The sequence below is a fragment of the Sparus aurata genome, chromosome 10 (genome assembly GCF_900880675.1).
Source record: "Sparus aurata chromosome 10, fSpaAur1.1, whole genome shotgun sequence".
NCBI classification, from domain to species: Eukaryota; Metazoa; Chordata; class Actinopteri; order Spariformes; family Sparidae; genus Sparus; species Sparus aurata.
The window spans coordinates 7,315,750-7,459,928 of NC_044196.1; the positions used below are offsets into that span (position 1 = coordinate 7,315,750).

Genomic DNA, 144,179 nt, shown 5'->3' on the forward strand with positions numbered 1-144,179 from the left:
TCAAAGGAGATTTTCCACGACAACAATTACAGAAGATATGGTCTTATTTTTGAGTGTTGAATCTAACAACAAGGAAATTAATGATGTGATAAAATTGCTGTGTCTGCTTGGTAAATTTCATATTCATAAAGCCAAATTTCTTCAATTTATTCCCAAAACTTTGTTCAAGGTTGAGCTCAATATTTTTTATGATTCTGTATGTAATGTGCCTAAGAACAAAAAAGCTTTAAAGACATCGAGTCTATTGAAAAAAATTGTGGACTGTACTGCCAGATGAAATGGTGCTGCTGTTATTTTATTTGATAAAGTAATTAATTAATTTAGTTATCTAATCTTTATATTACTGGTGCTTGTTTGTTTTTGTTTTTTCTGTTGCTTTTTGTTTGTTTTTTGTGTAGTAATACTCCCTGTACATTTGTTGTTCGTCATGTAGGTCTTGTCATCAATATGCTAATAAAATTTTGAAAAAAAAAAAAAAAACTGCACCTGCTAGTGACCACAGTTCTTCTCTTGGTTCTTCCTGCTTTGTGGACCAACCCAACTCTGACCGATTGTGGGGGGGAGGACGGGTGATGGGGTCATGTAATCCTGATTTATTATTATTGTTGTCATTTTTATCAAATTGATATTCTTTCAACAATTTCCAGTGAATAATATAAACATTTAAGTAAAACATTTTTAAAGCTTGTATCATCACCCCACTGGCTGTAAATGCCTGGTGCCCCTTGGCACTTGCCCAGTCCAGTCTATCCGGCCTTGCTCACAGGTGTGCTGCTGCTGCTGCACTCTGTGCCATTTCATCCCCTTCCCCCACTGCACTAGAGCTCAGATTACATTAGGTGTGCTCAGGTAGAGAGGGAGGAGCGTGCCAAGAGAAACAAAACAGAGAGAGGGAGATGCACCAGAGAACACTCTTAACCCTAACCCTCTTAATTTGCCGGATCACAATGTTAAAAGACTGATAAAAACAATGCCCAGCACATTAACCTCTGTTTTGTTCTATGCATTTATAAGCACCAGAGGATTGTGGTCACTGTATGTAATGACAATGGGGCCATTATCACTAGCCCTTTTTAGATAGAAAACCTTGAACACCTCGAAGGGCATTATCCGGCTTATACCATGGTCACTTGCCAAAGAAAAGAAATTAAGAATCAACCTACTTTTAACCTCAGACTGTCACAGTGTTGTATCAAATGTCAGACTGCCCCATTCTTTCAGTTTTAACCTGACTATACAAGACATAATTGATTTTCCTAATGATCAGCGTATACCAAACCGAACCGAAAAACCGTGACCACAAAACTGTGGTATGAACAGAACCATGGATTTTGTAAACCATTCCACATTCCATATACAGTATATATAAATGATTTTTGCTATTCTGAAATATCCCAGTGGTGCACTTCCACAACAGAATATCTGTTAAGTCAACAGCTTTCTTTGCTTGGTGCTCAGCTAAGGCCTTAATGCCATTAAGAGTTCTTTTTACATGCTTAGAGTTTTTTTTGTTTTGTTATTGCACTTACTTGGTTTGTTGAAGTTGATTGTAATTTGTCCGGTTGATTATGTGGATTGTGTGTGAGCGTGTGCATGCGTTGGTTCTGAGCTCTGACATGAATCAAAATAAATGGAATTAACTAAAAGTATAAATAAACAAAGGTACGCTAATATCTATTGATCGATTGATATCCCAAAATAGCGTTCTATATTGTGTCGGTAACTGTCGAGAATCAAAATAAAACGGAGCAGAGCATAGCAGTAAAAGACTGTGTGCTCTCCTGGCATTCACTGTTTGTTGCACACCTGCGTGTAATTAGTGGCCTGATTATAAAGGCCTTTCATTATTACCAGTTGTCAACACCAGATGGTGAAATTCCTCATATTTAAATAAGCAACAAAAAATGAACTAAAAATGGCTCCAACAATATCTTTAAAGCTAGTGTCTACAATCCTGGAGAGCTAGCAAGATTTGAAATTGGCACCTCCTCTAAGTCCTCCAGTATAACAAAATGTGTTTCTGAACAACATTACAGACCCAAGCTTTCAGGTGAAACTCCACCAATAAGTTTTAGTTTATACTGAATATGGTTTACAAATCTTGTTCAGAGCCTAAAGCCAATGTAGGCTATATTAAATTATGCAATATATGTTACTACCACATTCTGTATGATTCTATATGAGGCAGAGTTATGGAAATGAAGGATGTAATTCTTATACTCACTGTCGCCCCTATAAACTCACTTCATGTGAATAATATCACTATTCCTACAGTGACTCCCTTGAGTTGAAGAGAGTAGAGATGGGATTTATGGCTCTTTGAAGGGAGCCGGATCTTGGTGAGCCGTTCAAAAAACTGGCTCATTTGACTGATTTTTAAATATATTACGTTTTAAGAAGCCAGCCTGGTGGTAACTCATTTTATCTTGGAAATAATCACTGGGAGGTAGGATGGGATGAGATGTGGAACAAAACTGTCCTCCTCCTAATTAAGACCGCTGCAGTTGCTCTGCTCTCCGAGGCAGGGCAGTCACATGTTTGTTTGTTTTTTTTTTATTTATTTTTTTTTTTATGCAAAGGCAGCGTGCACAACTCAGGTGGCGTCATGCTACATTTGCATATCTAATAAGCAGAAACAGAAGAACAGAGACAGAAGAACAGAAACAGAAGCACAGAGACTTGTACAAAACGGTAGAGGGCTTGAAGAAAACTCCGTGAGGAAGTTGACTCTGCTTTGCCCAGAGGGCCGGCACACGGATCCTAAAATTGTATTGCCAGCCCCGCCTTCCCGCAGGTGACAGACCTTCTCCCTCCAAGTGAAGTAGTAAGGCAACTAAGGTAAAACGATACAGCAACATAATTATTTAGCCACAGGTGATGATGCGGCTCAACATTCTGCTCCTGCTGGTGGCCTTTTGTGGAGACTCAGGTGAGCGGAAACAACTATTATAAATTGATATTACTTTGTAGCTAATGCGTAATAACAACACATTTATAAATAGAAAGTATACCTGCGCCAAATCAAACCACAGCATAATGTTGACCTGTATGTAGAATAAATACGTGAGAATACCGTCATTATCTTTATTATATGTCTTATTTTCAAAGGAAAATTAGTACGTTATGACGCAGCAGCTTCCGGGTTGTTTTATCCCGCTGGCTTTGAGCTAACAAAGCCAGATAACTCTCCGTCTCTGTGTCCTGAGTTTCCAGCATTGTGTTAAGGCAAACAAGAGAAGAAAAGAAATGGATTTAGTAAATGTTGGAGGCAACCGGGAGGATCTGTGAGCCGACTGATGAGGAAGTTAGCCGCAAACTGGCTGGAACAAAAAGATTCGGTGTACTTTCGGTATTGAGTGTGAGATAATATCTGGGCTTTCTGATGAACAAGCTATACAGGTTATACAAGTGTCTGCATTAAAGTTTGATCTTATCTTGGCGCCTCCCCCATTTTGTTCGGACTGGATGTCAACACACTCTGCAGACTGACCAGCAGGCTGTATGACAGTATACAGTCAGTATTCACACCCCCTGACTTCAGCTTAATAACTATGTATGCAGCTGAGAACTATGTCTTTAAGTGACCATTGAACGCAGCGCGGAATGAAAGAAATACTCGATGATAACAGGTGTCACAAGTTAACCTGCACACAGCGAACAGCGGTCTGCACGCCGCCCCGCTCAAATGACAGCTCCACCCATGAGTTGTTTGTGAATACAGACGTTCACGACAAAGATGTGAGACTGATGCACTTTTGGACTATTTATTGATCGTCGCGTCACAGTCACCTACACTGTCACTGTGCGCTCTGTAGCGCTCGTCTAACAGTGGTCTGCAGGTCGCATCTCAGTGTGGATAGAAGTGTTCAAGCCACGTCAAAATCAATACACATATCGATGATCGGAATGTTTTTCCTGGTTAGCAGACATGGCCGAGGACCCCCCCCCCCCCCCCCGTCTCTGTCTCCAGATTCTCAAACCACACCTGCAGCACATCTGGGACCCTCACCAGTTAAACTGTCACACTCAGCTAACTGGAGAGAGGATGACATCATTTCTAGACTTCTAGAAGTGTTTTCGGGACACAGTGACTCAAATTATGGCAATCAACATTTCTTGGCTGTTGTGACGCTCAAACAGAGTTTTAAAGATTCTTCTTTCACGATGTTAGAAAATGAGAAGAACTATTTGTGATGATTTGGTCAGTTTCACAGTTTGGCCACAAGGAGACTAATGATAAAGAGTCAAAGGTTTATTTATCACATGCAAATATACAAGTACAGCAGCAGTGAAATGAAATTGCAGCCACTTCGTAGACTGTGTATAGAAATAGTGCTACCAGAAAACAAAATGTGAATAGAAAAGGCAGGATATGTATGTGTGTGTGATGTATGGAGTGTGCTGAGTGTGTGTTATGCTGGTTTATGAGAGTTTATTTTTTGAATGGCGTGAGGGGGAGAAGCTCCTCCTCAGACACTCAGTCCTGGTCATGACACTGTGTAGGTGCGTGCGAGAAGGCAGATCCACAAACATTCATGGTTGAGATGGTGAATGTCCATCATAAACCTGGTCACTCTGGACCCACAACCGCCTGGTGTGAATGTCCTGAAGGCAGAGCGATGCAGTTCTAGTGATGCACTCAGCACATCTGATCACTCTGTGGAGAGATTTACAGTCCTGGGTGCTGCAATAGATCCTGGTGCTCCTCCTGAGGGCTTGAGTGCTACCTGGCACATAAAACTAAAGCTGCAAAAGCAAGCTACATTTAAAAGCATCCAACTCATCATGTGTAATATTTTAATGTGAAGCATTATCATTATGTTCTCTTTGTATGCTACATGCTTATATAGACAGTTTTAAATGCCCCTCAGGACCCTCAGGTTACTGGTTTCACTTCACTCATGAGTCGAGTAAACGTTTATTTATTCATGATTCCAGAACAGCTTGTGTGTAAAGCTGAGGAGAAGTTACTGGAGGCTAAATAGTCTTTTGTTTTACTACAAACACTGGATTATAAAACACAGTGACCAGCTTTCTGTGTTGTGTGTATTTTTCCAAATGGTCACTGTAATCAAAATATGTGTTTATGTCTTTGTGTCACCTGTTTGTTGCACAAAACTGTTTAAAAAAACATTGTATTTGTTAATTACAATCACATTATCTGCAGTCAGTCACAACTTGGAGAACAAACTGAGCTCATTAAAGTGTTCTTTTCCTTGAAACAGATTGTGATAAATGTGCTGCTTGCTTTATAATACTAATTCTAAAAAAGTTTCTCTTTTTATTAACAGTCTATCCAGAGGAAAATACCCATCACCATGATCCACTTAACCCAGACAGTAAGTTGAACTTGCTTCATAATACAGTTCCCAGATCATCATGGTGAGCTGAAGACTGTGCAGCTTTTGCCAGCCACTGATTATCACATAATAACTAACACTAACTAACACTGGATTCTAAAACACAGCGACCAGCGTCTTGAGTTGTGATTATTTTGTTGTAGATGAAACAGCTCGATGTAATCATAATATTTTGTTTCTGTTTGTCTTCAACAGTGTTACAGTGCCCAAATAGAACATTTGAAGGAAAAGATGGTGACAGAGTGATTCTCCCATGTTCAACACAGGACAAGACGGATATCAGTCATGAAGAAGTTGAGTGGACATTTAAAGATCCAACTACAGGGAAAGATAAAGTTGTCCATACATATTTTCAGGGTGAAGATTTCCTTTACAAACAGAGTGACGACTTCAAAGACCGAACATTTCTTTTCAAGGAGGAACTGTCCTCAGGGGATTGTTCTCTAAGACTGCTAGTAACCACATCTCATGATGGTACATACCGCTGCTTTGTTGCAGGGCATCTCCCCTGCACTGTAACCCTCAAAGGTACGTACTAATACTATTTTATTATCATGAGGTTTGTAACCAAACTGTACACAAGACGCTTCACAGGTAATAAACAGCTTTCTTACGTTGGTTTGATGCAGTTTTGTGACATTAAATCAGATGTCTAGATGATGTACGCACAAATTGTGTTTGACTATAATTTCATTGTTAATTACATTCACAACTTGGAGAACAAACTGAGCTCATAAAATGATTATGTTATTTTCCCTGAAATAAATGCAATAAATGTGCTGCTTGCTTTTTAATACTTTAGAGTTTCTCTTTTTTAACAGTTCTTCCAGCACGAGAAGACGACACCTCTAAGATGCATCAGGATGTTACTGAGTCTCCAGATAACCCACTCAGTAAGTTGAACTTGCTTCATAATTCAGCCTCCAGATCATCTTCACACCTTCAGTGAGGTGAAGAGTGTGCAGCTGTTGCAGCCTCTGATTGTTATAGTACAGATGTTAAAGGAAGTGGAACGTACTCGTCATGGAGTTACCAGAGCTTCATTATTAAAATGACCCGACAACAACAACAGGGTCATATTTGGCAGCATTGTGTCAGTGGATCAGTTTGAAGTATTTCAGTGAGCTGGTAGTTGATGAACTGGAGGAACAGCTGAACTGCAGTTTATGACAACCAGCACACCTGCAGCACACCTGCAGCACACCTGCAGCACACCTGCAGCACACCTGCAGCACACCTGCAGCTCCTGCAGCAGTGTTTACCTCAGCGTGTTGTTGAAAAACACTCCATGACAGTACAGCTGTACACTTGAAAAGTCTTGTACACTTTTGTTTCCTTCCTCTCAGCAGAAGCATGCAGCCTCCTGCAGCTGTGAACAACTGGAATATATTGTGTACATGGTGAACTGAGAAATATAAATTAGAAATCTGAGGCAAAGCACTAAAACTAACATCTCTCCTACATTCTTTCAGGTGGCGGTGGTGTTGTTGCTGGTGCTGTCATTGGTGGTCTTGTTGTTGTTGCTCCTTCTACCATCATTTTGGTGGTCTACTTTTGCAGTAAGCGCCTTAAGCATCGTAAGTCAAACGTCTCTAAACTTTATCATTATTGACACATTTCCTGTTAAACATACACTCAAGTTGTAAAGTTGCTTCACTCGTCCTGTTGTTGGTTTAAATGTTGCTGCTCCTCTGAGCTCAGTCAGTATCACTGACAGTTAACATCCACTGTCAGTCAGTGTGACTCTTAGTGACGTAGGACGTAACTTTATAGAAACTGGGTGTGAGGGTCAGTTTGTAGTCTGACTTTCATACAGGAGGTCAGAGTTGATGTCCTGTCACAGACCAACTACTGATGTAGGTTTTTAATTAAAATCTTCACTTATAAATACAATGAAGTGGACACTTTGTCATCATCACCTTCATAAAATTAACATTTGATGCCTCATGCATGTAAACTTGTAACTTGTTAACATAAACATAAAGTTGACTCAATGAAGCCGTCACATGTTTTTAAGTTATCCCTGTAAAATATGTTTACTTAGTAATGGCGATGCGATGTAGGAGCTATAATACTGACTATAAGGTGGACACAAGATGATAACTGGGGTAGAAAATGAGGAAGAACTAACCTGGCGACCAAACTGAGTGCATTAAAATCTTCTTGAAATAGTGATACATGTGCTGAATTCTTTATGAATACTTACAAAGTTTCTCTCTTTTTTTTCTCTCAAAAACCCTCAAACCCATCCAGGAGTTTCCTACTGGGCTCAGCAACAACCTGAAGATGAAGGTAACCCAAAATCTGAGGTCATGTAGGAGCTTTAATATCACCAGATGATAACTGGGGTAGAAAATGTGATTCTGCTGCACAAAGTTTAATAGAATCAAACAGATTGTTGTTTTCTCACCAGAGCAGAAAATTACAATAATTAAGTCAAAACAATAAAAGGCACAACAAAGTTATAGTACTGATTCTTCAGTACAAAGGAAGAAGAACCATCAGACAGAACTGCAGACTGATGACTTACAGTTTATCAAGATGGACGACTGACAGCTCATCAAAGTGAATCCAGCACATCATGATCGCCTCCTGGTGGCTGAATGCGATGTAGCTCATAAACACAACTCCTCCATGTTAGCAGAGGAACTAACAAGTCAAAGTACATGTCAAATACATTTTTACACAAGATGTTTCTGATAATTAAGATCGTTCTCATCTTGCTGGTGATGTTTTGGCTTCATATTTTCTCAGTGGAGGAAATTATGTCTATTTTAATGACGCTCTGTTGTTCTACATGCATTTTCACTATTTGCTCTCATATTAAATGTCTCATAAATAAGATATTTACAAGAGACAGAGGAATGTTTTGGGGTACATTATGTATTTAGTGGAAGGAATAAAACTTTCACAAATTGAATACACTGTCCAAAAATAGAAGAAAATTATAAAATTATTCAAAAGCTAACTTGGACTGAGACACATTGCTTTCTGACCCAAAGATCAACACCAGAAGATATATGACCTTTTTAAGAAGACTGATGTGATTTATTAAGAAATACTTTGCTTTGAAATTTTGGGGATTCATAACCTGCATGTAAAACTGTTCTCATCTTGTCTTCTCACAGAGAACAAACCAGCAGACCAAAACCCAAATGAAGAACGGAGCCAGATGATTGAGAATGAGGACCAGGGCGATCCAGCAGCTGGCAACTGAAGCAGGAACATTCGTCCTTCTGCTGAGAATTTAAGTCAAACAGCTCAGCTGTATGAAGAAAAGAGAAGGAGTTGTAGGCACTCCACAGATGATGTTTAGTATCATTTTATGCAAAGATTTTGTTTGCTCTTAGGATTAACTTGCTATTAGCTTAGCGAAGTTAGTCAGACTTTTAAATTTATACATTTATAAACATTGCCTCTGCCCGACTTTTCATGCAAAAGTAAACTGACTCGTGCATACAGACATTTTGCCAACAAAGAAAATTGGTGAAGTGGCCAAATGAAGCCAGATTGTAGAAATTAAATGTGGAGGCATCATCATACCTAACATACTATAATGACTCCTCAGAGACATTTAACTTCACAGCACATATTTGTAATAGATTCACTTTATAACAAACATTCAAACCAGCAATTTAATCTGGGCTATTCAACAAGCACCTTTTAATAACAGAGAATGTTTATATATTTATACATGTGATTTCTAAAGGGTATATTGTGTGTGTGTGTGTGTGTGTGTGTGTAAACTGTTTTATAAATGTGATGATTGTTTTCTTACCTTTTGTGCACACGCACACTTTTAGTCTGGATCCTATAAACTGTTTTATGATGCAGCTTTTTTTATAATTAGCATGTTCACTCAGGTCTGATGTTTTTAGGTCAGAGCCGAGCCGACGTGAATAAAAACTCTGGTCCACTGCAGAGTTCACTGACCGGCTGTAACACAGTAAACACATTCCCACACAAGCCTTCCTAACAAGAATTAATGTCAAACACTGCCAACAGTGTTCAACAGAAGTCATCAGTGTGAAAATGGAAACTTCACGTGTCCATTAAGCATTATAAGCATTTCAGATTCAGACTTTGCCAAAGCAGAAACCAACACTGTGAAGTGTTTCAGTGTTGATACACAAACTCAAATACTCCAACATCATGACACATAATCTGAGTTCACATGTGACAGTGATGCTGCACACACTGATTACCTGCATCATTGTTTACACAAATCTCCAGACGTAAACTGAGTTTCTGAACATCTTCACTCTGGGAGAAATTTTCCAACAGCTGAAACATTAACATGAGCACTGAAGGCCAAAGCACAGAGAACAGTCTTTGTTTTAAGAAATGTTTTTGTATGTGTGGACAAGTCCATCGTTCTAGAAACAAAGGTATTGATTATAATGTGCCTTAACATATGAATCCATCCATTGTGCCTGTCATGTATTCATTCATTCAGGGATTATAAACTGAATGTAGACTGATGCTAAATATGTGATACTCACCAGGTTCTGTTGGAGTTTTATTCTGCACTGAAAACTGTTTAATAAACCTTTTGGTTTTTTACTGTAGGTGTGAATAAAAAAAAAATGTTTGAACATTAATGAATTGAATTATGAATTTATACAAAAAAATTGTTGTACATTCATTTTTTTAAAATATATTTTTACTGGTGTGTTTTCTTTTAAATGTTATATCAAATAAATAATATATTCAGCTGTACTTTTCTCTGAGTTTTCTTTTAAAGATTATCATTATAGTTATCTGCAACTGTGAGACCAAACAAAACACACTGACTTTTCCTGCATCAAGTCATTTGCTGAATGTTGTATTTGATTTCCATGTCTTTGTATCTTGTCTTGTGTCTTGTTTTTCCATGCCCTCATGTGTCCTTTAAGTTCTCCTGTGTCTTTTCCTATGTTCCCTCTGGCTCCCTCTGTCTATTGTTTTGTTCCCCTCATGTTCTCATGTGCTCCTTCCCTTCGTTACCTCACCTGTTGGTCCACCTCACCTGTTCCTCGTCTCGTCATCAGTGTCTGTGTACTTAGTCTGTGTGTTTCCCTTCACTCCCTGTCTGGTCATTGTTCTTGTCAGCGTCCGTCCATGCTCCATGCTCCATGCTCCATGCTCCATGCTCCATGCTCCATGCTCCAGTTCCTGTGCCTCTGTCTGTTCCTTGTTCCCCCACGGTATGTGTTTTTGGAGTTTTGCAATTTTGCATCTTTGATTTGAACTTTGCCTTTTTCTTTGTACTTTGTCTTGCTTTAATTTGCTACTTTGCCTCGCTTTCATTTGCTACTTTGCCTGCCTTCAGTCGGCGGCCCGGTCGACACCTGCCAGTGGCCTTCAGTCGGCGGCCCGGTCGACACCTGCCAGTGGCCTTCAGTCGGCGGCCCGGTCGACACCTGCCAGTGGCCTTCAGTCGGCGGCCCGGTCGACACCTGCCAGTGGCCTTCAGTCGGCGGCCCGGTCGACACCTGCCAGTGGCCTTCAGTCGGCGGCCCGGTCGACACCTGCCAGTGGCCTCCAGTCGGCGGACCTGATGGCGCCTGTTCCTGCCTGTGGCCTTCAGTCGGCGGACCTGATGGCGCCTGTCCCTGCTCCTCGGTCGGAGGCCCGGCCGAGGCCCGTCCCTGCTCCTCGGTCGGAGGACCGGCCGAGGCCCATGTCAAGTCCCGTCCCTGCTCCTCGGTCGGAGGACCGGCCGAGGCCCATGCCAAGTCCCGTCCCTGCTCCTCGGTCAGAGGACCGGCCGAGGCCCATGCCAAGTCCCGTCCCAGCGCCTCGGTCGGAGGACCGGCCGAGGCCCATGCCAAGTCCCGTCCCAGCGCCTCAGTCGGCGGACCGGCCGAGGCCTGTCCCAGCACCTCGGTCGGAGGCCCGGCCGAGGCCCGTCCCAGCACCTCGGTCGGAGGCCCGGCCGAGGCCCGTTCCTGCACCTCGGTCGGAGGTCCGGCCGAGGCCCGTTCCTGCACCTCGGTCGGAGGTCCGGCCGAGGCCCGTTCCTACACCTCGGTCGGAGGACCGGCCGAGGCCCATGCCAAGTTCAGACCCTGCACCCCGGTCGGAGGCCCGGCCGAGGCCCGTTCCTGCACCCCGGTCGGAGGCCCGGCCGAGGCCCGTTCCTGCACCCCGGTCAGAGGCCCGGCCGAGGCCCATGCCAAGTTCAGACCCTGCACCTCGGTCGGAGGCCCGGCCGAGGCCCGTTCCTGCACCTCGGTCGGAGGACCGGCCGAGGCCCGTTCCTGCACCTCGGTCGGAGGACTGGCCGAGGCCTGTCCCTGCTCCTCGGTCGGAGGCCCGGCCGAGTCCCACGCCAAGGCCAGACCCTGCACCTCGGTCGGAGGCCCGGCCGAGTCCCACGCCAAGTCCAGACCCTGCACCTCGGTCGGAGGCCCGGCCGAGTCCCACGCCAAGTCCAGCGCCTGCTCCTCGGTCGGAGGCCCGGCCGAGTCCCACGCCAAGTCCAGCGCCTGCTCCTCGGTCGGAGGCCCGGCCGAGTCCCACGCCAAGTCCAGTGCCAGCTCCTTGGTCGGAGGCCAGGCCGAGGTCGTCTGCCGCCAGCGACCCTTTATTGGCTCACAGGCCACCAGCTCCCTACGAACCTCTGTTGGTGGTCCGGCCAAGGCCCAGGAGGGTTTCCCAGTCAGCGATCCGGCCTCAAGAGGGCTTCAGCCTTCGCCTCCGCCGCCGGCCTCCAGTGGGTGCCAGCCCACGCCTTCGCCGCCGGCCTCCAGTGGGTGCCAGCCCACGCCTTCGCCTTCGCAGCCGGCCTCCAGTGGGTGCCAGCCCACGCCTTCGCCTTCGCCGCCGGCCTCCAGTGGGTGCCCGCCTTCGCCTTCGCCGCCGGCCTCCAGTGGGTGCCAGCCCACGCCTTCGCCTTCGCCGCCGGCCTCCAGTGGGTGCCAGCCCTCGCCTTCGCCTTCGCCGCCGGCCTCCAGTTGGTGCCAGCCCTCGCCTTCGCCTTCGTCGCCGGCCTCCAGAGCGCCTTCGTCTTCATCGCCGGCCTCCAGAGCGCCTTCGTCTTCGTCGCCGGCCTCCAGAGCGCCTTCGTCTTCGTCGCCGGCCTCCAGAGCGCCTTCGCCTTCGACTTCGTTGCCGGCCTCCAGAACGCCTACGCCTTCGTCGCCGGCCTCTAGGGGGTCCCAGTCCCCGCCTCCGGCCTCTAGTGGGTCCCAGTCCCCGCCTCCGGCCTCTAGTGGGTCCCAGTCCCCGCCTCCGGCCTCCAGTGGGTTCCAGTCCTCGCCTCCACCCTCCTGTTTGTTTGGACCTTGGACCGACTTTTAAATAAAGCTCGCCTTTTGTTCCCCACGCCCTGCCTCTTGTCCGTAACTGCATTTGGGTCCACCTTCCCCTTTTCCTGAGTCTTCCCTTTAACCCCCCACCTGACAGAACGGGTGTCAGTCCCGTCGGTCGCTTACTGTGCATTTTGCCCATTCCATTAGACGCTGACTGGCACAGCTGGCGCTGCGCTACTTTTATCTTCTATTTTTCCTTCTTGCTGCCGTTATCTCTTTGGACTGGACTGCTCCGGTTTCTGGCCCTCCGATTATTATTCTTTTTCTCTTAAACAATTTTAACTCTTTACTTACGTATATTTGTCAAGAAACAGAGAAGCACTTTTTCTACTACGTCTTACTACTTTTATTTACTTCTTAAACTTGTTCTGCCTCAATTATTCTTTTATTATTTACACGATACTCTTTTATTTTATGACATGTATTCATGCATATTTCAATTTTTTACAGTTTTATGTACATATATTTACAAAGGCCTTATGTTATTTTCTTCTATTCTACTCTACAGCTGTTTCACTATAACAGCCCTCTTTCATAGGCGCTGTTCTTGGATCTGCTTTATCTCTTTATCTCTTTATCGCTCCAGAGAGGGCACAGCGATTTTTGGCTTCTCCGCCAAACAGAACTTCTCGCGCGTCTAAATCGTTCCTGAGAGGGCACAACGATTATTCGTAAGACCGCCAGTTCTCTTGACCCTTTCCCCGGGTCGTATGAGCTCTTTTTCAAATCTCACAACACAATAACACCTTATTTAACGACTTATTCAGACGATTTTGAACAACAATAACAGCAGATTAGACTTGTAGTTCTCTCAACCCTCTGCACGGGCTGCTACAGCCTCCTAATCTACTCTCAAACCACAATAATATCACCAACCTCTTCGGATTTTTAAACAACAATGACATCTGATAAAACTTAGTTTCTTCCGGCCCTCTTCACGGCCGCTACAAGCTCTCATCTAAATCTTAAACCAAAATAACAACTTATTAACGACTTCTCCGGATTTCTACACAATAATAACAACTGACAAGACACGTAGACAACGATAACAATTTGTTCCGACATCAACACGCATTTTATCCTCAGCTGATCCGTCCCCTTTCTTTACTCTTCACAGCTCGAGCTATTCGTTTCAACAGATAACAGCTTAATGCAATTTTCTTGTGCAATTATTCTCAGTACTGTTGCGTATTTTACAATATACCACACCATTCCACTTCCAAGACTCAAACACATGCAAATTAACATGTTAAAAAGAAATTTTTCACATTTATCCATCTCTCTTCATACATACTTTGTTTTATCATTAAAAGGTGGTTAGGGCAGGCTATGCATTAACATAAATTATCAGACATAATTCGCGTGCGCACATGGACTGACTTTACTAAATCATACTTTTACATAATATGGCTGAAACATACATATATAATTATCAATCATACATACTCACGTTTTTGACCTGAAGGCTGCTGCCACGCCTCTTAAATACCTCAATTTAGGTCATTACTTTTATAAACCCGAACTTACTAATAATTAAAATAATTAAATCTATTGTATTATTTTTATAATAAATAAAATGAAGTAACAAAATTATGGTAATAATTTAATCCAATTTACTCTAATAACATTTTTTATTTTTCATAATTATCAGTTTTAAGTTCTTTTGGAGAGGTTTTTAGGACAATACCTGAGACTTGTGGGCTGGGAAGGAGTAGACGGCATCACTCATGAATGAAGAAAAAGTATAAATATATTCCTTAATGGTGTATGTGGGGCGCGCCCGAGATCCGCCGTCCGGTCCCTCCCGGTCCTCCACCGCAGGCTGTGCCGGGCCGCTCCTCCGCGGCTAGGCTCGCCAAATATGTAGTGGGAGACTACCATCCTTATCCGTCAAATTATTCCACAATCAGGCCCAGTAAATCCACTTGAAGGTTAAAATCCAAATTAAAGGAAAAACAGCCCAGATTTTAGATCCAACTCAGAGGAGAAATCCACTCAGAACCTAAGTTCAGAGCAGAGGTGAAACTGCTCAGAACCTAAGTCCAAAAATCACTCCAGAGACTAAGTCCAAAAATTTACTCCAGAGCCTAAGTCCAAATCAGAGGCGAGGCAGCAGGTCTTCAGTCAAAAACGTGTTCATTCCAAGAGAAGTTATAAATCCATTAGGTATCCCCGAACAACTGAGAAATCTCCCCGGATCACCCCCTTTTATACCTGGGGTCAGTGTCACCAACGCCCCTTCTTGGACCACCCCCCTCGTCATGATCACGCGAGACTATCATCTTAATATTATTTAATATCTTCCCTAATGGCTGCAAAGTGTCTCACCCAGGCCTCTATCTTGGCCTTGGGTGGGCTGCGGCGTCACCAGTTGCTTCCTCACTCCAGCCCTGTTATTATAAAGGGATTATCTGACCTTGGTCTTACATCAGGCTCATATTCACTGTTAGCACACAACTGTAAGGTGTATTTCTCAAATAAATGTATATGCATGATCATGACCCAGTTTATATTTGCCACTACACCTGGATATAAAACACTTTTATCAAAATCGATGAATTGAATCAAATAAACTTTCACATTTCCTTGACACCTCGTTGATGTTCTTGTTTCTTTCCAAGAGTCGACATGTGAAACGGACTGCAAACTGACATTAAATTTAATTCAGTCTATAAAAAACAAAATCTGTTACTATAATGACCCAAATGACGAACGGAGACAGATGATTGAGAATGAGGACCAGGGCGATCCAGCAGCTGACAACTGAAGCAGGAACATCCGTCCTTCTGCTGAGAATTGAAGTCAAACAGCTCAGATGTCTGAAGAAGAGAGAACGAGTTCGAGGTGCTCCACAGATGATGTTTAGTATCATTTTATCCAAAGATTTTGTTTGCTCTCAGCTTTAACTTGCTATTAGCTTAGAACAGTTAGTCAGACTTTTAAGTTTTATACATTTATAAACATTGCCTCCGCACGACTCTCCATGCAAAAGGAAACTGACTCGTGCATACGGACATTTTGTCAACAAAGAAAATTGCTGAAGTTGCCAAATGAGGCCAGATTGTATAAATTAAATGTGGGCGGCATCATCAAACCTTTCATACTATAATGACGCCTCAGAGACATTTAACTTCACAGCACATATTTGTAATAGATCCACGTTATCACAAACATTCAAACCAGTGATGTAAGTAAAGGATCATTCGCGTCGGTGTCCGGTTCGTCCTGTCAGGACTTATTTTCCCCGTTCTTTATACTTTATCCCGCTTATTACACGGTTACTTTCCAACACGAAAGAAAACTTGACACAGTGTGTCTTTTTATAATGTATTTGTTACTGTTCACAGTGTTTTTCAGCAGAGACTCTGACACCGTTTGGCTTCTCCCTCTTCGCTGCTTTCCTGTTTTTCTTTTCTTGACCGGTGACGAGAACTCAGCCTTTTGCCAAGAGTTGATATCACAGTATTTTCCAAAAAATTAGTGATTAGTGAAAGTTAATGTGAAACTCATCCATACTAGTGGCCTAGAAGTACCTTTTTTCTGATATGAAGTAGACTACAGATCAGCTGAGGTTGCTTAGTGACTGAAGACGCTGGTGATCAGTGTGTGTGTGTACACTGTTTTATGAATGTGATGATTATCATTTTTACCTTTTGTGCACACACACACTTTTAGTCTGGATCCCATGAACTGATTTCTAATGCAGCTTTTTTCTAATAAGCATGTTCACTCAGCTCTTATGTTTAGGTCAAAGGCGAGCTGACGTGATTAAAAACTCTGGCCTACTGCAGAGGTCAGTGGCCTGCACAGACTTTTTGAAGGGCCGGGACGAAAATACAGCACGTTCTCGCCACTGAAAAGGGCACTTTAGTGTGCATTTTTTGACAATTGTGCCACGGGGGGGTTCACATCACTGGCAGAGACCACTGACCCGGGTCTAACACAGTTTACACATTCCCATCACACACCAAAAGCCTGATCATAGTGGGTTTAAGTATTAATGAGACCCCCAGCTTTTCACTTCAGATACAGACTTTGCCAAAGCAGAAACCAACAGTGAAGTGTTTCAGTGTTGATACATAAAATCAAATACTCCAACATCACGACACATAATCTGAGTTCACATTGATCAACATGTTTCTGCATCATCGTTTACACAAATCTCCAGACGTAAACAGAGTTTCTGATCATCTTCACTCTGGTAGAAGTTTTCTAACAGCTGAAACATTAACATGAGCACTGAAGGCCAAAACACAGAGTACAGTCTTTGTTTTAAAAAATATGTGTGTACTTGTGGACAAGTCCATCGTTCTAGAAACAAAAGTATTGATTATAATGTGCCTTAACATATGAATCCATCCATTGTTCCTGTCATGTGTTCATTCATTCAGGGATTATAAACTGAATGTAGACTGATGCTAAACATGTGATACTCACCAGGTTATATTGGAGTTTTGTTATGCACTGAAAACAGTTTAAACTTTGTGTTGTTATACTGCAGGCAGGTGTTGAATATGTATGAATTTAGTTATGAATGAATACAAAAAATGTTGTACATGAATTATTTTTTAAAATATTTTATTTAATTTTATATTAAATATATAATAAGCTATACTTTTCTCTGAGTTGTTCTTTTAAAGATTATTATTATAGTTATCTGCAACTGTGAGACCAAACAAAACACACTGACTGCATTTCCTGCGTCAAGTCATTTGCTGGATGTTACTATGTTACCAAAACCAGCTGTTCGATTAAAGGAGGAGAGTTCAGCTCTACGCTTCTGCATCAGCAGCCTCTGCAGGAATATTTATACTGTCTTGTGAGAGATCGGGTGGAGATACACCGCAGTAGTGTCGTGAGTTCTTCTGTAGAGAAATCTTAAAACACCATCCGGATAAAGACAAACAGCTGCACAGGAGAGCTTTTCCAGGATGACGCGAGTCGCCGTTGTCGATCGCTCTTAATTTGAAAGGAGGTTGCTCGGGTTAAAGGCAAAGCTTCCGTTAAGGAGTCGCACCCGATCGCTTATTTCTCGCTTGGCTGACGTCATTTCCGCTAAATAGGTGGCTTCTTCGTGCCAGCGGGACAGTTATGAGAGGTAAAGCGATATAGATATAGGCGCCATAGGCCACCACATACCGGCCCAACTGTTGGACGTCTGAAGCGTTTGGAGAGACTCGGACGAGGTCGTGAACTAATATGTTTGGTGTGTTCTGCTGCGTCGGAAGCTTTCGGAGCCGCGCGGACGTTGTCTGCTCCGATTCAACATGCAACATCTGAGAAGGATGGCTGTCGGCCGTCTGAGCCACTGGATACTCTGACAGGCGGTCTGGAGGGCCAGAATACTGTGTGCGCTTTGGTTTTCTGCGCACTCTGTACCGTCATTTCTTGTTTTCATGTTTTGGAGTACTGGCACGAGATTATCTGTTATTGTGTCCGTTCAGGACGAATTAATCTGTGTTCGTTTGGTAATGCCTCGCTGCAACAGTTCAGTTTCGTTTTGATCGAAAGTAAAGAATTAGCGCTTCTTGCAGTCAAATGTTGAAGAGTGGGCGGGGTTAAACGTTTAACCCCGCCCACATTGAGGTCTGCGGGTCTGCAGTCAGGGATACATGGGAGAACAGAACGTAACGCTGCTGTGGAGCTGTTCAACGCAACTTTTCTGATGAACAGGTCAGACGAGAGGCAACAAAGTGGTCGGAGGAGGCAGTTGGACGTGTGGGCGGTGTGTGGGGGTCTTATACAGCAACATATATTCAGTTAACCACAGATGATGATACCTGAACTACTGCCCTTCATCGTCGGCCTGGTGGGCGCCTCTGGAGACTCAGGTGAGCGGAATCAAACGATTATAACTGTTTATTACTTTGTAGCTAATGCGTAATAACAAAGGTATAAATAGAAAACCGACGTGCGCCAAATTAAAGCACAAAATATTAATGACTTTTAGATGGAATAAATATGTGAGAATACCGTCATTTTTTGCCGGCCAGGCAGAGCAGCTTCCGGGTGCTTTAACCCGCTGGCTAACGGAGCTTCGTGTCTTCAGTTGAGTTTCCAGCATTATTTTAAGGCGAACAAGACAAGAAATGAAATGGACACAGTAAATACAGGAGGTGGTAACCGGGAGGGTCTGTGAGCCGACTAACGAGGAAGTTAGCCGCAAGCTAGCTGGAACAAAAGATGAGTCTTACTTTCGGTTTTGCGCTCAGCTAACTTTAGTTTGGATAAAATAATGTGACCGTGCGGCTCTTCTAGACTTTCCAAGTGTTATCGGACCAATGATTTAAGTTATGACAGTCAATCGAGACATTTCTTGGGGGTTGCGACGCTCAAAAAGAATTAATCTGTTTTATAGACGCTTCTGTCACAATGTTAGATAATAGGAAAAGTGTTTGTGACGATCATTACAATTAAACAGTTTGGCCCCCAGGAGACAGATTCTCCTCCTGGTGGTTTGACTGCTACCTGGCTCATAAAACCGCAAAAGCAAGCTACATTATGAAAGTATCCAACTTACACCAGTGTTTACACATCATGTGTAATAGTTAAAATGCTTTTTGTAAGCTACATGTTTATATTGACAGTTTTAAAGATACTGGAGGCTAAATGTGTTTTTGTTTTACTACAAACACTGGATTCTAAAATACAGCAGCCAGCATCTTGTGTGTATTTTCCAAATGGTCACTGTAATCAAAATGTTTTTATGTCACCCGTTTGTTGCACAAAACTGTTTAAAAAAACATTGTATATGTTAATTACAATCACACTATCTGCAGTCAGTCACAACTTGCTTCATAATACAGCTCCCAGATCATCGTGGTGAGGTGAAGACTGTGCAGCCACTGATTTTTATAGTACATAACAGCGACCAGCGTCTTGTGTTGTGAGTATTTTGTTGTAGACAATCCAACGGCCTCGATGCAATCAGAATAATTAGTTTCTGTTTGTCTTCAACAGTGGTGCAGTGCACAAATACAACCACTGAAGGACAAGATGGTGACACAGTGATTCTCCCATGTTCAAAAAAGGACGAGATGGATATCAGCTATGAAGAAGTTATGTGGACATTTAAGGATCCAACTACAGGGGAACATAAAAATGTCCATACATATTTTCAGGGTAAAGATATCCTTCAGATACAGAGTGACGACTTCAAAGACCGAACATCTCTTTTCAAGGAGGAACTGTCCTCAGGGAACTGTTCTCTAAGTCTGCTAGTAAACACATCTCATAGTGGCAGATACTACAGCTGTGTTGGAGGGCTTCTCTGCTGTACTGTAAACCTCAAAGGTACGTACTAATACTATTTCATCATGAGGTTTGTAACCAAACTGTACACAAGATGCTTCACAGGTAATAACAGCTTCCTTACAGTAGTTTGATGCAGTGATGTGACATTAAATCAGATGTCTAGATGATGTGCGCACAAATTGTGTTTGACTATCATTTCATTGTTAATTACATTCACCTGCAGTCAGTCACAACTTGGAGAACAAACTGAGCTCATAAAACTTCCCGGAAAGATGTGATAAATGTGCTGCTTGCTTGTTAAAACTTAAAAGAGTTTCTCTTTTTTAACAGTTCTTCCAAAAGGAGAAGAAGACTCCTCTCAGAAGCATCAGGAAGTTACTGTGTCTCCAGATGACCCACTCAGTAAGTTGAACTTGCTTCATAATAGGAAGCCACTGATTTTTATAGTAAAGATGTTCAAGGAAGGTTCGTTATTAAAATGGCCTGACAACAACAACAGGGTCATATTTGGCACCATTGTGTCAGTGGATCAGTTTTAGCACACCTGCAGCACAGTTCACCTTAACGTGTGTGGAAAAACACTCCATGACAGTGCAGCTGTACGCATGAAATGTGTTGTTTGCTTTTGTTTCCCGTCCTCTCAGCAGAAGCGTGCAGCCTCCTGCAGCTGTGAACAACTGAATTAAATTATGTACAGTATGAACTGAGAAATATAAATTAGAAATCTGAGGCAAAGCACTCAGTGTGTTTACATGACACTCAAGAAAACCGAATTACTGCGTTAGTCTGACTATGATCAGATTTTTAAGATGCATGTATACACCTTAGTCTGACTAAAATCGGACCGAGTCGGATTTCTCATAGTCGAATTACACCACGTAGATTATTCGATTGATAGTCTCATTACTCCTGCACGTTTCCAGCGGATCGGATCGGATTTTGCGTTCTGCGCAGGCGCGAGATTTTTCCCCGGGGCCGTGAGCCGGAAGTAGACGGACGGCGGCGGCGGCTTTCCTCCGAAATCACCGCAAGAAAGAGCGCCAGAGTGCACCTAGTCTATGTAATTATCATGTACACCATATACGAAGTGTACAAAGATGTAGCTTCATCTCGCTCTTCGTACGCCATCTTTCTTGAATGCCGAGGCAGCTGGTGACGTAAAGAGGTCAGCTGAAGGTGTTTCTGTTACCACTAGTTGAAATGGGTACAGCGCCACCTAGCGTACCAGGGTATGACATGCTTTCGGCCAGTAATTCAATTTTCTCACTGGCATGTATACTCGGACAGTTGCAGTTGTCCGATTGAGCAGCATAGTCGAACTATGACTGTAATCTGACTAAGCTGTGCATGTAAACGCACTGATTGACACTAACATCTCTCCTACATTCTTTCAGATGGCACAGACGGACTGACTACGACTCTGAGCGTTGTTCTTTGTGTTCCTGCTTTGCTCCTTATATGTATTGCTTTCCTGATCTACTGGCTCCGTAAGCGCCGTAAGTCAAACATCTCTCAACTTTATCATTATTGACACATTTCCTGTTAAACAGACACTAAAGTTGTAAAGTTGTCTCACTCGCCCTGTTGTTGGTTTAAATGTTGCTGCTCCTCTGAGCTCAGTCAGTATCACTGACAGTTAACATCCTCTGTCAGTCAGTGTGACACTTTTAGTGACGTAGGACGTAACATTATAGAAACTGGGTGTGAGGGTCAGTTTGTAGTCTGACTTTCATACAGGAGGTCAGAGTTGATGTCCTGTCACAGACCAACTACTGATGTAGGTTTTTAATTAAAATCTTCACTTAAAATACAATGAATGTCGACCCAATGAAGCATCACATGTTTTTAAGTTATCTCTGTGAAATATGTTAATTTAGTAATAGTGAGCTGAGAGGAAGTTTGAGGTGATGGAGGAGCTATAATACTGACTATAAGGTGGACACAAGATGGTAACTGGGGTAGAAAATGAGGAAGAACTAACTTGGCGACCAAACTGAGATCATTAAACTGTTCTCTTCTTGATGTGGTGATAAATGTGCTGCGTGCTTTTTGAATACTTACAAAGTTTCTCTCTCTTTTTTTTTTTTTTTTTTTTTTTTTACAGATTCGTCAGGAATAAAGCCCAACAACCCTCAAACCCATCCGAGTGTTTCCTACCACCAGGATCAGCAACCACCTCAGAATCAAGGTAACCCAAACTCTGAGGTCATGTAGGAGCTTTAATATCACCAGATGATAACTGGGGGAGAAAATGTGATTCTGCTGCACAAAGTTTAATAGAGTCCAACAGATGTTGTTTTCTCACCAGAGCAGAAAATAAAATAGAACAATAAAAACAATAAAAGGCACAAAAAAGTTATAGTACTGAATAGGGCTGGGCGAAAAATCAGCAAGATCGATTAATTCGAGTTTTTGGTTTAGGACAATTTTTAAAAATGAAAATCGATTTTTTTTTGTTTAACTTGCTCCGCCGCTGCTCCTCGTGGGCTCCCGTAGTTCATAGTGGGCTCCACCCTCCTTGCATTGACTTTTCACAGAGAAACAAACACAACATGCAGCGAGCAAGGAGTTTGTTCATAAAAGTCACTGTCTCGTTAGTAGCTCGGTTCTGTAGCGTCAGACCTGGATCAAACCACCGCCTGCTGCAAAGTTTGTTCAAATGCTGCAGCAACTAAGGCCGCGGACCGAACCATTTATTTCAGCATCTCATATAGACGCCTGGATCACAGTGGGACACTTGTTGTTCACTATGAGAAAACCACGGCAGCCAACAAACAACCGCTATAAAGTAGCCAACATTAGCAAAATCACTTAGCTAGTCATTGTGTTCCGTATGAGAAGAAAGGGTCCCGGTGTGACAGATGCAGTCACGTTGCATATCGCTAATATAAAGATATGCTGCTCGTATTTACTGTGGAAACGCCGCAGGTTCATCCACATGCAGAAGATGTTCGACCCCAGGTTTGTGTAATGAAGCCACAACGGGGCATGATGTCTCAAGCCAGAGGAAGCAGACAGGCTCGTCTTCCTGGCCAAAATTTAGTAAAATCTACCAACATGTCATGTTTACTGTGCAATGCATGCAGATGTTTAATTTCGATAACATATCTTCAGGGATATAAAATACTTTTTTGTAAATAAAGGCACCAAAATAAAGGATTGAATGAAAGTTATATTAACACTTTATCAATACCAATTTGGAAACTTAACCTGTTTTTATAGTAGCAAGCAATCTGACATGTTACATTTATGTTTACAAAAGCATTTTATCAAAAAGGGACACAGTCTTTTCAAAAGGATGCACTTTCTTATGTGAGTTTGAAGCTGCACTGTTTACAATGGCAGGGAAATTTTGTTGTAAATCATAGCATTAAAATAAATGCAATGCTTTTAATAATTTCATTGTAATTTGAAGTTTGTTCTTGAGAAAGAAAAAAAAAATTAAAATCGTAAATCGAGTTTGGTGTGAAAGAATCGGAGATTCAATTTTAGGCCATATCGCCCAGCCCTAGTAGTGATTCTTCAGTACAAAGGAAGAAGAACCATCAGACAGAACTGCAGACTGATGACTTACAGTTTATCAAGATGGACGACTGACAGCTCATCAAAGTGAATCCAGCACATCATGATCGCCTCCTGGTGGCTGAATGTGATGTAGCTCATAAACACAACTCCTCCATGTTAGTAGAGGAACTAACAAGTCAAAGCACATGTCACAAAATATGTTTTCTGATAATTAAGATCGTTCTCATCTTGCTGGTGATAATTTGGCTTCATTTTTGCTCAGTGGAAGGAAGTTATGTATATTTTAATGACAGTCTGTTGTTTTGCTTGTATGTTTACTTTTGCTCTCATATTAAATGTCTCATAAATAAGATATTTACAAGAGACAGAGAAATGTTTGGGGGTAAATGATGTAGTTAGTGGAAGAACTAAAACTTCAGAAATTTAATACACAGTCAAAATAGAAAATTATGAAATAATTCAAAAACTATCTTGGACTGAGACACATTGCTTTCTGACCCAAAGATCAAAATTAGAAGATATTTGACCTTTTTTAAGAAAACTGATGTGATTCATTAAAAAACACTTTGCTTTGAAATTGTGGGGATTCATTACCTGCATGTAAAACTGCTCTCACCTTGTTCTCTCACAGAGAATAATCCAGCAGACCAAAACCAAAATGAAGAACAGATCCAGATGCTTGAGAATGAGGACCAGGACGATCCAGCTGATGGCAACAAACCGACAGCGGACAACTGAAGCAGGAACATCCGTCCTTCTTCTGAGAATTGAAGTCAAACACTCCAGTGAAAAATGTACAGAAGCTCAGCTGTCGGAAGAAAAGAGAGTATTTCTAGGCACTCCACAGATGAAGTCCTGTATCATTTCATCCAAAGATTTTGTCAACAGCAGTTGTTCTCTCTCAGGTTTACCTCGCTGTTAGCTTAGTGTAGTTAATCAGACTTTAAGTGCTGCTGCTGCATGTTAAACACTGATGATAGTCCCAGTCTGCCCGACTCTCCATGTAAAAGTAAACTGGACCATGCTTACAGACATTTTGCCAACAAAGAAAATTGCTGAAGTGGCCAAATGAAACCAGATTGTAGAAATTAAATCTGAGAGGCGTCATCAAACCTTTCATACTATAATGACGCCTCAGAGACATTTAACTTCACAGCACATATTTGTAATAGCATGTAACAAACATTCAAACCAGCGATGTAATCTGGAATAAACACTGCCAGTGTTGTTCAACAGAAGTCATCAGTGTGAAAATGGAAACTTCACGTGTCCATTAAGCATGATAAGCATTTCAGATTCAGACTTTGCCAAAACAGTAACCAAAACTCTGAAGTGTTTCAGTGTTGATACATGAAGTCAAATACTCCAACATCATGACACATAATCTGAGTTCACATTGATCAACAGGTTTCTGCATCATCGTTTCCACAAATCTCCAGACATAAACAGAGTTTCTGAACATCTGCACCCTCGGAGAACTTTACCAACAGCTGAAACATTAACATGAGCACTGAAGGCCAAATCGCAGAGTACAGTCTTTGTTTTAAGAAATATGTGTGTACTTGTGGACAAGTCCATTGTTCTAGAAACAAAAGTATTGATTATAATGTGCCTTAACATATGAATCCATCCATTGTGCCTGTCATGTAAACATTCTCTCAGGGATTATAAACTGAATGTAGACTGGTGCTAAATATGTGATACTCACCAGGTTCTGTTGGAGTTTATGTTCTGCACTGAAAACTTTTTTTAATTATTTACAGCTACAGAAATAAACCTTTTGGTTTTTTACTGTAGCTGTAAATAATAAAAAAAAGAAGCACATTGATTAATTTAATTATGGATTAATAAAAAAGATTGTTGTCCATAATTTTTTTGTATATTTATACAGTGTATATTGTATTTTTAAATTAAATGAACAAATTCAATTATTTTCACATTCAATCTGGAGGAGCAAATATCTTTACAGTTGGCAGGGTCTGTTGGTATTGAAAGAGAAATACATTGGGAAATATAGAACAACCAGTCAGACAACTCTATTGTGTTTTTTACTTCCCATTGCCATTACAGTGTATAGTATTTTTAAATTAAATGAATAAATTCAACCGTATTTTTCTGAGTTTTCTTTTTAAGGTGATGATGATGTTGAGGGCGTTTTCACACCTGTAGTTCGTTTGCTCTGGTCCGAATCAGGGACCAACTTGTCACAATGTTGCATGTTGCCTCCAGTTTGGTTTGTGTTCACACAGCAGCATTTACAAGTGGACCAAAATGTGTGATGTGTGAGGAAACTGCTCTCTAATTGGTCTGAATTTCGAAAACGAAGCAGCAATTCAGCTGAATTTAGCACCGAGCTCTATTTAGACAGCTCTACTTCTGATCCTTCGGTCGGGAACACTTCCTGCTGTTGTTTTTGATAACACAGACCTAAAACTGCGGTCGCGAGTGATCATGTGATTATCGTGGGAACTCCTCAGCCTGGAGATGCCAGCTGTCTACCCTACTGCAGCGTAGCGGACTCCAAAAGCAACTAGTGGGGGTTACCGGACGGCGGAGCAAAACACCTGATCAGGCCGTAACGCAGCGGACATGTATCCAAAAAAAATGGGAATTGGAACTTCAGGGTTAAGCACTGATGCTTCCGGCAGTTGTCGGATCACGGTTGGATCATGTTCTCACCACAAACGAACTGTACCAGAGTTTGTTTGGAACCGGACCGAGACTTTGATGAAAAAAACTGCACCAAGGGGGTAAACGCTCCAGGGTTCGATTTAACCGAACTAGACAAGGCAGGTGTGAAAACGCCCTGAGAGTGAGACCAGACAAATCACACTGACTGCATTTCCTGCATCAAGTCATTTGCTGGATGTATTACTACATGTCATGGCATGTTACAAAAAACAGCTGTCCAATTAAAGGAGGAGAGTTCAGCTTCAGCAGCTTCTGCAGGAATATTTATCGTGTCATGTGAGAGATCAGGCAGAGATACAAACAGAACCAGTTCTTTTCAAAGCCTGTAAGAACTGTAAATTTGAAGACGACACATTTGTTCATAAAGTTCATCAGAATACATCCAGGAGTCATTAAAGTTGTTTTTGTGGATTAGACACATTATTGTTTCAGAGCTGATAACTGAAGTTGATAAGGAGTGGGACGTTCAGCGTCTGTCTGATCTCTGATTATTTGCATATTCAGAGTGATGGACGGCATGGAAACATCCAGTTCTCTGTCACAAGATTTCATAGAAAGATTACACCTGAAAACACTGGAGACTTTTATAATTAAACAACACATTATTTGAATAATTACCCAGAGATTTCCCTCATAATACACATCAATCTAACAGGGGCATTTTATTGCTGTAGCTGCATTACAGGTTTAAGGTTTAAAGAGTCATTTAATCGTACAAGTTTTATTTTCACATTCAATCTGGAGGAGCCAGAGATGTACTTGAGTCACAGCTGCACCCTAAAGTAAGATAACCAGTTCCAAATCTGTTCACAGTCGGCCTGTTGGTATGGAAAGAGAAATGAATGTGAAAATTCCCCAATTCCTCTGGTTCACAGAGCAGAACAACCAGTCAGACAACTCTTTTGGTTTTTTTCCATCTCGTTGCCAGGACACTGACATGTAAAGATGGTTTGTGGCGCTGTTGAAAAGTAACTTTGTCCTGTCATAATGAGGAAGTATTTGTGCCAGAGGTGTGGTCACACAGGGCTGGTTTATCTCCACATTACATCAACTCTTCATCATCATTCGTAAGGTGTCACATCTTTTATCTTTATCATATTCCACACACTGAGTTGATTGAGCGTGATGAAGGAGAAAGTGGGATTCATCATGTTGCTGCTCACTCGAGCTGCCGTGGCCTCAACAGGTAGGAAACTTTTTGATCTTTTGACCGTAGAATCAGTTGAAGCATTTTTTGTCTTTTTTTAACATCCATTGAAACTACTTATAACCATTCAAATACACTTTTGACTGACATGTTATAACAGTATTTTTAGAAGCATGGATAAATAAATGGTTTATAAAGCATATATCACATATTATACACATACATATACATATATATATAATATATATATATATATAGATAGATAGATAGATATAGATATATATAAAATATGTGATATATGCTTTATAAACCATTTATTTTTCAATGTTTTATTGTAATGCTGCACCTGATCCTTTGTAGTTCAACTATAAAGTTACCATTTGTTAATGATGATTATTATCATCATCATTATTATTATTATTATTATTAAAAGTGTTACCACCCACTTTTGGTCCCACTGAGATTTAGAGATTAAGGGAGACCCTGATAAATAGATGAAATAGGGGTGTGAGGCGAGAGACCCTGCCTGGAGGAAACCTGAGGCCCTAGTCCGGAGCCAGGCCCGGACGGAGGGCCCGTGAGCGAGCGCCTGGTGGCCGGGTCTGCCACGGGGCCCGGCCGGGCACAGCCCGAAAGAGTAACATGGCACTTCTCCCCCCCCCCCCCCATCCCGTGGACCCACCATCCGCAGGAGAAACCGCTGGGGTCGGGTGCGCTGAATGTGAGCGACAGCAGGTACAATGATGTTCTCCTGTTTGACCTCATGATGGTGCTCTTGTCTCACCTTTACTGTGAATGAATACAGATGGAACGGTTGTTATATCAGCGTACTGTCACAGTGAAGGTTGTGGCTGTGATTTCTGAATGAGATTGTTTCAAATCAGAACTGGAGCCAGAGAAAAACAAAGCATTAGGGTGAGGGGTTTTACTGCAAAACTGTAACTGGAAGAAATGTGTATATTTTGATGTTGAGATATTAATTTACTGAATGATACAATCATCAACAGTTGTCAAGTGCTCTACAGACCTGAGTTATGTAGGAATGTTTGGAAAACCACTCGTGAATTTTAGAGCTAAATCAAAAATAGCTCGTATGTTTTCCTTTAAATAAATGAAGAACAAATGTTTATTCTAGAAAACCCCCTGTTCCAGAACACAACAGCCATTTTTCTTTTTTAAGGGGATTAAAACGACTAATGTTAACTTCAGCGGTGACCTTTAGTGGACAGTATAATGAATGTATTTTACACCTGGGAAGGTTACAACCTAGTCTTTTTTCTAAATTTTCCTGGTGGCAGCTCGTGGTAGTGCAATGAAAAATTCCCCTGCAGCCCAAAAAGTAATTTTTTTCCCCATAGAGCACCGTTTTAAAAGAGACGTCTATAAAACTGTGAAAGCTTGATTGTGACTGTTGTTATTCTAATTGCTTGATCCAGTTTGTATTTGTAAAACATTCCTCAAAATGACAAAAGCCAAATGTTAAGTCAGTGAAGAGTGAACCTGTCATGTATGTGACATTGCGTTTACTGATTAACCAAACTATATGTTCTGAAATCTAACCAAGTAGTTTTGGGGGCCTAAATGCTGCAACAGTTTCTCCACAATTTAACATACTTACCTGACTTAACGTACGTAACAAAGGTACATAATACAACACGTAATTTGAGAATGGTTACATGTGTTGTTTAGGGATCAAATGACGTCTTTGATATGAGAACACTAACTATTTTGCTCTGTTCTGATTTAGATGCAGGCGCAGGGCTTTATTCAGAACAGTGAGGGGCAAGACAGACAAACAGGACCAAAAACAAAGAAAAGTAGCCAGTACAACATTTTAGCTAACAAGTCCAGATGCACAGAGGGAAACCTTCATTTATTTAAAAAACTAAAACAAAAAAAACGAAACTATCGTGCGCAACATTGTCACTTTTTTTAAACCTGTTACACAGTAACTGCAATACACAGCGTCACTTTTAATGACTTGTTCATTAGTACATTTTGGGTTTTTTTTGTAAGATGTCACACTGAAGTTAAAGTCAAGTATTAATTACAGATAGTGTTTAAAAATAATTTCTAGATGAGATGCAAGTAAACCCTAACCCATCCAAATGTGTGTGTGTGTGTGTGTGTTTATAGAAAAATAAAATATAGAACACATTTTAATATTATGGTAAAAGGACCTTGAAAAAGCTTTTTTATTCTATTTTTGTTTCTTCAAAAATGACCAGAAACAGAGGTACCCTCATAGATAGTGGGGAAATGCGGTCCCCTTCTGGCCATATTGACGTGTCTGTGTGAGTTTTTTTTTTTATTTTCTTTTGTGGTTGTTTTATTATTGTGAAGCTTTGTTGTGCTTTTAAACGGTTTACTGCAAAATACGTGGAGATTTATCTGGAGGGGAGAGTCTTAATCAGCAATGTGTGAAAAAAACATTCATTTGTCTGTAACAGTTTAATACTACAACTTTAAAAACACAATAATGTATTACTTACTGTTACTGTTCTGGAACCTTTTTAGTCCCTGGTACGTTTATTCTCAAAATACAATCATGAATGTGGTTTCATAAGTTGTGAAACATCTGGACACAGAGGCTAAATGTCTGTTCATAACTGTGATTGTTAATAAGGCTGAGGGTTTCCTCAAATTCTAAACAAAACTGGGCCCAGTGGATAATCTCTGTGTTCTCAATGTAAAGTGTCCATTGGAATTTATATGCATTGTTTTCAAGGACAAATCAGTTGTAGTTCTGTATAGCAGAACAATTCTGTAACATAATATGTGTGAAGATGCTGGACAGTGTTGTTTTACCAGGGCTGCCAAGACCAAAGCTGCTTAATGAACTTATTGTCTTAGCAAGAAAGTACAATTATTTAAATGGATCCAAGAAAAAAAAACATCTTTTAGACAACGTTTGATCTCATCGTTTCCATGGAGAAACTAAGAAAAACCAAAATAAAAGGGAATGACACTAGGGCTTCTCATGTCCACAATGACAATGTATGCAAGCACTGATGTAGGGAACATCATGTACATGTGCCAAATGTATATTTCTTTAACAAATGTGTTTCATTTCATTTTGTTTGTGTTTTTTTTTTTTTTTTTTACGAATATGTGTAATTTCTTTTACAGAGAGCTGGGGCCCCTTCTTGTTTCCCTAATGGGACCTTATTTTTTGTCTGGTAGTGAATGAAGAGAGATTAATAGTTTATTGACCCTGAATGAATTGTGTTATGAATCACACATATGATGTTTTTCAGTTTGTCATCAAAGTAATGAAATATCAGACTGAAAACACGTCATTATAAAGACGACACAGTGTCGTTAGTGACGTAGTCTCCTAAGTAAACATTGTAGAGCTGCTCCTGCATATCAGCAGCTCACAGAACAGAACCAGAACCAGCTCTCTTTTCACAAAACTGCAGTTGCCAGTATGAGCAGATTTGTTGTGATTTTCATCTTGTTTACGACCTTCTCTGAGCCCAGTTGGCTCCATGTTGGTGTTGATGATGTGTGTTGAGACGATGTCGTTCACTAAACTTTAACACAAAACAGCAAGAGGTTTGACTTTAATTACGATAAACTGGCACTTTATTGACAAACATCATATGTGAAAGTTTAAGGTTAGTTTGTTCAGCTGCTGTTCAAACAAATTAGTATGGAAGAGGATTAGGGCCACATGTGAATTTTTTTTTTAGTTCTGACTTTAAAGTCAGAATTCTGAGAAAAAAGTCAGAATTCTGACTTTAATCTCAGAATTCTGACTTTAAAGTCAGAACTACAAAAAAAATTCACGTGTGGCCCTAATCCTCTTCCGTAAATTAGGCTGTAACTGTAATACAAACTTTTTTTTTATTTTATGGATTTTTTTTGTTTCATTTTACAGATTTTCCCCGGATGTTTCTACTTTTCCAATGTAAAATAGCATGAACAATCTGTAACAAAGAAACAAAACATTTCCATTTTTTCCAGGAAATCTTTTTTGCTATGTAAAAATACTGTTGCAGAGTATTTTTAGTAAAAATGCTCAATTCAAGGTAAAAGGAAGCTACTTGTAAGAAAAGTTGATTTTTGAGTCTCATTGTGAGTTGGACTGGCCGCCATGCCAATAGGTTAGTATTTGATGAGTTGGGATGAGACTCAGGTATTAATTTTCTTACAAACAGGATCTTTAATATTTTAATTACATTAACTCAATTAGACAGAATTAGTGATAGGTGCTTCATTTTCATGTATGTGTTAATTTCATTAAATTAACATCTGAAATTCAAAATTAAAAAATAAACAAGATCTCAAGTAAACTTAAAGCTAAAACATGCATCTTATTTATGACAGAATATTATCTTTTCTGTTTTTTGTGTACTCTGCCTGCCAATTTGGCTTTCTGCCTTTCCAGTATAAAGATTGGACACAAACTTTATCAACAGATTTTATTTTCAGTATACATTTTTATCCCAAACAGTCTGAGTAATATGCTGAAGCAAGAACAACAATAAAGCTCTCTGATTTTAAACCCCTACCAAACATTATCACTAGGCGGCGGTATAAAGTAAAGAAAATAGAGGATTTGTTCTTGAGACATAACATGAAGAGGAATCTGGTTTCATTGCATGGCTCCAATCCCTCATATCCCATGTGAAACATCATCAGTTTGATTGCTGTTCAGGTTAAAGACTCAATCAGTAAATCACTCATCAGATAAAGATACAACAGAGCCAAAGATAAAAGAAAATTATGTTTGTTTCTAAATAAATGATTAATAACAGGCTTGTTTATTATTATTTATTATATGTGAGCGCTGTCTTCCGGTCAAAACACCTGTTAATTATTATCAAATTTAAAGCAGATAACAGTCCTGACTTTTGGACACCGTGCATCACTTTACTGACCTCAACGTAGTCATTAAAAACATTTGGTCCAATTGATATCAAACATCATTCAAATGAAATAAAAATAATGTGAAGACAGAAAATCTAAATCATATAAGTTTGTTCTAACTCTACTACATACTTTGAGTGGGTAACGTGGGTACAGTAATTAATAGTAAATCATTTTGATTACGTTTTCTTAATGCATTACATGTGATAATCATGTGAACGTGAACTTGCTATCAGTAACTCCAATAACTAATCTCTTATGATTTCCATATTTGACAAGTGACACCCTGTATTTACTGTATATTGAAGTGATGCCACCACTGTAGCTACAACTTTTATCGACAGCTTTTACCGAAGTTGTTTAGAACGGTAGTCCGTCACCATTTTCTTCATTTCATTGGCTGGTTTGAGATTAGCTTTGGTCAGCGGTTTTGCTGGGTCACCCTTCGGATCATGTTTGTGTCTGTAAAACAGTGTTTAATTGTTAGAAAATACAAGAAGTGTGACCGAATTTAAGTTTAAAGCTTCATTTGATTTTAACTTTCTTATTTAATGTTGGAAAAATCACATTTTTGTATGTGCTCATTGAATTATAATGTGGTGATGCAGCAAACATGTTAGATGGCATTAAAATAAAATAAGACCCCAACAATAATAACTTTAAAATTCATTGACCTACTTTTTGAGGTGTTTTTCGATGGCCTTTCGTTCATACACTGTTCCGTTAATTGTTTCCACTGGATCAACAAACAGCTTGTTGGTGAGTGGACAGATTAGATGAGGCGGTACGTGTTGTTTCCCAGGATCCACAAATTTCTTTCAAATCAGAATTAAATACAGTAAATATTAACAATGACATATCGATACTGAATATGTGATACATCATAAAAAAGGGTCATATGTGTCAGATGTATGGCAACCCCTGTCTTTAACACGTGTGGCCTTCCAATTCAGCGTAATGCATTTTGTCAATATGTGCATTATATGTTTTTGTTAATAGATTTCAGGGTGTTTATTGAGATCAGACTGATTCTCTTAAAAACAACATAACAGTATCATCCAATATGAGCTACAGCCTCCACAGAATCAAGTCAAAAACATCCGAGTGTGTTTATATTTTTCAACTGACAATATCTTAGAAATGATTTGCTCATGTATTGGTTTGCTTCATATCATGAAATGTTCCTGCTTTTGTTGTCTTTGTGTTTCTAAAACTTCATAACACCACTGTTTATTCACCTTTTCCATATCATCCCGTGATGTAGCAGCAGTTTCCTCTGTGTGTTTTTCGGCCTCTTGTTCATACTTTTCACGGCTAGACAGGAATTCCTCAGCCAGGATGCTGCACACAGTTTTAACTCACGTGGTTAATTTACCAAAGAACAAATCAACATGTTGTTTCCTTTACACATTATGCGATGCAACAAAAAGATAAGCCAATGAGTGTCCTACATCTTCAGTGTGATCAATATATTTTTTTTATTGACATATTTAAAAATTCTCTCTGTGCCCATGTAAATGTCCTGGCCTAAAATGAAATGTGATCTGCATGGAAAGTAACAACGGTTTGCAGTTTGGATCCCCTTAAAAAATTACTGAATTGTTAACTGAAAACAACAGGTGTATCCTGCGATCTAACCTGTCCAATGGATCTTCAGGCTCCGGGAACATGAGCAGTCCATAGATAGCATTGAGGATGTCTCTCATGGTGATCTGGGCGTTGTAGTTCCGGTCGAATATGTTGTGACAGATGCGGCCCACGCTGTTAATATTGCAGTGGTACACCTTGTTCAGGTTAAGAAAATGGCACTGTGTGCATTGTTTACAGTAATTTCAATTCAGGCTAGCTTTTTGGAGCCTGTAGTCTCACTTCCCAATTCAAATGCCAGAGTAAATGGTGGCAATGTTTGTTCCTGCAAATCACAGACTTGTTTAAACACAATTCTTTATGTCTATGTCCTACTTACAAATATGGAAACACAGTTTTAAACTGCAGGCACTGGCTTCACGCCATTCACCTCCTGAAATGAAATTCACGTCATAAAGATGTTATGTTTTGTACTGATTTCAAGTGGTTTGCAGAAACATTAACTGCCAACATTTTATCCTGGCAGCTGGACTGTACTCTGTCTGACACTAAACAAGATCTTTGATCTATATTACAAATAAGGCTGAACATTTGAAGCTGTTGATTTGCTGGCAGGATACAGGTGTGACAAAGCGAACCAGTGGAGGCTTCACTGGGTAGTCAGGACCAAACTGGCAGAACAACTCAAAGACTCCTTTCTCATAAGGTGTGTCCGGAGGTCCTTCCATGACAATCTTCCAGAATGCTGAAATGTGAAAATATAATGGTGATTATTAAGTGTTCCAGGGTCGACTTTTCAATGTTGTACAATCAATTTAGTTTTAATTTAATTAATTGATTACTGACATGCTGTATAAAATGGGGCTTGTACACATTACCTTAAACTTGATGAAAATGTATTAACCTGTTTTTATATAGTATTGGAAGTCTTCGTGATGATAAAATCTAACATCAATATTTAGAATAAAAGTCAAACAAACTAAAAAAAGACCTGAAAATGTGAAAACATTTGATGCCACTTACTGAAGTCAGACTCTGATGGAAAGATACTGAAGTAGGGATGTGGGTTACAGTGCAGACTCCTCAGTTCCTCCAGGATACGTTTATCCTTTTCCATCATTTGTCCAACTCTGGTGTCCCGGATCTATTTTTTCAGAGCACTAGTTTGAAAGATCAGTCCCTCAATATTAACACACATCTTGTATGACTTTACATTGTAGCCTCTTTTTATTTAAGGAAATGCCCAAAATACTTTTTGCTGGTCCTAAAACAATTGTCAATTAATGTGTTAGTCGACTGACAGAAATGTTGCGTCTTTTATTTATAGAATTTTAACACTTGTTTTATATCACGGTAAACAGAATATGTGTGGCTGTAGCTCAGGAGGTAGAGTGGGTCGTCTAGTAATCGGAAGGTCAATGGTTTGAATACTTGCTCCCACCAGCTGCATGTGGTAGTGTCCTTGAGCAAGATACTGAACCCAAAAATTGCTCCTAATGAGCAGTTGGCACCTTGCATGGCAGCCTTCGCCATCATTGTATGAATGTGTGTGTGAATGGGTGAATTTGTTGTAAAGTGCTTTGAGCGGGCAGTAGACTGGAAAACAAGAACATTTACCAATATCTTTTTTAAACAGAAAGCACGTGATCTATTCAAAAAGTGCACCTACATCACAGAGAGCCTCTGAGCTCAGCCTTTGTAGTTTCACAAAAAATGAGGGCCATTTTTTGTTCCATTAGACATTAAATAAGATTATTCTGTCACTTACCTCTCTGTCACTGTCACTTTACTGTTCATTTCGCTTGGCAAGACAACCCCTGGAGATTTATCATACCCATGAGCTGCGCTGATCACTTGTAATGAACTCTGAAAATTATCAAGTGAAAATGAGCAAACACATTAAAATGTACAAAGTTAACATTTGATTATTGTGAGGGAGATCTATACCTGAAATGATTAAAATAAAACTGTAGACAATAACTGGTGTACTAACGATAGTGATGGTGGATGGATCAGCTTTGTTCTTGGGTTTCCTCATCTCCAAAGAGAGAACAGTCTCAATCTCAAAAAGTTTCAAACCATCAGCATTTTTATGCTGCAACCTCCTGAAAGCAACATTGATTAATGATTTAAAAACAGTCAATTTTCCACAACAGCAGTATAAGCCTGACTTTGAACTCAGAATTCTAACTTTGGTCACAGAATTTAAAGATTAAACTCAGAACACTCAGAAAATAATTGTTACCAGATGCCTTTACCTGTTGCGTTGCTGATTCCGCGCAGAATGCAAGAAGTATCAGGAGCCCCTGGCTGCAGTTGTGAAGTATTTCTTAGCATTTCTCGCAATAACCCGAGCCCACTGAGCCCCACATTTCCAAGGAGAATTGAATCCACAATGATGTTAGATTTGATCAGGTTGGCGGTAACAACATCTGGCTTGTTTGAGGATCTATGCACAAAAATGTATTCTTGTGAAACACCATACAATTAGCATGTTTTTAACATTTTTATGCTTCAAATGAATGACCTCAAAACTTAGCTTAAAGGGATAGTTCACCTAAAAATAAAGAAGGGGGGTTGAACTATCCCTTGAACCATCATTAGGAAATGCCTAAGTCACCTTCACCTAAACCTAATTATAAACCAAGCCTAAAACCAAGTCTTAACCTTCTTCCCGGACTGGCCCAAAACTCCTCGAACTGGTTAAAAACTGCATTTGAAGAGCTAGCTGGGACAGATTGTTTATAGTTAATGATACATTATGTTTACCTAACTATCCCATGTTAGCAATGTAATCATAAGAAATAGGAAACTAGAACAGACAAAGAAAATTACCCAACATCCTCTCCATCTGTGAGACAAAGAATTCGAAGGTTACAGTCTGGAAACTTCTTCTTGACTTTGTCCAACTCAAGCATTCCTAGCTGCAGGGCATCATACAGCTTTGTTTTTCCTGATGCCTTAAGGGTGCGCACATGTTCCTGGAAAAGTAGAAAAATAACAACGGCGTCTATGAAGGGGTTATTTACCTATCATGGCAAAGTCCAAACTGTATGCCATCCAGAAAGACAGATCACATCTCACCTTCAGTACTAATATTTCTGTAAATACCTAAAGACTCAGATGTACAGTACTGACCTGAACACAGATCTGCTAAACTAAATGTTTATTATGGTTTGAAGATGTGTACTGTTTTGTATTTACCTTGAACTTTTCAAGTGTTTCTGTGACTGTGTGGAGAGTTTCCACTGTGGAGTCAAACTTGGCAAGGCCAATGACATGATGAAAATCATAAGCCATGGTCCGAGTGGCAAAGTTGTCAAAAAGCTCTTTGACAGCATGGATTTTCTGTATCTCCACACTTCCATAACAGTTTTTTGCCATGGATGAGCTTGTGTCTATTAGGACCTGATGAAATACATTGTAGAAAGAAATCATTGAATCATATTTACTTATCTTTACTTCCCATCACATTATGTATATGTATTAAACATTTCATGATTTATACCAAATGTATGGCATTTTGCATAAATCAGTCTTTAATAAAGACTTAGAGGAGGACTTACTATTAAACACATGTTAATACACATGTATTACTGCATCACTCATTAACTAATGTTAATTAATGTACCATTATTGTAAAGTGTTACCATGCATGATGTATGCAGGCTCTGACTCACAGATTACTTGCTCAAAATCTGATACCACTCAGTGTAACTTTGAGTGGAACATGATCTCGATACACAAAAATGATAACTAGTCATTGTTCATCTCATTTGAGTTTTCAAATTAAACTGACTCAGAAAAAAGCTTTGCAATAAGCAATCTATAAAATCTTGTTTGCCCAGCAAATTTCCCTCATTGTTGTCTTAACTACTATTTTAAAATCAGCACAACAAGGATTTGTAAATCTTTGAGCAGATTTTTGAGTTAAGTTGGGTCAACTCGTAGATTCTTCATTGCGCAAAGTGCGCATGTCTGAACCAGTTCGAACAGTATTTAACGGCTCTCTGCTGAACAGGTGCGTCCACAGGAGTTCAGCTCGGAGTCGATTTATTAGATTAGATCCATTTTTGGTCAATGTGACTATCTTTTTATCTTTTTATTATGTATATATATATATACATATATATATATATATATATATATATATATATATATATATATATATAGAGATAGATAGATAGATAGATAGATAGATAGATAGATAGATATATCTATGAGAGAGAGAGAGAGAGAGAAAGAGATCTGCCGACCAATCACAAGTGATTTACAGTGTAACGCCCCTTGCGGACTCTAGCGCAAAGACTCTTGGGTATTCTGTTGTTGTTGGTGTAATTATGCTTTGTGAATGTGTTGTGAATAAGATGATGTGTAAGATGGTTGCAGGTTAATTCACATCCTTTGTTCTCTAGTTAAATTGTGTCGAGTTAACAAAGATGATGAGTGACCATGAGTGAAGGGGTGTTTGCCGAGAGAGATTTGCCTTCAGTTTAACTGCGCAGATATGCTGCAACAATTGCGACTTATTAGCTTGATAAACTAAAGTATTCAGTACCCATTATCCTAGGCTTAACAGTTACATCTATTGATGGGGATGGCAGTTCTTTTTACTGTATGAATCTCTAGAATCTGTACGTTTAAATAATTTATCCATGATATCTGTTCACAGAATAGTTCAGTGCTCTCCAACTCCCTGAACTGATAAGCAGCCAAACGATCCGTCATTCAGTTCATTAATCAACCCTGAGGTTCACGTTCACTTACTGAGGGACGGTGCGTTCAAGGACTATAGTACACAATCATTCGCGGGAGAGGCAGCGCTGCTTTGAGTGGTATACATGCACTAACATTATTACACAGTGAAAGTGTCCTCTGTGCACAGTAAAATCACTTAACATGATGCTACACAGATGTTAGCAACACAGCGCTAGTTTTAGCAGTAGAGTTACTGAACGTGAAACAACTCCTCTGCCCTGAGTGAGTGACACAGCGCCAATTTCAGTACAGTACTGGCGTCTATGGCAAGCCGTTTTAACATTTAATCAAACCACACTCCTATCTGTAATTGCATTTTAGATAGCCATAATAGCATTTCTCCTAGTCAAAATTGTATTCTTACTAGTCAGAATGGTAATTAAAGATATCCGCAATAACGTTCTTACTAGTAGAAATGTTATTTTAAGATATCTACAACTTTGATTGTACTAGTCAAAACTGAATTTAAGATATCTAAAAATCCTTAAAAAGTATAAGTGGCCGTTTTAACATTTAATAGCTAGTCTGGATATGTATTGCAGATATCTGTAATTCAATTCTTCCTAGTCAAAAAGAACATTTAAGATATCCACAATGGCATTCCTCCTATCCACAATTGTCATTTCAGCTATCCACAATAACATTCTTCCTAGGACGAATGACGTCACTTTTGCCATTCGTGTGTATTGGGCTTTCAGTTTCAGATATCCACAATTACATTCTGGATATCTAGAATGAACATTCTGGATATCTGCAATTGAATTCTTCCTAGGAAAAACTCTCATTTCAGATATCTTCAGTCCAATTGTTACTAGTCATAATTTTCATTTCAGATATCCCAAATGAATATCTATGTTATTTTAAATATCCAAAAATGCATTGTGACTAGTAAAAATGTAATTACGGATATCCACAATTCTTATTATGACTAGTAAAAATTCAATTGTGGACATCTGTATATATATTGTGGATATCCATAATGACATTGTTACTAGTCAAAATGTATTTTTGGACATTCAAAATTACATTCTGGATATCTGGAATAGTTTTTCATTTTGGATATCTGAAATGAAAATTATGACTAGTAACAACTGGATTGAGGATATCTGAAATGGCAGTTTTTCCTAGTAAGAATTCAATTGCAGATATCCAGAATGTTCATTCTAGATATCCAGAATGTAATTGTGGATATCTGAAATTGAAAGCCCAATACACATGAATGGCAAAAGTGACGTCATTTGTCCTAGGAAGAATGTTATTGTGGATATCTGAAATGTTCTTTTTGATTAGGAAGAATTGAATTACAGATATCTGCGATACATATCCAGTCTAGCGATTAAATGTTAAAACGGCTTGCCATAGGCGTCCCTCGTTCGCGAACGGCCTGCTGAGGACATGAATTACGTTACCTGCTGACAATCACGTTCGCGAACGTGAGTGACTTTTACTGTGCAGTAAAATCACTTAACATGAAGCTACACGGATGTTAGCAACACAGCGCTAATTTTAGCAGTATGGTTGCTGAACGTGAATCAACTCCTCTGCCCTAAGTGAGTGAGTAAAACAGCACCACTTTCAGCACAGTAGGTGAACGAGAATCACGTCCTCAGGGACAGTTCTCTGTGTGCAGTAGGTTCACGAATCATGAACGAATTGCAGCGCGAACGTGAATCACGTCCTCACAGTTCTGTGTGTGAGTCGCGGTAGTTCCACTCCCGGCCGGCATGCTCGCTGCTGAGCTCAACTGAACCGAGAAAGGAACGAATCAGTTCAGGAAGTGATTCCGTTCACTCAAAAGATTTGTTCGTTTGAACGACACGTTCGCGACCGACACAACACTTGACAAAACTTGAAAACCTTAGTTAAGTCAACAACAGCAGGCAAAAGTTGAGAAAACTAGAAAATCTCTTGCATCATGTTGCCTTGATATTTTACGTTTACTCAACTTTGTCTTTTTTACAGTATATGTATGACCTCTGCGGTATTCTACATTTGGTCAGAATAAAACTATTTTTCTGCTGTGTCTGCCAGTCTCCGCACAGGTTTTTGAGTTTCAACATTACCATTATGGCTTCTTTTGGAGTCCTAGTTGTGACGAATGAATAATCATCTCTATGGTCACCAGTACTGCATGAAAAGTGAAGAAGTGTTAAGATAATATGTTCTGTATATAAAAAACTTATGAAATAACATTGGATTGGGCATTTTAGAGAATCTTAAAAAATGGTTAATAATGAATGTATTTATTATCTATTATATGTTTTTACATTTTATGTACATGCCAGAATTGTATGATTAATTGAGAGATCTGGTAAAACAAAATAAGGATCAATGCTGACAATTGTACATTCAATGCTACACTATAGTTATACATTTGAACACATTGCATATGCCAGAATAACCTTCTTTAGAAATATGATCCTGATTTGATCTATAATAGAATTCAGAATATTCCACTCACGTTGCTGCCAATGTGTCCACATCCACAGTTTTGACTTTGCCAGCCAGACAATCATACACTTGAATCATTGCAGGGGTTAACTTATCTTTCGTCAAATAGACACCAAGGTTGTCTGCCAAAAAACAACGAAAAGTTTGAGTTGTGGGCAAAAACTCTGGAGAAAGAAAGAAGGTTGTTCGTGTGTAATCTCACCTCCCTTCACAACCTGAAGTCCGGCTGGAGATGAATGTTGGCACCTCGTTGATTCAATTCAACTAAATGCTTGTCTCGTTTTTATCGCAGTAAGAAAAGCTGGCAGGATTTAACTTCTGTGACAATTGTTAAAACCCACTCAAGGGCAACTGGAACTACAGTTTTCTCTTGCATGGCACTAGTGCTTCAACCCAGCAATCCAAGTTCACTGCCAGTGCTTTTTTGCCAGAAAGAACTCATCCTAAACTTTGACTTGGTGCTGTACCACCAGACTACAGAGCAGTTACTTTCATCTGGCTGTGAGACTCCTCAATTCATTCTCAGCATGCCACCATAAAAATTGTTTTAATTCTATGAGTTATAAAGCTTGGATAAGTCAGAATTTGACCAGGTAACAGGAATTAAAAATAACTGTAGCAATAAATAACCAATCTTCTTGTTAATGGTCATTGCTTATGTAGGTCATAAAGAGGCAGGATTAAATTGACACTATTGGTCGACAATGTTTAATTGTTACTATGTTTAACATAAATGTATATTTAAATCAGCATCAGATTTATGAAATATGCCTTCAGATTTTTGCAGTACCTTTACTCAGGAACACAAGGTGTGGGTCACTCAGTCCAAGATCCTTCAAACGCAGTGGTGGAGTCGCGCTGAGCTGAGGGAACGCCTTCATTTCTTCTGCCATGTCTCCAAAACTCTTCTCATTATTTATGTGAAAGCTGTTATTATATGGGTTACTTATTGGGTTATATGAATACTGTGGAAACAGAATCAACTTACAGAACACAAGGTGAGGTGAAGTACATTTCTGAAGTAGTGTATTATTTAACCTAAATAGCTTAGACTGCCCACACAGAGTGTGGTCAAGAATGATTAGGAAAAAATAATGCTGATGAATTTGGGCAACTACCTAGAAAGTGACAATTATTATCATTATTTTAACAGGCTACTTGATCTGGGCATAAAGTAGTCTGTGCATTACAAGTGAGAATCTGTCGACAGCTATGTCTGTGTGTTATCTTATTGTTCCTTTCTTGAGCATGAAATTTGATCATACATACTTCTGACTTGTCAAACTGTCATGAGAAATCCAGAGATCATATGTTTTAATTGACGGGTGAACGCTGAGCAAAATCTTCTCAACATCAGTGGCCCTGCTGATTGATGTTTCTCGCAGAACCTCTTCAGTGCAGTTTGGAATCTTCTCGCCATCTTAACAAAAGAAAAGAGATAGTCAAAATACAATTTGCCATAATTACCGGACATGTTCACTCAGTGAGAGATGCTGACCCCCAGCTCCACCTCCAGGCTTTCCTTTCAAAGCTTTTTGAGGCGCCACCACTACCCTGAATACTATCTTGAAAACAGACAGCTTTAGTTCTGTTAAATTGTGATATGGTACATGATAGTGGTAGTTGAGGTGGCTGGTAGACAAACTGACACTCATTATTTTTCATTTTAGTCCACTGCACTGTGACACTGTAAGCTATATGCTTTTTGGATGTTGAAAAGTACCATTTCCTTGGTTTGGTATGTGGTGTAGAGCTGTGTTCAAAAGAGAAATGCCTGTTTAGTTCTGAAGTGACTACACTTAACTTTGAGTCAAGCTAGCAGGATGTAGCATTTGTCTGATTGTCCATGGTGTTTGATAACCAGTGCAATTATCAAATGTTTGTTTGAAAACAACAGTGGCAGCTCTACAAGAGGTTAGCATAGCTGCTACAGCATCATCTGTATCAGAGCAGACAGATGGTTCTCCTATCACCATTAAAGTATTTTACTTGAAAGGCTGATTTATGGCTGCACGCAGGCTCTAGAGAGAGTGATCAGGCAGAGTGTCTGCAGGGAGGGCCGGTTTGCCATACCAACCCAGCTTGAATGACTTTTTTTCAGCAAGCAGGCATCTGCCGCTGGACAGCTCTTGGAGAGGCAGCCCGCCCTACAGACTTTCAGCCTGTCCACTCAGTCTTGGCCAGAGTCTCTCTTCGCTGCCAGAGAGTCAACTAAAGAGGAGCAGCAGCTGGTCAGGGGGTACTGCAACAGCTGAAAAAGTGGTGTGTTTACTGGGGAAACTACAGGTCACAAAATTGTCATTCGCACTGCTGCTAATCACTGGAGCAGAGGCTCGAAAATGGGATGCTCCTAAGCAGATCAATCACAGTCGTTGCATGTCAGATGACTTAGTAAGCTCAGTGAAAGGCGTGAACAGGCAATACCATGATACACAGACCTCAGAGAGAAAGACTGGCATGGTCTCTGTCTTTCAGAGAGAATATGGTGTGTAGTTCTTCTGAAAAACGTTTGCACATCATTATTGCAAAAACACTCATTACATTGAAGAATTAATTCTGTTATGATTAAAGATAACGGTTGTTGGTAAAGTATTAGAGACCCCTTAAAGTGATTGTAATGCTTTCATGCTCAGCTCCCATTGAGTTCCACATAACTTGGACCCTGATCTTTCTAGATTGTTCTGTGGAAGAGCTCATCTGGTGTTTTAGACTACCTAGATATATTTACCCCTAGCATTGATAAAGTGGGTGTGAACACAACCACACTCTTATGTACCTACACAACGAGGCAGCTCTTACTAGCCAAAATTAATAAACGGTTTGTAAAATTTTTTACATATTGGCAGGTCTGCTCATGTAATTTTAAGCTATTCTAATGTAGTGGTATGAGGCACCACTGCCTTATTAGACTTAGTTTGGCTGCATCACGGTCCCTCTGGCTTATTAGCCAATCACTGCTCTTCCCAAGGGGATAAAAGTAGGCCGTGTCCCCCCTCCTGACCTCTCGCTTCCTGCCTTTTCGGCCCGCCTACTTCCGGGTCGTCGTATGTGCCGCTAGCGCCCGAGCACAGGTAAGCGCACATTGCCGTGCTGTTTTTTTGTATATTCGTCCGTGTTTCATTTAATTAAAACCGTCGTTCCCTAATAGACTTGGCGTCTTCACCGCGGTCGAGCCAACCGGTCAGGGGCTGTTTATTGCTGCAACCAGAGCATTGGTGAGTGATGACATGCTTCTGCCATTTATTGCTGTAGCCAGGTGCTAAGCCCCTCTTCTGCTCCTCTCCCTCTAACAGTCTGCTGGTTGTGTGCTGCATGGTGGCTGTCTTCCCTGCTACGTTTGGTTTCTTCACCCCTCTCCCTCTTTGGGAGGGATGCCAATGCACTCTGACTTATAGCTGGAACTGAAACGCTAACGCTAAGCTAATGCTAACATTAGCTGCAAGCACAGCTGATTAATCACGGCTTTTACCGCTGCTACCTTGCTACCGCTGCTTCGCCGCTGTCTGCCGCTGTTCTGCTGCTTCGCCGCTGTTCTGCTGCTTTGCTGCTGCTGCTCCGACGGCCTGGCTCTGGTCCGGTCAGCCGCCGGTGGTCAGCCTGTTTCCTGCTGCTAAGTGCGGTGCTGCTTCGTGTGTGTGTGGCTGTCACTCGTACTGGATGCAACGAGTTTGCTAGAACTCTCAGCCACTCACTAAAACTGTAATTCTGCGTGTGTGTGTGTGTCTTAAGTGCAATCTGGCAAGGTTTGGTTTAATTGTTTATTTATTTATTCCCTGTTTAATGGTTGAATTTCTGTTAATTTGATCAATTTGAGTTAAAACTGTTAAAACTGGTTAATTGTTGAGTTGATATCTCTGGCCAGAGACTTGTTTCTTTTGTTTGTTGGGTTGATTTATTAATCTAATTTAACACTTTTCAGTTTATTAATTGATCATTTACATGTGTGGGCACGCATTATAAAAGATTTTGTCCTTAAATTTGAGCCCTTTTAATCGTGTTTTCCTCTCCCCTTTAGTGCTGAAGGCTGACGGTGGTGGTGGTGGTCCTCCTGGGTGGTGGTGGTCCCCTGTGTGCTGTGTGATCCCTTTTTAAGATTTTCTTTGTTTGCACGTCACGTTTTGCTGTGTGCGTGGGGTGTTCTCCTTTTTCTTTTGGATGTCACTTCCCCTACCAAACCCCTCTCCCAGCCGGTAAGCCTCAGCCTACGTCCCCCTTTTTGGTTGGGCTCCCTTCTTTCTGTTGCATTGCCAATCTTGTGCTTATCTTTTAATAAATAAAATATTGTATATGATCATTGAACGCCGTCTCTCTCTCCCTCCCTGAGTGAACGAACCTGAGTGTCCTTTTCGTTTTTAAGGTAATAATTGACCTTTAGTACGGGTCCTTGGGCCCTAACCCAAGGTGGCGTTGTTGGTATCTGGTGTATAACGTAGTAATAGCCCTCGTGTCGCCACACTAAGTTATACATTACCTCGGATTTTCTGAAGCACAACTGCTCTTTCAAAGACACCTGGTACTCCAGGTACAGTGACAGGATCACAGAAACGTCTGCCTTCTTCAGACATCAGAGAAAATGGTGCGTAGTTCTCATGTTCTGTTTTCTCTTTCTGTCAAAGTAATACAAGGCAGAAACACTCAACTGGTAATCTATCACTCAGCTGTGAGACTTTTGAATACAGCTGCAGGTCACCAATCAATCAGGTCATTCTATGTTAAAAAATATTTAACACAGTAGACAGTGGAAACTTTATGACAACATCCATGACAACAACAAATCCCAGAATTATATATTTCTAAGGCAATGCAACACAGCAGGGTCTTGTGCTCCAATAGTGTTCAATCTGGGAAGTTAAGAACATTTTCTATTATATGTTCTATGAACACGGCAAGATTTCTTGAACCACCTCTCAACGCAGCAAGAGCAAGTACTTTTACATTCAATTCAATTCAAAAACTTCATTTGTCCCCAGTGGGAATTAGCAATTGGGGATAAAGTGGAGGTTACAGATACAATTTTCTTTCTACAGATTTACCCTCACCCAGGCTGCAGCTCACTTACAAGCCTGACTTTAAAATGTTTTTGTTAAGGCAGGCATGAGTCTAGGGTGTGCCGGGGTTGTTGACACACTGTTGGTTTCATCCCACCGTTGGATGCCTCATCACCTGTGTAAATTTAGATTCTGCCTCCAAACTCATGAGGAAATACCTTTGCTTCTGACAGGAGATGTGCCCAGCAGTATGTTGAATACTCAAAGACGTCAGGGTCCTCAATGATCCTATGTCCTCGGTTTGTTCCAAGCTGTGGCAAAAGCTCTCTGAAGAGCATGTACAAGCCTTCAACTACTGCGATCTACAGGGAGAGAAATAACAAGTCTTTACCTGAAGAAGAAAATCACATTTTCTAGAGGCAAATGATCACATAGGTTACCTTTTGATTCCTGGACAGGCTCTCATTCCTCCAGAGTAACTGATACAAACTTTGGGCCAGAGGGTTACATCCAGTCAGTTTGCGAATGTAGCTGATCAAATCCTTGCATCTAAATCCTGTACGCTTGTTTTTTCGAGTAGAAAAAAAATATTTAAAACATTTACTGAGTATATTGTGCACATGATTGTTCTTCATCTTCAGAGCAGGACAGGCTTCTTAAAAAAAGCAGTTTGTATCAGCCAAAACATTAACAGAGCAGAGAAGACAAAATATACACAAAAGTCCCTACAACAGCTGAAATGTGTATACGAGCAGCTTGCACAATACAACTTCTCTTAGCATCTTTAGACTAAGACAACCATTCTCAAAGTTAATGAGGGGGAGTACACATTCTAGTCATTTTGTTAAGAAGTGGGACCATGTTAGCCGTCAACCCTCCTCAAATCACTCATTGGCAGTACATAAATTCATAACATACATGATCAGTTAATCTAGTCCTGTAATTCCTGATTGCTATTCATTATCTTAGGTGTTTTATTCCTTCAGGGAAAAAAACAATATCAACAAACACATCTTACTATCATATAAAGTGAAGACAAGAAGACACTGATTCCGTTTGGTGTCTGTTGCACTGAGGGAACAACATCATCAGTGAAGAAGTCTTCTTGGTTTAGAAGCTCTTCAGAAAACGTGGACAGAGAGAAATTAACTGTTGACCCGGCTGAGATTCCACAACTTTCCAATGTGTTGCCACTGCCATGTTCACCCCTGGAAATATGATTAACAAACACATCAATCAGAATTAACATTAAAGGGTTTAAAAGCCACACTGATTTTAAGTTAAAACTCCATTTCAACAAAACCTTACGAACGAAACTTTGGGGAACTTACCAAATAACAGTTCGAGAACCCTATACGAGAAGGGGCACGTCAAAGATGCAGAGAAAAACTAATTCTGAAACTCGACCTGGACGAGGAGACAGGCCAGCATGAAGCCTCGCCACAGAGATGAGAGCCTGTGAGAGCGTCCAACAGGCAGATAGCAACGACGGGCTAAAGGCCATAACATCACTCCACTTAGAGCTAGCACTTGTGAAGTCAGAGATCTGCAACAAGATCGAGGTGGAGATTTCAGAGGTAACTACCACCTTGAGAGGGGAGATAGTTGCGCTGAAAACCGAAAATAACGCATCAGTATCGGTGCTTAATACCTGATTGGGTGCACAAAACCAAGCTTTGAAGGAGCTAGCTAACGCTGCTAACGACACTTCAGACACAGTGCAAGAGTTGGAAGACAAAGATAGAAGACTCTCTGGGCAAGTTGAATCACTATCAGAGAAATGCCTTGATCTGGAAGGCCGTTCGAAACGACAGAACCTGAGAGTGGCCGTTTATGGTGAGACCCCTCCTAACACTGGTCCAGATAGAACTATAAGAGAGAACTATAACTGAGGACTTCAACACGTGACCAGAGGTCACGGCAGTTGCCTGCGTTTTGTTTACATCTTAAGCTACAATTAATGTTAATAATCTTAGTGTGTTACTAGATATTTCTTTCACATATGGTTTAATAAGCTAAAACATGCCATGGCTCTCCTGCTTAGCCGACCTCTCCCCACTCCATGTGGTGCTGTTCATTTTCATAGACACATTTACTATGGAAGAGACGATTGCATCAGGAGAGGAACTAAAGACTGTGTCCTAAGGTTCTTTATTGACATTTGAATATGAATATTCCCTGTTGTTTGAATCAGTACAGCCACAGTTTATTAAGGTTTTTGGTTGTTTTTATAACTGCAGAGCCACACAGTTAGGAGCAGGATGGTAATGATTACGAACAGTTTTTTGCGTACCGGGACAAGGGCAGGCAAGCGCTACTTAGATCAAAATACATTGAAATAGAGATGCCACATCAGAGATTACAGTTGGAGCAGATATGTCATCATGACTACACATACTGACATGGTAGGGGGAGACATGAGAACTGGAAATCTAACGTTTTGCTCGTGGAATGTAAATGAAATTAATGAACCAGTAAAGCGAGCGAAGGTTCTATCTCATTTGAGACAGATCCAATTGTCTTTTTTTTTTTTTTACAAGAGACACATCTGAAAAATGAAGCACACAATAAAATTAGAGCCAGATGGATAAACCAAGTATACTATTCCAAATTTACAGCCAAAGCAAGGGGAGCAGCTATAATAATCAGTAAGAATGTTCCCTTACTACATAAACTTACTATAGCTGACAAGGACGGGAGATATATTATGGTTGCAGGAGAGATACACTCCACACCAGTTACATTACTGAACGTATATGGACCAAATTGGAATAACCCAGACTCTATAATTCTTTAATTTATCTGGAATTATAAAATGCACAGGATCAGAAAGGGGTATCTGTGCAAAAGTAAGGCCCTCCCAGATTTTGTGAGGTACTATTGGGCAGCAAATATTTGGTGCATCTTCCACTGGCTGGATGAGGCAGTTGTGCTCACCAGCTGGCTGGACATGGAGCGAGAGGATTGTGTTCCCTATTCGATCGGTGCTATTGTGATGTCGCCCATCCACTTCAAAAAATCATGTTATAACCCTATAATACACAGCACTATTCAGATCTGGAGGCAAATATCAAATCAACTCAAACTCAGAAAGCTATCCTTTATACTCCCAATATCAGCAAATCCATCATTCACCCCTTCTACTATAGATGGAGGCTTCGACAGATGGAAAGAACTTGGACTGCACGGTGAGGGAGATCTGTACGGTAAAAGTTCATTTGTGTCATTTCAACAACTACAAGAGAAATAGGGTCTGTCAAAAAGTGCATTTTTCAGATATCTGTCAGACATTTTGTAAGGACACACCTGGACCATTTTGAAAATGCTACCCCTGACAAACTAGACAGGTGTCTCAGAGATTGCACAAAGGAGAGGAATGCAATTTCAGTTATATACGATTCACTTCAGGAGCTGGGCCGGGTGAACATGGAACACATAAAGGAAGGTTGGGAAGAAGAATTGGGTATGGGACTAGCGGAGGATGTATGGAAAGTCTGAGATATATCAACACTTGCTCCCTGAATGCTAGACACTGCTTGATCCAGTTTAAAATTCTGCATAGGCTGCTTTAGAGGATTTCTGGACAGCAGTGTTTTCTCTTTTCTCAAAGGTCTTCAAGACTACATTAAGGCCAGATTCACTCTTGGTTGTACTAGGGACATCAGGGAGTACTAGGAACCTGCAGATTATGCAACACAAATAAAAACTTGTTCTCCTCCAATGGAAAAAGACGGAGGCACCAACATTTAAAGCCTGGTTAACGGCACTGGCTGATACCCTGCATCTTGAAAGGATCCGTTATTCTCTTAGTGGCAGATTGGAGGACTAGAAAAAGGATGTGGCAACCAATTATCTCTTTCTTGAAACAGGATGCCGGTCAAACCTAAGTAGCTCTGGGTGGGACAGGGAGGGAGGTATGCACCCAAACCCTTGTTTTTATTTTATTTTTTTTACTTACCTGTAAGTCATTTCTGTTACTTATGTCACAAATAACGAAGCATTGCATAAACCAAAGATGACTGTATTTTTGATACACTGTTGGCTTCACAATTCAAATATTTGATAACTCAAAAGCCACACTGTGTGTGCATTACAGTAAAATTCAGCATTACCTGTAATGAAGAACATGCGCTGGGATTACACTTTCATCTGCAAGCTTATTCTTCAAAGTAGTTATTGTGTCACTTTCCAAATCCACCTTCACCTCGAAGTCACCCTGTATTCAGTATTTTAAAAAAGGGGATTAAATCTGGTTAAACGCTTAACTTTGAGTTATATATATCTATATATATATATAGATATATATATATATATCTATATATATATATATGTCTTCAGTTCAATCTTCTGAGTCAAAAACTCACTCAAAATGCAAGCTTTGTCGGATTTTCAAGGTTTCAGGCAATATTTTTTACTTTTACAGAAGAAAGGCTGCTAAATTGAGGAGATTAAATGTTCTTATGCACTGTACACAAACTCACCTTGAGCATGATGTGGCATCTCACTGTATCACTTTCGTAGGTTTTAGTAACCTCAGGCTTTGGCAGTTGAGGAGCTGTTTTCAGGTTCTCCTTTGGTGTAAATATGGCGTAGATTAAATCTCCATTTTTAATGTGTCTGTCTTTTAAAGACCCTGTTCGGGAACAAAATTAAAATAACCACTTTACATACTTTGTTGAACTATGGGAAAATAAGGTTGCTGAGCCTCTGAAATATAATGATAACAACAAAAATGTCATTCAACAGTAAATCATATGCACACAATATACTTGAACAACAAAACAGTCCTGAAATGTGAATGTTCACACTGGGTGACCTCGTTATTTATTTTGGACCTCAGCACTGAATGAACTTACATGTGTTGAAGAATGGATCATCTGTCAGAGGCATTCCATCCACTGTGTAGAGACAGACACCTTTGGAGGAATCAACACTTTCGCTGTGACGGATCCTCAACATCAGATCTTCAACTGTGTTTTGTGCTGCATCCATATCTGTGAATTCAAAATGATCTTGGTAAGAGTATAAAATGGTATGAAGGTGTTATCAGAGAGTGTTCTGGCTTATCAACATGATGTGGTATGATATGAGAGGAGGATGGCTCTCAACCATGGATTACAGAGAAAACAAGTAATAAGACTTAGAGTCATGATAGCAGCTCTGTAAGGCAGTGTTAGGGCACAATGATATTTTGAGCTAAATGCTTACATCAGCATGCTAATATACAGTTTAGCTAAATTTGTTGCTGTCTTAGTCGCTGGACATCGACCTATTTAGTTGTTTTGTTATGAGGACATGTTGTTCCATCACAATACAACCCAGTCCTTTTAACTGTTTTCATTGAATGTTTTTTTTTTTTTTTATAGGCGATGCCTGTAATTAAATGTGTTGTACAAGTCTGGGACTGAGAGTTATTCATTCAGAGGCTCCAACACACCTACAGGAAATGGAGGATGTACTAACCTCCTCCTTCTTTCTGTATTCAGACTGAGCACTTGCTTTATCACTGCTAACATGAGGTACTTTTTAAGATATAAGTGCTGTTATGAGCTTAATAATAATAACTTCAAAAAATTTTATGAAATCCTCTTACCTCTGATATATTTTGGTTCTGGACATTTGGGGTATGTGTACTGCAGACAGAATGACTCCATTGACTTCTTCACAGATGTCGCAGCAGGCTGTGCTGGAGCTCTGAGTCTGCGGATGGTGTTTCTCATGGTAGAAAAACGATTCCTTTCCAACTGGCTTAATCCTGTTGGGAAATATAACCAGAATATGAAATATGCCAAACATTTATTAATTAAGTTTACTTTCATTTATTTGGAACATGCAAATACAAAAATAAAAAGACGAAACGAAGGAATGGGAGGAGAGCGAAAGAGAATAAAAAACAAACAAAACAAAAACATGATTCTTCTATTCCCTTTCATCATCCCAATTATTAGACATAATCATAGGAGCCATGATACATATAATGACATGTAATGGTCATGATGATAACAACAATAACAAACACACACACACACACACACACACAGGAAGTGTGTGGCAATCAAATGATAAACCCTCCCTGTACATATTCCTCTTGTACTGAAGAGGCGCTGTTTCCTTTATGATCAGTCTTATTTCGTATTTGATACCTGCCAAGAGCAGATTCCCTTCATTGCTTTCTCTGTCCAAAGTCCATGTCATTTACACAAGACAACAAAGAACAACTCATGATAACAAGTGCATATCTGTGGTTGTTTTTCTTTACAGACAGTTTATAATGCTTCCTGGAAACTTGGAAGTCTGAAGTTCATGTAGCAATAACACAGGCCTGTACATGACTACAGCTGACGTATTGTCATCAGAAAATGTTAAACTTACTGCTTTCATACTTAGTAAACTTACCGAGGTTGTTCAAGTCTTCATCTGTGACGCCATCAAGGAAATCTCTTTCATCTTTCACACCCAGCTGATCAAATTTATTGTAGTAGGCCTGCAATCCGTGCTGCTCCAACAAGTTGAATATTGCACTCATCTGACAAAAACACAGACAGCATTATGTCAAAGGGAAACTCATCATTAGTAATAATATATGAACTGACATCTGCTTGTATTGTAGCTGTCGAAGTAGGACAAACTTACCTTGTCTGCTCAAGATGGAGTGTAACAGTTGTGCTGTTTACTTTCTGTTTCCAGAACTTATTGTGTGCTAAATGTGAGGCGTGGCTGCTTTGGAGAAAACAAAACCAAAAGCTCCATTCAGTGCCTGAGGGGATTTTTCTATGCTGGGAATTAAGTGCCTGTCACAGATTTTTAATGAGGACTCCAAAGAGAGTTTGTGAAATCGATAATGAAATGCAACATATACTTACTTGTTTTTTTATTGTAAAAAAAACACTCCATGTCATTATGGTTGCCTGTCCCTGATGTAGTGTGATGAATAAGATCTAAATATGAACACAGTTCAGGGCCGTAGCCAGGATTTTAGACATCCTGAGGTCTAAACCCCCCCCCAAAAAAAATACAAGTAGCTTGTATTTGGGGGGGAATCAAAGCTGCTCAGTGGCTTTGTGTGAAAGAACATAGTCTCCGTTTGTCCCAGTGATGGACATGTTTATTTGCTAGTAAGAAGTGTCATCTGATCGCATGTGGTCGTTTTGGTGCAAGGTGGGAACTGACAGACTGAGAGCTGTCCACTTGTGATTCCAGGTCTGTCAAGCCTTTTTTCATGAGGCTACGCTTTTGCAACTCGACTTTCAGGATTTGTTGCCATGAAATAATTTCTAACTACAGAAAACAGAACCCAGATAAATAGAATTGACGAGCAATTTGACCTGATCACATTGCTGTTATTGTTTGTTATTGCCATTACTTTCTACATTAATAAAGCTTATGTGCTAGCATATTCATTTCTACCGCTTAGATCTTAGCACCTGTGCAATGACATTACAGTTGATTCCTATCAAATCTGGCAGTCAATTCCTAGGGAACATCAACCATGCATCAACAATTTAATAAAAAAAATAGTAATCAAACTAAAGTATTACAAATATTGAAAATAGGTTGAATTTCTGACCGATAAACAGACAGAGTGAGGTTGCCTCCATCCTTCACCGATGATGTCTGAATTCTTCTGCTCAGTTTCCGCTAACAGTCAACCCACATCCTGAACTGAGGACATCACAAACAACAGGCTGCGAAAAAAATACACAGTGCTTGTTTCATATGCCTTGAAGAGAACAAAAGGAGCTGCTTTAGTTCATTGTTTGAAGAAAGATCATAAACTCAGACTCAAACAATTGTATAATGTATATCTTGAATTATTAAACAGTTACTCTTGTAACTATTTATTACTTCTAGCCCGCCGTGAAAGTCTCCTTCTCACTTACATCAAGTGGTACAGAATGTAAAAAAGTCAAAACACATGCTGGTTAAAAAGGTTTTGCTCTTTTGAGTCACATTTCTGTGAAACAGGACATGAGCAGCCACATTATTGACCTGAATAAACTGAAACACAGGTCATCTTGAAACCATGCTCAGGGTTTGAACACACAGCATGGACACCTACTCACCAACTCAACAGCATGTAAATCACAAAAACACACACACAAAAAAAACAACAACAATCGATATCTCTTACCACTTTCACACCAAAATATGTGCATACATGCAGGTTTTATAAATGCAGGTAAACCTTCTAAAAATAGATGATTGAGTCCTATGACCGTTTGCTAACATTGATTATGGCAATTTGGACACACACACACAAACACAGTTAAGTTAAAACTTTACGTTTCTTCATGTTCAATGTTTTTCATTTCTATTCTATTTCTTGTCACAATGCTGTGCTTATGTGCTCTGGTTAGGTTTAGGGACAAAAACCACTTGGCTCGGGTTAGGAAATAATTGTTGTTTGGCATAAAATAGACTTTTCTCTGTTTTGGTTGGCACAAACATTGCTGGAAACTTCATCAGGTCTCCTCTGAAACACACAACACACAGGGTTGGCCGCCACACACAGAAGGGAATTTGACCAATTTTCACCCATTTAACAGGCTTGAGACCTTGAGGACCCCCCCCCCCCCGCGCGCGCCCCGCCGCTATATGAAAGTCAGGTAATAAACATGCAATGTGAACATGATATGATGCATTTTGTACCTGTCAATATGGAAAGAAGCCTATGACACAACAGTACAGATAGTATCTGTGGTTTGCAGAAATGTTACCTGCCAACATTTTAACCTAGTGACTTGGCTGAAGGCTTTGTTCGTCAAATGGAAGCCACTGACAACGTTACCTACTTTCACTTCGGTCTCTCTTTCAAACTCTGAAGTGCTGACTGAATGATGTTGAAGCCATGATTAAACAGAGACGGATGTAAATATTCTAACAAACCAGCAGTCTTAGATTCAACACAAAATCGTGGCATCACACCAGAAAAGGAAAGTTAATAAAAATGTCCACCCAGGTGTATTTTCATCACAGGCGATCAGAGCTGGAGCTGACGAACATGCTGCTGTACGGTTAACTGACCAGAGGTGAATGATTATTCTACACGTTATCATTAAAGACACAAGAAAGATTGCAGTTGGCTTTTTGTACACACTGCTGTATCAAAAGTCTGTATAGAACGAACAATAATAACACTTTTGCTATTCATATTAAATCCTTGATAGTTGGTGGGCTAAAAATCAGTGGTTTGTCTTGAAGATAGGAGTAGAATAAATCAGGAATCACTTTGCTACATAGTCATTCAGTTCAACAATTAAAAGCTTTCTTTTTCCAAAGCTCATAATCACATGAGGGCTAGCAGGTATTTGTTTGTGGCTCTGCTCCTCTAGTCACTTAGGCTGTTGCCAAGGTTCACCCTGTATATAATATTACCATAATATCCCCTTAATATGTTCACCTGAAGCTTAGTATTATACACCAATGAACCAGCCACAGACTGACAGGTGAAGTGAATAACACTGATAATGTTAGTAAAACCCCTGATCCTGATGTTCATGAAGGTGTAACTTTGCATGCACCAAACACCCAATCACCGTTGCAGGCCAAGTACATATCCTCATGGCAACAGCACACCCTGGTAACTCAGGTAGGTCAGGCCTCTCCTGTTGGGCTGGGCCTTACCTGCTGGGCCCAGGCATGCTGCCAACAGAGAGTTGGCAGCATGCCTGGCAGTTTGTGATTCATGTGACCACAGAGTTTCTCTCCAGAGGGTTGTTTATTTGTCCCTGTGTGAGAGGTCTGGAGCAAGGACTTGTGGAAGTAAAGCACACCTGGACACTTCAGCAGCTGCTAATTCAGTACAGACTTGCCTTTTGGTGGTTTCTTGTTGACTCTTGACCAACCTGACCGGTTTCCTCTCAGCAGCAGATGATAGTTTGTGTACTTCCTGGTGGTGCCAGTGACACAACTCTGCCCTTGGACTTTATGACTTTATAATCAGCTGATCCACCTCAAGAGTGAAACATACAAACATAAAAAAGTAGGGATGTCCCGATCAGGTTTTTTCCTTTAATATTTAGTATCTACAGATACCGAGTCCCAATCTGATACTCAGCCTTAACTAATATTTTCCTGGATAATACAGCTTTTTTTTTTAGAAACAAAGTACCTGCTGTTCCGTAGTAGTTTTTTTTTATTTTGTTAAAACAATGTATATACCTTTATATGGCTCTTTCTTATTCTGCATATTACAACATTGGCCTCCACCTTCCTTGTGTTAGCAGGTGAGTGTGACGCTGCACTGTGACAGCAGACTGTCGTGTTCAACAGCTGAAGTGGTACCTCCATATCATCCACTGCGTTTTACAAATTCCTTGCGTTGTCACGTAAAACGACGTGGACACGTTGCTCGTCTATTTCACAGCGTTCAGCATCTCCTCGATTGCCTGTTTTACATGCTCTGCTGTATGAGACCCACGAAACTAGTGCGCATACCGGCACGTTGTCACTCAAAAGTGGAGTAAATATAATGTATTGCCAGGTGACGAAGAAAACCCTGATCCTCTACCACGAACATGGTTATCCAGAGCGATTCATTTAATTACGCTCTCTGTAACATTTGTGGCCATGTTGCTGTCTCGAGGATATTTATCTTTCCTTTTGAAAGTATCCGCGAGTGTTTTTGGGTTTTTTTTGCTTTTTTTGGTGTCTTTTCCTGTATTGCTTGAGTGAACTCGAATTCTTTGAGAGTTTGTTTTTTATAAGCCGTATTGCAGATGTTACATGTTGCTGTTGGACTGCTTTCATTTTCTAATTTATATCTAAAGTTATTTCCACACTGCAGACACTTTATCGACAGATTTGCCAGAGTAACGTTACATGCGCGTCTGCATTCTGCCACAAATTGCGCTCTGGCCGATCCCGATCCTACAGATCAGATCGGGACATCCCTATAAAAAAGTCAAATACAACTATTTGTCTCTCTTTGGTTTGGTCCTGATCTTAAACATTCTGGTTTTGGACTGATTTATCTGTAGCCTGTTGTGATATTTGTCTTTTCATCTTGTATCATAAACTGAACAAATGTTAAAGCTGTGAGACATTTAAGAAGTGAGGACAAACGAGGCTGGAGACAAATCAGAGTAACATGTGGAAGAGACAAAGAGTTGAGTGGACAAGTCATCTGAATTCATAAAGTTAATAATGATCACATTCACCTCTTTGTTCTTGGACTCCAGATGATCATTCAGCATCCTCACTTCACTCTGAGCTTCCTCTTTATCCTGTTTCTCCTGTTGGAGCTTCCTGATGGTTTCATCTTTGTTCCCCTTCATCTGGGAGTTAAAGAGAGACATGGAGAAAGACTAGATCAGAGACACAATCAGTCCAGTGTAAAGCTCTGATTCATTCTGCATTTGAATTTAAGGAGCAAGAGAATAAATGAACATGTGATTATCTGTAAAGACAGTGTTCCTCCAGTCCTTCTGCTCTCAGTCTGGACCTGAACTTCACTGTGTTTAACTGATGTTTATTGAATAAAATATCTCTATTGTAGTTTTCTGTGGTACATTTATGAGTGATCAAATTAAAGTGATTAACCCCGTCAGTCATTTTCTTTAACTTCTGCTTCTCCTCCTTGAACCTCTTCTTGGTAACAAGCGGCCACTTGGACTGAAAGAGAAGAACAGATAAAAAATAATGACAAGAGAATAATGATTTCTTTATTCTTAAAAGAAAGACTCTTATAAATACTTCTACACTGGTTAGAAATATCTTATTGTCTATGAAATGAGAGCAGGATTGTTTTTAAGTATGAATTTCAAGTACAAATGACACACAGAAACACTCAGCTGTTCTTGTGTTTGAATGTTTCACAGCTTGATAATTAAAACTCATGTAATGAAAATTAGTTTGTCTCATGTTTTACTTAAATATACATGTGTATAGTTGACCAATCAGAGCCTGGCTACTGATTATATGTGTTACCATACATGGGGCCATGAAGACTAATAACTATCATCCTTTATACCTGCAAACAGTTGTTTCTACAGTTGATCTTGAGAGCTGTTTCTAGCTTTTTTGGGGTGATGTGCCAGGAGTTTTTGGGAGGCCCACATGTTGTGAAACTATTATTAGAGATTGCAAACCCTCTAAGTGTCATGGTTCTGTGTCTTGATGTCTTATGTTTTGATTTCCATGCCCTCTTGTATCCTTTCAGTGTCCTTTCCCCTCCGTCTCGTTGCATGTTTGTCTCCCTCTGTCTGTGTTAGGCTGACCAGTGTGCTGCTCCACCTCACCTCAGTGTCTATGTATAAAGTCTTTGTCTTTCTTCTGGTGTTTGTCAGTTCGTTCTGTGTGCTCTCCCCGCTGAAGTTTCCTTCAGGCTTTCCAAGAACCAACATTGTGAGCAACATTTTAATAAAGCAGTATATTACTTTTACCTATTTATTACCTATTAAAATGGTCTCAGAAAAGTCACCAGCTGTTATCAGAACTACTCAGATGTTAAAAGGTCATGCTACAAAAAATAAAATTTTTTAAAAATTTCTATCATCTCCTATATTAGCAATTTTTAGATAGAAAAGGCGGCATATTTGCTCCGAGGGAAAGGCAGTCTTTCAAAAACTGAGGCGTAATATTCCTCCTTTTCCAAAAGCCGCCTCTGAGGTAGGCGTAAACATGTGACGTGACGTGAGCTCGAAGTTGGGCTGTGAACAGTGACATAGAATTTCTTTTCAAAATAAGAGCTTTACATTGCACCCCATTGGAGTTTAGAACTGGGTTCTTAGCGGGGGCTTTTAATTTGAAAGTAGCGACCGTCCTTAGCTTGCCGCTACAACAACAAGCTAACACAACCAATCAGCTGCTGAGATCCAGGAGACGCTAGCATCTCCTGGATCTCAGCGGCTGTCCAGTTGTTCATCTTAACATCCGCGGATGAAATGATGGACTGACTGCTGTGATCAGCTGTTTCCTGGTTTTAAAACTCCCCGGCTGTGGGTCGCACACCAGTGCAGGTCATCAACAAATCCACCCACCTCACGCAGAGGCCGGCACATTTCCACATGTTTGTTTTTAGATAGCATGCATGGCGGAAATAAGTGTACCCTCCAGGGTGGAAAATCGGCGGACCTGAGCAGACCCCCAATTTGCCGGCCGCTGTCTAAAATCGCGGACCGAGCCGCCAAAAGGACGGGCAGATTGGCGGCTTGCTGCTCCATCTAAAAACGGCTAGTGTTTGTCCCACTTGATGTATGTATATTTTGGGTCACATTTTTCAGAAGACCTATAATGAATTAATTATTGGACCAAATTTCATGAAAGTTTTTGTTATGAAGTATTTTGTTTTCCACTCATTTTTCACCGAAACATGAGATCTGTAGAAATCTGACACGATGAACATATGCACCTCAAGGGTTTTTAATTTTTTTAAAGAAATAATATTTTAATATTACATAAGACTCCTTTTGCACAAACAACTTCATCAATGCAGCGTGGCGTGGATATTTTCTAACATTTTGACCCACTGAATATTTGATTTTCATGAGCTGTAAGCCCTGAACATCAAAATTAAAACAAAAAAGGGCTTCAAATATTGAGCTTTGTTTGAACTGTATCTAGAATAAATGAGAGGTTCAGTTTTTCGATGAAATTACGGAAACAAAATTAACTTCCTGTGTGTGTGTGTGTGTGAGAGAGAGAGAGAGAGAGAGAGAGAGAGAGGGAGAGAGAGAGAGAGAGAGTGAGAGAGTGAGAGAGTGAGAGAGAGAGAGAGAGAGAGGTGAGGTGCGTGCCGACGGTGTCCCGCCCTTATCGTACAACCTGAGAGGCGTCTCCCAGCCGCAGGTAGTTGCCTCCAGCTTACTGCGGGTGAAGATGAGACTGACGCTCCTGCTGTGCTCTCTGTTTATACAGATATGGAGCATCGACCACGTCGACAGCCAAGGTAAGCTCAGCGGGAAAATTATATTTGTACATTTGTTAACGAGAGACAGCAACAGCAACAAAATCGTGCGCAGTAAGTCTGTGAACGAACCTGTGAGAGTTTGGAACAGCAGAGTCAGATTTGTGTTTGAAGGAGGACAGAGATGTGAACGCGACAGACGGATAAGATGATTTGAGCCAGAAACAGAGACAGTCGGTTTTATCGATCAAAACAGCTGGCGTTCACCTGGACCCCTCCCCCGCCGTTTGCAAAGTGAAACCAAAAGTCGTACACCTTGCTAAATCTGACCCAGAAGTGAAGGGTAATGCTGTCGCGTCTACTCGGATGTTGAGCTGCGGCTCTTATGAATATAAATCATTTACTTTTCTCAACCAGCTAGAACGATGTTTTGTTACATGCAAGGGTTTAAAATTAAAAGGGAGTAGGAGAAAAAGTGGACAATCAATAATTCACCTTCATGAGAATGTGTTGTAACCAACATCTGTGAAGCATTAATTCTGCTTCAACTATACAGATGTCTTGTTATAATGTTATATAATCTACATAAAATGTGCAGAATGCTTTTTGCATCATTGCTTTTTATGTCTAAGAGTCATTTTTGCTCTTTAGCTATTAACTGTGAAAAAGAATTCTAAATAGTGCATCTGTAAGCAAGATAATTGTGAACACAAAGCAAAGATCTTTTATTGGACCCAGAGAGGAAATTCATGATACACGATGGAATAAAATATAACACAGTATAAACTGTAATAAAGTATGAAATAGTTGCACAATATTCTCAGGATTTGTTTTATATCTGTAGTTTATTAGTATTCTCCTGGATCGTATAATATCATAATATTTTACCATTCAGTACTTTGCAATTTTATTTTGTTTGCTATTCTAATAGATACCAGATAATGTGCTTATACTGAGTATGTTATACAAACCCCAATTCCAATGAAGTCAGGATGTTGGGGTAAACATGAATAAAAACAGAATACAATGATTTCCAAATCCTTTTCAACTTTTTTTTGCAAATATTCCCTCATTTTGAATTTGATGCCTGCAACATGTTCTGAAAGAGGTGGGACTGTGTTACATCACCTTTCCTTTAAACAACACTCAAGCGTTTGGGAACTGAAGACAGTAAGTGTTGTAGGTGGAATTTTTCCCATTGCATGGTAGAATTTTAACTTGCGCTTGTGGTTGTGACGAACTGTGTTACCTGACAGCGGTTTTCCGAAGTGTTCCTGAGCCCACGTGGTAATATCCTTGACAGATTGATGTCAGTTTTTCATGCAGTGCCGCCTGAGGGATCAAAGGTCACAGGCATCAATGTTGTTTTTTGGCCTTGCTGCTTAGATTCAGAGATTTCTCCAGATTCTCTGAATCTTTTCAAGACATTATGGACTGTAGATGATGAAATCCCTCAATTTCTTGCAATTTTACATTGAGAAAAGTTGTTCTTGAACTGTAACACTATTTACTCAAGTAGTTGTTCACAAAGTGGTGAACCTCCCCCCATCCTTGCTTTGAACAACTAGCCTTTCGGGGATGCTCCTTTTCTACCCAATCATGACACTCACCTGTATCCAATTAACCGGTTCACCTGTGGAATGTTCTAAACAGGTGTTTTTTGAGTACTCCTCAACTTTCCCAGTCTTTTATTGCCCCTGTCCCAACGTTTTTTGGAACGTGTTGCTGGCATCAAATTCAAAATGAGTGAAAAAAACTATAACGTTTATCAGATCAAATATAGAATATCTTGTCTTGGTAGTGTAATTCAACTGAATATAAGTTCAAAAGTATTTGCAAATCATTGTAATCTTTTTTATTTGTTATGTTTTACACAATGTCCCAAATTAAATGGAACTGGGGTTTGTGAGTACGTATGTGCAGTATGCACTCATACTACGCATCAGTGTGTTTATATAGGCTAAAAATAATAATAATAAAAAATTAAATAATAACAATGGCGCCCTACCCTGTATATAGGTGTACTACTGCTATTATTAACTACTGCATTTCACTTTATACACACCTAGCATTGATATATTTGCTGTGTGCTTGTACATAATAGTACAGAATGAATAATACAAATGTAAAGATATCAATATACTGATATCCCAGCAGTTGTGAGACTGAGACCTTCAAAAACAGTTTTAAAGTCTCAAGTTTATTTCATCTGCAGTCAGTCACAACTTGGTGAACAAACTGAGCTCATAAACTGTTCTTTTCCCTGAAAGATGTCATAAATGTGCTGCTTGCTTGTTGATACCTAAAAAAGTTTCCCTTTTTTTTTACAGTCCATTCAGAGGAAAATAACCATCTCCATGATCCACTTAACCCAAATAGTAAGTTGAACTTGCTTCATAATACAGCTCAAGATCACCATGGTGAGATGAAGACTGTGCAGCCACTGATTTTTATAGTACATAGTAACTACAACACTGGATTCTAAAACACAGCAACCAGCGTCTTGTGTTGTGAGTATTTTGTTGTAGACAATCCAACAGCTCGATGTAATCAAAATATTTTGTTTCTGTTTGTCTTCAACAGTGTTGCAGTGCACAAATATAACCATTAATGGAAAAGATGGTGACACAGTGATTCTCTCATGTTCAAAAAAGAACAAGATGGATATCAGCCTTGAAGAAGTTGAGTGGTCGACTAAGGATCCAACTACAGGGAAAACGATTGTCCATCTGTATTTTCAGGGTGAAGATTACCTTCACAAACAGAGTGACGAATTCAAAAACCGAACATCTCTTTTCAAGAAAGAACTGTCCTCAGGGAACTGTTCTCTAATTCTGCGAGTAACCACATCTGATAGTGGTTCATACTACTGCTGTGTTGGAGGGCGTCTCTGCTGTACTGTAACCCTCAAAGGTACATACTAATAATATTTTATCATGGGGTTTGTAACCAAATGTAAACAAGATGCTTCACAGGTAATAAACAGCTTACTTACGTTTGTTTGATGCAGTGATGTGACATTAAATCAGATGTCTAGATGATGTACGCACAAATTGTGTTTGACTATCATTTCATTGTTAATTACAATCACCTGCAGTCAGTCACAACTTGGAGAACAAACTGAGCTCATAAAATTGTTATTTTCCCTGAAACAGATGTAATAAATGTGCTGCTTGCTTGTTAAAACTTAAAAGAGTTTCTCTTTTTTAACAGTTCTTCCAAAAGGAGAAGACACCTCTCAGATGCATCAGGATGATCCTGTGTCTCCAGATAAACCAGACAGTAAGTTGAACTTGCTTCATAATTCAGCCTCCAGATCATCTTCACACCTTCAGTGAGGTGAACAGTGTGCAGCTGTTGCAGCCTCTGATTTTTATAGTACAGATGTTAAAGGAAGTGGAACGTACTCGTCATGGAGTTACCAGAGCTTCATTATTAAAATGACCCGACAACAACAACAGGGTCATATTTGGCAGCATTGTGTCAGTGGATCAGTTTGAAGTATTTCAGGAGGAGAAACAGTCAGTGAGCTGCTAGTTGATGAACTGGAGGAACAGTTGAACTGCAGTTTATGCAAACCAGCACACGTGCAGCACACCTGCAGCACACTTGCAGCACACCTGCAGCACACCTGCAGCACACCTGCAGCACACCTGCAGCACACCTGCAGCACACCTGCAGCACTGTTCACCTTAACGTGTACAGCTGTATGCTTGAAAAGTGTTGTTTGCTTTTGTTTCCCGTCCTCTCAGCAGAAACATGCAGCCTCCTGCAGCTGTGAACAACTGGAATATATTATGTACATGGATGGACAAAGAAATATAAATTAGAAATCTGAGGCAAATCGCTAAAACTAACATCTCTCCTACATTCTTTCAGATGGCGGTGGTGTTGCTGCTGGTGCTGTCATTGGTGGTCTTGTTGTTGTTGCTGCTCTCATCATTTTGGTGGTCTACTTTTGCCGTAAGCGTCATAAGCAACGTAAGTCAAACATCACCAAACTTTATCATTATTGACACATTTCCTGTTAAACAGACACTCAAGTTGTAAAGTTGCTTCACTCAGTCTGTTGTTGGTTTAAATGTTGCTGCTCCTCTGAGCTCAGTCAGTATCACTGACAGTTAACATCCTCTGTCAGTCAGTGTGACACTTGTAGTCTGACTTTCATACAGGAGGTCAGAGTTGATGTCCTGTCACAGACCAACTACTGATGTAGGTTTGTAATTGAAATCTTCTATTTAAAATAAAATGAAATGAACACTTTGTCATCATCACTTTCTCAAAATTAACCTTTGATGTCTCATGCTGCTCTTGTAAACATGAGCATAAACTCGACCAAATGAAGCATCACATGTTTTTAAGTTATCACTGTGAAATATGTTTACTTAGTAATAGTGATGTGATGGAGGAGAAATAATACTGACTATAAGGTGGACACAAGATGATAACTGGGGTAGAAAATGAGGAAGAACTAACTTGGCGACCAAACTGAGATCATTAAACTGTTCTCTTCTTGATGTGGTGATAAATGTGCTGCATGCTTTTTGAATACTTACAAAGTTTATCTCTCTCTCTCTCTTTTTTTTTTTTTTACAGGCTGCTCACAAAGAAATTCCAACAACCCTCAAATCTATCAGGGCGTTCCGGTTCAGGATCAGCAAAGCACCTCAGAATGAAGGTAAGCCAAAATCTGAGGTCATGTAGGAGCTTTAATATCACCAGATGATAACTGGGGGAGAAAATGTGATTCTGCTGCACAAAGTTTAATAGAATCCAACAGATTGTTGTTTTCTCACCAGTGCAGAAAATATAAAAGAACAATACAAAAAAACAATAAAAGCCACAAAAAAGTTATAGTAGTGATTCTTCAGTACAAAGGAAGAAGAACCATCAGACAGAACTGCAGACTGATGACTTACAGTTTATCAAGATGGACGACTGACAGCTCATCAAAGTGAATCCAGCACATCATGATCGCCTCCTGGTGGCTGAATGTGATGTAGCTCATAAACACAACTCCTCCAAGTTAGCAGAAGAACTAACAAGTCAAAGCACATGTCAGATACATTTTTACACAAGATGTTTTCTGATAATGAAGCTCGTTCTCATCTTGCTGGTGATATTTTGGCGTAATTTTTGTTCAGTGGAGGAAGTTATATATATTTTAATGACAGTCTGTTGTTCTGCTTGCATTTTCGCTTTTTGCTCTCATATTAAATGTCTCATATAGAAGATACTTAAAAGAGAGAGAGGAATGTTTTTGGTTACATTATCTATTTAGTGGAAGGACTAAAACTTCACAAATTTAATACACTGTCCAAAAAAAAAATAAAAGAAAGACAGAATTATAAAATTGCTGTTTGGATCAAAACTAGAAGATATTTGACCTTTTTAAGAAGACTGATAAAAAACACTCTGCTTTGAAATAGTGGGGATTCATTACCTGCATGTAAATCTGCTCTCACCTTGTCTTCTCACAGAGAAAAATCCACTGGACCAAAACCCAAGAGAAGAACAGATCCCACTGAATGTGGTTGTGGACCAGGGCAACTGAACAGGAACATCCATTGTTCCACCAAGAATTGAAGTAAAACACTCCAGTGAAAAATTTACAAAAGCTCAGAAAAGAGAATGTCCAAAGATTTTGTCAACAGCAGGTGTTCTCTCTCAGGTTTATCTCGCTATTAGCTTAGCTTAGTTAATCAGGCTGTAAGTGCCGCTGCTGCCTCTGAATGTTAAACACCAATGACGCCTCTGTCTGACTCTCCATGTAAAAGTATACTGACTCATGCATAGGGACATTTTGGCTACAAAGAAAATTGCTGAAGAGGCCAATTGAAGCCAGATTGTAGAAATTAAATGTGGGTGGCATCATCATACCTATCATACTATAATGACGCCTCAGAGACATTTAACTTCACTTCAGGACAATAGATCCACGTTATTACAAACATTATATGCAGCTATGTTATCTGTACTATTCAATAAGCACCTTTTAATAGCAGAGAATGTATATACGTATATATTTTATTTATAAAGGGTATATTGTGTGTAGGTGTGTGTAAACTGTTTTTTAAATGATTATTTTCTTACGTTTTGTGCACATGCACACTTTTAGTCTGGATCCTTTGAACTGTTTTATAATGCAGCTTTTTTAATAGAAGAGAATGTATATATATCTATATGTGTGATTTATTAAGGGTAAATTGTGTGTAAGTGTGTGTAAACTGATTATTATTTTTCTACTTTTTGTGCACATGCACACTTTAGGTCTGGATGCTACTCCCTGTTTTATAATGCAGCTTTATTATAATTAGTGTGTTCACTCAGGTCTGATGTTTTTAGGTCAAAGTCGAGCTGAGGTCATTAAAAACTCTGGTCTACTGTAGAGTCCACTGACCGAGTGTAACACAGTGTACACATTCCCATCACACACAAAATCCAGATCTTAGTGGATTTAAGTTTTAATGAGACCTCCAAGCTGGAGGAACCTCCAATGACACTTTATATAAGTGAGTGGGAGCGTTACAGTTTCCCTGTCAATTAGGTAAAAAATTTATGACAATTAGTGACAAACTGTGAAAATGTTGTTCAACAGAATCATCAGTGTGAAAATGTAAACTAAATGTGTCCATTAGTTGAACAAGATGGTGAGTTCTTCTCCCAACTGGCAGCTTCACACTTCAGATTTAGACTTTACAGAGCAGAAACCAACACTGAAGTGTTTCAGTGTTGATACATGAAATCAAATACTCCAACATCACGACACATAATCTGAGTTCACATGTGACAGTGATTCTACACACACTGACAAACTGCATCATCATTTACACAAATCTCCATTTTCTGAACATCATTCTGAAAACAAAAGTATTGATTATAATGTGCCTTAACATGTGAATCCATACATTGTTCCTGTTACGTATACGTTCATTCAGGGATTGTAACCTGAATGTAGACTGTTGCATATGTGACACTCACCAGGTCCTATTGAGTTTTGTTACGTTGCTTTTGTTAAGCTTTTGTTTTTACTGCTGTAGCTGTACATAAAAAAAGATGTTGAATGTGAAATAATTAAATTATGAATGGATACAAAAAACGGTTGTACATGAATTATTTTCTTTATAATTATTTATTTAATATTTTCAACTGCACTTTTCTCTGAGTTTTCTTTTAAAGATTATTATTATTATTATTATTATTATTATTATTATTATTATTATTATTATTACTGGTCTTAGACCTGAAACAGATCAAGATCTCCCCCTAGTGATTTGGTTAAAACACTGCATTTCTTTTTTCATTCAATCCTCAATCAAGTAAAAGTTCATATTGTAGCTTAAATATTAAAAGTAAACTGTTCCCTGACAGTGTTTAACCATCATATCTGATGTCTTTGGATTAATATTACAGCTGCATTAATGTGTATGTTGAACGTTTACATTTATTTCTGTTGCAAGTTGTTTTTTGGGTTTAATTTTTATTTTCATCCTGAGACAACACTGTGCTTATGGTCTGGTTAAGTTTATATAGAAATATAATGGCAAATTTAATGTTTGGGCTTGAACCACCAAGTTTTGTTGCCACAAATATTATTAGATATGTTCCAGTGTCCTCTTCAAAAATATTCCCTTTTGTTGCATTATAAAACACAGCTGGTCAAGATGCTCTGATGTCTCTACGAATATATTTAGTTTTTGTGTCCCCATGTTTTGTCAAAGGTGTTCAGATTGTGTCTCTACATGCAGCACAGGGCCGGTGTTGGTGTTGGTGTTGGTGTTGGTGCTTGTGTTGTTGTTGGTGTTGGGGGTGGTGTTTGTGTTGGTGTGGAGGTGGAGTTTCTCAGAGAGGAAGTGCAGATCAGACTGTCGGTGTTAGTTTGTGGTGTGTCAGGATGGAGTTAACACCGTTCTGCTTGACGCTGTGTGAGTACAAACTCTGACATTTCTTCACTTTCTAAAGAAAATCTGCTGCCGTGCTGCTGACAGATATTTTCAGTGTCTGGATTTAAAGATCACTGCTTCCTTTGCTTATTTCCTGTTTTTGATGTATTGTTTGTTTTCGTCTCTTCATTGATCAATTCTCGCCTCTCGTCCTGTTTTTCACTTTTTGTTTCATCATTTATTTCTTCCTTTCTTATTTGACTCTCTTTACTTTACGTTGTTTATTTCTTTCTGCCACCTTATGTTCATCTGCCTTTTGACCTTTTATTTGTCACGTTGGTGTTTGCTGCGTTCTGTCTTCGTACTTCCCCTCCTCCCTCCACTTCCTTGCAGTTTGTCTCCAGATGAACCCCGACGAGTCTCAGTTCTACAGGTACGACAACATCATTTTGACCTGCCAGGATCACTGGAACACCACCGGCTGGACTGTGAGGAGGAAAACGCCTGAGGGTGGTGTCAGAACCTGCTCCTCCAGCTGGGGCTCCTTGTCCTCCAGCTCCAGCTGCAGCTGCATGGTCGGCAACATCTACCCAACCGACAGCGGGGTGTACTGGTGTGAGTCTGCAGACGGGAAGACCAGCAATGCCGTCAACATCACCATCACTGGTACTGCGCACAACACATGAAACAAGTGCTGATTTAATTTAGTGCATTTAATTTAATGTTAAAAATATATCCAGTGGTTTGCCGTTCATGTCTTGAACAGCGGTCTCTGAATGTGATTTGTCACATATATCAGTGTTGATATGATACAAAACATACACATTTGTTGCCTTCAGTACTGTACTTAAGTACATATCCAGAGGATTTGTACTTTACTTGAGTATTAGATTTCTTTGGTACTTATTACTCTTACTTGAATACATTTCCAAGACAAATATTTTTACTTTTACTCGAGTTAATTTCTAGGAAGGCTGAAAAGTAGTCGTTACTTTCAGGTCTGCTCTTTTTTTTTTTTCTAAAATACTATTGGACACAAGCTGTGTTTGTCAAAGAAGGAAACCTATCACAGTGCACGCTCTCCACTGGGATCTACGTAAAAGCGGAAATACGTCATCCCTCCCCATAAGGATACCACCAAAGTAGCCACGCTCTCCACTGCGTTTGTCAACACAAAACCGCGACAATGGCTGCATCAGATGTAGTTTTTTGTAAAGCAGTGATTCTCAACCAGTGGTCTGGGGACAACATTGGTCTTTGAGGGGGTTCCAGTTCCCAACTTAGCTAAATGATAGAGAGTTAGTTGGACGGTGCAGGTTCATTTGGTTACAGTTTTAATGATTGTTAATAAACATCTGCAGCATCTGCTGTCCTCCTGTGATCCCATTCATTGTATTTGTTTTTATAGGTGTTTCTGCAGGCTTTATATAACATTGTGGTTCTAAAAGCAAGCACATCAGTGCAGGTGGTTTCAAAGAGTTAATTCTCAGAAACAAGAGTTAAAAGGTCCTTAAATTCATTTAGAAAAAATTATAGTAATTCATTGATGTGAAAAATAAGACATTTACTCTTACTCTTACTTTTACTTTCACTTAAAGTAAATTTAAAAGCATGTACTTTTGGATACTTAAGTACCTTTAAAAGCAAGTACTTTTTTACTCTTACTCGAGTAACATGTCGACTGAGCTACTTTTACTTGTAACGGAGTAAATTTTGACCAGTAGTATTTGTACTCTTACTCAAGTACTGGAGTCGAGTACTCTGTCCATCTCTGGCTGCCTTCCTAGTCTGCAGAAACGTTCAAACATTTTAAAATGAGTTTCTTCGTCTTCTCCAGATCGCCTTGTGCTCTGTCCTTGCCTTAGGACGCCTTCTACTGGTGTGATTGAAGACCAGCAACTACCTGCTGTCAACTACCTTTACAGGATAGTGAGTACTCTTTGAATGGAGTTTAAAATGAACATCATTGATGAAAGCAAAAAAACTGTTGGATATTCACAATATTTAATGACTCCTGTAGAAAAATCCTTGTACACACTATACTTAACAGCCTTTGTCGCTCTTCCTTATGAAAAAGAATGAAAAGTCACGTCCATGTTGGCCAGATCAAGAATCTACAGATTAAATTTAGGACAATTTCACCACCTGCCCTGATAATTGGCCAGAATCAGTGTCAGTCTGGAGGAATATGATGATGGATGCATGACGAACGCTGAGGAAAATTAAATTGACATCTATAGAGTCAAAGTCACTCCCCTTCCAGTTTCCCTTACTTCACAGAAACTTTGTCTGGTAGTGAATGAAGAGAGACAACTGTTCAAAAACTGCATGGTGCACCTTTAAGTTTCTTATCTGTCCACACCCCTTTCACACAAAGTGACACGGTTATTTGAGACAGTGCTATCAAAGAGAAAGTGAATGTAATATTGTAAATATTAACAAGGCACACTGATGTCATCAAATCCACCATGTCACCACATTTCCATGCTCATCACAAGTAAGATGGCGTTGTCAACACTCGTCGTGTCGTTGTTCTTCCTCGCCGTGGCGAGCGTCTCCGGTAAGATTTAGCCTCAGAAATCTGTCTTTCTATCTATCTTTTCTATCTTTTTTGGCATCTGCTGAGTTAAAAAAATAAGAAAAGAAAAGAAAAAGAAACACACCTCGTCTAAATGTTAACTAAGTTTTTACTGTAGCCTCTTAAATCTGAGTGGATTTGTTTTTCTTAGGGGGAACAACAATAAATATAGTGGTATTCAGTATAAGTATAATGATAGTGGGCTTTAAATGCTGTTCTTCCTGTTTAGAGGATCTCATAAAACTCCTCAATGAGGAACCGGCTCAGCTGGAATTTTCCATTGATGTGGGTTTAAACAAGTAAGATAATAAAGAGATTTGGAGGAAGTGATTATCAATTTGATACATGTACCTACAAAAGTAACTTAGAAGTGAGTTATCAGAAGTGAAACATCATGCTACACAGAGAGTTGTCTGTTGCGTTCCCTCCGGAGCATTTAGCTAAGCTAAATAACACGACCTGCTTCTGACCTGTTCTAAACTGGCTCTGAGTCGGTGATGTGTTTTATTTGCCAACATTTATGCCCCTATGGTGTGGTTGAAAACACCAGCTTCAGGCATAATGGACAAACACTGTAGTGACAATAAGCAGTGCTTATTTATTATTATGAGCACTATTGTCATTATGGTTGAGAGTGTATTCAGGGACACAGTAATAATAGTTATTTTGGTTCAAATTTTTATGTTTTTTCCAGATTTCAGTGTGTCCAGTAAGACACACTGCAAGAGTGAACTTGATTGTTATGCAGCTGCATCAGTGTGTTCAGTAACACAGTGTGTAGTTGTGCAAACTTGCCAACACCATTTAAATGTAATTGATTTGGCTGGATTTGTTAGTATGTGATGTGATGTATTAAAACTACGTGTATCGTACACAGCAACTAGTATTTCAGCTGTTTTTACATCTTCAGTGGAATATCGCAATATGTATTGTATCGCAATGTATCTTGATATAATCGACTATGACCCATTGTTACGGCCTCACAACGGCTCAAAAGGACAAATACCCAGCACGCATTGAGGTTTTCCCAACCATTTTGGAACAACAGAGCAAATAGGGGGTGAGGAGAGAAGCCTTGGTAGAGAGGAAGGAGGCGCTACCTGAAACACAGAACATACCAGGCACATGTAACACCCCCAACCTAAAATAGTGAATGATAAAAGACTGAAAAAACCTAATACCCAGCACATTAACTTCTGTTTTGTGTTGTGCATTTACAAACACCAGAGGATTGTGATCACTGTAAATCACAATGGGGCACTAGCACTGCCGACATAAAGCTCATTTCCTGTGCAAATATTCACAACATGAATCTGCCTCCCTGGTCAGGTTGCATTCTTTAGGCAAATCAGACACAGAGAAAAACTCCACCAGTACTTTTTAACAGTTGTTGCCATGATCTTACACGTGGGATGGCTTCAGGAAACACAAAGCTGTTTTAAACACATGCTGATCAACAAAAAACTGTGTTCCCTGCCAGCAAGCTTACAATCACACTGTCTTGCAGAAAGTAACAGGTGGACATCAGGGACAGATTTAGTCACTGGGGCCCTCCACGTCCTCGTACTGCACTGACAAAAGTTTTATTCTCACCTCAACACAAGGTTTTCAATGCGGGCAGCAGCAAGTAGGTTCAGCCTGGATATTGTTATATCTTGTGTTACTACTTAGTTGAGCTAGAGCAGGGGTCACCAACACGGTGCCCACGGGCACCAGGTGGCCCCCAAGGACCACTAGAGTCGCCCTCAGGCCTGTTCTAAAAATGAAAATTAAATATTGATATTATCTGTTTCCCACCTTGTTAAGTCATTGTTGATAATTATTGTGAGAAATAATTAGCATTTAATTAATCAGTGTCTTCACATAGATGAGTATCATTAATCATTAATAATCATATAAGACTAAAGGCAAACTGAGTAAATGTGTTATTTCAGAAGAGTGTATCAAACTGGTGGCCCTTCGTATGACTCAGTACCCATGAAGTAGCTCTCAGTTTCCAAAAGGTTGGTGACCCCTGAGCTAGATAGTCCTTAGAAGAGATGGAATTCCAACACTACTAGAACGGCTTTAAGCGTCATTTTGACCGCTAGATATTAAACTCTATAATCTCTCATGTAAATACTGTAGTTTCTGGGCTTTCTTCATCAACGATGTCGGTGTGTAGTATGTTAATAAATGATTCTGCGGAGGCCAGGCTGGTGGAATGTTAGAGCAATCTTTATTCAAAACAGATCTCAATGCCAGCGTCCGTCCAGGCACAACTGCCACCTGGGTTTCTCATATTTATGACAAAGTTCTGCCCAATGCTTTGCCCTCTGTTCTAACAGAAATCCTATCACCTTCGATATCTGAAATCTGAAAAATACCACACCCTTCTTCACTTGTGCGGGCCTTTTTAAAGTCTAATCACTGCATCGTCCCACTTCTTCTAATTGGTCACTTTGGTGGATTGAGGGTCCATCTATCCAATTGTAGAAGGAGAAGTTAGTCTGCCTCCTCCTGTACATTATCTAATGTTTTTTTAACAGGGACGATACATGCAGCATTGCCACAGAGAATGGGAAAATGTGATGCACATAAGACGTCTAGCTTCAGCTAATTTGCAGTCTCTATCTTCCGCTGAGGTCACTTTTTGGAACTCACAGCCTAAAATGCTTATATGGCAATGTATACCTTAAGTCAGCTCTGAACAACTAGTATGGGAGATATATTCAGTTTTATCTCTCCATATGAGCCTGTCCTCCAGCTAACCTTTAGTCACACACACAGAGAGCTGTTTAATCACTCCGGGGCCCCTAGATATGTAAACATCACATCTGTCATCTCTCTAACCTCACAGTAAGGAAAAACAACTATCACTATTAAAGATTAGCTCTGAATGTGTAAATGTGCAGACACCTCAAAACCCAATTGAGTGATGAATGCATTCATTGTGTCATGATATTATTTTTTTTAAAACGAAATAATACCAAAATGTAAGTTTAATTATACATTTATCAATATTCATATCATCGCACATAGTAAACCGTAATTATTGCATATGTTTATACAAGATTTTGATAGAGAAAACTCAGAACAAGAAAATGAACAATTAAAAGTAACTTATTTGATCATGAAACATTTTATTTTAACACTTAATATGAATAATAATAATTGAAAAAGCTGGAAACGAGCTGATCTAAAACAAACAAAGAGCCGTTATGATCACTAGTCACACTAGCCGTTTTTAAACAGCCTCTCCGCATTATCTCCGGAGCGGTGGTTCGCCAGTTCTCCGCCGATGGTAATTCACACAGAGCGAAGCATCTCCGCCTTCAGGTGTGTAATTCACAAGTTTATGAGTTTGGGGGCCCCTGGTGGACATTTCCTAACTTTCACTTATGTCTACTGCCAAAGAAGCCAGACAGACAGGATCAGCCATGAAAGTGACAGTCAATTCCACCTCTCCCTCATCATTAAGATCTTAACCAGGGTCTGTAATTACTTCACTATAAATGTTTAATGACTTCCTGCAAGTTGGAGCCCCACCACACAGCACACCCCTCAAACATCCTGAGTCTGCTACATACAGTAAATGTATGATAATATCAAAATCCCTACTATCGAGTTATAACGTGTTATTGTTAAAATGTTGACTGATATCTGGTCTGTTGATTGATTATCTGTAATTTAATATTGATTTGGTTTTTCTAAAGTCCAGTATTTCTGAAATGTTATATATGGTAATGATCAAGTGGCTTCTCGCTCTCATACATACGTTAGTTCCCCCGGACGTCACTTCCACATGTGACCAATCCGTGTGAAAGTACAGAAATTACAGCGAGACGACACAGCAACATACACTAAGTTAGCCACAGATGATGATGACAGGTAAAGTTAAGCCGCTGCTCTGCATCACGTTCTCCACGTGTCTGATGGTCGCATCTGGAGACTCAGGTGAGCGGAATCAAACTGTTATAACCGGATATTTCTCTGTAGCTGATGCGTAATACAGACTCCCTCTGTCACCGTGCTGTCTGTTAGACAGCTGGCTCCGTGTCTTAAGTTGAATTTCCAGCATTTAAGGCGAACAAAAAAAGGGGGAATGAACAGTAACTGTTTTTGGTGACCTGGAGGGTCTGAGAGCCGACCGACGACCAACGAAGAAGTTAGAACAAAAAGATTTCGAGTTACTTTCGGTTTTGAGCTCCGTTATCTGGAGTGAGGATAAAATAATGTGATCGTGCGGCTCTTCTAGACTTTCCAAGTGTTATCGGACCCAGTTACTTAAATTATCAACCATTTCTCGGAGACTGTAACGCTCAAAAAGAATTGATTTTGTTTTATAGACGCTTCTTTCACAATGTTAGTTAATGGGAAAAGTCTTTGTGACGATGTTATTACCAGTGTTGGGAATAATAACAATAACGGGGAATCTAACTAATTACTGTTTCCATCGTTACAACGCCGTTACCGTTACCGACTATTAAATGTGGCGCGTTACAAACTGAGGCTGCTGTCACCGACTCGGCTCTCAGCCACCGGTTTTATTTTCCTCCGGTGAGGGAGGATGGAGGGGCGGGACAACCAGTGGCAATGTCCGGTGTACACACAAACCACACACGCACTCAGCAGCCTCACACACACTGAAACTAGCAGAGGGGAACTGCAGAAATGAAGAGTCCGGAGGGGAAGTGAATGTGTTCAGAGTGGAAGTACAGACACTACTTTAACCTCCTTTGTCCACGTCCGTTGTAAGCAACTCTGATCTAATGAATCATCTCTCAACGGCACACGCTTCTACAAAACTAACACTGGACAAAACTCTGTTGCTGTCCATATCCATACTTGTTTATTTAATCAGTCAAAAAATAATGATAATAATAATAATAATAGCATAGTTTATTGATAGGAAGACACGCGGATAAGGAAAGTAATACAGAAAGCTTTGGGTCATGTGGTCATCGCCCCGTGCAATCCTGAGTTACAGGGTGCAGTCAGACACTAACTCAGGGATGATATTGATGTGACCACTGTATAACTATACTTGTTGTGGATCCTTGATAATGAGCGTATTTATTTATCCTCCTAAAATCATTGAAACTCATTTAAGTCGGCTATAACTTCATTTATAGGTTAAAACGGTGTAAATTCACATGTCACGTTACAAAATATTATATAACAGCAGCAGCAGCATAAACAACAACGACAATAAAAGTATACCACCAAAACTCATCTCATGATTGTTAATTTAAAGACAAGTTGTAGCGTATGACAGAATGACAGCCTACTTCTCAATACAACATATCCTCGCAGTTCTGCTGTGGACTGCAGTAACACACCGGTGGGCGTTCCCGTCGGGGTCAGTCGTTTTCTGGCACAACACCTGTCCGTCATGCAGGAAGACAATCTTCTAAATACATATGTACAGTGGCTGTTCTAGACCAGTTTTAATAGGGGGGCCAGGTTGGGGCCGGCTTTTGTTAGGGGGCACATACAACCGAGAAAAAAGGATAAATCCCTCATTCAGACAAAGCAGTGTTTACAATTTCAACAATTTTGATTGGGTAGTAAACTGCTGAGATACTTTATTTCTCATCACTGCAAGAAATCTGTCATTGTATTATTAATGCAGACTCCCTGTCAGGGGGGCCACAGGGGGGTCCAGACTCAGAGTTACGGGGGCACTGGCCCCTGTTGGCCCCCCCCCCCCCCCCCAGAACCGCCCCTGCATATGTAGATGCCAAGTATGCTAAAATCGCTAAAAGCTCAAAAGGGGGAAGAAATAACGCAATAGCTTTTCCAGGTATAGTGGAGTAATTCTGTTACTAACTCAGTTACTTTTTGGGAGAAGTAACTAGTAACTATAACTAACAACTTTTTTTAAATAACGTGCCCAACACTGGTTATGACACAGTTTGGCCCCCAGGAGAACCAGGTGCTCCTCCTGGTGGTTTGACTGCTACCTGGCACACAAAACTGCAAAAGCAAGCTACATTATGAAAGTATCCAACTTACACCAGTGTTCACACATCATGTAACAACATGTCATATTTTAATGTAAAGCATCATCATTTTTTTCATAAGGTACATGTTTATATTGACAGTTTTAAATGCCACTCAGGACGACATACACAGGTTCCTCAGGTTACTGGTTTCATTTCACTGATAAGTTGACAAGTTCTGTTTCAGTATTCATGATTCTAGAACAGTTTTTGTGTAAAGCTAAGAAGAAGTTACTGGAGGCTAAATGTGCTTTTGTTTTACTACAAACACTGGATTCTAAAACACAGCGACCAGCGTCTTGTGTTGTGAGTATTTTGTTGTAGACGATCCAACGGCCTCGATGCAATCATAATATTTTGTTTCTGTTTGTCTTCAACAGTGTTGCAGTGCACAAATAGAACCATTGAAGTAAAAGCTGGTGACACAGTGATTCTCCCATGTTTACAAAAGGACAAGACGGATATCAGCCTTGAAGAAGTTGAGTGGACATTTAAGGATCCAACTACAGGGGAACATAAAAATGTCCATACATATTTTCAGGGTAAAGATATCCTTCAGCTACAGAGTGACGACTTCAAAGACCGAACATCTCTTTTCAAGGAGGAACTGTCCTCAGGGAACTGTTCTCTAAGACTGCTAGTAACCACATCTCACAGTGGCAGATACCACAGCTGTGTTGGAGGGATTCTCTGCTGTACTGTCAGACTCAAAGGTACGTACTAAAACTATTTCAGGGTGTCCGCGGGGTTGTAAAAGGTATTAAAAGGTAGTAAATGAAATTAGTAAAAATTAAGGCCATTAAAGAGTATGAAAAAGTAATAAACGTCATCTAACGATGTGTTCAATTTTCAAACCACTATCCACCTATGAGTTTTTTTCCATTGGTGGCAGGTGCAGGCCTAAATCGCGTGAATTGATTTATATAAATTACATGTGCGAGTAGGACCTGAGAGGTATCGATGATTTGACGTCAGACAGTGTGCGACGCGGTTATTTGCGGCTCCAGACTGCGTCGTGGCATTTTGCGACCGGTAGTGGGGAACCAGAGCGAATCAAAGAATCTGGAATCTAGAGTGACAGGTGGCGGGCCAATGTGTGTTGGCAAGTTACTAAAGCCTGGTTTATGCTTCTGCGTCGCGGCGACGGCGTAGCTACGTCGTCGACCCTACGCCGTCATTGAGCATTTGAAGTTCTGCGTCGAGGGAACGCGTTGTTCTGCAATTCACCGCCAAGCGGCTAGGGGGGTGTGGCTGTGTCTTTGTTTGGTTTCGGGGGGTTCATATCGGATTCCTTGGTTTTCTTCCGGTCACACAGTAAACAATGGCAACTGATGGAGCGGGTGTTTTTGGAGATGGAGCTCGTGGATATTGAACAACAAATGCTTGTTATACTGTTGACCGGAAAAGCAACTGCCGGAAATGATGTTCTGAGCAGACCAATCACAGTCCTTGCCATCTTGATGCGTCTACGTGATGCTTAGTCAGGATTTTTTGGAGGCGCACGTCAGGCTACGGCGTCGGGTCCGCGTAGGGGTCTGCGTCGACAACGTAGCTACGCCGTCGCCGCGACGCAGAAGCATAAATCAGGCTTAATGTGTGGAGGGGGAGGGTCCGAAAGTTGTTCCGAGCGCAGAAGGAGAAGGTTTCACTTTAAGTGAACAATGTCGAAACGAGCTCCATGATTCCACCTATGTGTCCGCTGCGTGTCGGAGCTGAGCTGCTTTTTCACTTTAGATGATGTCTTCACTTCCACCAGGTCCGCTGATAAGCAGGACTTCTATTTCGGTGGATGCCGAAGCACAACGCAGCAATTCGGCTGAATTTAGCACTGAGCAGACAGAAGTCACTCACTGAAACAACAATATAACATCCAGTTACTTTTCAAAATAAAACACTCCATGTTGACACCAGCACACAAATCTAAAAAAAGAGACAAACACAAGCTCTTCTTGTAATCTTTCAGTCAGAAACACATACCTTTAACTGCGACACTGCAAAACTGGATCGAAGCAGTAACGCACCGGACACGTGGTGGAATCTCTGGGTTATTTAGTGTGCCAGAGTCAAATCCTAACTCAGAGGATGAGTCCAAGTCTGAAGACAGGGGTGTGGCGAAAACGGGCAGAAAATAATGTTTTTGTGAAGAATGAGTGCGCAAATTTGACTGGTGAAGGTCTCAGAGAGACAAATTCCATGAACCGCAGATTTTGCAGTCGATACCCTCAACATGTGGGGAACATGAAATCTGCAGGTCATGCTGCACTACACAGTTAAAACACAGCACACTGGTCAAACACAGTGCTAGTTTAAGGGATAAAATATGCCGTCACCTGTACTCCGATGAAAATGCAACTCCACTGTTAGTTGCATTTAGAAGACAAGAGGCTCATAATCAGTGCGCTGAGGAAGCTGAATTAATATTGTGTTGGTATTAAGAAATATTGTGAAGGTATTAAAAGGTATTAAATTCAACTTAAGAATTCCTGTATATACCCTGTATTTTATCATGAGGTTTGTAACCAAATGTACACACAATGCTTCACAGGTACTAAACAGCTTTCTTACAGTTGTTTGATGCAGTGATGTGACATTAAATCAGATGTCTAGATGATGTGCGCACAATTTGTGTTTTACTAGCATTTCATTGTTATTTACCGTCACCTTATCTGAAGGCAGTCACAACTTGGAGAACAAACTGAGCTCATAAAAATGTTCTTTTCCATGAAACAGATGTGATAAATGTGCTGCTTGCTTGTTAAAACTTAAAAGACTTTCTCTTTTTTAACAGTTCTTCCAAAAGGAAAGAACAACACCTCTCAGATGCATCAGGATGTAACTGAGTCTCCAGATAAACCACTCAGTAAGTTGAACTTGCTTCATAATTCAGCTCCAGATCATCTTCACACCTTCAGTGAGGTGAACAGTGTGCAGCTGTTGCAGCCTCTGATTTTTATAGTACAGATGTTAAAGGAAGTGGAACGTACTCGTCATGGAGTTACCAGAGCTTCATTATTAAAATGGCCCGACAACAACAACAGGGTCATATGTTTTTGGCCTTTTTATGGCTTCATTAACCGTGCAGCTGAAGATATGACAGGAAACAGGGAGAGAGAGAGGCGGAGTGACACGCAGCAAAGGGACCCGGGCCGGGAGTCGAATCCGGGTCGCTGCAGAGCCTCGGCATATGGGATGCGCGCTCTACCCACTGAGCTAAACGCTGCCCCAACAGGGTCATATTTGGCACCATTGTGTCAGTGGATCAGTTTGAAGTATTGCAGGAGGAGAAACAGTCAGTGAGCTGGTAGTTGATGAACTGGAGGAACAGCTGAACTGCAGTTTATGAAAACCAGCGCACCTGCAGCTCCTGCAGCACACCTGCAGCACACCTGCAGCACACCTGCAGCACTGTTCACCTTAACATGTGCAGCGGTACACTTGAAAAGTGTTGTACACTTTTGTTTCCCTTCCTCTCAGCAGAAGCATGCAGCCTCCTGCAGCTGTGAACAACTGGAATAAATTATGTACATGGATGGACAGAAAAATATAAATAAGAAATCTGAGGCAAATCACTGACACTAACATCTCTCCTACATTCCTTCAGATGGCACAGACGGACAGAAGAGTATTATTGGTGTTGTTGTCGGTGGTGTTGTTGGTGTTGTTGCTCTCATCATCATCATCACTTTGGCCTACCGTTATCGTGAGCAGCTTAAGAATTGTAAGTCAAACATCTCTCAATTTTATCATTATTGACACATTTCCTGTTAAACAGACACTCAAGTTGTAAAGTTGCTTCACTCGGTCTGTTGTTGGTTTAAATGTTGCTGCTCCTCTGAGCTCAGTCAGTATCACTGACAGTTAACATCCTCTGTCAGTCAGTGTGACTCTTTTAGTGACGTAGGACGAAACATTATAGAAATAAAGTGTGAGGGTCAGTTTGTTTTCTGACTTTCGTCAGGGTTCTTACGGGAGCCTGAAATACTTGAAAGTACTTGAATTTCAATGGTGTGTTTTCAAGGTCTGAAAAGTGCTTGGATTTTAGTTTAAGTGCTTGAAAGTGCTTGACATTATAACTCTGTGTCTTGGCAAAAGTGGGATCAGACTGGATAGTTTGCTTAGTACAAGGAGAAATAAAATCAGTGTGTGTGTGTCATCACACATGCAGCCTGGTAACAATAGAGAAGGACGGCTGAGGAGAAGGTGAATTTGATGCAATTTGGACTGATGACAAGTTCAATATTATTAAACTTTGATGAGTAAGCGAAAGGCTTAAAAGTTTATGTCAAAAAAGTAAATTACAGGCTGCTCTCAGATCTCTCCTTGTCTTGGTGCAAGTGTACCTGAAGAACGCCAAGTAGCTTCCCTTTTTTTGGATAAAACTTTGTGTTCTTCTTTAATTTCTTAAGTTTTTGCTATTATGAAACATCATGTTAGATGTTTACAGCATAATACAATGTACATAATTGTGTGAAAAAGTGAAAAAAATATGTGTTTTACCCCATCGATAAGTACTGGAACATTTTTGAAAATGACCCTTAAAAGTGCTTGAAAAGTGCTTGAATTTGACCTTGAAAAATGTGTCAAACCCTGTTTCATACAGGAGGTCAGAGTTGATGTCCTGTCACAGACCAACTACTGATGTAGGTTTTTAATTCAAATCTTCACTTATAAATACAATAAAGTGGACACTTTGTCATCATCACCTTCATAACATGAACCCTTGATGCCTCATGCTGCTCTTGTGAACATGAACATAAACTTGACCAAATGAAGCCATCACATGTTTTTAAGTTATCATGTGAAATATGTTTACTTAGTAATAGTGAGCTGGAAGGAAGTTTGAGGTGATGGAGGAGAAATAATACTGACTATAAGGTGGACACAAGATGATAACTGGGGTAGAAAATGAGGAAGAACTAACCTGGAGACCAAACTGAGTTCATTAAACTGTTCTCTTCTTGAAATGGTGATAAATGTGCTGCATGCTGTTTGAATACTTAAAAAGTTTCTCTCTTTTTTATTTTTTTTTTTTAACAGACTGCTCAGGAAAGGAGCCCAAAAACCAACAAATCTATCAGGGAGTTCCGGTCCAGGATCAGCAACAACCTGAAGATGAAGGTAACTCAACATCTGAGGTCATGTAGGAGCTTTAATATCACCAGATGATAACTGGGGTACAAAATGTGATTCTGCTGCACAAAGTTTAATAGAATCCAACAGATTGTTGTTTTCTCACCAGAGCAGAACAAAATAGAACAATAAAAACGATAAAAGGCACAACAAAGTTATAGTAGTGATTCTTCAGTACAAAGGAAGAAGAACCATCAGACAGAACTGCAGACTGATGACTTCCAGTTTATCAAGATGGACGACTGACAGCTCATCAAAGTGAATCCAGCACATCATGATCGCCTCCTGGTGGCTGAATGTGATGTAGCTCATAAACACAACTCCTCCATGTTAGTAGAGGAACTAACAAGTTTGTAGTCTGACTTTCATCAGGGTTCATACGGGTGCCTGAAATCCTTGAAAGTGCTTGAATTTCAATGTTGTGTTTTCAAGGTCTGAAAAGTGCTTGGATTTTAGTTTAAGTGCTTGAAAGTGCTTGACATTATAACTCTGTGTCTTGGCAAAAGTGGGATCAGACTGGATAGTTTGCTTAGTACAAGGAGAAATAAAATCAGTGTGTGTGTGTCATCACACATGCAGCCTGGTAGCAATAGAGAAGGACGGCTGAGGAGAAGGTGAATTTGATGCAATTTGGACTGATGACACGTTCAATATTATTAAACTTTGATGAGTAAGCGAAAGGCTTAAAAGTTTATGTCAAAAAAGTAAATTACAGGGTGCTCTCAGGTCTCTCCTTGTCTCGGTGCAAGTGTACCTGAAGAACACCAAGTGGCTTCCATTTTTTTGGATAAAACTTTGCGTTCTCCTTTAATTTCTAAAGTTTTTGCTATCATGAAACATCATTTTAGATATTTACAGTATAATTCAATGTACATAATTGTGATAAAAAGTGAAAAAAATATGTGTTTTACCCCATCGATAAGGTACTGGACATTTTTGAAAATGACCCTTAAAAGTGCTTGAATTTGACCTTGAAAAATGTGTACGAACCCTGTTTCATGCAGGAGGTCAGAGTTGATGTCCTGTCACAGACCAACTACTGATGTAGGTTTTTAATTAAAATCTTCACTTAAAATACAATAAAGTGAACACTTTGTTATCATCACCTTCATAAAATTAACATTTAATGCCTCATGCTGCTCTTGTAAACATGAACATAAACTCGACCAAATGAAGCCGTCACATGTTTTTAAGTTATCACTGTGAAATATGTTAACTTAGTAATAGTGAGCTGAGAGGAAGTTTGAGGTGATGGAGGAGAAATAATACTGACTATAAGGTGGAAACAAGATGATAACTGGGGTAGAAAACTGGGTTTTTTTTTTAAACACAGTCTGGTCAGGAATGAAGCCCAACAACCCACCAATCTATCTATTTACAAAGTTTTCTCTCTATTTTTTTACAGGCTGCTCACAAAGAAATTCCAACAATTCTCAAAACGATGAGGACGTTCCGCTCAAGGATCTACCACCTCAAGATGAAGGTAGCCTAAAATCTGAGGTCATGTAGGAGCTTTAATATCACCAGATGATAACTGGGGTAGAAAATGAGAAAGAACTAACTTGGCGACCAAACTGAGCTCATTAAATTGTTCTTGATATGGTGATAAATGTGCTGAATGCTGTTTGAATACTTACAAAGTTTCTCTCCTTTTTTTCTTTTTTTTAAAACACAGTCTGGTCAGGAATGAAGCCCAACAACCCACCAATCTATCTATTTACAAAGTTTTCTCTCTATTTTTTTTACAGGCTGCTCACAAAGAAATTCCAACAATTCTCAAAACGATGAGGACGTTCCGCTCAAGGATCTACCACCTCAAGATGAAGGTAACCTAAAATCTGAGGTCATGTAGGAGCTTTAATATCACCAGATGATAACTGGGGTAGAAAATGAGAAAGAACTAACTTGGCGACCAAACTGAGCTCATTAAATTGTTCTTGATATGGTGATAAATGTGCTGAATGCTGTTTGAATACTTACAAAGTTTCTCTCCTTTTTTTTTTTTTTTTTAAACACAGTCTGGTCAGGAATGAAGCCCAACAACCCACCAATCTATCTATTTACAAAGTTTTCTCTCTATTTTTTTTACAGGCTGCTCACAAAGAAATTCCAACAATTCTCAAAACGATGAGGACGTTCCGCTCAAGGATCTACCACCTCAAGATGAAGGTAACCTAAAATCTGAGGTCATGTAGGAGCTTTAATATCACCAGATGATAACTGGGGTAGAAAACGAGAAAGAACTAACTTGGCGACCAAACTGAGCTCATTAAATTGTTCTTGATATGGTGATAAATGTGCTGAATGCTGTTTGAATACTTACAAAGTTTCTCTCCTTTTTTTTTTTTTTTTTTAAACACAGTCTGGTCAGGAATGAAGCCCAACAACCCACCAATCTATCTATTTACAAAGTTTTCTCTCTATTTTTTTTACAGGCTGCTCACAAAGAAATTCCAACAATTCTCAAAACGATGAGGACGTTCCGCTCAAGGATCTACCACCTCAAGATGAAGGTAACCTAAAATCTGAGGTCATGTAGGAGCTTTAATATCACCAGATGATAACTGGGGTAGAAAATGAGAAAGAACTAACTTGGCGACCAAACTGAGCTCATTAAATTGTTCTTGATATGGTGATAAATGTGCTGAATGCTGTTTGAATACTTACAAAGTTTCTCTCCTTTTTTTTTTTTTTTTTTTAAACACAGTCTGGTCAGGAATGAAGCCCAACAACCCACCAATCTATCTATTTACAAAGTTTTCTCTCTATTTTTTTTACAGGCTGCACACAAAGAAATTCCAACAATTCTCAAAACGATGAGGACGTTCCGCTCAAGGATCTACCACCTCAAGATGAAGGTAACCTAAAATCTGAGGTCATGTAGGAGCTTTAATATCACCAGATGATAACTGGGGTAGAAAACGAGAAAGAACTAACTTGGCGACCAAACTGAGCTCATTAAATTGTTCTTGATATGGTGATAAATGTGCTGAATGCTGTTTGAATACTTACAAAGTTTCTCTCCTTTTTTTTTTTTTTTTTAAACACAGTCTGGTCAGGAATGAAGCCCAACAACCCACCAATCTATCTATTTACAAAGTTTCTCTCTATTTTTTTTACAGGCTGCTCACAAAGAAATTCCAACAATTCTCAAAACGATGAGGACGTTCCGCTCAAGGATCTACCACCTCAAGATGAAGGTAACCTAAAATCTGAGGTCATGTAGGAGCTTTAATATCACCAGATGATAACTGGGGTAGAAAAACGAGAAAGAACTAACTTGGCGACCAAACTGAGCTCATTAAATTGTTCTTGATATGGTGATAAATGTGCTGAATGCTGTTGAATACTTACAAAGTTTCTCTCCTTTTTTTTTTTTTTTTTTTAAACACAGTCTGGTCAGGAATGAAGCCCAACAACCCACCAATCTATCTATTTACAAAGTTTTCTCTCTATTTTTTTTACAGGCTGCTCACAAAGAAATTCCAACAATTCTCAAAACGATGAGGACGTTCCGCTCAAGGATCTACCACCTCAAGATGAAGGTAACCTAAAATCTGAGGTCATGTAGGAGCTTTAATATCACCAGATGATAACTGGGGTAGAAAATGAGAAAGAACTAACTTGGCGACCAAACTGAGCTCATTAAATTGTTCTTGATATGGTGATAAATGTGCTGAATGCTGTTTGAATACTTACAAAGTTTCTCTCCTTTTTTTTTTTTTTTTTTAAACACAGTCTGGTCAGGAATGAAGCACAACAACCCACCAATCTATCTATTTACAAAGTTTTCTCTCTATTTTTTTTACAGGCTGCACACAAAGAAATTCCAACAATTCTCAAAACGATGAGGACGTTCCGCTCAAGGATCTACCACCTCAAGATGAAGGTAACCTAAAATCTGAGGTCATGTAGGAGCTTTAATATCACCAGATGATAACTGGGGTAGAAAATGAGAAAGAACTAACTTGGCGACCAAACTGAGCTCATTAAATTGTTCTTGATATGGTGATAAATGTGCTGAATGCTGTTTGAATACTTACAAAGTTTCTCTCCTTTTTTTTTTTTTTTTTTAAACACAGTCTGGTCAGGAATGAAGCCCAACAACCCACCAATCTATCTATTTACAAAGTTTTTCTCTCTATTTTTTTTACAGGGTGCTCACAAAGAAATTCCAACAATTCTCAAAACGATGAGGACGTTCCGCTCAAGGATCTACCACCTCAAGATGAAGGTAACCTAAAATCTGAGGTCATGTAGGAGCTTTAATATCACCAGATGATAACTGGGGTAGAAAATGAGAAAGAACTAACTTGGCGACCAAACTGAGCTCATTAAATTGTTCTTGATATGGTGATAAATGTGCTGAATGCTGTTTGAATACTTACAAAGTTTCTCTCCTTTTTTTTTTTTTTTTTTTTAAACACAGTCTGGTCAGGAATGAAGCCCAACAACCCACCAATCTATCTATTTACAAAGTTTTCTCTCTATTTTTTTTACAGGCTGCACACAAAGAAATTCCAACAATTCTCAAAACGATGAGGACGTTCCGCCTCAAGGATCTACCACCTCAAGATGAAGGTAACCTAAAATCTGAGGTCATGTAGGAGCTTTAATATCACCAGATGATAACTGGGGTAGAAAATGAGAAAGAACTAACTTGGCGACCAAACTGAGCTCATTAAATTGTTCTTGATATGGTGATAAATGTGCTGAATGCTGTTGAATACTTACAAAGTTTCTCTCCTTTTTTTTTTTTTTTTTTTAAACACAGTCTGGTCAGGAATGAAGCCCAACAACCCACCAATCTATCTATTTACAAAGTTTTCTCTCTATTTTTTTTACAGGCTGCTCACAAAGAAATTCCAACAATTCTCAAAACGATGAGGACGTTCCGCTCAAGGATCTACCACCTCAAGATGAAGGTAACCTAAAATCTGAGGTCATGTAGGAGCTTTAATATCACCAGATGATAACTGGGGTAGAAAACGAGAAAGAACTAACTTGGCGACCAAACTGAGCTCATTAAATTGTTCTTGATATGGTGATAAATGTGCTGAATGCTGTTTGAATACTTACAAAGTTTCTCTCCTTTTTTTTTTTTTTTTTTTTAAACACAGTCTGGTCAGGAATGAAGCCCAACAACCCACCAATCTATCTATTTACAAAGTTTTCTCTCTATTTTTTTTACAGGCTGCTCACAAAGAAATTCCAACAATTCTCAAAACGATGAGGACGTTCCGCTCAAGGATCTACCACCTCAAGATGAAGGTAACCTAAAATCTGAGGTCATGTAGGAGCTTTAATATCACCAGATGATAACTGGGGTAGAAAATGATAAAGAACTAACTTGGCGACCAAACTGAGCTCATTAAATTGTTCTTGATATGGTGATAAATGTGCTGAATGCTGTTTGAATACTTACAAAGTTTCTCTCCTTTTTTTTTTTTTTTTAAACACAGTCTGGTCAGGAATGAAGCCCAACAACCCACCAATCTATCTATTTACAAAGTTTTCTCTCTATTTTTTTTACAGGCTGCTCACAAAGAAATTCCAACAATTCTCAAAACGATGAGGACGTTCCGCTCAAGGATCTACCACCTCAAGATGAAGGTAACCTAAAATCTGAGGTCATGTAGGAGCTTTAATATCACCAGATGATAACTGGGGTAGAAAACGAGAAAGAACTAACTTGGCGACCAAACTGAGCTCATTAAATTGTTCTTGATATTGTGATAAATGTGCTGAATGCTGTTTGAATACTTACAAAGTTTCTCTCCTTTTTTTTTTTTTTTTTTAAACACAGTCTGGTCAGGAATGAAGCCCAACAACCCACCAATCTATCTATTTACAAAGTTTTCTCTCTATTTTTTTTACAGGCTGCTCACAAAGAAATTCCAACAATTCTCAAAACGATGAGGACGTTCCGCTCAAGGATCTACCACCTCAAGATGAAGGTAACCTAAAATCTGAGGTCATGTAGGAGCTTTAATATCACCAGATGATAACTGGGGTAGAAAATGAGAAAGAACTAACTTGGCGACCAAACTGAGCTCATTAAATTGTTCTTGATATGGTGATAAATGTGCTGAATGCTGTTTGAATACTTACAAAGTTTCTCTCCTTTTTTTTTTTTTTTTTTAAACACAGTCTGGTCAGGAATGAAGCCCAACAACCCACCAATCTATCTATTTACAAAGTTTTCTCTCTATTTTTTTTACAGGCTGCTCACAAAGAAATTCCAACAATTCTCAAAACGATGAGGACGTTCCGCTCAAGGATCTACCACCTCAAGATGAAGGTAACCTAAAATCTGAGGTCATGTAGGAGCTTTAATATCACCAGATGATAACTGGGGTAGAAAATGAGAAAGAACTAACTTGGCGACCAAACTGAGCTCATTAAATTGTTCTTGATATGGTGATAAATGTGCTGAATGCTGTTTGAATACTTACAAAGTTTCTCTCCTTTTTTTTTTTTTTTTTTTAAACACAGTCTGGTCAGGAATGAAGCCCAACAACCCACCAATCTATCTATTTACAAAGTTTTCTCTCTATTTTTTTTACAGGCTGCTCACAAAGAAATTCCAACAATTCTCAAAACGATGAGGACGTTCCGCTCAAGGATCTACCACCTCAAGATGAAGGTAACCTAAAATCTGAGGTCATGTAGGAGCTTTAATATCACCAGATGATAACTGGGGTAGAAAATGAGAAAGAACTAACTTGGCGACCAAACTGAGCTCATTAAATTGTTCTTGATATGGTGATAAATGTGCTGAATGCTGTTTGAATACTTACAAAGTTTCTCTCCTTTTTTTTTTTTTTTTTTTAACCACAGTCTGGTCAGGAATGAAGCCCAACAACCCACCAATCTATCTATTTACAAAGTTTTCTCTCTATTTTTTTTACAGGCTGCTCACAAGAAATTCCAACAATTCTCAAAACGATGAGGACGTTCCGCTCAAGGATCTACCACCTCAAGATGAGGTAACCTAAAATCTGAGGTCATGTAGGAGCTTTAATATCATCAGATGATAACTGGGGTAGAAAATGAGAAAGAACTAACTTGGCGACCAAACTGAGCTCATTAAATTGTTCTTGATATGGTGATAAATGTGCTGAATGCTGTTTGAATACTTACAAAGTTTCTCTCCTTTTTTTTTTTTTTTTTAAACACAGTCTGGTCAGGAATGAAGCCCAACAACCCACCAATCTATCTATTTACAAAGTTTTCTCTCTATTTTTTTTACAGGCTGCTCACAAAGAAATTCCAACAATTCTCAAAACGATGAGGACGTTCCGCTCAAGGATCTACCACCTCAAGATGAAGGTAACCTAAAATCTGAGGTCATGTAGGAGCTTTAATATCACCAGATGATAACTGGGGTAGAAAATGTGATTCTGCTGCACAAAGTTTAATAGAATCCAACAGATTGTTGTTGTCTCACCAGAGCAGAAAATTACAGTTACTAAGTCAAAACAATAAAAGGCACAAAAAAGTTATAGTGCTGATTCTTCAGTACAAATGAAGAAGAACCATCAGACAGAACTGCAGACTGATGACTTACAGTTTATCAAGATGGACGACTGACAGCTCATCAAAGTGAATCCAGCACATCATGATCGCCTCCTGGTGGCTGAATGTGATATAGCTCATAAACACAACTCCTCCATGTTAGCAGAAGAACTAACAAGTAGGTGCAATGGATTATCGTTGATCCGTGATGCGTTCGGATCGATATCTTCGGTTCGGCACACACGTGATCCACAGATTGATTTATGTAAAAAAAAAGTTGCGCGCATATTCAATCCACACACTTGTTAAGCGCAGCGTGGTCATGGCGAGCGGAGGAACGGAGGAGCCTGAACGCCCCGCGTCATTTAAATGGGAGCATTTTGGCTTCCCTGTCAAATATAATGATGAAGGAAAGAGGTTGGTGGATAAAACTGTGACGGTGTGTCGGCACTGTGGCACAAGAAAGCCAGAAAACAGTGGAAACACATCAAGCATGGCCACACATTTGAAGCGACATCACCCCGGTGTTTCACTGACAGGAGTGAGAACGAAGGCTGCTTAACAACCGCTTATCACCGCATTAAAATTTAACACACTGTCAAAATATAAAGAACTGAGACACATTGCTCTCTAACCCAAGGATCAGAACAAGAAGATATATGACCTTTTTTAAGAAAGCTGATGTGATTTATTAAAAAACACTTTGCTTTGAAATTGTAGGGATTCATTACCTGCATGTAAAACTGCTCTCACCTTGTTCTCTCACAGAGAACTAAGCAGCGAACCAAAACCCAAATGAAGAACAGACACAGATGATTGAAAATGAGGACCAGGACGATCCAGCTGATGACAAATGAACAGTAACATCCATTGTTCCACCAAGAATTGAAGTAAAACACTCCAGTGAAAAATATACAAAAGCTCAGCTGTCTGAAGAAAAGAGAATGCATTTCTAGTTATCCAGAGATGACGTCTAGTATCATTTCATCCAAAGATTTTGTCTACAGCAGTTGTTCTCGCTATTAGCTTAATGTAGTTAATCAGACTTCAAGTGCTGCTGCTGCCTCTGAATATTAAACACCAGTGATAGTCACAGTCTGCCCGACTCTCCATGTAAAAGTGAACTGACCCTGTATATGGACATTTTGGCAACAGAGAAAATTGCTGAAGTGGCCAAATGAAACCAGATTGTAGAAATTAAATGTGTGAGGCGTCATCATATCTAACATACTATAATGACGCCTCAGAGACATTTAACTTCACTTCAGGACTCGTGTTTATAGATCCACTTTATAACAAACATTAAACGCAGCATGTTATCTGGACTATTCAATAAGCACCTTTAAAAGAGAGAATGTATATCTATATGTGATTTATAAAGGGTATATTGTGTGTAGGCATGTGTCCATTAACCCCTGAAATATGGACACCTACTAAGTAGTTCCAGTCAATTGACTGTTTACCGCTGTACATTAATGTGCTAGCTGGCATATCAAATCTGAATGTTATATTTCCAGCACTGAGTTCAGTCCGTCAGTCCTTCAGTGTCTTATCCTCTGAACACCACAGGGTGGCGACTGTAACACACAAGCTGCAGAAAGTTCACTTACCCTCTAAACTTACTGATAGGTGATTAATCTCACATCCCGTTCACTGTTCAGCTCTCTGCTTCAGGCTGCGGCCACAGTAACATTACACATTACCGATCATTTGTTCGTGAAAATCTTGATATTGATTTGGGGACAATGACATGACTGGTTAGCTAGCTAATCGTGTTAGCTAGCATACTGTCAAATTATATTTACTGTTTGTCAACCGTATGCAATGTTATTGACTTTGAATCTTGCTAGCATAGCGTTAGCTTGCTGGCTCATCGCTGAGCGGACTAGAATATCTCCCGTTGCCAAGTCGTATCTATGATCCGTCCTATTTACTGGAGGAGTGAACAACGTCTCCGTTGCATAAGAACCTTACGGGAGAGTAATGATTGTTCCAGGTATTAGTCAAACCCTCAGGCGTTACCAGGGAAACTAAGTTATGGCTTGTGAAAAACTTTATATTTTGATTGTAAGACGCATGAAAATGTAAATTAATGGTCCGAATTTCTTTTCTTTGGCAAGTGACCATGGTATAAGTGGGATAATGAACTTCGCGGGGGCAACCGCGTCGTCCATTAACTCCTGTTTATGGACACCTCGTCGGGCATTATCCCTTACTTATAAATGGATGATTATTTTCTTACCTTTTGTGCACACGCACACTTTGTGTATGCATCCTGTTTTATAATGCAGCTTTTTTTATGATTAGCGTGTTCACTCAGGTCTGATGTTTTCAGGTCAAAGCCGAGCTGATGTGATTAAAAACTCTGGTCTACTGTGAAGTTCCACTGACCAGCTGTTACAGAGAGTACACATTCCCATTGTACACAAAAGCCTGATCTTATTGGGTTTAAGTGCTAAATAGACCTCCGAGCTGGAGGAACCTCCAGTGACACTTTATATAAGCTGAGTGGGAGCGTTACAGTTTCCATGTTAGGCCAGTTTGACCAAGAGTTAGAATCATCAGTGTTAAAATAGAAACTACATGTGTCCATTAGTTGAACAAGATGGTGAGTTCTTCTCCCAACACTCAGCTTCACACTGCAGATTCAGACTTTACAGAGCAGAAACCAACACTGTGAAGTGTTTCAGTGTTGATACATGAAATCAAATACTCCAACATCATGACTCATAATCTGAGTTCACATGTGACAGTGATTCTACACACACTGACAAACTGCATCATCATTTACACACAAATCTCCATTTTCTGAACATCATTCTAAAACCAAAAGTATTGATTATAATGTGCCTTAACATGTGAATCCATACATTGTTACATATATGTACGTTCATTCAGGGATTGTAACCAGAGTGTAGACTGTTACATATGTGACACTCACCAGGTCCTATTGAGTTTTGTTACGTTGTTTTTGTTAAGCTTTTGTTTTTACTGCTGTAGCTGTACATAAAAAAAGATGTTGAATGTGAAATAACTGAATTATGAATGGATACAAAAAAATCACATGTATGATTTTCTTTATAATTATTAATAAAATATATTGAACTGTACTTTTCTCAGAATTTTCTTTTAAAGTTTATCATTATTATTTTTATTATTATTATTATTATTATTACTGGTCTTAGACCTGAAACAGATCAAGATCTCCCCCTAGTGATTTGATTATAACACTGCATTTCTTTTTCATTCAATCCTGAATCAAGTAAAAGTTCATATTGTAGCTTAATTATTAAAAGTAAACTGTTCCCTGACAGTGTTTAACCATCATATCTGATGTCTTTGGATTAATGTTACAGCTGCATTAATGTGTATGTTGAAACTTTACATTAATTTGTGTTGCAAGTTGTTTTTGCGAGGGTTTATTTTAATTTTTACCCTGAGACAACATTGTGCTTATTGTCTGGTCCCTTTTGTTGCATTATAAAACACAGCTGGTCAAGATGCTCTGATGTCTCTATGATTATATTCAGTTTTTGTGTCCCTATGTTTTGTCAGAGACGTTCAGATTGTGTCTCTACATGCAGCACAGGGCTGGTGTTGGTGTTGGTGCTTGTGTTGGTGTTGGTGTTGGGGTGGAGGTGGAGGGTGGAGTTTCTCAGAGAGGAAGTGCAGATCTGACTGTCGGTGTTAGTTTGTGGTGTGTCAGGATGGAGTTAACACCGTTCTGCTTGACGCTGTGTGAGTACAAACTCTGACATTTCTTCACTTTCTAAAGAAAATCTGCTGCCGTGCTGCTGACAGATATTTTTAGTGTCTGAATTAAAAATCACTGCTTCCTTTGCTTATTTCCTGTTTTTGATGTATTGTTTGTTTTCGTCTCTTCATTCTTTCTGAATTCTCGCCTCTCGTGCTGTTTTTTCCTCTTTGTTTCATCATTTATTTTTTCCTTTCTTATTTGACTCTCTTTACATGTTGTTTATTTCTTTCTGCCACCTTATGTTCATCTGCCTTTTGACCTTTTATTTGTCACGTTGGTTTTTGCTGCGTTCTGTCTTCGTACTTCCCCTCCTCCCTCCACTTCCTTGCAGTTTGTCTCCAGATGAACCCCGACAAGTCTCAGTTCTACAGGTACGACAACATCATTTTGACCTGCCAGGATCACTGGAACACCACCGGCTGGACTGTGAGGAGGAAAACGCCCGAGGGTGGTGTCAGAACCTGCTCCTCCAGCTGGGGGTCCTTGTCCTCCAGCTCCAGCTCCAGCTGCACGGTCGGCAACATCTACCCAACCGACAGCGGGGTGTACTGGTGTGAGTCTGCAGACGGGAAGACCAGCAATGCCGTCAACATCACCATCACTGGTACTGCGCACAACACATGAAGCAAGTGCTGATTAAACTTAAAGCTGCCCTTAATAGATCAGATTTTCATCAGAGTGTTTGTCTGACAAAGTGAGACTTTAGCGGAGGCACAAAATGCAACAGGAATACATTTTGGCAATGTACTTTTCTGCAAACCACGGATGTGCTGAATCTTTACGTATCTTCATGTTCAGTGTTCATTTGTATTTATTTCAATGTCTCAACGTCACGTCAAAAACATTTAGTTTGAAAGTGTCCAGAGGTCTCGTCAGATGTATCCTGAATTTAGTGCCACAGCTGAAAATGTCCCCGATACAAACATCAAAGTGTCCTGATGTATTCTCAGAATATTTGGTTTCATAAACACAAAAGTAATGTTAAAATATATCCAGTGGTTTGCCGTTCATGTCTTGAACAAGGGTCTCTGAATGTGATTTGTCACATATATCAGTGTTGATATGATACAAAACATACACATTTGTTGCCTTCCTAGTCTGCAGAAATGTTCAAACATTTTAAAATGAGTTTCTTCGTCTTCTCCAGATCGCCTTGTGCTCCTGGAGAGCCCTGGCCTCCCTGTGTTGGAGGGAGCTACTGTGACTCTGCGCTGTAGAGCCGAGACGAACTCCTCCGGCCTCAGGTTTGATTTCTTCAAAGATGGCCTCGCCGTCAGCATCAACTCCACAGGAGAGATGATCATTCACAGTGCTTCAAAATCTGACGAAGGACTCTACAAGTGCAGCATCCATGAAGGTGAAGAGTCCCTCAGCAACTGGCTGGCTGTCGGAGGTGAGATAAACGCTCATGTTCACACTGATGGTGCTCGTTCAACACGATGTTTACGAGAGTTTGTGTCTTTTCACAGCTTCTCGTCCACCTCCACCTTCGTCTGAAGCTTCCAGTTCGAATTCCAGACTGATTTGTCACCTGGTGGTGGGAACTCCTTACCTGCTGTCCACCGTCTTACTGGGACTCATATACAGAGACAGGAAGAGAGGTAGGAACTCTCACGCTGCGTGTTTGTTCATCAGATTAAGCTTTAAAAACAAAACAGTATGGCTGAGGTGTTTTCTCTCTGGTTCCCTGTGTTAACTTTCTTACATCTTTAAAGCGTTTGATAATCAGATCAGTTACGTTAGGAGACACAGTTAGCTAAAACACTCAGGTGTCATCTGCGTAACAAACTAAAGAGTGACTCATTCTGCTTTTCTGTCTTAACCTAAATAAGCTATGACAGATTTAGGTTGAGGTTTGTGGTTTGGATGAAAACTCCAGCATTGCAACATAAACACAGGTCACTTTTTTTCTGTTTTTTAATCAAACTATGCTCTAAAACAGGTCAACAGGCTGCTCTTACAGGCGTCTTATCCGGAGTACAATTAAACATAGAAACTTTCCACTGAACTCTTTCTGCTCACAGCAGCTCGGACGGTCGCAGAGAGACGTGGCAGCAATGATGTCATCATGGAAATAGCCGTGTAGTCCGACAAAGTCTGCATCACCTGACCCAGCACCACTGGACGTCCTGGAGATAAGTTATTACCACCACTGTTCACTTGAATTGGCTGCAGTATTTGATGGCAGCAGAGACTGTAGCGGCGGTGACGAGATTAAAAGCTCTCGTGGTGTCTTGGACAAACTGGATCCTTCAAGAAGAAGCTTAAAGAAATACAATCAGGTTCACATTTCAGTATGAATAAAGAAAATGTATGTAAAACATTTTGTGTTGTTGCTTCCTCACCCTCCCCTTCACTTTCCATCTTCCTCCCCACGCCTCCTCTAAGTTACTTCCAGGTACGAGAAGAGTCGGAGCAAAGAGAATCGGCCATCAGCCCGTCAGAAATGGAAAACCAGAAAGGCTTTAGGAAGTCAGGTGAAATAGCTTATAAAGCGCTGAATAATGAGTTTCGGATGAGAAAGCCGGTGACCACAGGTCGAGACTGTGTTCTGTTATTTGCAAGTGTGACACCACTGGATGTTTTTAAGCAGACTGGGTGTTTTTTACGCGATGCCGGGACATTTTTAGCCGTGTTTCTGGCGAAATTACTAATATTTTTAACCAGAACCTTGTTTCTGGTGACAAAAACAGGATATTTTTCACAAGACACTGGTGCGTTTCGAGACGTATTTGTGGCGTCAGAAACCAGAAATATTTCACCAGAATTTGGGAGTATATTCAGCCATGGATGTGGCGACAAAACTGTGTGTTTTAAGTGTGACCTCAGCCATGAACGTGTGCTACAGAAACATATAGTGTCAACATGTATTGTGGTGATGTGGGTTGAGGAGGCAGGACCTCTGACTGTTGACCTTTTAGTGCCCAACACTGTTGCTGATAAAGAAAATGAACCCACCACTTTGTACAGAGCCTCAATTACATTAGAGCACCAAATCAGTGTGAGCACATTGTGATGAAGTGCATCATTCTCTTGTTAAACATTGACAAGGTTAAAAGGAAGTGGGGGGGCAGAGGACTGTGTTCAGAGCTGTGTTTGTGGTTTAGCTGTTTATGTCATGCAGACACATGTCAGGTGTGAACTTCTAGTCCAGCTTTTTCCATTTGACATTTAAAATCTACCAGAAACCTTACACGACCCTGACTTGACCTTTCACTGGATAATAACATCATTGTGCCACAATAACAGCTGCGATATTTCCTCTAGTTTTTTATTATTGTCTCTGTAATATACCTCAAATTACAAAGATAACAACTCTCACTGTCAGTGATTGACTGCAGTGGCCTGTGTGGGTCGGTTGTGGTGAGATTGTCTGCAGTGAGTTATTTCTTAGAAGTGGAAACAAATGCAGGACATTGTGCCACTTTCAAACCCAAAAACAGAACAACATTCGCAGTGGGATTGGAAAATATTGTGGTATGTTTGCTGAGTGAAGCTGCTCTCTGTGGTGTAAGATATAAGAAATCAAAATCAAATGTTAAACCCACTGAGAACAGAGCGTCTCTGACTCCTGATAAATCCGGCTGTCTTACTAGAAGGCAGTGCTGTGGAAATGGGAAACAGTGGTATGTTGCTGGAAAAAGATAAGAACCTGTCACCTTGATCGTTATTTGTGGTTAAACTGATTTAACATCATTATGTGGTGAGAGAAGAAACGGTGAGTTAAAGGATGGCAACAGATTTTTTTCAGACTGAATTAAATTTATGTCAGTCTGCAGTCTGATAAAGGTTTCACATGTCGCCTCTTGGAAAGAAAACAAGAACATCAATGAGGTATCAAGGAAATGTGAAAGTTTATTTGATTCAATTCATCTATTTTGATAAAAGTGTTTTACATCCAGGCTTTGGGGAAAACCCAGATGACTAACAAGAAGTGGCTGCCCTGTAGTGATGGGCTCCAGATCTGAATACAGCTTTAAACAATAAACATAATCATGTGAACTCTACGCTTACCAAACCAAACTAAAAAATACACAAACTACACAAATCTTAAAGAAATTAGATCACATTGTACGGTTAATGTGAAGCTACAGCCAGGTAGCTTACCTTAGCATAAAGACTGGGAACAGGTGGAAGCAGGGTAAGAGTATCCACCTAGCATGGCTGCCGTAGCTCACTAATTAACATGTTACGTATCATTAGTCTAATCTTAATAAAACCAAGGTACCAAAACAAATGTCGTGGTTTTTTTGTTCGGTCATGTGCAGGAACTATTTCTCGGCCAGGTGCAGTGACTTCCTGATGTCTCTGGTTTTTATCTCACTGTGACAACAAGACTTCAGGGACAGTGGAAAGAAGATTTTGTTGCTAAAGCTAGGCTGGCTGTTTCCACCTGTGTCCAGTCTTTATGCTAAGCTAAGCTAAGCTAAGCTAACTGGCGGCTGGCTATAGCTTTATGTTTAACAGAAAGGCAGATATCAATCTTCTCATCTAACTTTCGCTTTCGTGGTCCAAAATATCTTCCAGGCAATCACACAGACACGAGGCTGCCTTCCCTGAAACAACAGAACAGTAAAACATGTATCATTATATTTTGAAATGACTGCTGAGTGTTTCCTCTACCGTCTGACGTATGGCTGAGTTTAGCTGACTATACTTGCCTGGTAACACCTCAACAGAGTGTTAAAACCTGGCTGAATAGTACCATAACTTAACATAACTGTTAACTGTAGTAACAATCCCTCCCTGATTTACTAACAAGCTCACTGTTAATGTTTACATCTCACAACATGACACCACAGTATGTTAAATCATTCTAGAGACTCTGTGTCCGTCTATTGAGGAACACAACACATAATAAAAACTTTTAAATGTGAATTAACAATGTGGAAAAATTGAGAGGAGGTATTCAAAACATACTGATTCCACGTGCCCTCCCATGGCGTACCACACAGACAACACAAGTGATGACGATCAAGGCGACCACCACGAGGACAATCCCGAAGGAAATCCCAGCGATGATGCCAGTGTTGATATTACCTGAAAGAGAAAAAGAAAGACGTCAGGATTTGTGTTGACTGCAGGTGTCAATGCATACATCAGAGTCCTGCACGGGTCTTATTTTGCAAACCCACACCCGCCCGTACCCGCCATACTTAAAAACAACTCCCAACCGGTTTTCCAGCAGTAGCACAAATTACATTCCGCACCCGAGCCGACATTAGATTCCTACTGGCAATTTTTAAAAATGAAAGTAAGCTAGCATGGGGAGTGGGACTTCTGAGTTCTGAGAGGGAAATATATGAAATATAATTACTTATCATTTTGAAACGGAGGCATATTTGTCACTAATGTGTCACTAATAATGATTTTTTTTTTGCACGTGACACCTTGAAAATGGCCATCGCCATTATTTTTCACCCGTTTTATCCAAATTATGCGGGTCTCCTGTCTGGTACCCGCGGGTACCCGAACCCATGCAGGACTCTGTCATACATTCAGCCATCTTGTTTTGTTGGGGAAAGGCTTGGATATGACTGTGACTCAAACACATGTATAAATACGTTTGTTTATGTTTCATAAATGAATGTTATGACACTGTATGTCATGGTTTTGCATGAAAAGCGTGAAAGTCCCTGCAATCATACCTACACGGATGCTGCCTCACCAGTTTGATAACACATGCATGTGTGGGTGTAGATTCGATTGCAGAAGCATTTGTCAAGTGTCTGTAAAACACAGCATGGCTGTAGGATTTAGTCCTGCCGCTATACATTTGTCTCAACTTGGCTGGATTTGCGAGATCAAGTGAATTTGAATCCATCTTGCCAGGTCAGTCTATGTAGCAAAACACAAAGCGGTTGGACCATACTTTAACATCAGTTCTATCAGAACTGGAGTTTATTTCATTGATAGAAGAGCAAAGAGCGATACTGAAGGCTTTTCTTGATGGACTTCGGTCAGAGTTTGATTCAGATGATGGTTCTGTGTGGAGGCCTTCTGGCTGAGTCAGCTAGATATTTACTTACTGGAATCAGGGACCTGCTCTGTACTGTTGCCTCCACGCTCCAGCACTGTAAAAAATAAATGAAGTGTTATGACAACACCTGAAAATTCTTGATAAATTGCGTCTTCCCAATGTCGCTGGATTTGCAAGATCACGTGAATATATCTCAAGTTACTGGGGCCGATGGTAGTTCTGCTTCAAACTGGTTTTTGGCATATTTCTAATATATTTATTTGCCTAAAGTAGCATCTTCACCAGGGTCTCCCTTGATCTCTCGATCTCAGAGGGACCAACAGTGGTTGGTAACACTTTAATAATAATAATAATAATGATAATAATAATAATAATGATCATAATAATAACCATCATTAACAAATCGTAACTTTATAGTTAATTAAACTTTAGTTAACAAACAATGCCATGTTTTATCTACCATTTGTTAAGCAGCTGGTTAAAGGTTTATAAACATCTATTTTCTAAATATTGTCTTTATAGATAAACTACAAAGGATTTGATAACCAACATCAGTTGCAGCATTACAATGAAATGTTTAAAATTAAATGGTTTATAAAGCATATAAAACATATTAGCATATATCTATAATACAAAATTAATTAGATGTATACATATATACATATACATACATATATGTATATATATAGCTTCTAAACATACTGTTATAACTATGTCAGTCAAAAGTATATTTTAAAAGTTAATGTAATTTGCCCCTGTAAAGCACATTGAGTTGCCTTGTGTCTAAATTGTGCTATAAAAATAAACTTGCCTTGCCTAGTTTGAATGGATGTTTAAAAAAGACATACTCAAAAATGTTTCAACTGATTCTACAGTAAAAAAAAAAAAGAAAAAGTTTCATACCTGTTGAGGCCATGGCAGCTTGAGTGAGCAGCAACACCATGAATCCTACTGTCTCCTTCATCACGCTCAATCAAATCAGTGTGTGGAATATAATAAAAGATATGACACTTTACAAACGATAAGGGATTGATGTAATGTGGAGATTAACCAGCCCTGTGTGACCACACCTGTCACACAACACTTCCTCATTACGAAAGGAAAAAGTTATTTTTCAACAGTGCAGAAACTTCATCTTTACATGTCAGTGTCCTGCAACGAGATGGAAAAAAAACAAATGTTGTTGTTTGACTGGTTGTTCTGCTCCGTGAAACATGTCATACGGGGAATTTCCACATTTATTTGTCTTTCCATACCAACAGACCCTGCCGAACGTAAACAGATTTGGGACTGGTTAGCTTACTTTAGGGTGAAGCTCTCTGCCTCCTCCAGATCGAATGTGAAAATAAACACTGAGTGACTAAATGACTCTTTAGAACTTAAACCTGTAATTCAGCTACAGCAATAAAATGTTTCTGTTAGGTTGATGTGTATTATGAGGGAAATTCTCTAAAGTCCCTTTTTATTATTTTGATATGTTATTCTTGCATATGAAACTTAACAATAATAGATATGTGTATGGTGAAAACTTGTGTCTGTGGGCCTCCTGTATGGTTTCTGTCCAGTGACAGTTGTATGGTTGCAGAACATTTATGGTATAAGGATACCTCAACGTTAAGGAGTTCATCCTGAAGGGTGTTTGTGCAGTCTCCTCTGTGTACATGTGTTCAGACAGTAGTTGAGGTATGACACATAAACTATGGGATGTTAAGTTGATGTTTAACTTAATGTGGATGTGGAGATGGTGGAGTGTTATTTCTTGTGACTGCTGTAATTGTGTGTGTTGGTTTGTGCCGTTATAGAGGACGAGGAGAGACGGCCTCTCTTCAGTCACCATCCATGTGATCTGATGTGAGACTCTTGCTGCAAACAATAAAGAACTTATTAAAGAAATGTTGTGTTGAACTTGGTGCTTTGACCACCAGCTCTCATCCGTGCTGCTAAATAGAATACAGGAGGTACTTTTTGATTATTAAAAGGTACAGTAGTATTACAGTTCTATTATCTTGGCTTAGGTGTCATTTCTTTTATTATCAGGACAGCCAGTCGGATCCTCCGGCTCAGCGCCGGGGACATTTTTTTGGGTCTACCACTTGACTTTTTTGTTCCATAACCCTCAGGATCTTTTAAGAAATTCAAAATGACTGTTTTACTGTGTCCAACCTTAGCAGCGATGGCGCGATGAGAGAGGCCTTGCTTATGCAGCTCAACAATCCGACCACGTTCAACGAGAGAAAGCTTTTTGGCTTTTGCCATCAGAAGGTCATGACAGTGTGAATGCCTGACAGAAAATGACATTGAATCCACATTTTTGCACTTTTTGGCTTTTAAAGGCTGTGGTCTTAAACTTTTGATCAGCTGATGAACAACCTATTTCAGTTTAATTGTTTTTTTCAACAAATTGCTTACTCAAATTTTCTTGTGTGTCACTCCCATTTCTTCTTTTTGCATTTTGAAACTCTACTTAGAAACTTTTTAAGATACAACAGTGCAGCTGGTTTTGATAACATGCCAACATGAAATGTAGTGATACCTCCAGCAAATTACTTGATGCAGGAAATGCAGTCAGTGTGTTGATGTTTGGTCTCAAAGTTGCAGATAACTATAGTAATAATAATCTTCAAAAGAAAACTCTGAGGAAAGTGCAGCTGAATATATTATTTATTTAATATAAAAAAAAACACTCAAGTAAAAATATTTTCAAAAGTAATTCACGTACAACATTTTTTTGTATTTTTTCATAACTAAATTCATACACGTTCAACATTTTTTATAAATTCACACCTGCAGTAAAAAACCAAAAGGTTTATTAAACAGTTTTCAGTGCAGAACATAAACTCCAATAGAACCTGGTGAGTATCACATATTTAGCACCAGTCTACATTCAGTTTATAATCCCTGAATGAATAAACACATGACAGGAACAATGGATGGATTCATATGTTAAGGCACATTATAATCAATACTTTTGTTTCTAGAACAATGGCACGTACACACATATTTCTTAAAATAAAGTTTGTTTCCTGCTTTTTGAGCTTCAGTGCTCATGTTAATGTTTCAGCTGTTGGAAAACTCAAATGTGAACTCAGATTATGTGTCATGACGTTTGAGTATTTGAGTTTATGTATCAACACTGAAACACTTCACAGTTTTGGTTTCTGCTTTGGCAAAGTCTGAATCTGAAATGCTTATTATGCTTAATGGACACATGAAGTTTCCATTTTCATACCAATTACTTCTGTTGAACAATGTCGTCACTAATTCTTGTTAGGAAGGCTTGTGTGTGATGGTAATGTGTACACTGTGTTACACCCGGTCAGTGGACTCTGTAGTGAGTTTTTAATCACGTCAGCTCGGCTTTGAACTAAAATCATCAGACCTGAGAGAACACACTAATTATAAAAAAAGCTGCATCATAAAACATGGGGTAGGATCCAGACTGAAAGTGTGCGTGTGCACAAAGGTGAAAAAAATAATAATCATCACATTTATAAAACAGTTTACACACACACACACACTTACACACAATTTACCCTTAATAAATCACACATATAGATATATATACATTCTCTTCTATTAAAAGGTGCTTGTTGAATATTACAGATTACATTGCTGGTTTGAATGTTTGTTATAAAATAAAGCTATTACAAATATGTGCTGTGAAGTTAAATGTCTCTGAGGCGTCATTATAGTATGTTAGGTTTGATGACGCCTCTCAGATTTAATTTCTACAATCTGGCTTCATTTGGCCACTTCAGCAATTTTCTTTGTAGCCAAAATGTCCGTATGCACAGGTCAGTTTACTTTTGCATGGAGAGTCGTGCGGAGGCAACATTCATAAATGTATAAAACGTAAAAGTGTGACTAACTAAGCTAAGCTAATAGCAAGATAAACCTGAGAGCAAACAAAATCTTTGGATAAAATGAGCCCAGACTTCATCTGTGGAGCACCTACAACTCCTTCTCTTTTCTTCAGACATCTGAGCTGTTTGACTTCAATTCTCAGTGGAACGGCGGATGTTCCTGCTTCAGCTGTCAGCTGTCGGTTCGTTGCCATCAGCTGGATCGCCCTGGTCCTCATTCTCAATCATCTGTCTCCGTTCGTCATTTGGGTCATTATAGCAACAGTTTTGTTTTTTTTAGACTGAATTAAATTTAATGTCAGTTTGCAGTCCGTTTCACATGTCGACTCTTGGAAAGAAAACAAGAACATCAACGAGGTGTCAAGGAAATGTGAAAGTTTATTTGATTCAATTCATCTATTTTGATAAAAGTGTTTTATATCCTGGCTCAGGGATGACTAACAAGAGGTGACTGCCCTGTAGTGCTGGGCTCCAGATCTGAATAAAGCTTAAAACAATAAACATAATCATGTGAAATCTACGCTTACCAAACCAAACTAAAAATAAACAAACTACAAAAATCTTAAAGAAATTAGATCACATTGTACGATTAATGTGAAGCAACAGCCAGGTAGCTTAGCTTAGCTTAGCTTAGCTTAGCATACAGACTGGGAACAGGTGGAAGCATCACATGTTACGTATCATTAGTCTAATTCGTCCAAAAACAAAAACATTCGTCCAAAACAAATGTCATGGTTTTTTTGTTCAGTCATGTTCAGGAACTATTTCTTGGCCGGGTGCAGTGACTTCCTGACGTCTCTGGTTTTTATCTCACTGTGACAACAAGACTTCAGGGATGGTGGAAAGAAGATTTTGTTGCTAAAGCTAGGCTGGCTGTTTCCACCTGTGTCCAGTCTTTATGCTAAGCTAAGCTAAGCTAACTGGTGGCTGGCTATAGCTTCATGTTTAACAGAAAGGCAGATGTTGATCTTCTCATCTAACTCTCGGTAAGAAAGTGAATAGGGTTATGCAAATTTAAGTTTGAATCGTTTGATTAAATTAGCTGATTTTAAACACATGCCTAACTAACCAGACTCCTACAGTGCTCAGTGACCCGATGGTTCTGCTGTAGCTCCTTCTCAACTACATTAGCTCTGCTTCTTGTACCGGTCCGGTTTGAGATTCCTGGAACCTCTTGAACCCTACAATTCTTGGAAATTGTTTGTGTTTTGTACAGTTTTGATCGTATTTTCACTTAACGGTCCAAACTAGCTTGGGCTATAAATGCTGTAGTATGTGGCCCTGGTTTGTGGTAGATTTATGGTCTTCATGGTAGGGTTTCATAGAGACAAACAAGTGAAGATGCCCAATAAACGCCTCCTGGGTGGAATAAAAGCAAGCATAAAAACAAGCTCTGCTGGTGTGGGTGCTTCTCAGCATTCCTGCAGAATCTCTCCCAGGCACAGACACAGACACACGGCTGCTCCCTCTGAAACAATAAAACAGTTGAACATGTATCAGGACATTTTAAAATGACTGCTGAGTGTTTCCTCTACCATCTGACGTATGGCTGAGTTTAGCTGACTATACTTGCTTGGTATCAGTGTGTGATATCCTGGCTGAATAGTATCATAACTTAACATAACTGTTAACTGTAGTAACAATCCCTCCCTGATTTACTAACAAGCTCACTGTTAATGTTTACATCTCACAACATGACACCACAGTATGTTAAATCATTCTAGAGACTCTGTGTCCATCTGTTTAGGGACACAACACATAATAAAAACTTTTAAATGTGAATTAACAATGTGGAAAAATTGAGAGGAGATATTCAAAACATACGTATTCCTTGTGACCACCCATTGAATGCCACACAGACAATACAAATGATGACAATCACGGCAATGACAATCCCGACGATGACGCCAATGCTGATATTACCTGAAAGAGGAAAAGAAAGAGGTCAAGATTTGTGTTTACTGACACGTTTCAATACATCATACATTCAGCCATCTTGTTTTATTGTGGGAAGGCTGGAATATGACTGTGACTCAAACATAGAAATGAATACATCTGTTTATGTTTAATAAATTCATGTATGGTTCTGACACTGTAGGTCGTGGTTTTCGCAGTTCTATCAGAACTGGAGTTTATGTCATTGAAAGAAGAGCAAAGAGCGACACTGAAGGCTTTTCTCAGTGGACCTCAGTCAGAGTTTGATTCAGATGATGGTTCTGTGTAGAAACCTTCTGGCTGAGCTCAGTTTGTTTCTAGCGACAAGATATTTACTTACTGGAATCAGCGACCTGCTGTGTACGCTTGCCTCCACGCTCCGGCACTGTGAAAAAATAAATCAAGTGTTACGACAACCCCTGAAAATTCTAAACATATCATTTCATATATGCTTGATATTGACACGTTGTTGAGGGAATAGCATTGTTTTATAACCTATTCTTCAAAGTTTTCTCCTACTGCTGTCTGTCCATGTAGGAGAGGAAGCTTCCTCCACATGAAAAATTACTGGTATTTTCAACTCTTTGTAATCTAAATCCTAATCTTTGGTGTACCCACCAAGAATGATGTTAACAGAACAGCTGCTCCGCAGTTTGCAGTGATTAAGGAGCATCCGTATGTCCCGTTGTCCGAGACTCGTCCTGTGGAGAGCTTCAGCGACAGGTTTCCTTCGGTCAGCCCCTCGTGGGAGAGAGATGTCCGTCCTTCAAATTCTTCCCCCTGGTCCACACGATTGTCTTGATACAGATAGACTGTGTGGTTTGAGTGTTGATGATGCCACTCCACTGTCATATTGGTGGCATCCAATGTGGGGTGAAGTTGGCAAGGCAGAATCACATCCTCGCCAACTGCTGCCAGAATCAGCTGAGAAGAGCAAATGACATCAGGCTATGTTGAGGAAACACGTGAGACCAGATGAAGCCTTTGTTTGTCGACAGCTAACAAGAGTTAACATACCAAATTTCTATTCCTAATTTATGTATTTTGGATAAATTACCTGCATTTATAAAGTGCTTTATGTAAAGCTTATTCACTCATTTGCTCACAGCTGTTTTTATGTGCATTTTAAAGATGGCAACTCAAAATTGTGTTGAGGAAAAAAAGAGTGCTTTGGTATGTGTGGACATGCTCTTAATCACTGAGAACCTCATTAGATTCTCTTAGATTGCCAGCCAGAAACTCTGGTCTTTTAGGCCCTATTTTGTTTTCTTGGCTACCCACATCTTTTTAGTGAGGAGACTTTGTTTATTTGGGAACCCCTTAAAGCCCCAGCCCCTTTATACATCTAGTTTGACCTTTTATTTCCCTGCGATTTGTGAGAGCACATTTGTTTATTATACGTGGAAGAGTCATTTGTTTATTGGTGTGTTGTCCTAAAGTAGACATTGGGCATTCCCCTAGTTTTACATATTTTTTGTTTATATTTGTGTGTAGGTTGAGCTGGCCTGTAAGAAAATTACAGCCAGTACTGCCACACTCTGACCGCTGTTCAAACCAGTGATTTGTAAGTGTGAACCATATTTTTGAACAAGACCTCTGGACAGTTGCCAAGTGTGTTAAGTGCTTGATTCGTCCCAGATCCTGTTCCAGCAGAATCTGGGACGGCACCTATATGAAATGACGACACCTCCTTTGTCACTATCAAATAAATTTTTGTATAACATTTAATGTAATCTATCCTGTCCTTCTTTTATTTACAAATGAAGTTTCTCAAAAATCACACAAAAGTGTTACCGTGGCAGAAGGCTCTAGTCCTGCTGATGAACATGTTTCGAGTCTTCTCAGTGCTGAATTTACAAGATTACATGAATATATCTCTCTACGCTTCAAGCCACTGGGAGCGATGGTAGTTCTACTTCGAACTGGTTTTTGGCATATTTCTAATATATTCACCTCTCCATCTCAGTGGGACCAAAAGTGGGTGGTAACGCTTAATGGTAACACTTTGATAATAATAATAATATTAATAACCATCATTAACAAATGGTAACTTTATAGTTAATAAAACCTTAGTTAACAAACAATGCCATGCTTTATCTACCATTTGTTAAGCAGCTGTTAAAGGTTTATAAACATCTATTTTCCAAATATTGTCTTTATAGGTAAACTACACAGGATCAGTTGCAGCATTACAATATTGAACATAAATGGTTTATAAAACATATATAACATATTGTGTGTGTATAAACACTAAATCAATTAAATAGTGCATATCACATATATATTGCTTCTAAACATACTAGCATAACTATGTCAGTCAAATGTACTTATTAGCAGTTTGAATGGATGTTTAAAAAAAAATGTTTCAACTGATTGTACGGTCCAAAAAAGTTTCCTACCTGTTGAGGCCACAGCAGCTCGAGTGAGCAGCAACACGATGAATCCCACTTTCTCCTTCATCACGCTCAATCAAATCAATGCGTGGAATATAATTAAAGATATAACACTTTACAAATGATAAGGAATTGATGTAATGTAGAGACTTAACCAGGCCTGTGTGACCACACCTGTCACACAACACTTCCTCATTATGACAGGAAAAAGTTATTTTTCAACAGAGCAGAAACTTCATCTTTACATGTCAGTGTCCTGGCAATGAGAAGTAAAAAAAAAAACAATAGAGTTGTCTGACTGGTTGTTCTATCATTTAGAGAATTTCCATATGTATTTCTCTTTCAATACCAACAGACCCTGCCGACTGTGAAGAGATTTGCTCCTCCAGATTGAATGTGAAAATAAACACTGAGCGACTAAATGACTCTTTAAAACCTAAACCTGTAATGCAGCTACAGCAATAAAATGCTCCTTTTAGATTGATGTGTATTGTAAGGGAAATTCTCTAAAGTCCCTTTTTATTATTTTGATATGTTACTCTTGCATATGAAACTTAACAATAATAGATATGTGTATGGTTTCTGTCCAGTGACAGTTGTATGGTTGCAGAACATTTATGGTATAAGGATTAGAAAACTGACCTCAACAGGAACTCGGTTAAGGAGTTCATCCTGAAGTGTGTTTGTGTAACCTCTTCTGTCTACATGTGTTCAGACATTAGTTGAGGTATGACATATAAACTATGGGATGTTAAGTTGATGTTTACCTTAATGTGGATGTGGAGATGGTGGAGTGTTATTTCTTGTGACTGCTGTAATTGTGTGTGTTGGTTTGTGCTGTTATAGAGGACGAGGAGAGACGGCCTCTCTTCAGTCACCATCCATGTGATCTGATGTGAGACTCTTGCTGCAAACAATAAAGAACTTATTAAAGAAATGTTGTGTTGAACTTGGTGTTTTGACCACCAGCTCTCATCTGCACTGTCAAATAGAATACAGGAGGTACTTTTAATGTTACTATGATTATTATTATTAAGGTACATTTAAATTTTATTATCTTGGCTTTAGGTGTCATTTCTTTCATTATTCAGCTCCTCCTCAATGTTTATTCATTAATTTAATTACTAAAATGTAAATAAAGTCAAGTCAGTCAGTTGTTATATCTGTATAGTTCTGTATAACAAATCAAACTTTGCTGTCACAGTATGTCAGCCTCTATCTTCAGACCCTCGACTCAGTTGGGAAGAAACTCCCCCCAAAAAACTGAAAATGTTCATGGATCTATACTTAAAATTAGTCTTAAGGTCATCTCTGGGTAATTGTTCAAACAACTTGTTAATTATAAAAGTCTCCAGTGTTTTCAGGTGTAATCTTTCTATAAAATCTCAGGACAGAGAACTGGATGTTTCCATGTCGTCCATCGCTCTGAACATGCAAATCATCAGAGATCAGACAGACGCTGAATGTCCCACTCCTTATCAACTTCAGTTATCAGCTCTGATATAATAATGTGTCTAATCCACCAAAACAACTTTAACGACTCCTGGATGTATTCTGATGAGCTTTGTGAACAAATGTGTCGTCTTCAAATGACTTTAAATGACTTTACAGTTCTTACAGGCTTTAAAAAGAACTGGTCCTGTGGAGAAGTGTTCTGTTTGTATCTCCGCCTGATCTCTCACATGACACGATGAAGAGCTAAACTTTCCTCCTTTAATCGGACAGCTGGTTGTGGCAACACACCATGAAATGTAGTAATGCATGCAGCAAATGACTTATATATTATTTATTTAATATAAATTAAAAAAAAAACACTCCAGTAAAAAATATTTTAAAAAGTAATTCATGTACAAAATGTTTTGGTATAAATTCATAATTAGATTCATTCATGTTCAACATCCTTTTTTTAATTCACAGCTACAGTAAAAAAAAACTAAAAGTTTAAACTGTTTTCTGTGCAGAACAAAACTCCAACAGAACCTGGTGAGTATCACATATTTAGCACCAGTCTACATTCAGTTTATAATCCCTGAGTGAATGTATACATGACAGGAACAATGGATGGATTAATATGTTAAGGCACATTACAATCAATATTTTTGTTTCTAGAACAATGGACTTGTCCACACGTACAAAAAAACAAAGATTTGTTTCCCTGCTTTTTGGCCTTCAGTGCTCATGTTAATGTTTCAGCTGTTGGAAAACTTCTCCCAGGGTGAAGATGTTCAGAAACTCTGTCTACGTCTGTTGATTTGTGTAAACGATGATGCAGAAACATGTTGATCAATGTGAACTCAGATTATGTGTCGTGACGTTGGAGTTTGTGTGTAAACACTGAAACACTTCGGGCCAGTTGTTCAAAGGTAATCTGATCTGATTTTAGTTATTGGATTGGATCAAATCTTGAAAATGGGTTGTTCAAAAGGGAAAGAAGGATTCTGAAATTGGATTAGATCACGGAATCCAATTCTAGTTTGAATCTGGACCAAACCTTCAGTTTGTGTTGTTCAAAACGTTTCAATAGGATTTGGAAAACTTTGATCCAAAAAAACAGGATTATCCTGATCCCAACAGGAGGTAGGATCTCATGTTGGATTTCAGGAAGAAGATGTAGTAAAACTTTAAAATTGGTCAAATAATATATTCTTATCATTTAGTGTATAATACTTTTACCTTAAAAGGAGTCATCAGCCATGGTAGGAGTGGATAGGCTCTGTCTCCTAATATTATGCCATCCGATCGGTTGGTTTAGAGCTCTGGTAATCCGAATTTGAACACTGTGTATCTGGATCAAGGTGATCCAATCCAATGTTGCTTTGAAAAACAGGCATAAAAGTAAAACAGATTACCTGATCCTGGATCGCAAAAAATGGGATTTCCAAATCCGGATCATTTTGATCCAGATTAAATGTTTGGAACAACCGGCCCCTCAGTGTTGGTTTCTGCTTTGACAAAGTCTGTTGAACAATGTTGTCACAGTTTGTCACTAATTCTTGGTCAAACTGGCCTAACATGGAAACTGTAACGCTCCCACTCATCTTATATTAAGTGTCATTGGAGGTTCCTCCAGCTCAGAGGTCTCATTAACACTTAAACACACTAAAGTCGGCATTTTGTGTGCAATGGTAATGTATAAACTGTGTTACACCCGGTCAGTGGATTCTGCAGTAGACCAGAGTTTTTATCACCTCAGCTCAGCTTTGACCGAAACATCAGACCTGAGTGAACACGCTAATTACCAAAAAAGCTGCATTATAAAACAGGTTGTAGAATCCAGACTAAAAGTGTGCACGTGCGCAAAAAGTAGAAGAAAAAAAAATCATCACATTTATAAAACAATTTACCCACACACACACAATATACCCTTAAAGGAGAACTTCGGTCGATTTAAACATGCAGCTTCATTGCTCAAGCTACCCTTGACTTGCCAGTACCGAAGACGCGAACAATTTTGGTCCAGCCATTACAGAGCTCCGTGAACGGAGACGTAGCATTGAACGCTAACAGCATGGGTCAGAACTTTACACTGTGTTTTAAGCATCTTAACATGCTCCACATCTCTCACCAAAAGTTATGCAACATCAGCAGACACCTTAGCACATAGCACTGTAGCGTGTATGACTCAAAATGAATAAAAAAGTAGTTAAAACAGTGTGTTTGTGCAAGCAGCTACTTACCTGTTTGTTGACATCCGTGTCTTCCGGTAACTAGACGTAACTAGTCGATCCGTCGAGCGTGCGCTTACACCCTCACTGGCAGAGACGGAAACGTATTCCAGCATTTTCGTGTTTATGTTCATAATGTACATGTCCATGTTACAGCCTGTCATGAGCCATGAGCCTTACAATAGCCTGTTAAGCCTGTTAAGTGCACACTCGATGGATATGCTAGTTTGGTCTAGCTACTGGAACACACGGATGTCAACAAACAGGTAAGTAGCTCCTTGCACAAACACACTGTTTTAACTACTTTTTTATTCATTTTGAGTCACACACGCTACAGTGCTGTGTGCTAAGGTGTCTGCTGATGTTGCATAACTTTTGGTGTGAGATGTGGAGCATGTTAAGACGCTTAAAACATAGTGTAAGGTTCTGACCCCATGCTGTTAGCGTTCAATGCTACGTCTCCGTTCACGGAGCTCTGCAATGGCTGGACCAAAATTGTTCGCGTCTTCAGTGCTGGCAAGTCAAGGGTAGCTTGAGCAATGAAGCTGCATGTTTAAATCGACCGAAGTTCTCCTTTAATAAATCACACATATAGATATATATGCATTCTCTTCTATTAAAAGGTGCTTGTTGAATAGTCCAGATTAAGTTGCTGGTTTGAATGTTTGTTATAAAGTAAAGCTATTACAAATATGTGCTGTGAAGTTAATTGAATCTGAGGCGTCATAATAGTATGATAGGTTTGATGATGCCTCCCACATTTAATTTCTACAATCTGGCTTCATTTGGCCACTTCAGAAATCTTCTTTGTTGGCAAATGTCTGTATGCACAGTCAGTTTACTTTTGCATGGAGAGTCGTGGGGAGGCAACATTGACACTCCATGACTATCATCAGTGTTTAACATTCAGAGGCAGCAGCAGCACTTACAGCCTGATTAACTACACTAAGCTAATAGCAAGATAAACCTGAGAGAGAACACCTGCTGTTGACAAAATCTTTGGATGAAATGATACTAAACATCATCTGTGGAATTTCTGGACAGCTGAGCTTTTGTACATTTTTCACTGGAGTGTTTTACTTCAAATCTCAGGGGAATGACGGTTCCTGCTTCACATGTTGCCATCAGCTGGAGCACACTGGTCCACAATCACATCCATCAGCATCTGTTCTTCATTTGGGTTTTGGTCCGCTGGTTCATTCCCTATGAGAAGACAAGGTGAGAGCAGTTTCTGCCACCAGGAGGCGATCATGATGTGCTGGATTCACTTTGATGAGCTGTCAGTCGTCCATCTTGATAAACTGTAAGTCATCAGTCTGCAGTTCTGTCTGATGGTTCTTCTTCCTTTGTACTGAAGAATCACTACTATAACTTTTTTGTGCCGTTTATTTATTTAATTTTTTCTGAGCTGGTCAGACAACAACAATCTATTGGATTCTATTAAACTTTGTGCAGCAGAATCACATTTTCTTCCCCAGTTACCATCTTGTGATATTAAAGCTCCTACATGACCTCAGATTTTGGGTTACCTTCATCTTGAGGCTGTTGTTGAGCCCGGTGGTAGGAAACTCCTGGATAGGTTTGAGGGTTGTTGGAATTTTGTCCTGACCCGTCTGTAAAAAAAATAAAAAAATAAAAAATAAAAAGAGAGAGAAACTTATTAAGCATTCAAAAAGCATGCAGCACATTAATTACCACTTCAAGAAGTTTTTTGAGTTCAGTTTGGTCGCCAAGTTAGTTCTTCCTCATTTTCTACTCAAGTTATCATCTTGTGTCCCTCTTATAGTCATTATTATTGCTCCTCCATCACTTCACTATTACTAAGTAAACATATTTCACATGATAACTTAAAAACATGTGATGGCTTCATTGGGTCAACTTTATGTTCATGTTTACAAGAGCAGCATGAAGCATCAAACGTTAATTTTTATGAAGGTGATGATGACAAAGTGTTCACTTCATTGTATTTCAAGTGAAGATTTCAATTAAAAACCTACATCAGCAGTTGGTCTGTGACAGGACATCAACTCTGACCTCCTGTATGAAAGTCGGGCTACAAGCTGACCCTCCCACCCAGTTTCTATAATGTTACATCCTACCCCAGATAGCAAAAGACATTAATTCAATGTTGGATTTTGGTCAGACTGGTTATTTTTGGTTGAGGTTGAAAAATCTATGTTGATGCAATGTTTGATCACAGTTAACATTTCAACGTTTGAAAAACTGTTGTTAAATCAATGTACCGTATAGATGATGATTTTTCAATGTCGAAATGCCTACAATGAATCAACATCGTTTCAGTAGCCCCATTCACACTGGCTTTTGGGTGGCTTTAGTACACCAATTCCGCCTCCGTCTCAGTGTGAATCTATCGGAGGCGGCGAGGGGTGAAATTTGGCCCTGATCTGCCTCTGGAGGTAGTATCAGGGCTGTACTATTGGAGAACCAAACCAGTGTGAACGGTGTGGCTGCAGATTTTTGTTCCAACCAGTCAAGAGCACACAGTTTGAACAATCAAGTTTCTGAAGACTGAGATCAGTTGATGAAATGATTCAGGTCTGGTGCGCTGCTGCTTGGTTGAAGAGAAAACCTGCAGCCACACCGGCCCTTTGTGGAATAGTTTGGACATGCCTGCTTTAAAGCTACTGTGCTCTTATGTTCAGTTCATACTGAACTTGTGTCCTATTTGTAATGTTTGTGTCCCCTGGATTTTCAGGGCAAAGGTAGCCAGATAATTCATTAAGATGTTTGTTCATGTCGAACTGTGGTCCTATTTCTGAAGGACATTTGACATGTTTGTTTCCCCTGGAGTTTCAGGGCAAATAGACAATTCTCCACCTAAGCCAGGCAGGAAACCTGATGAAAGATGAAAAGATGTGTGCTAAAAAAAAAGTACAAAAGCGTAATTGCTTTTGAATATTTAATAAATAACTTATTGAATAATGGTCTGTTTTGTCAGGGTTTTTTTTGTTCAAAGAGCATGCAGTAAAGCAGCTGTTCTCAACTTTGGTTTCTTAAAAATAATTGAAATAATCTAATAGGGTTTTTAATGAGGCATATTAAAAACATACAATTGCACAAGTTTAACTGCCACAAATGTTTATGTAATTATTTCATGGTTTATTATATATTTTATCTTTGTTCTGTTTATTTTCATGGATAATTATTTTTATTTGTTTTTATTTGTGTTGAAGAATGAGCAGGATCTTATTTTCAACCTGAGTTGCAATTGGGACGAATTTGATCGCGACACCTCACTCAGGAAGAAAAGGGTGAACAAGAAAGTTATGAAGCAGGAGAAGTGGGAAAGCTTCCGATAATACGTTTAAACTTTAAGTCTGCAGAGATACTTACTGCTCAATTGAAAATATTTTTTGTATTAAGTATTACGTTTTGTGGACATTTTATTTTTGTTTTTGCAAGATTTCTGAAGTAGACTCATTCCCTCTCGGTGGTGTGCAGCCAGAAAGGTACGTTTATTTCTGTCACATTGTATCGTGCATATGTGTTTATATTCTGTATTTCTGTCACGTACAAATTTTGTCTTAAAATTATACGCTATGTATTAAACAGTTCGACGTTGACTTATGGTGGTGTATGATGAAGGAGAAGAATAAAGTCATCTGTAACTGAAGAATCGAGGTCCCGTGTATTTCCTGGAGGGAGTGACGCAAAGGAAGGTTGAAAGTGTTGAAATGGCCCTTTAAAAATAACCTTGTTTCAATGTATAATGCAATGCATATATATAGATGAATCAATGTTGATTTAATTCTACATTCTCTCAATGTTGATCATATCATAGTGGAATAAAGGTTGATTCATTGTCAGAATTGATTGGACATTTAATGTTATTTCAATGTTGATCATAGAGAGCACTTTCAATGTATATTTCAATATCTGATATCAATATTGATTACAATCTTCAGCCTAACAATATCTCAATGTTGATTCAATCAAATTTTCCTATCTGGGACGTCACTAAAAGAGTCACACTGACTGACAGTGGATGTTAACTGTCAGTGATACTGACTGAGCTCAGAGGAGCAGCAACATTTAAACCAACAACAGGGCGAGTGAAGCAACTTTTCAACTTGAGTGTCTGTTTAACAGGAAATGTGTCAATAATGATAAAGTTGAGAGACGTTTGACTTACGATGCTTACGGTAAAGGCAGACCCCCAAAGCAATGAGAGCAGCAACAACAACAACAACAACAACAGCACCAATAGTCCAGTTATCCTGAGTCGGTCCGTCTGTGCCATCTGAAAGAATGTAGGAGAGATGTTAGTGTCAGTGCTTTGCCTCAGATTTCCTATATAATATTTCTCAGTTCACCATGTACATAATATATTCCAGTTGTTCACAGCTGCAGGAGGCTGCATGCTTCTGCTGAGAGGAAGGGAAACAAAACTGCACAACACTTCACAAGTGTACAGCTGCACACGTTAAGGTGAACACTGCTGCAGGTGCACTGCAGGAGTGTTGGTTGGCATGAACTTCAGTTCAACTGTTGCCTCCAGGTGTGAAGGTGTGAAGGTCATCTGACTGCTGTATAATGACGTTAAACTTACCGTTTCGGTTAACCTGCTTGTGAGAGGTGTCTTTTCCTTTTGGGTGGACTGTTAAAAAGAGAAACTATTTTAAGTATTTAAAAAGCAATCGGCACATTTATTACATCTGTTTCAGGGAAAAGAACAGTTTTATGAGCTCAGTTTTTTTCTCGAAGTTGTGACTGACTGCAAATAATTGTAATTAACAATATCTATAGATATATCTATATATATGCCCAGCAGAGACGTTGAAATTGACAGTTCAGACTTAATCTCTCCTATTCTGCACTTAATTATTAATTATTAAATTATTATGTGTTGAGAATAAATGACAAAACTATTATAATAATGTTAAAAGGTTATTTTATCCCAAATCCTATTTTTGTGTGTGAACATGATGGCTTTTATCCATTTTTCCATTTCCATCTTATATGTAAGAGGTCAGAGGTCACACTTCAACTTGTTTACGCAAAAATAATCAATTTCATGCAGTTTCTGCAATTGGAATCTGCAACGTTTATAAGTGATCACCATTATTTAATGTTGGCTAACTTCAAGAATCTGAGTAAAATAAATATGATGACGTGATAGTTTCATTTGAAATATTAAAACATTTTTGCTTTACGTGTATCATGTTGAAAGTGCATTAAATCTGTATGGTAGGAAAAACACTGCATGGTATTTGTGTGCACATCTTTAGATATGATTTAATATCATGTAACTGAGATAGCGACTGTTTATAACCTGTGAAGCATTGTGTGTACATTTGGTTACAAACCTCATAATAAAATAGTATGAATATTACGTACCATCTAAGTTTACCGGACAGTAGAGAAGCCCTGGAACACAGCAGTAGTACAAGCCACTATGAGATGTGTTTACTTGCAGTCTTAGAGAACAATTCCCTGAGGACAGCTCCTCCTCGAAAAGAGAGGTTCGGTCTTTGAAGTCATCTCTCTGTATCTGAATGGCATGTCCACGCCAAATGTACTTATGGATGGGTTTATTTTCCTTTGTTGGACCCTTAAACCACTCAACTCTGTCATGGCTGAGATTCATCCTGTTCTTTGTTGAACATGGGAGAATCACTGTGTCACCATCTTTTCCTTTAATGGTTGTATTTGGGCGCTGCACCACTGTTGAAGACAATAGAAAACAATAATAAAATAATAATATATAAACAGATATTATGATTGCGTCGAGCCTTTGGATCTTCTACAATCTTCTATTGTGTTGTCTTCCAACACAATACGAAACGTTCGTGAACTTGTGACTTTCACCAGCCGTCTGCACCAAAAATTCAGCTTCCATGTTATAACTTCAACAGATTATGATGTTTTTAATAAAGACCTGGAGGGGAGGGACTGTGTGAGAGACAGAGAGACAGAGCAGGGAAAAGAAATGCAGCCGAGCAGATACGCCGCATTTTTTTGAGTAGTGCTAAAAAAAAGAAAATCAATCATTAGTCAATGTGTGGGAAACACTGATTACTTTTTAAAACAAAAGCCCACTTATCCTCCAGTTCATCAACTAGCAGCTCACTGACTGTTTCTCCTCCTGAAATACTTCAAACTGATCCACTGACACAATGGTGCCAAATATGACCCTGTTGTTGTTGTCGGGTCATTTTAATAATGAAGCTCTGGTAACTCCATGACGAGTACGTTCCACTTCCTTTAACATCTGAACTATAAAAGCCAGAGGCTGCAACAGCTGCACACTGTTCACCTCACTGAAGGTGTGAAGATGATCTGGAGGCTGAATTATGAAGCAAGTTCAACTTACTGTTTGGGTTATCTGGATCAGGACAGGTGTTGTTCTTTCCTTTTGGAAGGACTGTTAAAAAAGAGAAACACTTAAGTATTAACAAGCAAGCAGCACATTTATCACATCTGTTTCAGGGAGAAGAACAGTTTTATGAGCTTAGTTTGTTCTCCAAGTTGTGACTGACTGCAGATAATTGTAATCGACAATATGATAATGAACATATACAATGTTTTTGAACAGTTTTGTGCAACCAACAGGTGTTAAAAACATATAAAGCTATGAACTCATATCTGGCCAGCAGAGGCGTTGAAAAATGACAATTCAAACGTAATCTCTCCTATTCTGCTCTTTATTATTGACAATAAATTACTCAACTGAACTATATCATAATTTTAAAAGGTTATTTTGCAAATGAATTATTTTATTATTCTCCCAAATCATGTGTTTGTGTGTGCACATAATGGCTTTATCCATTTTTGCAATTAAACTCCTCATATGTAAGAGGTCAGAGGTCACACTTCAACTTGTTTTACACAAAAAAATACACCGAATGCAGTTTTATCCTTCTGCAATCAGAGTCTGCAACGTTTATAAGTGAGGCCCCTGATCACCTTTATTTAATGTTGGCTAACTTCAACGCTCTGAGTGAAATAAATATGATGATGTGATAGTTTCATTTGAAACATTAAAAGACATTTGCTTTACATGTGTCATGTTGAAAGTGCATTTAATCTATAAGGTAGGGAAAACACTTCATGGTTTGTGTGCACATCTATACATCTGATTTATTATCATGTAACTGAGAAAGTGACTGTTTATAACCTGTGAAACAAACCTCATAATAAAATAGTATGAATATTACGTACCTTCTAAGTTTACTGGACAGTAGAGAAGCCCTGGAACACAGCAGTAGTACGAGCCACTATGAGATGTGTTAACTGTCAGGTTTAGAGAACAATTCCCTGAGGACAGCTCCTCCTCAAAAAGAGATGTTCGGTCTTTGAAGTCATCTCTCTGTGTCTGAATGGCATGTCCACGCCAAATGTACTTATGGATGGGTTTATTTTCTGTTGTTGGACCCTTAAACCACTCAACTCTTTCATAGCTGAGATTCATCTTGTCCTCTCTTGAACATGGGAGAATCACTGTGTCACCATCTTTTCCTTTAATGGTTGTAATTGGGCGCTGCACCACTGTTGAAGACAATAAAAAATAATGATAAAATAATAATATATAAACAGATATAATGATTTTGTCAAGTCTTTGGATCTTCTACAACAAAATACACACAACACAAGACGCTGGTTGCTGTGTTTTAGAATCCAGTGTTGTAGTTATTATAACAGTCATTAGATATGAAGCTGGACGTTTGACAACATTCATCATCAGTGTTTAGCACACACTACGAATCTTTCATGAACTCGTGACTTTCACCAGCCGTCTGCACCAAATATCAAGCTTCCACGTTATAACTTCAACAGATTATGATGTTGGTCATAAAGACCTGGAGGGGAGGGACTGTGTGAGAGACAGAGAGACAGAGCAGGGAAAAGAAATGCAGCCAAACACATACGCTGCACTTTTTTGAGTAGTGCTAAAAAAAAGAAAATCAATCATTAGTCAATGTGTGGGAAACACTGATTACTTTTTAAAACAAAAGCCCATTTAGCCTCCAGTTCATCAACTAGCAGCTCACTGACTGTTTCTCCTCCTGAAATACTTCAAACTGATCCACTGACACAATGCTGCCAAATATGACCCTGTTGTTGTTGTCGGGTCATTTTAATAATGAAGCTCTGGTAACTCCATGACGAGTATGTTCCACTTCCTTTAACATCTGTACTATAACAATCAGAGGCTGCAACAGCTGCACACTGTTCACCTCACTGAAGGTGTGAAGATGATCTGGAGCTGAATTATGAAGCAAGTTCAACTTACTGTTTGGTTTATCTGGATCAGGACAGGGGTTGTTCTCTCCTTCTGGAAGAACTGTTAAAAAGAGAAACACTTAAGTATTAACAAGCAAGCAGCACATTTATCACATCTGTTTCAGGGAGAAGAACAGTTTTATGAGCTCAGTTTGTTCTCCAAGTTGTGACTGTCTGCAGATAATTGTAATCGACAATATAATAATGAACATATATAATGTTTTGAACAGTTTTGTGCAACCAACAGGTGTTAAAAACATATAAAGCTATGAACTCATATCTGGCCAGCAGAGGCGTTGAAAAATGACAATTCAAATGTAATCTCTCCTATTCTGCTCTTTATTATTGACAATAAATTACTCAACTGAACTATATCATAATTTTAAAAGGTTATTTTGCAAATGAATTATTTTATTATCATCCCAAATCATGTGTTTGTGTGTGCACATAATGGCTTTATCCATTTTTGCAATTAAACTCCTCATATGTAAGAAGTCGGAGGTCACACTTCAACTTGTTTTACACAAAAAAATACATCGAATGCAGTTTTATCCTTCTGCAATCAGAGTCTGCAATGTTTATAAGTGAGGCCCCTGATCACCTTTATTTAATGTTGGCTAACTTCAACGCTCTGAGTAAAATAAATATGATAATGTGATAGTGATTTGAAATATTAAAAGACGTTTGCTTTACATGTGTCATGTTGAAAGTGCATTTAATCTATAAGGTAGGGAAAACACTTCATGGTTTGTGTGCACATCTATACATCTGATTTATTATCATGTAACTGAGAAAGTGACTGTTTATAACCTGTGAAACAAACCTCATAATAAAATAGTATGAATATTACGTACCTTCTAAGTTTACCGGACAGTAGAGAAGCCCTGGAACACAGCAGTAGTACGAGCCACTATGAGATGTGTTTACTTGCAGTCTTAGAGAACAATTCCCTGAGGACAGCTCCTCCTCAAAAAGAGATGTTCGGTCTTTGAAGTCATCTCTCTGTATCTGAATGGCTTGTCCACGCCAAATGTACTTATGGATGGGTTCATTTTCTGTTGTTGGACCCTTAAACCACTCAACTCTTTCATAGCTGAGATTCATCTTGTCCTCTCTTGAACATGGGAGAGTCACTGTCTCACCATCTTTTCCTTTAATGGTTGTAATTGGGCGCTGCACCACTGTTGAAGAAAAATAAAAAATAATGATAAAATAATAACATATAAACAGATATAATGATTTTGTCAAGTCTTTGGATCTTCTACAACAAAATACAGACAACACAAGACGCTGGTTGCTGTGTTTTAGAATCCAGTGTTGTAGTTATTATAACAGTCATTAGATATGAAGCTGCATGTTTGACAACATTCATATCAGTGTTTAGCACACACTACGAATCTTTCGTGAACTCGTGACTTTCACCAGCCGTCTGCACCAAATATCAAGCTTCCACGTTTTGACTTCAACAGATTATGATGTTTTTCATAAAGACCTGGAGGGGAGGGACTGTGTGAGAGACAGAGAGACAGAGCAGGGAAAAGAAATGCAGCCAAACAGATACACCGCATTTTTTTGAGTAGTGCTAAAAAAAAGAAAATCAATAATCATTAGTCAATGTGTGGGAAACACTGATTACTATTTAAAACAAAAGCCCATTTAGCCTCCAGTTCATCAACTAGCAGCTCACTGACTGTTTCTCATCCTGAAATACTTCAAACTGATCCACTGACACAATGGTGCCAAATATGACCCTGTTGTTGTTGTCGGGTCATTTTAATAATGAAGCTCTGGTAACTCCATGACGAGTACGTTCCACTTCCTTTAACATCTGTACTATAAAAATCAGAGGCTGCAACAGCTGCACACTGTTCACCTCACTGAAGGTGTGAAGATGATCTGGAGGCTGAATTATGAAGCAAGTTCAACTTACCGTTTGGGTTATCTGGATCAGGACAGGGGTTGTCCTCTCCTTCTGGAAGAACTGTTAAAAAGAGAAACACTTAAGTATTAACAAGCAAGCAGCACATTTATTACATCTGTTTCAGGGAAAAGAACAGTTTTATGAGCTCAGTTTGTTCTCCAAGTTGTGACTGTCTGCAGATAAGGTGATTGTAATTGACAATGTAATGTTTTGTGCAACAAACGTGACAAAAACATATTTTCATATTGAGTCTTTGGATCGTCTCCCACAAAATACTCATAACACACGATGCTGGTCACTGTGTTTTAGGATACAGTGTTGTAGTTATTAGTCATTAGATATGAAGTTGGACATCTGACACAACATTCATCATTATTTGAAACAAAAGCCCATTTAGCCTCCAGTAACTTCTCCTCAGCTTTACACAAAAACTGTTCTGGAATCATGAATACAGAAATATATCTTGTCTCATGAGTGAAGTGAAACCAATAACCTGAAGGTCCTGAGGGGCATTTAAAACTGTTTATATAAACATGTAGCTAATGAAAAACAAATAATGATGCCTTACATTAAAATATTACACATGATGTGTAAACAATGGTGTAAATCGGATACTTTCAAAATTGTGTTTGCTTTTGCAGCTTTAGTAGAAGCCCTCAGGAGGAGCACCAGGCTCTATTGCAGAATCCAGGACTGTAAATCTCTCCACAGAGTGTTCAGATGTGCTGAGAGTTTTATCCTACCTGTAAAACCGAAAGTAAGCCGAATGTTATTGCTCCAGCTAGCTTGTGGCTAACTTCTTCGTTGGTCGGCTCACAGCTAATAAAAGTGTGAACCAAAGGGTATTTTCGAACGAGACTTAAGGACAGTTGCCAAGTGTGTTAAGGGCTTGATTAATTCCAGCAGAATCTGGGCTTGCACCTATATGACATGACGACACCTCCTTTGTCACTATCAAATACATTTTTTATAACATTTAATGTAATCTATCCTGTCCTCCTTTTATTTGCCACTGAAGTTTCTCAAATATCACACAAAACTGTCACCATGGCAGGAGGTTCTAGTCCTGCTGATGAACATGTTTGGAGTCTTCTCAGTGTCGCTGGATTTACAAGATCAAGATCAAACGGTTTCCTACCTGTTGAGGCCACGGCAGCTTGAGAGAGCAGCAACATGATGAATCCCACTTTCTCCTTCATCACGCTCAATCGAATCACTGCGTGGAATAAAGGTATGAATATGATAAAGGTAAAAGATGTGACACCTTAAGAACGATGATGAAGGAGTGATGTAATGTGGAGACTAAACCAGCCCTGTGTGACCACACCTGTGGCACAAACACTTCCTCTCAATGATTATACCGGAAAAATAGTTACTTTTCAACAGCGCCAGAAACCACATCACAACAGGATGGGAAAAAATGTTGTTGTTTTGTCTGGTTGTTCAGCTCTGTGAACCAGAGATTTATATCATGTGGGGAATTTCCACATTTATTTCTCTTTCCATACCAACAGACCCTGCCGACTTTAGGGAGCAGTTGTGACTCAGGTACATCTCTGTTGGTACTGTTGTTATTCTTGCATATGAAACACACACACACACACACACACACACACACACACACACACATATATATAGACACAAACATATATGTACAACAGCATCAACATATAATTCTGTCAAATAGAATACAGGGGGTACTTTTAATTTTACTTTGATTATTAAGGTACGGTTTAGTTTTATTATCTTGGCTTTAGGTGTCATTTCTTTCATTATTCAGCTCCTCCTCAATGTTCAGTCATTGAGTTAATTACTAAAATGTACAGAAAGTCAAGACAGGTCAGTCATTATATTTGTATAGTTCTGTATTACAAATCAAACATTGCATTCACAGAATATGTCAGCCTCTATCTTCAGACCCTCAACTCAGTTGAGGAGAAACTCCCCCCAAAGAACTGAAAATGTTCATGGATCTATACTTAAAATTAGTCTTAAGGTCATCTCTGAGTAATTGTTCAAACAACTTGTTAATGATAAAAGTCTCCAGTGTTTCCAGGCGTAATCTCTCTATAAAATCTCAGGACAGAGAACTGGATGTTTCCATGCCGCCCATTGCTCTGAACATGCAAATCATCAGAGATCAGACAGACTCTGAATGTCCCACTCCTTATCAACTTCAGTTATCAGCTCTGAAATAATAATGTGTCTAATCCACAAAAACAACTTTAACAACTCCTGGATGTCTTCTAATGAGCTTTATGAACAAATGTGTCGTCTTCAAATTTACCGTTCTTACAGGCTTTAAAAAGAACTGGTTCTGTTTGTATCTCTGCCTGATCGCTCACATGACAGTATATATACTGTATATATATTCCTGCAGAAGCTGCTGATGCTGAACTCTCCTCCTTTAATCAGACAGCTGGTTTTGGTAACACACCAACATGAAATGTAGTAAAACATCCAGCAAATGACTTGATGCAGGAAATGCAGTCAGTGTGATTTTGTTTGGTCTCACAGTTGCAAAAAACTACAATAATAATAATCTTTAAAATAACTCAGAGAAAAGTAGTTCAACACAAACAGTTCAATATATTTATTCAATATAAAATTTAAAAAAACACTCCCGTAAAAATGCACAACAATTTTTTGTATTCATTCATAATTAAATTCATACACGTTCAACATTTTTTTTTTACAGCTACAGTAAAAAAACAAAATGTTTATTAAACTTTTTTCAGTGCAGAACATAAACTCCAATAGAACCTGGTGAGTATCACATATTTAGCACCAGTCTACATTCAGTTTATAATCCCTGAATGAATGTAGACATGACAGGAACAATGGATGGATTCATATGTTAAGGCACATTATAATCAATGCTTTTGTTTCTAGAACAATGGACTTGTCCACAAGTACACATATATTTCTTACAACAAAGCTAGTTCTTTGCGTTTTGGCCTCCAGTGCTCATGTTGATGTTTCAGCTGCTGGAACCAGAATCAGAAACTCTGTTTACGTCTGGAGATTTGCGTAAACGATGATGCAGAAACATGTTGATCAATGTGAACTCAGTTTATGTGTCATGATGTTGGAGTATTTGAGTTTATGTATCAACACTGAAACACTTCACAGTTTTGGTTACTGCTTTGGCAAAGTCTGAATCTGAAATGCTTATTATACTACTAATGGACACATGAAGTTTCCATTTTCACACCAATGACTTCTGTTCAACAACGTTGACACAGTTTGTCACTAATTCTTGGTCAAACTGGCCTAACAGGGAAACTGAAACGCTCCCACTCAGATTATATAAAGTGTTCCTCCAGCTCGGAGGTCTCATTAACACTTAAACCCACTAAAATTTGTGCTTTTTGTGTGCGATGGGAATGTGTACTCTGTGTTCCACCTGGGTCAGTGGACTCTGCAGTAGAGCAGAGTTTTTAATCACCTCAGCTCAGCTTTGACCTAAAAACATCAGACCTGAGAGAACACGCTAATTATAAAAAAGCTGCATTATAGAACAGGTAGTAGGACCCAGACTAAAAGTGTGTGTGTGCACAGAAGGTAAGAAAAAAAATAATCATCAGATCAGTGTACACACACACACACACACATCTACACATAAAATATCCTTTACAAATCACATATATAGTTGTATATAAATGCTCTGCTATTAAAAAGGTGCTTATTGCTTATTGAATAGTACAGATTAGATTGATGATTTGAATGTTTGTTATAAAGATAATCTATTAAAAAAATGTGAGGTTTGATGACGCATCCCACATTTGATTTCTACAATCTGGCTTCATTTGGCGGAAACTTCCCTGCGACCTCTACGGATAAAAGCGGCAGATTATGACATGAGAGATGAGCCAAGGGAAGCACAAGGACGGTGGCGTCTTTCCTCTGAAATCACCGCAAGAAAGAGCGCAATTGTGTATTCTAGTTTGTACACTTCGTATATGGTGTACATGATAATTACACAAACACGTAGCTTCGTCTCGCTCTTCATACGCCATCTTTCTGGAATGCCGAGGCAGTTTGTTGTTGCTGGTGACGTAAAGAGGTCAGCTGGAGGTGTTTCTGTTAACACTAGCTGAAATGGGTACCTATCGTACCGGGTACGACATGCTGTGACCAATAATTCTATATTCTCAATGGCATGTATACTCTGATAATTGCAGTTGTCTGATTGAGTAGCATAGTCGAACTATGGCTGTAATCTGACTAAGCTGTGCATGCAAACGCACTGAATGAGGCCCCGGGACTATCATTGGTGTACAGGGTACAGTAAACAAAAAACATAGTTAAAAATATAATTAAAAACAAACAAAATTAAATAAATAAGATAAATAAGATAAAATAAACATGTACATATATGGGGAAAGAATAATAACAGTTCAAATGTAGGGAATGCAAGATGACAGAGATGGTTTTGAGAAGTTTTTGAAGACATTTAGTGATTCAGCTGATCTGATGGAAGAGGGTAGACTGTTCCAGAGGGACGGGGCCCTGACGGCAAAAGCGAAGTCACCCTTACATTTGAGGAGGGAGCGGGGTTTAGATAGGAGGCCTAGGTCGGAAGACATGAGTGGTCTAGAGGTGGAGTAAGGGTGTAGGAGTTCAGAAATATAGGGATGGCCTTGTATGTGAGGAGTAGTGTTTTGAAATCTATTCTGTATTTTACTGGAAGCCAGGAATTGGTGTGATGTGGGACCTGCGGTTGGTTTTGGTTAGTAGTCTGGCTGCAGCGTTTTGTACTAGCTGCAGGTGAGACAGGGTAAGAGCGCATTACAGTGGTCAAGGTGAGAGAAATCAGGGTGTGGATTAGAAGTTCAAGATGGCTGGTTGTTAGCATTGCTTTGATTTTTGAGATGTTCCTGGGTTGGAAAAAGTACGATTCTACAAGTTTGTTTATGTGTGAGTCAAAGTGCAGGTCTCTGGAGGAGGGTTTGAGATGCCAGCTAGAGAGCCGATTGAGGGATTCAGTTCAGGGATGAAATTATTGGGACCAAAGAAGAGAACTTCGGTTTTGTCTGAGTTTAACTGAAGGAAATTGAGAGACATCCAATCCTTGATAGCAGTCAGGCAGTCATGGAGGATACTGATGTTGGCCATATATACGTACAACTGAGAGAGAACAACTGCTGAAATGATACTAGACTTCATCTGTGGAGTGCCTAGAAATGCATTCATTCAAATACACGCACTCTCTTCAGACAGCTGAGCTTTGGTACATTTTTCACTGGAGTGTTTTACTTCAAATAGTAGAAGGACGGATGTTCTTGCTTCAGTTGTCAGCTGCCGGTTCGTTGCCATCAGCTGTATCGCCCTGGTCCTCATTCCCAAGCATCTGTCTCTGTTCTTCATTTGGGTTTTGGTTCGCTGGTCCGTTCTCTGTCAGAGAACAAGGTGAGAGCAGTTTTAGATGCGGATAATGAATTCCCACAATTTCAAAGCAAAGTGTTTTTTTAATAAATCACGTCAGTCTTCTTAAAAAAGGTCAAATATCTTCTAGTTTTGATCCAGAGAGCAATGTGTCTCAGTGCAAGTTAGTTTTTGAATAATTTTACAAATTTGACATGTGCTTTGACTTTTTAGTTCAAAACATTCCTCTGTCTCTTGTAAATATCTTATATATGAGACATTTAATATGAGAGCAAATAGTTCAAATGAAGCCAAAATATCATCAACAAGATAAGAACGACTAACGCCTTTCAAGTGTTTTGACTTAATTTTTGCAATTTTCTGCTCTGGTGAGAAAACCACAATCTGTTGGATTCTATTAAACTTTGTGCAGCAGAATCACATTTTCTCCCCCAGTTATCATCTGGTGATATTAAAGCTCCTACATGACCTCAGATTTTGGGTTACCTTGATTCTGAGGTGGTCGCTGAGCCTGGTAGGAAGCACTCCGATGGGGTTCAGGGTTGTTGGAATTTCTTCGAAGGCAGACTGTGTTGAAAAAATAAAGTGAGAGAATCTTTGTAAGTATTGAAACAGCACGCAGCACATTTATCACCATTTCAAGAAGAGAACAGTTTAATGATCTCAGTTTGGTCTCCAGGTTAGTTCTTCCTCATTTTCTACCCCAGTTATCATCTTGTGTCCCTCTTATAGTCGGTATTAAAGCTCCTCTATCACATCAAATTTTCTCCCAGCTCACTATTACTAAGTAAACATATTTCACATGATAACTTAAAAACATGTGACGGCTTCATTTGGTCAAGTTTATGTTCATGTTCACAAGAGCAGCATGAGGCATCAAAGGTTCATGTTATGAAGGTGATGATAACAAAGTGTCCACTTTATTGTATTTATAAGTCAATATTTTAATTAAAAACCTACATCAGTAGTTGGTCTGTGACAGAACATCAACTCTGACCTCCTGTATCAAAGTCAGACTACAAACTGACCCTCACACTTTATTTCTATAATGTTACGTTACTAAAAGTGTCACAGTGACTGACAGAGGATGTTAACTGTCAGTGATACTGACTGAGCTCAGAGGAGCAGCAACATTTAAACCAACAACAGGGCGAGTGAGACAACTTTACAACTTGAGTGTCTGTTTAACAGGAAATGTGTCAATAATGATAAAGTTCAGAGACGTTTGACTTACTGTTCTTAAGCTGCTCACGATAACGGTAGGCCAGAGCGATGATGATGATGATGAGAGCAGCAACACCAAGAACACCACCGACAACACCACCAATAATCTTGTTCTGTCCGTCTGTGCCATCTGAAAGAATGTAGGAGAGATGTTAGTGTCAGTGCTTTGCCTCAGATTTCTAATTTATATTTCTCAGTTCATCATGTACATAATATATTCCAGTTGTTCACAGCTGCAGGAGGCTGCATGCTTCTGCTAAGAGGAAGGGAAACAAAAGCAAACAACACTTTTCAAGCGTACAGCTCTACTGTCATGGAGTGTTTTTCCACAACACGCTGAGGTAAACAGTACGGCAGGTGTGTTCTTTGCATGAACTGCAGTTCAGCTGTTCCTCCAGTTCATCAACTAGCAGCTCACTGACTGTTTCTCCTCCTGAAATACTTCAAACTGATCCACTGACACAATGGTGCCAAATATGACCCTGTTGTTGTTGTCGGGTCATTTTAATAATGAAGCTCTGGTAACTCCATGACGAGTACGTTCCACTTCCTTTAACATCTGTACTATAACAATCAGAGGCTGCAACAGCTGCACACTGTTCACCTCACTGAAGGTGTGAAGATGATCTGGAGGCTGAATTATGAAGCAAGTTCAACTTACTGAGTGGGTTAACTGGAGACTCAGGAACATTCTGAAGGTTCTGAGAGGGGTCTTCTTCTTCTGCTGGAAGAACTGTTAAAAAAGAGAAACTCTTTCAAGTATCAAAAGGCAAGCAGCACATTTAATACATCTGTTTCAGGTAAAAGAACAGTTTTAAAATACTAGTTAACATATACAAAGTTTTTTAAACAGTTTTGTGCGACCAACAGGTGATAAAAACATAAAAATATGAACTCAAATTCAAACTTAATCTCTCCATTCTGCTCTTTATTATTAATGAGAATAAATAACAAAACTAAACTATATTATAATAATTTTAAAAGGTTATTTAGCAAAACTGATATCCTAGTTTATTATTCTCCCAAATCATGTGTTTGTGTGTGCACGTTTGCTTTATCCATTACTGCAATTAAACTCCTCATATGTAAGAGGTCAGAGGTCACACTTCAACTTGTTTTACACAAAAAGAATACAATGAATGCAGTTTTATCCTTCTGCAATCAGAGTCTGCAATGTTTATAATTGAGGCCCTGATCACCTTTATTATATGTTGGCTAACTTCAACGCTCTGAGTGAAATAAATATGATGATGTGAAAGTTTCATTTGAAATATTTAAAGATTTTTGCTTTACATGTGTCATGTTGAAAGTGCATTTAATCTATAAGGTTGGGAAAACACTTCATGGTTTGTGTGCACATCTAAACATCTGATTTATTATCATGTAACTGAGAAAGTGACTGTTTATAACCTGTGAAACATCTTGTGTACATTTAAGTTAAAACCTCACGATAATAAAACAGTATGAGTATTAGTACGTACCTTTGATGGTTACAATACAGTAGAGACGCCCTCCAACATAGCAGTAGTATGTGCCATTATGAGATGTGTTTAGTGTCAGGCTTAGAGAAAAGTTCCCTGAGGACAGCTCCTCCTCGAAAAGAGATGTTAGGTTTTTGAAGTCATATCTCTGTGTCTGAGTGGCTTTAGGGCGCCAGATGCACTTATGGATGGGCTGATCATTTTCACTTGTTTTTGGACCCTTAAACCATTCAACTCTCTCATGGGTGATATTCATCTGTACCAAACATGGGAGAGTCACTGTGTCACCAACTTTTCTTTCAAAGGTTGTATTTAGGATCTGCGACACTGTTGAAGAAAACAAACAAAATATTATGATTACACAGAGTCTTTCGTCTACAACAAATTACTCCCAACACAGGGCGCTGGTCGCTGTGTTGTGACAGTCAAACACTCAAGCGACCAGGAAGAGTATTTATTGTGTACTTACACAACAATTAAATAGACCTGACTTCTAGGGACTTTCCTTAATGAGGATTTGCTAACAATGTTGTTTTCCCATAAGCAAACATTGTGAGAGAAGCGTCTTTTAAACTCTTTTTGAGCGTCAAAAGAACCAAAAAATGACTGACTGTCTGATTGAGTCATGGGGTCCGATAACATTTGGAAAGTCTAGAAGAGCCGCACGATTCATTATTTAATCATCACTCCAGTTAGCGAAACGCAAAACCGAAAGTAAACCCAATGTCTTTGTTCCAGCTAGATTGCGGCTAACTTCCTTGTTGGTCGGCTCACAGTCTCTCCAGGTTACCAAAAACACAATTTACTGTGTCCATTTCCTTTTCTTCTCTTGTTTGCCTTAAAATAATGCTGGAAATTCAACTCAAGACACGGAGTAGCAGTTAGTTAGATCCGATACTCGGCTAATAGCCAGCACGGTGACTGACGCAGCCCGGAAGAAGCTCCGCCCGACTTTATTTTCATTGAAAATATGGCGAATAATAATGAAGGTATTCTCGGATATTTGTTCTCTGCGGAAGCGCATTGCATTCACTTGATAAAAAAAAAATAGTCGCCTTATCTCGTGATTACGAGAAAAGATCTCGTAATTATGAGAAAATATCTCATAATTACGAGATCAGGATCTCGTAATTATGAGAAAAGATCTAATAATTATGAGATAAGGTGTCTGATTTTTTTTTTTTCCAGTGAATGCAATGCGCTTCCGTAGTTCTCCATAAAGATCACTGTTATTTTTGCTTTGATTTGGCGCAAGTAGTTCTACCTTTACCTTGTATTATTACGCATCAGCTACAAAGTAGCAGCTCAGTCAGCTCACCTGAGTCTCCAGAGGCGCTCACCCGCCCGATGAGGAGAAGCGGAATGCAGAGCAGCAGTACACGTATCATCATCTGTGGTTTACTAATTATATGTTGCTGTGTCGTCAAGTTGTACCTTCTTTACCTTCACACAGACTGTTCGCAAGGAGAAAAAACACGACCTCACCACACCTGCGAAGCTGACTTCACGTCTTCCGGTGTGTGTGTGTGGGGGGGGGGGGGGGGGGGGGGGGATACACCACTGAGACAAAATCTCATCAGCAGTATTCATCAGAGGGGAGAATACAGAACTGTTAGTCTTCTACAGTCCAGGAAACCCCACAACACATGATGACATAAATACAGGTGTTTACTTCCTGAGGACAGAGCCTTCGACAGCGGCTGAGGGTACTGGATCAAGCAGCGAGACACACGGCTTCCGGAAATAAAGCAGTGCATATCTAACGTTACTACCCACATAGCAGTAGAGTCTGTAGGAGAGAGCTGCAGGTCCACTTTTCTCGTGTCCTTTCCGACGCACTACATGAGAGAAAGAGAAATGTGGTTATCCTGGCTCATGAGAAGACCATAACAGCTGGGCCGGATATGGATACATTTGTTCGGGTTTTTACGCACAGAAACAGACGACTGATGCTGTAATAGATTACATGCCATGTTCTGTGTATCATAAAGATTTTCAGTCACAGAGCCAGCAAAACAAAACAAAGAGGAAATACAGTATGAAACTTGACTAACAGTGATTCTATTTACCCGAATCATGTTAAACTAAAATGTTTCTTGTGATAAGAAAGAAAAACACAAAAAAAAACGTTGTAAAAAAATCAGCTGTAAAATACTCATTGTTTATACTCCAAACTTGAAAACTTGTAACATTGGCAAATGCTGGAAGATAATAATACAAATAATAATATTTAGATAACTAACTTTAACTGGACATTGATAAAGTTGGCCTCCTATAATTGTGGGTGGAGGTGGGTTTAAAATTCAATATGTATCAGCTGAGCACTGATGATGCAGCTCTTAATGAACAACACTCAATTAACAACAGACCGAATATGGGCTAAAAGCGTGACATAATGTGTCATTTAATACACTTTGTGACCCTAAAACGGTGGACAATACCATAACTGAAATGTAACAATGTACTATATTTAATCAAATATCAATGCAAATGAACAAATGCAAGGGGGAAACTAATAGCACGATAATAAATAGATAATTAGCTATAGGGATGGCATGGCCTACTGATTCAGGAAGAAATTGATGGTTTTTACATAAAAGCCAAAGAGGAACAAACTAGAACTACTACTGTATGTCATAGCCTACAACACCACATGGATTAGCTCCCAACCCCACACATGCCAACTGCTGAGCCTCAGTTTTCTGTTGCTCACTATGGGTATTAATCCAGCCAGCCAGTAGGCGGCACATTGGCTTTGCACTTCGATACCCATAGAGCAGTGGGACTCAGGTAATACAGTTATGCAACTAATATACAGTAAAAACTACCGTAAAACAACACATTCTCAACTTTTTTCATAGTCACATTACAGTCTAGACCTTTCTAACAATTAGATATAACATAAATAATATTGTCCTCCTATAAAGGGGGGGGGGGGGGGGGGGGGGGGGGGGTGGCAATGGCAATGCCAATTACATTGTAGCTTCACATTTAAATAGAAAATATGTTAGTAGAGTGACATCAAGAATTTGCTGGCCACAGAATTTGTTTTCTTCAATCCAGAAAAAGAATTCCCATTACAACTTTACTGATGGAACGACAGTGAATCTGCGATGCTTACATCTGGTTTGGCATCATAGACTGGTAGGCATACAAAAAAAACGTCATCCCTATGGCACTCAAAACAGTAGCAGTTGGTGACCAACCAACATTTCTTACTGCTCCACCAATCAAGGCAGTCTAGAACCGGGCCTGGTAGGATTTATCCTATAAACAAAACTATGAACTGCCAGCGCCCCCTGCAGAATTCTCCACTGCAGATCACCTGACCTCTTGTTTAGCAGCGGTTTATAAAAAACCCTCCGTACTGGTTTTCAGTCGTCCTGCACCTTCCTCCAACTCAGCTTTCTCTTGTTCAAAGCTCTGACACAGTATTTATACAATGCTTTTCCATTCAACATGGACAAATTTACAGACGCAGCCTTATTTCTGACCAGTAATGGTTCCGTCAGTCCAGTTTGTTCTATTTTAAGACCCAGTTCACGGAGCGGATCTCCTCCATCATAAGTCTCTGTTCCAATAAAATAGTCCTATAGCATTTCCATTTCCTCGCTGGTCAGTCTTTTAATCCATGAGTTTAAAATGTGTCTCTCTCTCTCACCCGTAAAGATACCACTGACTCTGTGTTGTGAAGAACTGGACCTGCAGTATCCACTATGCGTTTCAGCTTCACTGACCCGGCTGAACATAACCACAACAAAGACGCATCCAAACCCAAACCTGCTACTCCCATAAAATGGTTATTGGTTTCCAGACCACATCATCATTTCCTGTGAGGTAACATTGAATAACCTGTAATCTGAAGGCTGCTGCTCTGCTCTCCAAGTGCAGTGCCCTGTACACTTCCTCTTCAGTCAGAGGGCCCTCCCGCTCCTTGTTGGTCTCCTCTGGGACTCTGGGCAGCCCACTGCAGAAGGAGTTAAAGGCCCCCTCATCCTCTGTGTACAGTAGTAAAAGTCCACAGCTCTCTGCCAGATCCCACTTTCTTCAGTCAGCATCTGTCTTCTCCAGGCTGAACAAAAAACTTTGACGGTGAGTCCATCTGAGTAGCGCTCTGACAGCGAGACCGGACCGGCGCCCCGTGTGCTTTAGAGCCCAGCAGGTCTGCCAGTACGGATTTTTGGGATTTGAGGTCTTCAAAGCAGCCTCGATTTCCTGTGGACTCTGCAGAACTCTGCATTTCCACTATTTCAATCTCCAGATCCCTCATAGACTTGGTAATGTTCTGAGAGACATTGAGAGTGTACTGTTGAGAAAGCTGCTTGATCGCCACCTTCCCACAATCCCACCACTGCTTCAATGATGTAAAATCTTCTTTTCTAGTTTTCAAAACTTTCCCAAAAAAATATAAAGGTTTCTCTAAAATTGACATCTAAAAACAAAGCAGTGTTAAAGTGTCAATATGCAGACTTGTGTTTTACATTTGCAATGAAGACATTACAAGACACCATGGAATGATCTGTAAACCCTACAGGCAGTATTCTGCACCCTTTAAAAACACTGAAATGATGCTTAAAACAATCAAATCTGTCTAATCTGGCCATAGAAAAATAATTCTCTCTGTGTTGGACCCAAGTGTACTGACTGTGTTTGTCTTGCATTTCTCTCCATACATCAGTTAACTTATGAACCTCCACCAGCTGTTTCATGGCACATTTTGAAGCAGCATGAGGTTCAATATGATTCCTGTCCACCTGATCGTTCTCAGTACAGTTAAAATCCCCTCCTGAAAATAAAAAAATCTTCAGGCTCACACTGACTTAAAACCACACTGAGTTCATTTAAAAACTGAACTCTGTCAGGTCCTGTGTTGGGAGCATATACATTTATAAACACAACAGCAAAAAGCTCATATGTGGCTCTGACCACCATCAGTCTGCCCTGTATTACTTCCTCCACCACTTGAGACTTTGGCAGAATGTTTTTGGAGAAGAGAAGCGCCACTCCTCCACTGGTTCTGCTTGAATGACTAAGAACAACCTCCCCATCCCATTCTCTCCTCCAGTCAGTCTCATTTAAAGTGTCACTGTGCATTTCATGAACCAACATCACATTGATGCTCTTCAGTTTAACAAGCTCAAACAGGCTCGCCCTCTTCCTCACATCTCTAGCTCCATTCAAGTTTGGAGATTGTGAAATCACTCATGATCTCTGATGTGAGAAGTAACACAGAGTAACACAGCAGACAGACTGTCTTACATGGCTTTGAGTCCTCATCATTATAAAGTTCTTGTTTGAGTTTCTGCACTATTTTCTTCAGTCTGTAAATCTCCTGGTCAGAATAATCTCCCTTTCCTGTGCTTCTCATCTGTGATCGGGCAGAAAGAAAAAACAATTCTTTGTCTGCAAAATCATTTTCAACTTTTTTCATGTTTTTTGTTGTTTGCAGGAACCTTTTTATCTGTTCTACTTCATAATGTTTTTCCTGCTGCTGTGATTCAGCAGGCAGTTGTGAGTCAGTCTGAGGCTGGCTGTCTTCAGCACAGACCTCTTCCTCCTTCTGCTTCTCCACCTCCTCCTCTATACCAGAAACTCACTTGGTTTTTTTTGCGAACAGGGACTTTATACACATTCTCTTCCTTCTCCATCAGGTCTTCATCACTGTCCCTCACTGTGTCCTGTGCTGCTCTGTCTGCACTGTTCAACACAGTCTGCTGTGTCTCCTGCTTTCTCACTGTTGGTGCTTATCTCGTCCTCTTTCTGATTGACAGCTGCTTCACTCCTTTTATCTTTTCCAGCCTCACTGTTTTCCTGTCTCTGCTGTGTCTTTTCTGTCCCCTCACCATCTTTAGTGTGTGTCTGTGTGTCTCCTCTGGCCTCCTTCCTCTGTGTCTCATCATTAGAGGAAACTTTGTCAGGATAGGTGACCCTCCCTCCCGCAGCCAAAACACTTCAGAGTCCCCGAGGTCATAAATTTAATATATTCAAAGTCACGTACTTTCAGGTTAAACACCAGACTGAGCTCCTCATCTTTCTTGTTGAGGATCATGTGAACCTGCCGTCTGTGTGAAACAACGTGTTTCAACAGCGGAGATTTACAGCCCAACGGCAGCTTCCTGATGGGGAAACTATCTTCCCGTGCCTCGACAGTTCCCTCAACAACACATCATCACTGATGAACAGTGGGATGTTAGATATGATGATGCGTTTAGCAGGTGTATTGAGAGGAGACACTGATACAAACGTATAGTTAACAACAGTGCCGTTCATCCAAGCAGCAGATTTAATGCTTAACTTCTCCCACTGCCAGACTGCAGTCCTCCACTCAACAAGGGAAACCAGGAGAGATTTTAAAACCATGTTTCCTGCTGAGTTTGGTAAACGCCATACCGGCATTGAGCACGCCAACCAGTGAAACCTGGCCGACCACAAAAACAAGCAGAAATCCACTAAAACACCAAATACACCTACAACTACACTATGTACAACATTTAGAGATATAGATAAAGATAGAAAAATCACTCATAAATCGCTCTCACACACACTGCTCAACACAGCACATTATCATGTTTTGTCCATCGTAGAGGATGTTGGGTTGAAGTAACAAGGTTGTAGATGACCCCTACAGTATTACAAGATGGGAATTATTAGTTTATAGGACAGCAGAAACACGGGGAAGAAGCCTAAAGAAGCAACTTAATTTGGGAAACAAGCCAAACACGATTGTTTGCAATAACTAAACTTGGCAACTCTGTCTCTTACATCTGGTGTTCTTTGACTCACTCAGTGTTGGAGAGAGCGCTGTTGTTACACTGTGGTCCAGTAGGGCAGTGCTGCATATTCAAAGACTGATACGATGAACCTCGAGCATGGTTTCAGAGAACACTTGTGTTTGAGTTTGCTCAGGTTGATAATGTGGCTGGCACTGATATTATTTACTAATGATTATTGGTCCTGTCAAAACACACATGTCTAAAACAATCCTGGCTCAGCCCTGAACATATTGTACATTCATATTTAGACGGCAGCACCGAGATCCTCCCAGGGGCATCGGCAGGTAGTGGCACGAGACTGGCAACCTGTGGCATGTCCGAGGCATCTCTACTTGTTTACACATTTTAATGTACAGTTTTGCACAATTTCTCTTTGTTTTGCACTTCATAATATTATCTATATATCTATAGATCTATACATATATCACATGTATATCTGTTCCATAGCATAAATGTGAATGTAAGACATTGTACATATTGTACTATTCCTATTTTTATATTTAATATTTATATATTATGTATTATATTATATCATATCATATATAATTTTATATTTTATATTTTCCCTGTGTTTATATTATTCTTGCATTTCCTAACTGCAGAGCTTGTGCCAGTAGATGCCACAGACATGCCACAGGTTGCCACTGTGCCAAAGGATCTTTCTTTAGATCTTATTCATCACATTACAGCAGGGACGGGCAACCATGTGCCATAAAGACAAGGAGTGTATGTTTTTATATCAATTTAAAAAAACAAGTACATTTCATAATTCATTATCTACTACACAAACTCTTTGGAGTCCTCATTAACAATCTGTCATGTGCACTGAATTCCCAGCATGGAATAATCCCCTCAGGCACTGAGTGAAGCTTTAAGATTAGTTTTCCTCCAAAGCAGCCACACTTCACATTAAGCACATAATAAGTTCTGGAAACAGAAAGTAAACAGCACAACTGTTGCACTCCATCTTGATCACAACAAAGTAAGTTTGTCCTACCTACAAATAGTTTAACTACAACAGTTACAACACAAGCAGATATCAGTTCATATATTTTTACTAATGAGGAGTTTCACTATTTGTTTTTGTCAGATGTCTGCAGTATTCAACTTGCTGGAGCGGTTGTAGATGACTCCTACAGCATGACAAGATAGGATTACTAGTTTGAGACAGCAGACACACGGGGGAAAGCCCAGAGTAGCAACTTTATTTTGAGAAACAAGCCAAAGATTTCTTAGAATGAGCAAACTTGGCAACTCTGGCTTTTCATCTGGTGTTCTTAGACTAGATCGACACTTTGCTGCCTCCCACAGTTCAGACCATAAACCACAGCTCACTAACAGAAGAGAAGCTTTTATCAGTCAGGCTTCACTCAGTGTTGGAGAGAGCGCTGTTGTTATCTCAGCTGAATGCTGCTCGGTTGATGTTGTTGTACTGCTTCATAGCCTCTATAGTATTGTAATATACTGTGGTCCAGTAGGGCAGTGCTGCATATTCAAGACTGATATGATGAACCCTGAGCATGGTCTCCACTTGTGTTTGAGTTTGCTCAGGTTGATAATGTGGCTGCTCATGTCCGGTTTCACAGAAATGTGACTCATTAGAGTCAAACCTCTGTGACCAGCATGAGGCTGAGGATGAGGTTTACTTGTTTGTTTCTCTCTTCTGATTAAAGAGGAAGAGTTGTGATGTTTTGATGCACCAAGTCTGGTTGTTGTTGTTTGCATGTGAGAAGCTGAAAAGAAAATATTTGACTTGAATAGTCAGTAGTCATGGGTTGGACAACAGCCATGTTTTGTGACTGTACCTGGCACATGAGACTCTATAATGCAGCAAAATTAGACATAAACACCTGGACATATCCTGTATTGCTTTCATGGTAGTTCCTGTAACAAAGGTGCAACCAGGACCACATATTGCCATGACAACATGGTGAAAATATGTTGCCTCTTTCCTTCGCTCGCTTCCAAAACAAATGGACGTGCTAGCCAGATTAAAATCCTTCAGCAGGAGACCAGGAGTGGACTCCTTTCACAACCACTTGGTGCAGAAAAGGATATATTATATATTATTTATATTTTTTATTTATTTATTATGATATATATTATAAATATTAGCAAAATGGAGATCAGCCTTCAGGGAAGGAAGAAAATACAATAAGTTAGAATGGTAATTAGTAATTTGATACTACAGTTTTACAGTTTAGCTGTTCTTATTATGTTTCTATTGTTTTGTACAGTGAAGTAAAACCGTGTGAAACACTGAAGTGATCATCAGTGAGGTTGTTTGATTTGTTCCTCCTGTCTCGTTGTTATCTGTCGTGGTTTCCTTTGAACTCAGGATGTGGGCTGACTGTTGGCTGAAAGTGAACAGTAAGAACTCTGACAGCATCGACGGAGGATGGAGGTCGCTTCACTCTGCCTCATAATCTGTAAGTAATCTAACTTTTTTCAGTAGTTTTAATAGATATGCTTTATTTTCGATACTAATTATTCGGGGCTTTGTTCCCTACACTGATATTTAGTTTAGATGTCACACTGTCATTGTCAAGAGTAAGTACTGAGACAAGGAAGGTGCAGAATTAAAAAGGCTATAACAATGCTGAGCTGACGGTCAGTCTGATCACTTCAGAACCAAACATGCGGGGTTTGATGTCAGTAAGATTAGATGTCAAAATGATGTTTTTTTAAAATCTCATCTTTTATTTCCTGTTTGAATCACCAGCAGCCAATCTGAGCATCCACCCTGACAGATCCCAGTTCTTTGAGTATGAACGCATCTCTCTAAGCTGTGCAGGGCCAGGAAACTCTACTGACTGGACACCGAAGAGAAATGTCTCATTTATGACATTGCAGCCTTGCAAGGGGGGCTTTGGGTACCCATATGAATCTGTCTGCACAATCATGGATGCCGACCCGCTGGACAACGGGGTGTACTGGTGTGAATCTGAGCAGGGCGAGTGCAGCAAACCCATCAACATCACAGTGACAGGTATGCTGCTAAATGAGAGTGTGTTTTGTTTCAGATTGTGTTTTATGCTGCAGTTTGACAGAGATCATAGATTGTTGTGTTACAGTCTACTCTCTATTTTATGATCTCTGTTGATGCAAGAAAACTTCTATATTTACTCACAACATGGCACAGTATGATATAAATAATGTCACTGACAGGTTAAATGTCATCATGGCACTTCACAACAGTGAAGGGTGAAAGTTTTGGCAATTCTGATAAAACTTATGAATGCAAAATTAACATTTGTAGAGTCCTGCCTCCACCATGGTTTGAATGTTCCTGCTGTGTGTTGCCCTTTTCAGCATGGGTGTTACATAAAACTTTTGCAAAGAATACACCTGTGCATCCTCACTCATAGTTCCTTTAAAAGCTTCCTTTGTCCTCACTCCTCAAGGAGCTTCCATCACATTTTTTAAACATTCTAGATCATTTGTGTCAAAATTGTACGGTAGGCTTGATGATGTAAATTTACTTTTGGAAATAAGACGTAAAGTTATATTCTGTACTAAATTTTGGCTTTGCCTTTCTGTATTTTAGCAGGGGTCGTGATCCTGGAGAGCCCTGCACTTCCTGTGACAGAGGGAGACAATGTAACACTTCGCTGTATCTACAAGGCAAGATTTGCAAAGACTCCTACTTCAGATTTCAGCGCTACGTTCTACAAAGACGGTGAATTCTTTGGTACTGAGCCTGCAGGACAGATGATCCTCTCTTCGGTGTCGAGGCATCACGAAGGCTTCTACAAGTGTGGACATCCTGAGAAAGGACAGTCGGAGCAGAGCTGGCTGTCTGTGACAGGTGAGCTGATCTTCTGCTCTCTGTATGACACAACAACATGTCGGGCTCTTTGAGACTATTCTGTTTAGATCATGTTTCATGTCTGAAGCTGATGGATTTCTTCCTCACAGGTCAGCCATCGAATGTCTCTCCTCCTCCTCATCCTAATCTTCCTCTCATACTGGTGTGCACCATCCTGCTCTTCATCCTCTACACTGCCATCCTCATCTTCGCCATATACACGTACCGAAGGTGGGCTCGAGGTAAGAACCGTGCTAATAGACTATAATTACTGCTGTACTGATCATCTGATCTGGTGTCCTCCTCCAAAAGATGCACGTCAGAGCATCAAGCCAGAGAGTGATCTGATTGGTCAGTAGTCCGGCTGTCATTCTAATATAAGTTCTTAACATGGCTCCTAGCTGTACTGTAGGTTACCATGGTGATAGACATCAATAAAATGGGGCCAGTACGAGATAGCGGAAAACCAAAGCCGAGCCTAAATAAAGGGCAGCTAACCCACACAGCTCGCTACGAGACAAAGTCCTCAGTTTGTGGCTAACATGGTGAACAAGGCAAACAGAGCAGAGCTGGTTGTCACAGCAACGTTGGTAGAAAGCAGGAAGTGAAACGAAGCCATGCAAGACTGAAGAAAGAAAAAGTGGAATTAAATTCTTAAACTGACTTCAGACTTTCTCTGCTCTGGTTTTCCTGCAGCTCGAGCTGATGTTAAAAAGAGAGCGTCTGATCAATACTGAAGAAGAAGAAGAAGAAGAAGAAGAAGAGCCTGTTTGCTGCCCAATATGAATGGAGAGAAGCTGATATTCTTATTTCTTTAAGCATCTCTTTGCCAGTATAGCACGACGCCTATGCTAATGTATTAAAAAATGATGCATGCACTGAACCAGCCACAAACATTCTGGTTCTCAAATCTGATGAGTCGTTTGTTTAAACATACAGAAAGATGGTGGACACATTGTTTATGCTTGATGCTGTGTACGAAATACTATCTACATTTCTTATTCCACTGTAACGATGTTTAACATTTATATACTGTGTTACGATGTTTTGACTTCTGGGCTGAACTTTGCAATAAAATAACTTTGTAACACATTTTATAAGGTCACAGTCAGGAACATTTTGAGCAGAAATTCATCCGGTCTGCAGCAAAATGGAAATACGTTTACCATAGAAGAACTTCTTTGGTGACGTATCGACAAGATGTATTCACTATATGCTGTGTAATACAATGTTTTTCTTTTGTATATAAAATGTGAGAAATAATTGCTGAAATTGTATGTGTGTGTGTGTGTGTGTGTGTGCGTGCGCGTTATAAACTATAAGCCAGGGACGTGCACATGATTATAGAGGGGCAGGGGCTCGCAGTCAGAAAAGTCAGAAAAGGGCAGGCACATTTTTTTTCAGGCCTTAATAACACAATATGTAGATTAATTAACGTAAAATCAATAAACAAAGTACTTATAGAAAGCTAACTTCTTAGCTGTGTATCCCGTGTAGCTGTGAGTCATATGCAACTGACATTTAATTTGTGTCAACCAATTTATTGTCAACATGAGTTTATTCTCATCATCATAATACTGAGGTTTAGAAGACATGCAATTCAGCTGCAATTCTTAAAAAGCAATAAAACACTGGTTTATTATTAGGCTATTTATTGGAGGGCAAGTGCAAACTAGAAATACAGGCTACACATCTAAACATGTGACAAAACCAAGAAATGACTACTGTGACTGTTAGTAGAACAACAATGTTTACAACAGCAAAGTCACAGTGAACTCAATATCTGGAAGAAGTTTAAGATTTGTGGCAGATAAACAGCCACACAGACAGCTGTCATATTATTCTTAACTCTCATTAACAAGCAGTTATCTTAACAAGGACAAATGGACGCTCTTCTGAAATATGACTCATATTTAAGCACGTTGAATAAATGGAAGGTGACTTGTTGCCCCCACAAGGAAGTTATGTTGATGGATTTATAACTCACAAAGGTTCAAGTCGCTCCACTGTCACGTCTCATCTACGTACGTGGTGGAGTTCTGATGAGGCAGCAGCTTCTCTCTCTCTCTCTCATTTAAAACTGATCCACTGGCACAATAGTGCCAAATATGACCCTGTTGTTGTCGGGGCCATTTTAATAATGAAGCTCTGGTAACTCAAACAATGCCATTCTTTATCAACCATTTGTTAAGCAGCTGGTTAAAGGTTTATAAACATCTATTTTCCAAATGTTGTATTTATAGAGGACCTACAAAGGATTTGATAACCATTTTTTCACGAACAAGACCACGCCACAATTTGATGTTAAGATAGTCTATTGAATTTTGGAAAAGGATGGGAAGAGGGGGGTCGAGGTCGGTGGATGACGAAAGGGCGTTTGAGTGGGGCGCAGATCGGCTGGAAAGTTTAGGAACCGGGATGTTGAGACTCAGAGTGGGGGTACGTCTCGGTGGGCGAACGTCTTGCTCAGCGTGGCTTCATCATCCCCCCCACTTCTTCCCGTTGAGTGACGATGTCGAAGGCTGGACTGCTGACAGTTCTGTAAGAGGATAATGGAGAAGGAGAGGGTCTGGGGGGGAGGGTTAAAAGAACTTGGGAAGAACATGGGAACTGGTTAGGCTTGCCTATAACGATTTCACGTGTGATTGGGTCAGGGCGAGCAGGTGGTTGAGTTAATGAGGCATGGGTGTTTTGATGAGATGCGGGTGGTTGGATTGGCTGAGGGTTAGGGTTAGGGTTAGGGATTGGCAAGGCAGGGTGGCGTGTTCAAGTTCCTGAACCTTAGTTATAATAACTCCATTAAACATCAGTTGCAGCATTACAATAAAATATTGAAAGTATATTTTAGTAGTTTGAATGGATGTTTAGACATACTCAAAAATGTTTCAACTGATTCTACAGTCAAAAAAAAAAGTTTCATACCTGTTGAGGCCACAGCAGCTCGAGTGAGCAGCAACATGATGAATCCCACTTTCTCCTTCATCATGCTCAATCAAATCAGTGTGTGGAATATGATAAAGATAAAAGATGTGACACCTTACGAATGATGATGAAGAATTGTCACACAAACACTTCTTCATGACAGGAAAAGTTACTTTTCAACAGAGCAGAAACTTCATCTTTACATGTCAGTGTCCTGACAACGAGAAGGAAAAAAACATGAGAGTTGTCTGACTGGTTGTTCAGCTCTGTGTGTCTGTGGGCCTCCTGCATGGTTTCTGTCTGGTGACAGTTATATGGTTGCAGAACATACTGTATATGGTGTAAGGATGAAAACATTCTCAGTTAAGGAGTTCATCCTGAAGGGTGTTCGTGTAACCTCCTCTGTGTACAAACTCCCCCAACAACCCAATTTGAAAAAACAAAAATGTTCATGGATCTATACTTAAAATTAGTCCAAAGGTCATCTCTGAGTAATTGTTCAAACAACTTGTTTAATTATAAAAGTCTCCAGTGTTTCCAGGCGTAATCTCTCTATAACATCTCAGGACAGAGAACTGGATGTTTCCATGCCGTCCATCGCTCTGAACATGCAAATCATCAGAGATCAGACAGACGCTGAACGTCCCACTCCTTATCAACTTCAGTTATCAGCTCTGAAACAATAATGTGTCTAATCCACGAACACAACTTTAACGACTCCTGGATGTATTCTGATGAGCTCTATGAACAAATGTGTCGTCTTCAAATGTAAAGTTCTTACAGGCTTTAAAAAGAACTGGTTCTGTTTGTGTCTCCGCCTGATCTCTCACATGACACGATGAATATTCCTGCAGAAGCTGCTGAAGCTGAACTCTCCTCCTTTAACCAACAGCTGGTCGTGGTGACACACCATGAAATGTAGTAAAACATCCAGCAAATGACTTGATGCAGGAAATGCAGTCAGTGTGTTGCTGTTTGGTCTCACAGTTGCAAATAACTATAATAATAATAATCCTTAAAAGAAAACTCTGAGAAAGGTACAGCTGATTATATTATTCATTTAATATAAATGTAAAAAAACACCCCAGTAAAAATATTTTAAAAAAATAATTCATGTGCAACAATTTTTTGTATTCATTCACAATTCAATTGATTCACGTTCAATATTTTTTTTTTTATTCACAGGTGCAGTAAAAAACCAAAAGGTTTATTAAACTGTTTTCAGTGCAGAACAAAACTCCAATAGTTACAGTCTACATTCAGTTTATAATCCCTGATTGAATGAACACGACAGGCACAATGGATGGATTCATGTGTTAGGGCCGGGACTCGATTAAAAAAATTGATTGAATTAATCAGAGGCTTTGTAATTAATTAATCGAAATGAATTGCATTTTAATCGCATATATATATTTGACCTGAGAACAGTGAGAAGCAATTTTTTTCACATGGATTTTAGTATACCATAGAATAATGACTGAATACAGAAGCTTAAGCAACAAAACATTGGGGGTTTTTTTGTCAAGACCAACAGACCAGTGCAATTTTTTAAAATTTCTTTGGCCTTTTATGGCTTTATTGACGGAACAGCTGAAGATATGACAGGAAACAGAGAGAGGGAGTGACACGCAGCAAATGGACCCAGGCTGGGAGTCGAACCTGGGTCCACTGCAGAACCTCAGTACATGGGACGCGCGCTCTACCCACTGAGCTGAACGCTGCCCCGACCAGTGCAATTTTTGCCATAAAGTGCAGCAATAGCATGCTCTTATCTATGCTGCCATCCGTCCACTTTTGAAAACAAAATTTCCCATCCACAGGGCCAACCAAAGCAGTCTCATCTGCTTCTTCGTTCATTGTTGTTGTCTGAAGTCATGAACATTAGTTGGTGCTCCAGTATAATCGGTACCCCTGAAACTCTTCCAGTGAGAAACGTTCCGCGGTGCAAAAATAAG

General features: G+C 39.5%; 5 protein-coding genes, 3 long non-coding RNA genes and 1 pseudogene across 10 annotated transcripts; 3 read left to right on the forward strand and 6 right to left on the reverse strand.

The window, feature by feature from the left end:
• Positions 1 to 32,494: 32,494 nt before the first annotated feature.
• Positions 32,495 to 35,772, reverse strand: LOC115589326 (ubiquitin-conjugating enzyme E2 E3-like; annotated as a pseudogene).
• Positions 35,773 to 42,309: 6,537 nt separating this feature from the next.
• Positions 42,310 to 46,207, reverse strand: LOC115589888 (uncharacterized). Its single transcript, XR_003985625.1, has 3 exons — positions 46,150 to 46,207; positions 45,415 to 45,550; positions 42,310 to 42,363 (listed from the first exon to the last, which is right to left on the reverse strand). It is a non-coding gene; the product is annotated as an uncharacterized LOC115589888 (long non-coding RNA).
• Positions 46,208 to 47,133: 926 nt separating this feature from the next.
• On the reverse strand, positions 47,134 to 58,275 carry LOC115589327 (uncharacterized). The gene is made up of 8 exons (XM_030430171.1): positions 58,171 to 58,275; positions 57,473 to 57,544; positions 57,091 to 57,207; positions 52,328 to 52,457; positions 51,525 to 51,686; positions 50,788 to 50,925; positions 50,413 to 50,564; positions 47,134 to 47,139 (listed from the first exon to the last, which is right to left on the reverse strand). Exons 1-8 carry the CDS (start codon positions 58,273 to 58,275, stop codon positions 47,134 to 47,136), a joined length of 882 nt encoding a protein of 293 aa, XP_030286031.1.
• A 21,621-nt stretch (positions 58,276 to 79,896) lies between these two features.
• Positions 79,897 to 85,595, forward strand: LOC115589328 (uncharacterized). The gene is made up of 10 exons (XM_030430172.1): positions 79,897 to 79,940; positions 82,758 to 82,835; positions 83,101 to 83,178; positions 83,444 to 83,521; positions 83,788 to 83,865; positions 84,133 to 84,210; positions 84,475 to 84,552; positions 84,820 to 84,897; positions 85,164 to 85,241; positions 85,509 to 85,595. The coding sequence occupies exons 2-10, from the start codon at positions 82,794 to 82,796 to the stop codon at positions 85,593 to 85,595; spliced, it is 675 nt and encodes a 224-aa protein (XP_030286032.1). The 5' UTR covers positions 79,897 to 79,940; positions 82,758 to 82,793.
• A 6,919-nt stretch (positions 85,596 to 92,514) lies between these two features.
• Positions 92,515 to 94,948, forward strand: LOC115589837 (Fc receptor-like protein 5). 3 transcript variants are annotated; one of them, XM_030431015.1, is made up of 5 exons: positions 92,515 to 92,608; positions 92,959 to 93,231; positions 93,775 to 94,020; positions 94,097 to 94,228; positions 94,570 to 94,711. In XM_030431015.1, exons 1-5 carry the CDS (start codon positions 92,578 to 92,580, stop codon positions 94,632 to 94,634), a joined length of 747 nt encoding a protein of 248 aa, XP_030286875.1. In that variant the 5' UTR covers positions 92,515 to 92,577; the 3' UTR covers positions 94,635 to 94,711. The 3 variants fall into 3 exon arrangements, with proteins under 3 accessions (XP_030286875.1, XP_030286878.1, XP_030286876.1); XM_030431018.1 differs by having other exon boundaries at positions 92,517 to 92,608; positions 94,655 to 94,948; XM_030431016.1 differs by having other exon boundaries at positions 92,520 to 92,608; positions 94,652 to 94,948.
• A 7,893-nt stretch (positions 94,949 to 102,841) lies between these two features.
• LOC115589898 (uncharacterized) lies at positions 102,842 to 104,769 on the reverse strand. The gene is made up of 3 exons (XR_003985635.1): positions 104,746 to 104,769; positions 104,295 to 104,393; positions 102,842 to 103,938 (listed from the first exon to the last, which is right to left on the reverse strand). It is a non-coding gene; the product is annotated as an uncharacterized LOC115589898 (long non-coding RNA).
• Positions 104,770 to 112,042: 7,273 nt separating this feature from the next.
• LOC115589897 (uncharacterized) lies at positions 112,043 to 115,070 on the reverse strand. Its single transcript, XR_003985634.1, has 3 exons — positions 115,034 to 115,070; positions 114,617 to 114,724; positions 112,043 to 112,076 (listed from the first exon to the last, which is right to left on the reverse strand). It is a non-coding gene; the product is annotated as an uncharacterized LOC115589897 (long non-coding RNA).
• Positions 115,071 to 115,813: 743 nt separating this feature from the next.
• Positions 115,814 to 130,163, reverse strand: LOC115589329 (uncharacterized). Its single transcript, XM_030430173.1, has 4 exons — positions 130,040 to 130,163; positions 128,722 to 129,048; positions 116,798 to 116,848; positions 115,814 to 116,148 (listed from the first exon to the last, which is right to left on the reverse strand). The coding sequence occupies exons 1-4, from the start codon at positions 130,110 to 130,112 to the stop codon at positions 115,814 to 115,816; spliced, it is 786 nt and encodes a 261-aa protein (XP_030286033.1). The 5' UTR covers positions 130,113 to 130,163.
• A 7,668-nt stretch (positions 130,164 to 137,831) lies between these two features.
• LOC115589841 (Fc receptor-like protein 5) lies at positions 137,832 to 140,093 on the forward strand. The gene is made up of 5 exons (XM_030431024.1): positions 137,832 to 137,923; positions 138,217 to 138,483; positions 139,042 to 139,302; positions 139,413 to 139,544; positions 139,999 to 140,093. Exons 1-5 carry the CDS (start codon positions 137,893 to 137,895, stop codon positions 140,037 to 140,039), a joined length of 732 nt encoding a protein of 243 aa, XP_030286884.1. The 5' UTR covers positions 137,832 to 137,892; the 3' UTR covers positions 140,040 to 140,093.
• Positions 140,094 to 144,179: the final 4,086 nt, after the last annotated feature.

Bases quoted from the DNA above. Each gene is read 5' to 3' on its own strand.
- LOC115589327 (XM_030430171.1), bottom strand. From the start codon at position 58,275: ATGTTGGTTCTTGGAAAGCCTGAAGGAAACTTCAGCGGGGAGAGCACA. The intron at 52,458-57,090 runs GTGAATGTGATC...TGTTTTTGTCAG, and splicing joins TGGAGTCCAAGAACAAAGAG to ATGAGTGCAATATTCAACTT. The intron at 50,926-51,524 runs GTAAGAGGATTT...TTGAATTCACAG, and splicing joins AGAACCAAAATATATCAGAG to ATATGGATGCAGCACAAAAC.
- LOC115589328 (XM_030430172.1), top strand. From the start codon at position 82,794: ATGAGGACGTTCCGCTCAAGGATCTACCACCTCAAGATGAAG. The intron at 83,179-83,443 runs GTAACCTAAAAT...TTTTTTTTACAG, and splicing joins TCTACCACCTCAAGATGAAG to GCTGCTCACAAAGAAATTCC. The intron at 84,553-84,819 runs GTAACCTAAAAT...TTTTTTTTACAG, and splicing joins TCTACCACCTCAAGATGAAG to GCTGCTCACAAAGAAATTCC.
- LOC115589837 (XM_030431015.1), top strand. From the start codon at position 92,578: ATGGAGTTAACACCGTTCTGCTTGACGCTGT. The intron at 94,021-94,096 runs GTGAGATAAACG...GTCTTTTCACAG, and splicing joins CAACTGGCTGGCTGTCGGAG to CTTCTCGTCCACCTCCACCT. The intron at 94,229-94,569 runs GTAGGAACTCTC...GCTCTAAAACAG, and splicing joins ATACAGAGACAGGAAGAGAG to GTCAACAGGCTGCTCTTACA.
- LOC115589329 (XM_030430173.1), bottom strand. From the start codon at position 130,112: ATGATGATACGTGTACTGCTGCTCTGCATTCCGCTTCTCCTCATCGGG. The intron at 129,049-130,039 runs GTGAGCTGACTG...TTTCTTCAACAG, and splicing joins GAGCGCCTCTGGAGACTCAG to TGTCGCAGATCCTAAATACA. The intron at 116,149-116,797 runs GTAAGTTGAACT...TGTCTTCAACAG, and splicing joins TGATCCAGATAACCCAAACA to TGGTGCAGCGCCCAAATACA.
- LOC115589841 (XM_030431024.1), top strand. From the start codon at position 137,893: ATGGAGGTCGCTTCACTCTGCCTCATAATCT. The intron at 137,924-138,216 runs GTAAGTAATCTA...TTGAATCACCAG, and splicing joins TTCACTCTGCCTCATAATCT to CAGCCAATCTGAGCATCCAC. The intron at 138,484-139,041 runs GTATGCTGCTAA...TCTGTATTTTAG, and splicing joins CATCAACATCACAGTGACAG to CAGGGGTCGTGATCCTGGAG.